This window comes from Peromyscus maniculatus, chromosome 1 (assembly GCF_049852395.1).
Source record: "Peromyscus maniculatus bairdii isolate BWxNUB_F1_BW_parent chromosome 1, HU_Pman_BW_mat_3.1, whole genome shotgun sequence".
Classification (NCBI taxonomy): Eukaryota; Metazoa; Chordata; class Mammalia; order Rodentia; family Cricetidae; genus Peromyscus; species Peromyscus maniculatus.
In genome coordinates, this window is record NC_134852.1 from 175974111 (window position 1) to 176090403 (window position 116293).

Consider the following 116293-nt stretch of genomic DNA (forward strand, 5'->3'; position numbering starts at 1 on the left):
ACCAGCAAGCCACGGAGGAAGAGTTAGATTTACAGAAGGAAGAGAATGGGAAAAGCCCAGACAGAATAATTTAAGATAGGGAAAGCTGGCTAGAAACTAAGCCAAGCTAAGGCCAGGCATTCGTAAGAATAAGCCTCTGTGAGTGAATTTATTTGTGAGCTGGGTGGCAAGCCCCACCACCAAAAGAGCAAAAACCTCCAACAATAGAACACAGTTTGTCAGGCTCCCATCCAACTGTCCTTCAATACATATCTGTGGTCACTAGTATGGCCTGGCCTCTTGTCTCGGCCAGGAACCAAAGAATACCTGGTCCTCCAAGGCATGACCCAGCTCAAACATCATTTCCTCGAAGATGCCCTCCCTCACTGCCCCCTTGCTTCTTAGCACTAACCCTATCAGTAACTGATTTATTGATTTCCTGTTTATAGCCCCAAGAGAATACAGGTCCATGGCGCCTTTCAGCCTAGCATTATAAAATTCAGTCCAATGCAATTGCCTAATGCATTGTTATGTGTGGGGTTCAGGAACTGTGGAAATTAAACTAGCTTGGTGGCCAATAGGGCACTCTGAATACCACATCCCCAAGCTCCAAACCTCTATGACAGTGGTTCTCAACCTGTGGGTCGTGACCCCTTTGGCAAACCTCTAGCTCCAAAATTTTTTTTTTTTTACATTATGATTCATAACAGTAGCACAATTACAGTTCTGAAGTAGCAACAGAAATAATTTTATGGCTGGGGGGGGGGGTCACCACAGCATGAGGAAGTGGTATTAAGGGGTTGCAACATTAGGAAGGTTGAGAATCACTGCTTTATGAGTTAAGGCCTGGCTAACTGAATGCACGCAAGTACTACACATGGAGCCCAGAGTTCCAAAGTCAACACTTTATTCTGTTCTTTCTTAGGTGGTCTAGTTTGCAAGCATGAATAAATGGGATCAACCACAGTCCTCTCCCTTAATGCCCTTCATTAAAAAAAATCACCACTTAGCAGGTCTCCGGTTTTTCCTCAAGAGGGTGGGGTTGGGGGGTAACCCAAAGGAGGCTGGAGGACCGCAGTCACATGGGGTTAATCCTCATGTCTCCTGCCAATTCCTCTCACTGAGCAGCCAAAGGCCGCAAGCAGCTATAAATAGCCCAGCCGCTCTCCCCTTACAGCAAGGGAATGAACTTGGCAACAGCAAGAGCCATAAGGGGGGAGGCAGGCAGAGACTCTCGAGCCTGTTTTCTGCTCACCCAGTGCGTGCCCCGGGGATGCCGCAAGATACAGCAGAAAATGGAGAGCTCCATGCTTTCACTTCCAACTGGAAGCACACCTACCAGAAGGGACCTACTTCACCCCAGTTCACCTTAGTGCCCTCATCAGCACAAAAAGGAGCCAAAGAGCAGGAATAAATGTTCTCCCAAGGACCCCTGTTGAGAGGTTCCCAGGGGGGACCCCCAACTCCCAGAAAGTAAACAGCACTGAGGAAGGACATCCATCCTTTGGACTGGCCTTCCATGTCCCTCAGTTCACAGGACAGTCTCTCGAATGACACCGATGAGGCTGTGTGGCCGCTCAGCCTCAGCTCGCTGCTGGGGTCTCCTCTCGGCTCTAGGCCTTCCTGCCAGGGAGAAGGTGCTCAGGTCTCCACAGCTGCGAAGGTGCAGCATGCCTGGCTGTCTCCTCGAGGTCAGCACATGGGCCTGGGAAGTGCTGGGCTGTGATGGGGCCATTATCTTTGGGAAAAGAGGAAAAGGGAAGAGGTTAGCTTTATCGGGGCTGGCCTTTCGACCCACCTCCTTGTGTCTGTCTGTGGATGTTAATGTTTAGTTGCTTCAGAATAGAAAGGGGTATTTTTCAAAGTAGAATCTATTTAGAATTCCAAATATGGTGCCCAACGTGGGGCTCGAACCCACAACCCTGGGATTAAGAGTCCCATACTCTACGGACTGAGCTAGCCAGGCTGGTGTTTCCCCAAAGTGCTGTGAGATGTTCTGTATGTTAAATGTGTTGCTCTGATTGGTTAATGAATAAAACACTGATTGGCCAGTAGCCAGGCAGGAAGTATAGGCGGGACATGGAGAAAAGAGAATTCTGGGAACAGGAAGGCTGAGGCAGAGAGATGCTGCCAGCCGCCACAATGAGGAACAGGATGTAAAGTACTAGTGAGCCACGAGCCACGAACCACGAGCCACGTGGCAAAGTATGGATAAATAAAAATGGGTTAAGATAGAAGAACTAGATAACAAGAAGCCTGCCATGGCCATACAGTTTGTAAACAATGTAAGTCTCTGTGTGTTTACTCGGTTGGGTCTGAGCAGCTGCAGGACTAGCAGGTGAGAGAGATTTGTCCTGACCGTGGGCCAGGCAGGACTGGAAAAAACTCCAGCTACACAAAGAATTTTAAACTTCACCTCTTTTGTAAAGTTTTGAAGAAATTCTCCTAATTTTCCATTGTTTCAGCAGTAGATAAGCCATATAAAATGACTCAATTGTACTTTGTTGTTTTATTAATTATTAACACTGTTCTCTTCATATTTCTCCAATATCCCTGTGTTCCCAGTCAGTGACTCCTAGTAATGGAGAGGGATGTGGGTAGTATAGCTTGTTAGGCACATCAAGTCTCACCTGCCAACTATTCTGACATTCTACATGGATGCTTGGTTTTATTTTTGTTTTTTGTTTTGTTTTTGTTTGTTTGTCTGGTGTGTGTGTGTGTGTGTGTGTGTGTGTGTGTGTGTGTGTGTGTGTGTGCACGCGCGCTATCTTCCCCTATCATTCTCCACCTCATTTTTTGGAGAGAGTCTCTCCCTGCACCTGATGCTGGCCATTTTGGTTAGACTGAGTGGCCCAACAAGCCCCCAGGAGCTGCCCAAGCTGCAGGCCAGTGCCGCCATGCCTTGTTTTCACATAGACACTGAGGATCCAACACTGGTCCTCATGCTGGCACAGCAAATGTTCTACCCAGTGACCCATCTCCCCAGCTCCGAGCCTGGGATTTTTAACAAGAAACAGGTGGTACTAACACAGAAACACTGGTCTGGATCAGGTAACAAGTTTATCAAATGCCAATTAAGATCAGTGGTGCTTCGGGTGGATTGATAACCCTTGGGACAACAGCCTAAAAAGCAGGACACTATCTGCGAGAGCCAGAGAAGGGCTGTCTTTAATGTGTCGTAGAACTTTAAACACATAGCATAGGACTTACTTCTCAAAAATGCAAAAATATAGACTGTTTCCCATCCAGCTAGGACTGATGAGGGAGGACCGGCCGGCTGGCAGATCTGTGCAAAGCTGAACTGTCTTGTCACTGTGGTGTGCGATACTGTTAGTGCCTTGAAAGAATCAGGAGTCCTACTGCCAGGGACCCTCACAGGTCAAAGCCACTCTGTTTCAGTCTGATTTTTTGAGGACATTACACATTTAATACCCACAAAAGCTGTGATATTAAATTGTTGCTAACACTGTTAATTATATTCATCTATAAGGCCTGTTCCTGTCTCCTAATTAAGAAGACAATTATACTATTTATCAAATTAGACTATTATAAGACAAATGTTGTTTTATTTATTTATTCATTTTACTGGGAATGAGTAAAGTGGATCTAAAGGAAGTGTGGAAAGCTGAGGAGAGCTGGAAATAAAATGTACTCTTGTATTGTCCTTCTTCCTTTTGTCTGGGGAGGGGTGTGGCACCGATACCCCCATGTGGGGTTCAGAAGCAGAGGCCTCAGCTGATGACCCAGAGTCCGGAACAATAACCTCCATACTTGAACTTTCATCTGGTCTGGGGCAAAAGATTCTAGAAACAGGTGCTTACAGAGCCCGTTTTTCCTTTACCCCGGAGCTAACTACCAGGGATCAGGACTGGAAAAGTGCAGATCGAGCGCCTGGTGGGTGCACTGGCGCTGTCTTCCCCACACCTTCGGCCTTCGAGAAGCAACTCCAAATGCTTGCTCCTGTTTATGGGCCACTGGGGCCAGACAGGGTGAAGAGGCAGTAATGACTGCCAGAGCACCTCAGAGATGTCAGGAGAGAAATGGATGCCTACGCAAGCTCCGGCCTGCAGCCCGACCTGGAGCCACTGACTGACCAATCCTGAAGAGCAAGCTACAGGAGGGTATGGAAGCCATGCACCCCCTCTAACTCCTCAGAACAGTCTTTTCCCACGGGCCTCTGGGGGAGCAGGAGAGAATCCGACTTTGAATTTGGGTAAAAGATAGATAGATAGATAGATAGATAGATAGATAGATAGATAGATAGATAGATAGATAGATAGATAGACAGGTTCATAGATAGATAGATGGATGGATGGATGGATGGATGGATGGATGGATGGATGGATGGATGGATGGATGGATGGATGGATAGATAGATAGATAGATAGATAGATAGATAGATAGATAGATAGATAGATAGATAGATAGATAGATAGATAGAAGCCAGTGAGTAGAAAGGAGGAACAGAAAGGAAAGTGAGGTGGATTGTTCAAATGTCCCTGGAATGGTGAAGTAGTGATTATACTGAGATCCAGCCCAACTCAGCTTAAGACATCCTGGTTGGGCACTCCACCTACAAAGACACAGAGCAGTAACACTGGGCATCACGGTGTACTCTGTCCGCAGCATCGCCCCACTGACCCAGAAGAACGAGCAAACAGCCAACTGGTAACAGCAGCTCCCCGAAGGGTAAAGAGAAGGTCCTTGCTGGGAGGAAATTCCACTTCCCCGGAGACACAGGGCTGGAGATTACCTTGCCCAACCCTTCCCTTTAAAGATGAGAAACCCGAGGCCCAATGGATTCCATGCATGCCTAGTTTTGTCTTTTCCCAGGGTGGCTTCAGGTTAGGGAGCCTTTTACTTTTTAATCTATGGAAAGAAAGGTATTTGTTCCTCTAAGTCCTATCAGCTAACTTGCCTGGCCCAGTAACTCGTGGGCACGTGAACAGCTCCTAGTCCCCTGCCAATCTTGAGATTCCATCGTCGTTTTTAAGGGCTGAGACAACCCCATATCCTGGGCAGCCCCCACGGAGGAAACCATAAGCGGGGTGAACTCTATAGGGTTCAGATCCTTTGCTTTTTACTAGGCATGCTTCTACCTTTCAGAAAATGGGGTTCTCTTCCCTTGGGCCAAGAGCACTGTAGAAAAGGCATGAAGCCCAGAAGGAAAGCTCTGTGGTTTCCTAATGACATGAACCCCACCCCCAGGTCCCTGGAGCCCATAACCATGGATGTACTTCAGCCACGGTAGACACCAGTTACTGCTGAACGCCTACTATTGATCATAATAACAGTACCTGTTCTAGGAAACTGGCACTTGTGATGGCTTCCTCCATGTGCTCCTCGTCAGACTTCAGCACAGACTTTATGTTTTCTACAAGTTCATGGATGTCCGGAGTCATGCTGCAGGAGGTTTGCTCCAGGAACCTGGCCACCAGCAGCTTGGTGTCTATGTAAGACCTGTAATCTATCAAAGAGCGGGGTCTGCATCGCGATGCCCTTGGTCTCACACCTCTCCTCAGAGTCACCGCCGCCAGATCGAGCCTCCTGTCTGTCTGAGTTGCGGCTTCGCAGCTGAGCACTGGGGTGGCTGTGAACAGAAGGAAGTAACATGTCAGTATTGGCCGAGCCCCCTCTGGACACGGGCCGTGAATCTCAGTGTAGACAACACCCAGCAGATGCCTGAGGCCATGCATGTATATCTCACCTTCATCTTAAAGAAGGAAAGGAATGATGGCAGATGATACCTACACAAGCCATTGTGTGACGTGTACTTGCAATAGGCTATGTCCTGAGACACTGAACCATGCACATGAACAGTTCCCAAGGCAAAGACGGATGACATGGCACAGAATTCACAGGGCAAACCACAGCGCAGTGTGTTTCATGGAGTACAGCAGGTAGATCGGAGTGGATGGCCAAGCAGAAAAAAACATGGCGGACCAGTGAAATGGTGGTGGTATGGAAGGTATGGAAGAGTGAAAGAGAGGAGGGACTGATGAGAGACTTGTAGGATGGTCACAAAGTTTACCGTCACAGTACCTTTATCCTAAACATCCTCAAGGGCACTGTACTGACTTCTATTACCAAGGCTCACACCACGGCTATGAGGCAGATCTACGGCTATTGCATAAAACTTAGGTGCAGAAAGTTACATCATTCCAGAAGTCAAAAGAGGGCCTTGAAATCCGCCACAGGCTCTAATTTCCACAGCTGCCTCCATCAGTAAAGGTATAAAGACTGGCAAGGAGCTATGAAGAAATGAATACTCGGGTCTGATCCCCATGTGTCCATAAACCACCATCAGCCTTCAGTGCGTACAACTTGAATCTGTAAAGACCTCATAGGTGGGGATTTAGATGTTGATGGAAGCAGGAAGCAGAGGGTGGAAGGGCAGGTGGAGGAAGGGAATGTTTCCTTTTCCTTTGGAGAAAGGTAGACAAGAGTTCTGAACCATGGATAGAAACTGTCCTTCCAGCTTGCCATGTGCATGTTATAGACAATGAGTCTTCTAAACACCCAGAAACACAGGCTAAATCCATGTAGGGACTGAGTGGGGTTTACACTCACTCACTGAAGGCAATGTGGTGCCTTCCCCAGCAAAATAAGCCAGAGGGTAAATGTCCTTTCCTCCACAGGACTGCAGAATGCAAAGGGAGTCGAGGAAGGTCTCCATTTGCTGTGCGAACAGCTAAGTGCTCCTGGACGCTGGCACACAGCCTGCTCGAAGACTCAACTTGCCAGGTAGGATACAGGAGATCCACAATGAAGGTGGGGTTTGTAACTAGAGGCCAGGCTGCCAGGCCTACTGGTTTGAAGAGGCACACAGCTAGTCTCAGGAGGCGGGACTTCCTTCCCACCTGGAAGCTGCTGCAGAGACAAAGGAAGTGTCCTCTATGGCTTCCATATGGTCAGTCCAGAACTGTGACAAATGACACTCAGTGTCAGAGGGGCAGAACAGAGACCACAAGAGCCGAGCAGGACCCAAGAAAGCAAGGTTAGAGAATGTCCAATTAATCCGCACACAGTTTCCGAAGAGCAGAGTACAGCTACTAGACTAATTCCCCAAAAGAGGCCTCTGCTGGCTGAATTACAAAAGCTGTTCACTTTATTCCTTTGCTTCCTTTATTTTTATATACTTTTCTATAACGAGAGATGTTTGTAGATATTAAGGTATTCATAAATTCCAAAAAGGCTCAGTGTTATTATTTTGAAATTTTTCAATTATTCAACATCTGTACTCAAGCAAAACCCAAAACAAAAAAGGGGGGAGATGAAGCAGGTGAACACGTCTCACTATATCTGAAGTTTTTAAAACATGACCAGATTTTAATAATTAAGACTACTCAAACACAGTAAAAAAGATAACAAATACAAGATCATGGAGCCAAAGGGTGAAAACATATGCACCTTGACTGGTTCTCATATGCCTGCCAGCAACCAGGAATCAGGATATGGTTTACATAAAAATTCTGCAGTTGTGCCCAGCACAGCATCATGGGCAACCAAAATATCCAATGACTTCAGGAACAAATTCTACTAGCCTAAAATGAAGTGCCAGGGCCAGTAAGATGGCTCATCAGCTAAAGACACTTGCCTCCAGCATGGCCACCTGAGCAGCATCCCCAGGACCCACATGGTGAAGAGAACTGACCCATACAGGTTGTCCTCCAACCTCCATTGATGCACCACAGTGCACCCACCCTCCCCCGAAACACACAAATAAATGAATTTTTTTAAAGACATACCACATGTATTTTCCAAATGTGAATGTAGAGTATCTTATTTTCCCATGGCCTCTTAACCTCCCTCAAGATACTGCTTAAAACTTACAAGGGCCTCAGCAAGCAAGAGCCACCTGATTGTACCTGGCCCCTTCAGCCAATACTTAGCACCAGTCAGAGAAACACAGTGCTCTACCACGGGCCTGGGGAATGGCATCACCTCTCTCCTCTGAGTGGTGAAGCAGAGGGTCGCTCCTTGACCTTGTCCTCAGAGGTGGGAAGGCCCTCCGGCTTCTGGGAGGCGGCACCAGGTTGGAAACAGGGGTTGATGCAGATGTGTTTTCTTCACCAGTTGTGTTAGGAAGAACCCCACCTGATTTTTAAAAAAAGAAAAGAAACACGTTACTTCAACAGCTGCAGCCCTCAAAATGTTGGTCAGGAAACACCTGTGGGCCCAAACGTGCCAAGGCAAGAGTGATATAATTAATAACATTTACTTAGGCTGGTAGCCCAGGCAGTTTTTCCTTCCCAGCACCATGGTGAAGCCTTCATTGCCAAATCACCCTGCCACACTTAAAACAAGCAAACAAGACAATGATTAAGGCCAAGGGTCAGAATTAAGAGGCCGGGCGAGCCCGTCAGTTTGGTCTGTTTCCTAGGGGTGGTCAGGAACTTTCTCGCCAGGCCACCCTGCTGCGGCCTCCAGGGGCACCTGAGCTTTTCACAGCATCTCGCTCTTTGGGGAGGTGCCACCCACACCAGTGAGGGTGTTACCCAAGACTAGGAGATGCACATCTGCCTAGCCCAGAGCATACCCAGGTTGGGACACTCTCAACAGCCCAGCAAGGGAGCCAGTGGCTGCAAAAAATGCATCAGTAAATCACACTGGAATTAGATGGTCCCTGCTCAGGAAATGCAGCTACATCAACTGGAAAGCTCAGTTTCTGATCTGAAAATTCCTTGTTATAAATAAATAAATAAATAAATAAATAAATAAATAAATAAATAAATAAATAAATAAATAAGAGCTGCAAACATGCTGAATAAGGGGAGAGGATACTGTTTTAAGATTCTTCTTAAGGTAGGTCGTAGCTCAGTGGCAGGGGCACAGTCTGCCCTGTCCCAGAGGTAGGGTGGATAGAAAAAGGTTCCAAACAGCACTACTGAAAAGCTACCTCCATCGGAAATGGCCCAAGCCAATCCATTATTCATTGCCATCTGCAATTTTGTACCAGTGGACAATTCTCTAGGCCATTTAAAACCTCCCCAAAGACAGAAAGCTGGGACAACCGTGTCCTTAAATTACAAGGATAAATGTAAATTGACTCTAGCATAGGCCACAGGACTGAAAAATCTTAATTCTCTACACATTAAAACCCTTGGTTGTAAATGACAGGGTGAATACACACTGCAATACATGAAACTCATGTCCTTTTAAAGGAGCCCAGCTCATTTTAACAGAACAAAAAAGTAGATTAGGAAACACAGGAATCACAAATTCACCTCCACTCCATTCCAGGGGTTCCTGAGGATAGTCTGATTACTCATAAAAAGATTATAAGCACTAATCTTTATTTCAGTATATATTTTCTTCTTCCTGTTCACATTTTAGATCTTACTTCTAAGCCCTGAGAGCTGACAGTATTTTGGCCCTGACAAGAGGATGTGGGCTGCTCCATTTGCTCCAAGAATACTTTACCTCCAGCTGGTCCGAACACTCGACAGAGGTTCTAAGCTACTGAATTATGGCTTGGGGAAGTGAAGGTGTGTGTTACCTGGAGTTATTTGTGTACAAACTGGCTCCAGTGGGCGCGCGCCAGCTTCTGGTCCTTCTAGCGTTTGGAATGAAGACTCCTGCATGACAAAGGAAGGGAGAAAGAGGATTTGGCTCTTTATGATGTTCAAATCACAGCTCAGAGGACCCCAGCAAACTCCTTCAGATGATGTGAGTGCATAATCTGTGTGAGGTGAACCACCGTTTCCTCTGGACATACCTGCTCCTGGTCGATCTGGCTCACCACAGCTTCATACGGAGGCGGGGGTTCCAGAGGACAGAACACTTCCACACCCTTAATTCGTGCTCCATAGATATGTGGCAGAGGGATGACATCAGGACCAACCATCCTAGAAAAAGCACCTGGGCATCAGGAGGCATGCTCTGCACACTGGTCCCTGCAACTGGGCCCTCTGCCCTTGCCCCTAGGCTGGGGAAAATCCACTCACAGTGGCTCAGTCCAGAAGAGGGATAACCACCCACGCTGTCTAGGAAAATGCCCCGGGGTCCCCTTAGGCACATGGCAGTGTATAAAATGTGATGCTTTTTTTCCTTCTAAGTACACCGGTGTAAACACAAACAACAGTCCATAGAGACAGAAAGCATGGGTGATTGCCAGGCTCTGGGGGAAGGGGACTGAGGACTGTTTATGCGGTACGGACTTCAAATGAGAAAGAGGTGGTGGTTGCACAATGTGGTGAATATGCCAAATGCCACTGAATCAAACAGTTAACAGTCAAATCAACTAAGGATAAGAGAAATCTCAGTTCTCTCCTGTATTAGTATGCACGAAACGAAATATTCCTAGGGTGGTTATGATGACCATTGATGCTGCATTTTGATGGAGCACACCTCAGAGTCAGGACCAAAGGAAAGTCTCTCTCCAGGTAAACCACTTCTTACCTTACATCACTTGGGAAAAAAAGAGTTTATGGGGACCATGATGGTTTGACTAGAAATGGCCCCCATAGGCTCAAATGTTCTAATGCTTTGTCATCAGGGAGTGGCACTAGTTGGGAGGGATTAGGGGATGTGGCCTTGTTAGAGTAGGTGTAGTCTTGTTGAAGGAAGTGTGTTATTGAGGGTGCACTTTGAGATTTCAAGAGCCCAAGCTAGGCCTTGTGGCTCTCTCTCTTCCTGCTGCCTATAGATCCAAATGTAGAACTCTCAGATACCTCCCCAGCACCATGTCTGTCTGCATGCTGCCATGCTTCCCACCATGATGACAATGGACTAGACCTCTGAAACTGTAAGCCAGCCCCAATTAAATGCTTTCCTTTATAAGAGTCGCTGTGGTCATGGTATCTCTTCACAGCAATAAAACACTGACTGAGGCTGACACAAACAAGACTATTATTTCCTGGAAAATTATGTTCTCTGGGATCCTTTAGGACTCAGCCCTAGCAATGGAGAAGAATCAGCTTGGGAGGTTCTCAAACTAGAGATGGACCACAGAGAACATGTGTTTTATTGCTATCCATCTTCAACATCTGCAATTCTCCTCTTATTTTCTGAAATAATCAGAATCATCCCAGCCTGGCCCCTGATGCTCTGCAGTGCCAGCAGGCGACCCCCCAAACAAAGAAAAGGCTGCTGTTCCAGACCCAGCATAGGCCATCTGTCCACCCAGCTGGTAGTCCCTCCCCTAGCTTTGTGACCATCTCTGTCTCTGCCCGGGCAGGTGTTCCAGAAGGGGTAAGGTCAGATTCAAAGAACATTAGCAGTGCCTAGGTGGAACCTATTTCAAACCTATGCATAGCTGTCCTGAACATCAGGAAATACTTTTCCAACAGCCCCCAGCCTGTACAACATCTGTCTGATGACTCTACATGTACTACAGATAGACAAAAATATATAGGCCTGGTCCTGAAATATCAAGCTAAAGATGTTAATTTTCCTGTAGACCCCAGAGATGTTTTTCTTTGGGGTTTAACCTTTAAATTAGGCATAAAGCCATTTCTCTGGGGATGCCAGAGCTGACTAGGTAACCCAGTTGGCTATTCTGGGCTTGGGAGACCTCTGGGCACTGAGTACTGTGATCCTATCACTCTTGTTAGTGATCTAGACTGAGCTCCTATTCTGGAGCAGAGGAAGCAGGTCTAACTCATTTTGAATTTCTGCAATCCAGCACAGTACTAAGCAAGCAATAGAGGATTGATAGCGTTTGATGAATGAATAAATGGAATTATTCTTTAAATGTTCAATTCTAGACACCAACAACCAGACAAATGTGTATTTCATTCTACAAATAGATTTAAGAACACAGTCAAAATGTAAAATGGAATTTGAAAAAGTAAAAAAAAAAAAAAAGCATGGTGTCCATTTTTTTCTAAGACAGAGAGATGCAATTAAGGATTAATTTTTTTCTTAGTGGCGGCAAAGAATTTCATGACTGTTGGGACCCGCTGATGGTGGTATAATGAAACTTCGATTCTGCCTAACTGAGCGTGTTTCCAGGGCAACAGAAATTCTCAATCATGTCAAATTACAGCTGTTATCTCCCTGGGTGTCAGCTTTCCCTAGGAAGCTAACTGAAATTGAAAAAGTGTATCTCTAGGTCAAGATTGGACTTATCTTTGGAGTCATCTGCTTTATCAGAGAGAAAGGAGACAACGGGGAAGACAGCAACTCACGCAGGACAAAATAAAACCGTCTGGATTTTAGAGAAAAAGTGGCTGAGGCTGAGCGTTCTGGAAACCATACAAGTCTGAACTCGGAACATACTGCGGAGACCCCAGCTTGGCTTCAGAATGATACCTGCGGTTCATCCGCGGCGTGCAGGAGTAAAATGTGGCAAAGTAGGAAGGGGGAGGCACTGGCGGCACGAAGTCATCTGGGTCTGGAATCCGTCCATGCTCTTCCACTTCTTCCACAGACATCTGGGATTCATCCTGATTAAACAGCAGAACAGGGGGGAAGCAATGGATCATACAGTAGGGATGGACAGTCAGACCAAGATACCACAAAGCGCTTCCACACACAGTAGGGATGGACAGCCGGGCCAAGACACCACACAGCGCTTCCACACACAGTAGGGATGGACAGCTGGGCCAAGACACTGCACAGTGCTTCCACACACAGTAGGGATGGACAGCCGGGCCAAGACACCACACAGCGCTTCCACACACAGTAGGGATGGACAGCCGGGCCAAGACACTGCACAGCGCTTCCACACACAGTAGGGATGGACAGCTGGGCCAAGACACCACACAGTGCTTCCACACACAGTAGGAATGCACAGCTGGGCAAAGACACCACACAGCGCTTCCACACACAGTAGGAATGCACAGCTGGGCCAAGACACCACACAGCGCTTCCACACACAGTAGGGATAGACAGCCGGGCCAAGACACTGCACAGTGCTTCCACACACAGTAGGGATGGACAGCCAGGCCAAGACACCACAGAGCACTTCCACACACAGTAGGGATAGACAGCCGGGCCAAGACACTGCACAGTGCTTCCACACACAGTAGGGATGCACAGCCGGGCCAAGACACCACAGAGCACTTCCACACACAGTAGGAATGCACAGCCGGGCAAAGACACCACACAGTGCTTCCACACACAGTAGGAAGGCACAGCTGGGCCAAGACACTGCACAGTGCTTCCACACACAGTAGGGATGGACAGCCGGGACAAGACACTGCACCCTGTTTCCTCACACTTACAATACAAGGCCTTCTGCTGGCGAAGATCTGGAGGTAGCGCAGGGCAGCAGCCACCAAGCACACTGTGGTGGTCAGGGCATTCAAGGCACACAGGGCAAACAGAACTTTCTGGAAACAACAAGACCTCTGATCAGAGAGTAGTGTAAAATCATGTCAATAATGCTACCCAAACTGGTAAGCTTGCAAGTAGATGACGGCAGGGAGTTAGATAACATCTGGCTTCTGAAAGTGCTGAAACTGCTAATATTACCCTCAGCCAGAATGTAGATTTCTTTCTCTCTCTCTTTCTTTCTTTCTTTCTTTCTTTCTTTCTTTCTTTCTTTCTTTCTTTCTTTCTTTCTTTCTTTCTTTCTTTCTTTCTCTCTCTCTCTCTTTCTTCCTTCCTTTCTTTCTTTCTCTCTCTTTCTTTCTTTCTTTCTTTCTCTCTCTCTTTCTTTCTTTCTTTCTTTCTCTCTCTCTCTCTTCCTTCCTTCCTTCCTTCCTTTCTTTCTTTCTTTCTTTCTTTCTTTCTTTCTTTCTTTCTTTCTTTCTTTCTTTCTTGCTTTCTTTCTTTCTTTTTTTTTTTTTTTTTTACTTTTTTGGTTTTTTGAGATAGTTTCTCTGTGTGACAGCTCTGGCTGACCTGGAACTTGTTTTGTAGACCAGGCTGGCCTCAAACTCAAAATCCCTGTTTCACAAAGATCTAGTGTTACATACAAGACAGTCAGACCTCCATGTTCATGGGGTTCACCTTCCTAGATTCAATGGATTCCAAATGGAAAATGCTGAAAAAAGAACAAGGCTGTGTTGAACATACACAGACCTTTTTCGTGTCATTTTTTTTTTCTTAAATGATATAGCAACTATTTGCCCAATACTTTACACCAGGTACTGCCTCTAAAGATGGCTCGAGTATGCAGAAGAGTGTGTGAGGTTTCTGTGCAAACCTATGTCCTTTTGTGGAAGGGGCTTGGATGCAACAGAGTTCAGTCTCCTCAAGGGTGCTGAAGCCCACCCCCCAGGGACACAGAGGGACTTTTAGAAGCATCTGAATGCTATCTAGAAATGTTCCTTCCAAAAGGGAAGTGAGAATCTTCTGTAATTGGTGCCCCCCCCTCTGTCACCCCCTACAGGGACACAGCACTTCCCAGCAGGATGCAATCAGCTTAAGGTGTGGCCACTGCTTCTACTTTGGGAGCAACAGGTAGTGATGCTCCTGGCACCCAACTACACCCAGCGGGAACCAGGGGCAGCCAGGAAGTAAACAGGGCTTCTTTCCTCAAACCAGCAGCAAAGCCAACACTGAAGCTTGCTGTGGCTACAGCCCTGGCTCCTTCAGGGGCTTTCCCCAAGCTCAGTCAGGCGGAGAAGCTTCCAGATGGCTCAGTTACCAAATATGCAGAGGCCAAAGCAAGCAGGTCATTTTTCAAGTCCTGTACTACACAGAGCTGGCAACTTTGAAGAGTTCTCTCTCCGAGTTGTTTCCTCCTCCTCCTCCTCCTCCTCCTCCTCCTCCTCCTCCTCCTCCTCCTCCTCCTCCTCACCAAAACCAAAGATCTAAAGAGAGTCAGCAGTGTTGGCTAACCAACAGCTAAGGGGTCACCAGCTGATTTCACCACCCACCACAGCCAGACTGCAGTTGTCCGGCTCCATCATAAAGGCTGGTTTTGCATTCCTCCTTGACCTGAATCTTTTGAGTATTTTCCTAAATTTCTTTCACTTATTATAATTGTTGCCTATTAAACAAGATACAAAGAACTCAAATGCCTCCTGTATTTATTTTCTGGCTGATCTTAGTCTGTCTGTCATAGAATAGCAGCATTCAACAAGTTCATGCAACTCACTACAGTGCCAAGTAAGTGTGCAGCTGAGGCGTTCCTCAAAGCCACGCCTCAGATGTGTGTATAAACACACACAGATGTACAGTTAGACTCCTTACAACTTCTCATTTACCAGTGTATATCCTCAAATGCAATGGAATCTCTCCATACTTAAGATGCGATCGGTGGCCGTCTCTACACTCCTCTGACTGTGGGTCATTAGTGAGGGGCTCCTCATACTTGCTCTTAGCAGTTTGACTCGTAGAAGGCTGTCATGGAAAGGGACTATCTCCAGGAGCCTTCTTGCCCACCCTCGTGCATTTCTCAGTGGAGCCTGTGAGCTCATACCTTAAGCAGAAGGTGTACAGCACTGCAAGGCTGGACTGGAAAGAGTTTCAAGGCATTTTCTTTGTCTGTGCATTTGGCTGGTTGAAATTCTTCACAACAGAAGCAGATCTTGCCTTCACCTAAGTCCACCTTAAGGAAAGATGCAGAACACTGATTTTATTATTGCGGGAGAGGGGGGAACACCCGACACTCTTGCTACACCATACAGCACCTATCGTACAGGATGTGATGTGTATGGTTCCATGTCAGGCAATGTCAGTATCAGTCAAGATTTATTTTATTTTCAGTTGAGTACGTGTGTGTGTGTGTGTGTGTGTGTGTGTGTGTGTGTGTGTGTGTTTGCAATGCCAAAAAAGACCAAAAGAGGGCATTGGATCCCTTGGAGCTTAAGTTACAGGAAGTTGTAAGCCACCCAACGTGGGTACTAGGAAATGAAGTCATCTCTCCAGCCCCCGAGTTCATTTCTTGTATATGCTACAAGGCCCTAGCAGGCCAACGTGGGGCTCTGTTTGTCATATTCCTTTGGGAACTCAGAGTTGTGAAACATCTGCCATCTCGGTGCCGTGGCATGAGTGACATCTAAGACACAGAACACAGCACATGACACTTAAAGCAGGAATGTCAGATAAAATATAGGACACCCAATGTAAGTGTGAATTCAGACAAACAACTGTCTAAAATTAAAGAAGGTCTCAACCACTGTTGGAGGCATGTAGATAGTAACAAAAAAAAAAGTCATTAGCAGTTCATCTGAAATTCAAACTCAATTGAGTATCCTATAATTTTACTAATCAGAATTAATGTTGCCCGTCACTTTAACTCATAACTTCATGGCCAAAGTGAATCACATGATTGACTTGGATTTCAAGAAGGCAAGAGAATCCCAGTCTACCTCAAGGGTAAGAAACACAGGGTGAATTCTGTGAACAGCAGTCCTGGACCATGTAGAAAGACCTCCCCATGCTCATTCTCAATGCAGGCATAGATTCTTGAGTGAAGTGAAAATTGACGAGTAACCTTGTACATTCTTAATGAGATGCTCTGCAAACTTTTGGCCACGTCCAAATTTTTCTTAAGCAAGCTGAGAAAATATAGAACACCTGGTTTGGGTAAATAAAACCTCAAACGGGAGGACAGAGGCGATCTTTCCTGCTTGCTCTGCAGTCTGAGTGGGTGAGGTTGGCTTTGCTCCCCTTTTTCCAAAAGGGAAGGTTGTAGCTCATTCACTAATTGTTAATTAGGGAGCTCTCCATTCACTAACCGCAAACTCTTCAGAAATCTTCAACGACTACACATTCACAGTTTCAGCTCTTAAAGTGGGGGAGGCTATTTATCTTACTAAATGTTCTTAACCTCTAGTTGCAGTATTAATTTTCAGAGTCTTGTAAAAATCAGGGGGAAAAAATTGGATCTTCATATTGAAATTGAGTAGGAAATTAAAGGGGAAAAAACCCACTATTGGATTATGTAACATTTGGGGGAATCCGATATTATAGCTTATTTTCTCTTTTGAGGTAAAAATTACATATTACATATAAATTACACTGGGGTGGGGGGTGCATGAGTTTAATCCCAGCATTCAGGAGGCAGAGGCAGGCAGATCTCTGAGTTCAAGGCCAGCCTGGTCTACAGAGTGAGTTCTAGGACAGCCAGGGCTACAAAGACAAACCCTGTCTCGAAAAAACAAACAAACAAAAAATGACATATATACCCACAGTAAGTCTATCATTTGAGGAGTTTCAGCAGTGTGCTTGCGTAACCCAAGGCTGTCCCAACACCAGCTGTTACATCATATTGAGAACATCCCTTCACGGCCCTTCTCCGTCAATCTGCCCACTTCCTTTCCAGGGATAAACACCATTCTTTCTTTTTGCTCCTTTAGATTAGTATGACCCCTTCTAGACCTCCTTGGTGCAAGCCTCCAGAGGCCCATATTTCAGAGTTCCCTCTGGTAGTACCTGGTGTCGTTTTCCAAAGGATCCCTTCCTCGCCAGCCCATTCCTTCTGTAAGGTATTTAGTGAAGGAAGATGAAGGCCAGGGAGAGGGGTTTAACAAGGCTCAGTATCCCACCAGACAGCCAAGTACACGGGGCTTCTGCTGTCTACAGTCTTTAGGGTGAGCCCAATAGATGGCAAGATTGTCCAGATGAGTGCAAGCTAATCCCTTTAAACAGGGCTACCTGAAAATCTAATCATTGCATGGTCATGAATGACAAGTACTGTTTCTGCTTGCCACAAGGAAGTCCTGAGGCTTTATGCAATTGACAGTCAGCCACAGTGCGTTTCGTGTTCCCTTCCCTGCCCTTGCCAACCAAACATCTACACCTTCATTTTTAATCCCCCCTCTGCTCAGTGTGACTAAAGATTTGTTCTCAAAAATACCTTTAAACCTTTCCCCAATCCCAAATGCTAAATTTCCACGCTTTGACCTCAAAGTCATTACTTGTGGTCATGGTGTTTTATCACAGCAACAGAAACCCTAAAAAGTACCAGTCCCTTTCCGGCTAATAAACTTCATGCCTGACTGACCACCCCTGTGCCTCTCTTACTATATCGAACATAGATTTCTATTTCACCTGAAGACATTCACCTCATACCAACCGGTCAGCCATTGCTCATCACTATCATTTAAACAAGAAGCTTTAATGCTTGTTTTAAAATTTGTGAAGAATGTGAGAAAGAACAGCAGGTTTTTGTGAGTCCCTGGGGAGCTTTCCTGATTGGGAAGGGTATGGGGTTCACTACAAGGGCTTAGCCTCAGTTTTTCTCGTAATAAGTCAGCCTTATTGGCTTGTATCCTCTTAGTTTCTGTAAGGTAGATTTCAATGGGACAAAATTCCAAGTAAATAAGATTTAATAGTCCACCCCTGTTGCTTTGTATTAAATGAGACATTAATTACTTCTACCCCTTTTTTCAAGGTTTAGATGCCCAGACATTCCACTTTGGAGTAACATGCCCAAAAGAACTGACTGCAGAGCTTGGAAGAGACATTTGTGCACTCGTGGGCACATCAGCTTTCTACACAATGGACAAAAGGCGGCAACAACCCAGAGATCCATCCACAGATGACGGACAAAGTGCATCATGGGTACGTACAATGGAGAATTATTCAACCTTTAAGAGGAAGAGACTTCTGACACAGACTATACTATGCCTATACCTTGAGGACATCACCCACAAAAAGACAAGAACCATGTCATTCTATTTATATGAACTTCTTTGAAGTATCTGAATTGATAAAATAGAGAATGAAATATTGGCAGCTGGGGAGGGGATGCTGGAGAGCCAGGAAGAGCTCTGGAGACTAATTTCACAGCAGTGTGAATGTATGTGACACTACTGAACTGTACATATACAATGGTTAAAATGGGTTGTTTCATGAGCACTTCACCACAATTCATAAAAACTACCTATTTGGATTGTTTTTGTTTGGTTTTTGTTTGTTTGTTTGTTTGTTTCTCTGTTTGTTTTTCTTAGAGACAAGGTCTCTCTACACAGCCCTGGGTATGCTGGAACTCGCAGAGATCCACCTGCCTCTGCCTCCTGAGTGCTGGGATTGAAGGCGTGTGCCACAATGCTGACTCAATAAAAGCTGTTTTAAGTCAGAAATTCTGTAAATTCACAGCCTCTTGTCCACAAGGATGAGATCCACAAAGCTCTGAAAACCACAAGTTTTGATTACAGCCTCCTGTCCCAGACCCTACTGACATGCTACATTATAGATGGTCTAGGCCTCATATTTCTCTTCCAAAATCTCCAAAATTTTGATATACGCCTGGCCTCCAAAGCTTTCAGATAAAGGATCTTTGACCTGGATTCTGGTAATATCCATCTCTGCTCTTTAGATGCACAGGCACATTGATTGTGGAGACCTGATCCATCTATCCTCTACCTAGCAGCTGCCAGGGTTATACTGGCCACTTGCTACTCTGGCCAAATGACCGACAAATGAGGAAGGTACTTAACAGCAAGCTTCTCCAAGCTTGCTTTTCCCAGTCTGTGCATGTTGTACACCAGTGAGGCAGACAGTCCAGGCTCTGCCCCAAGTGTGGTGACGCTGCAGGGTGCTTACCAGGTCACATCTGGGCACACTAGACACAAACTGTGCTCCTTGACAGCCTAGGATGAATCCTGCAAGATTTAAGAGGATGCAAACCACAGAGAGCAGCACGAAAAGATTTACCTGCAACGAGACAGAAGAGGTGCTTAAAAAGAGGAGATGGCTTTGTGTACAGATACATATTAAGTACATACATTTTTGCCAGACATTACCTTTCAGATGGAAGCTTTAAGGAAAAAGTCAAAACTTTAAGAAACAAAGTGAAGACATATTTTAATTTTTTTCATATTTTTAAGTGTTGTGCACTCTCCAATCTTCACAATAATCTCAGGTCCTTATTTTCTTCCTCTTTGTAAATATTTCTTCCTCCTTGATCTTTTATCTGTATCTTACACTAGGCTCCAGCTATTTCCTCCTTGGGCCATTCAGGCTTTGCCTGAGTTTTGCCAGATCAGTAACTGTAGGAGGCAGATAGAGAGCCCCGGGGTCTAAGTTGACCACAGGAAGAACAAGAAGCTGAGTCATTAACACCCAGAAATCACAGTGTACAGATTAAAGTAAGCAGAGAGGCTCTTGCTTCAGTCCAAAACAGTTTAGGTTCTAAAGAATGTGCAAAAACCTTCCATGAACTTTTTTCCAAAGTTAAAAATAGTATCAAACAATTAAGGACTGACCAGAGTCAACCAAAACCATCAGTATTTGCTTGGTACCAATTAGAGATTAAATGTATCTTTCAACTTGAGAACTGATTACTAGAAAAAAAAATGAGACCTTATCAAACACAAAAGCAAATATAAAACCTCAGAGTCAGTAATTATCAGTATTAAAGCCAGTCATCAATTTAGATAGCTGATAACATCAGAGATGTCTGGCAAACAGGTTTACACATAAAGTTCAATATACCAAAAACATCTTCCTTAACTACTGCCCTTATTTCAAGTCAGACCGGCAAGATCCTCAGACCTATTCTGTGAGTTAACAGTTAACATGATGCCACTTTCCCTGGCGGAGATGGGTTTCCTTCTTCCTCTGCAATGGAACTTGGCTTCTTTCCTATTGCCGTTACTCTGCACAAATGCCACTGTCAAATTTTTGTGAAATCCTGTGGGACCTGCTGTTGTGACTGTCACAAGCTGGCATCCCCACTGATGTGAGCAGCATACGACACCTGCCCTTTGCACTGTATCGTTCATGCCAAGGCTCACGGGGAAAGAAGGCTGTGGAACTGGCCAAGGGTGGAGTGCGATCTTCCCACATAGCCAGTTGCTGTCTGAAGAGCTGTAATGTGTCTGCAGTCTTCAGACCCAGCGACATAAGTAGTGTGACAACAGGAAAGACTTAAATTTGGCTCTGGAAGATTTCTTTTATTTCAAGATAAGCTACCTTCAGAAGAAAATGTGGTTATGGCCTGTATCCCCATCAGCATAATCACTAATCTTTATCACTAAAAATTAATACTATTGCATAGTAAATGCATGAAGATCCATCACTCCCAACACTGGAGCCCAAAACTCAGCAGAGTCTTCTTAAGCTCATCAAAAAACACAATAAAATCAACAAGTATATCATAGACTAGGAGAAAATACTCTCATGAACATAAAATATTTTACTTAAACATCTCTCTCTCTCTCTCTCTCTCTATATATATATATATATATATATATATATATATATATATATATATATGTGTGTGTGTGTGTTTGTATGTGTACACAGGTGCATGTGTATATACATACATGTGTACACATGTAGATGGAAGCCAGAGGACAACCTTGGGTATTTTTCTTCAGGCACCACAGATCTTATTTTTTGAGACAGGGTCTCTGGCTGGAGCTCACTGATTTGTCTAGCTTGACTGGTCAGTGCCCCTCAGGGATCTGCCCGTCTCTACCTCTCCAAAGCTGGAAGTATAGTACAACATCATGCCTAATTTTTCTACATAGGTTCTGGGGCTTGGACCTGGGTCTCATGCTTACAGTGTGAGCCCTTTACTAGTTGAGTTATCTGTCCAGCTCCACCATAAATATTTTCATGATACATCTGCATGTAGAACATAGAAATAACTACCCACCTCAGTAATGAAGCAACAACCCAATTAAAAAGTATAGACAAAAGACCTAGGCAAACATTTTACACACACACACACACACACACACACACACACACGGGAGGGGGGATTAGAATGCAGAACAGCCAAGAAGCACATGAAAAGGTATTCAACACCATTAGTTATCATGAATGGAACTTAAGCCATAATGAGACACCACTCCACACCATCATAAATGGTTAAATTTTCAAAGCCAACAATGCCAAGTGTTGCTGAGGATGAGGAGCATTTAGACATTGTTATGTGAACAGAAAATAGCGTCATCACTATAGAATACAGTCAGTTTCTCAAAAACTAAATAGAAATCTCCCATACAGAAGTATCGCAAATAATTCATGAAGATACTTCACCCTCCAATCTCTACTCCATGAACTTGCACAGGATGACTTCCTCCTCCCATAAAACAGAGCATCCAAGAGGAAGACAAGTAACTCCCCATCAGAGAAACCAACGAACACTCCATCCATCAGGTGACACTGTTTCAGCAGCATGGGACCGCAGCAAGATGGACTGGAAATAGTACTTTGCAACTGTGATCCTCCTCCTTCTCCTCCTCTTCCTTCTTCTCCTCCAGACCCATAATAGCCTCCGTCAAATCCTGAGTACCACATCAGACAACCTCAGTCTTGCAAAAATACCCAATAAGCATCCCTCCCATCTGTCAATGTCGTCCCAGGGAACAAGGGAACCCCGAGAAGCTGCCTCAGCCAAGAGGAGCCTCAGCGGACCTAACAGTTATGTAATGAGGTCTCTTGGATGGGATCCCAGACAGAAGCAGACAGATGATTCACCTGGGAATCTGAAGAGTAGCATCTTTAACTGGCCATACAGTATCACTACTGATTCTAGCTTGTGACAAACATATCGTTCTACAGTAAGATGCTAATAACAGGGACAAGTCAGTTTCGAGTCCTCAGAGGACCTCTTCCAGAGGCAGCATGGGGTTCCAGGGAACTACTGGATTATGAGGGACACACAGTTCTCCCAGGTACCTTCAATGTGGACTCCTCTGGCTTTACCCTGTGATGGTGTGACCTCCAAGACCTGCATTTCCACCCTGACTTTCACTGATGTTGCACCACCACCAAAAAACACTAGGAAAACATCAGCTGTCAGTGACACATGTTAGTGTCACAGAAGCCACCCAGCAACACCCAGGAAGGGGAAATTTTTCTTATGCTTCTTATTTTTAACGATTCTCTCCTTAAAAAATATCACTGCAGGTGATGTGAGTTTCTCTTTACAGAATTCTGAAATGTGGGGCCAGGATCCAGTGCAAAATTGCAAGACTCACTTGTCCTGTCTGTTAAATGGCTCTGTGTCCTTACCAATCTCAAGGAATTAATGTGCTATACAATTTTTCCTATCTTAAAGCCCTTTGAAAAATACTATACACACACTTTTATTACTAAGAATAAAGGAAAGCTGGGCATAGTGGCGCATGCCTTTAATCCCAGTACTTGGGAGGCAGAGCCAGGTGGATCTCTGTGAGTTCAAGGCCAACCTACTCTCTATAGAAATTCCAGACCATCCAGGGCTACATAGAGAGACCTTGTCTTAAAAAAAATAAATGAATAAAAAGAATAAAGGCCATTCCTGCTTTGGAGGAGGCAGCTTGTCATAACAAAGTAAGTTTTACAAGAGTGTCCCAGGGCCTGGCACCAGCTTTTCACTCTTTAGTCTGAGCTCCCCTTCCTACCCTCCCTGCCCTATCCATCTGAGGGAACATGCTCTGAGGACTGCATTAGGGGACTTCTTTGCCATTGGCCTCTAGTTCAGTTCAGTCATGGAGAAGTCGTGACAGAGACCACAAGGAGAAAAGCGAGGGAGGCTGTGGAACTAGTCATCTGGCTCCTTCTTTACATCTCCGACCAGCTGTGCCCTCAGGGAGAGCCATGGGCCCTCTCTGAGGTCCTGCCCAGGATGCTGCCTTTCAGATGCTGACCATAGCTCACCCCCTGCTACCCAGGTTGAGAGAACAGGAACAGTATGCTCCCCCAGAGCATGCCTGAGTGCTTGGAACAGTCCCTTTCTTGACCTCATGCCTTATGTCTAATTCTGCCATGTGTCTTGTGCTGGGAGCCTGACACAACTTCTCTACAAAATCTGCCCATATTTAACCCAGGCTTTGTACTCTTTGAGCTCAGACCTTTGCCCTCAAGTGAGTCTTCAACTGTCCAGTGCCACAAATTGGGCCCGTGAATTCACAGACGCAGATTCCACTCTGAAGAATCAGGAAGTCAGGGTGGAAAGAAAAATGTCTGTCCACAACTTTCATCTTAGATGGTGAACTTTAGGGAGAGCCAAAATATCACATGAGATCCTTAAGAATAAGAAATGCAACCCCAAATCCAGAGAGAGTGAGTCCTCCCAGGGGGAGTCTTTCATGTATGCTTACTAATGTGAGCTGTATTTTATGATTGTTTATATTAAATGCTTTTACCAAAAAGGTATTATTGTTTTGATTTGGCCTTATAAATTAACCTAAACTCAGATCTCTTGCAACTGAGATGCCATTTTAATCCAGGTCTTAATTAAGTGGCCCCCCAATAGGATACTGGCGGAGCCTGAGAAGACCCAGAAGCATGGCTGTGGGTTTGCCTATTCCTTCTAGCTGAATGTTTTCCATAATCCCATTTAGCGTCATTAAATACTCATGCCCACCATAGCCTGGTATTGTTGAATGTCTCTAAATTTAATTCCAGAAATAGACAGATCTTGCCCTCCTGCCTAAGGAATTTTATACTGATCTTACTTCCCTACTACTCCAAGCTCAAAAAGGCCTTAAACTTCCTGTGTGTATCCAAATGATAACTAGCTCCAGGAACTACAGGAAAGCATCAGCTTAAAATGATTATGTTTTTAAAAGTGAATTTAGACATTTTATTGTCATTCTATTTGTTTGAGTGTTTGCCTGCATGTGTATATGTGCACTATGTGTGTGCAGTATCCACAGAGGCCAGAAGAGGGCATCAGATCTCCTGGAACTGAAGTTACAGCTGCCATGTTAGTTAATGGGAAACCAACCCTGGTCCCCTGCAAAAGCAGCAAGTGCTCTTAACTGCTAAGCTCTCTCTCTATGCCTCCCCCAAACTAACTTTAACATGGTGAGGTGAGGGTATTTTAGCATATTAGTTACTGAAAAAAAACTAAAAACAGTATTAAAGTGAAATCTTTAAGTGCAGAAATTAAAAAGACAGAAAACAGGAAAATCACAAAGCTTTGGAAGGTAGAATTTACTCAAGGGTCCTAAGGAATTGGATTGTAACACCACCAACAGGGAAAGAATAAACACAACAAGATTTACTCATCAGAATGCCCAAATACTCAGAAATGGGCAGCTATCAGATCCCTTTGGAAATGAAAGAAAATTTATAATTAAAACAAGTTGAGTCTATTGAAGAAGCCATTACAAACTAAAACAAGCATGGTGGAACATTAATCGGCCTTTAAACACAGCTATGACTCAGTAATTCCACAAGAAGTCTCCAATAGAGTCAAGCCCAGCAATGACCAGGAACAAGCCACTGATACATGTGACAATATGGATAATCTCAGAAACATCCAACTAAGTGAAAACATACATGCTTCCATATATGTAAAGTTCTAGAAAATGAAAAACTAAGGAAGAAAGGGAGAGAGGTAGAAAGTGAGGGGGAAAAAGAAAAATAGGCAGATAATATTGTATATACCCCAGTAACCAATCAGCTAGCATTGATCAGGTAGTCAAGTTTTTCCCATGATATCTGAAAAGTTCTATCACCAGAAAAGAAACTCTAAGCAGTCCATTTGTACCTGTGAGCCTAAAACCAAACCTGACATAAAGCATGTGCTCAGTAAAAATGATCACCTAGTTGACTGATTATTTCCCAAATGTTCCCATTGGTTACTGGTTTTCTTAACAGGTAAGCTAGTAAAAAGGGAAATACATGTGACTGAGACAAAAAGTATTTGAAAGGAGAACTGTTACAGTGTTCAGAAAAACCACAAAGCACCAAGAACAAGTCTGAGTATGTGGCTTCCTTATGCAGATGCGGGTCCATTCCAAAGACACACATCTGATGAATCAGAGGGCAGAAGAACTTCAAGGACCCAGTGTGGGATCATCAGTTCAAGGACTTCTCCTTGTGACTATTTGCTTCACATTTTTAAACCTAAAAGACAAGCTGTTCAAGTTGTCCAAATGTCATCAATGACAGCCATATTACAGGAGACAGTAGACAAATGAGTGTTTACTGGTAACAGTGTGAGTCACCACTGCGGGAGTACTTTGTCTCCAGAATGCAACCTGAGCAAGGTCAAGCCTAGAGATTTAACAGCCAGCTACAGGAAAGGGGACAGAGGAACACGGCAAACCCATCATGAAATGTAGCATAGCTCAAATAGACAAAAAATACAGTTTCTTCATCAGATAAAAACAAGAGAAAGAGAGGGTTATAGATGGCAGCGAATGTGCAGAAACACCAGCCAGATGCAACACAAGGATGCTGTTTGGCTCCAGTTGCAATAAAGTAATTAAGAAAATGATACACGAGGCTGAGACTATATGTTTGGCAAACTCAATAAAGTATCTGTCTGTTGTAAATATATCCTAAAGTGTTTAAAGAGGAAACGGAACTGCTGGGCTTTACTTCAAAGCCACGCAGAGGCCAAGGAGAAGGGAAGTCATTAGGAGTCTCCATGACATCATTTTGGACAAGTGTTGGTTAATGTAGCTGGACTATACATGGGGCTTGCTAGGTTTCTCTCCACTTGAACTATCTTTGAAAGCTTCCATAACAAAAGAAGAGAATGAGAGACAAGAGAAAGTTGGCTCAGCAGGTAAAAGAGAGAGGCAAATGTAACCTGAGACCTGAGTTGGATTCCTAACCATGTAAAAAGCCAGATGTAAAGCCAGATGTGGTGGTATAAACTACATATGTAATCTCCGTGTTCCTATGAGATGGGACACAGAGGCAGGAAAATCACCTAGAAAGCCTATGGGCAGATAACCTGGAATAAAGCAGTAGAAACAAGAGAGATCCTCCTTCAACAAGGTGGAATGTGAGGATCTGTAGGAGGACAGGCCCATAGGGTCAAGGAAATTGGCTCAGACCAGTTGCCAAGGCATGCACATAATTACTCCTTATGAGCCAACCTAGAGTCTGCCGGAGGACCTAGCAACAGTCACTGTCAGAGTTCCTGATCAGTGTCAGAGTTCCTGATCATGCCCAGCCAATGAGGGATGACCACACAGACTGGGTGCTGGGATGAGGTTATATAAGGCCTTCCCTGTTACTGAATAAGTGAGTTCGTTATTTGCCTTCAATGGACTCCCAGTGTCTGTGCTGTTGATGCCACGCCTTCTCACCCCCTCCCCCAAGGGAGCCCTTAGGATCCATCAACAAGGATCAGCTCCAGAAGGCTGTTCTCTGACCTCCACATGTGCACCATGGAGTGTGCAAAAAACTCATGGAGTGCACATGCATACAGGCATGCAAACTTTTTCAAAAGGAGTTACTTTTTAGAATAAATGTATATGATGTCTCTTTTTAGTTATTTTAGAAGTATGTACTTTATTATCTTATATGTATGAGTATGTTTCCTGCATGTGAGTATGTAGCATGTGCTTGCCTGCTGCCCTCAGAGTCAGAATAGGAGATGGCCTGGAACTAGAGCTATAGACACACCATGTGGCTCTGGGACTAGAACACAGATCCTCTGCAAGAGCAACAAGTATTTCAGTTCTCCAGTCCCCAAATGATATCATCTTGGCACAGCCATATCTGAATGGAATGGCAGAAATCATAAAGCCAGCACAGCTACTTGACAAAGATCCAGCAAAGCTGAGCCCCATGATGGCTGCCATGCCACCTTTGGTTTTCATCTCCACCTGTTACATACTTTGGGGCACTTTTAATATTTGTACAATTTGGGGATATTGGATTGATGGAAAATTTCTTATGAATCATTTATGCCCTCTCCCAGGAATGCTGCTTCTAAGCTTCCCTAGGACAGTCCTGGACATACTATTACACCCACCTTTGGGGAGATATTCTTATCTACTTGAAGATCTTCCTTACACCTTGGAGGTTGTGGCAAATAAAGAGGTCGCTTCATGAGGCTATGAGGCATTCTTGAAACATCTGTCCCTTAACTTACACAGGAACAAGATATTCAAAATAAAGTAAACTCAAAAAGGTCAACAAGATTTGGTGGGCTAGAGGAGTTGGCCACAGTTCAGATTACAAGCCTCTTCCCACTGTACACTCAGACAATTATGTGGCATAAAACTCTGCCCTACACAGAGACATAATGATGAGCAAAGTGTGGAGTGGAAAGATGATAAAAGTATGAGGTGTCAGGACCTCCCTCTCTTAGAAGTTAGCTCATGTAGAGTCACTATAATGTCATATGACCAAGGAACAACAGAATGCCAGGATTAGGCATGTAGACAGATTCTATAAAGATGTAAATGTAAACACTGTATTATGCCAGAATTTGAATAATAACTTCAGCAGCTTTATTCTGAGGATTTTTTCTGGGCACTCTGACCACTAAAAGTGAATAATATACTGCTTGAGACATGGCAAAATGCTCAGGGTGGCTTGAAGATTTTGTTTTGGTCTAGTGTCCTTGAAGCAACCAAAGCTACCAGCCTGAGAACAGGCTGTCATATGCCTCTAGATTCTCAAAAATTGGATTATGGGGTTGATGAGCAAGAATGATAACTCTGTTTATTAATGATGTCAAAACTTAAGGGAAAATGATTGGAAATGATAACTCTGTTCTGTCATAGTTTATTAATGATGACTAAAAGATGAGCAAAAGGAAGTGAAACACATGTCCAAAAACCAAAAATGATATGATCTATGTTTTGGAACATCATGAATTTATCCCTGCTTACTAAATTCTGTATAAATAAAGAAACACTGTGGCTACTAGTCAGTCAGGCTGCAGGATTCTCCCAACCACCATGGCCTGGCTCACTTCCTTCCCTGCTGTCTCCTTACACCCTCTGCAGGACCCATCCATGTCGGGGATGGCTTCCGGCATCATCTTTTATTGATTGTCTTAGTTTGGGTTACTATTGCTGTACTGAAACACCATGACCAGTGCAACTTAGGGAGGAAAGGGTTTATGTGGCTTACACTTGACCAAGACCACTGTTCATCATCAAAAGAAGTCAGGACAGGAACTCACAGAGGGCAGGAACCTGGAGGCAGGAGCTGGTGTAGGGGCCATGGAAAATAAAAACAGTAAACACTACCAATCAAAGTGGGGTTGTGCTGCTTTTACATACCACGACGAAACACTTGGCACAAGCTGGTGGAGGTTATAAGGCTGAGTTCAGAGGTGAGAGTCTATAGTCCACGGCTCTGCTGATTCTGAGCCAACAGTGAGACAGAATAGTATGGCTGCAGAAGCATGTGATGGAGGCTACTCATGTCACAGCAGATAAGAGCCAGGAGAGAAGGAATGGTACAAGGCACGTCCTCTAAAGACAACCCCCCACCCCCATGAATTGCTTCTAAAGTTTCCAGAACCTCTCTTCACTAAGGAGCCAAACCCCCAGGCACAAGCCATTTTAAGAAGTGCCTCATATCCAGATCATATTATCCATAATAGCCCAAAGTAGGAAAGTCTATGAATCAATGAAGAATTAAAATATATTGTAACCATACAATGGAATATTATTCAGCAATAAAAAGGAAAAAGTACAGACACCTGTTAGAGCAGATAAACCTTCAAAATGTTATGCTAAAAAGTTGCCAAGTGGAAGCTGACAGTCAAAACCAATCTTGTATGATGTGATTATATCGACCTGAAATATCCATAGTAAGCAAATCTAGAGACAGAGAGAGGATCAGTGGTTCCATAGGACTGAAGGTACAATAGGGGAATGGGAAGAGACTTCTAAAAGGCCCAGGGTCTCTTTACGGGGGGTGACAGCAAATGACAGCAGTGACATTTGCTCATGCCTGCACAAACCACTTGTGTCCTTCAGACAAGGAAAAATTTCTGTATGTCAACTATAACATAGTGAATCCACACTCACGAAAAAGAATAAGGAACAGGCACATAATATCTGAGGTGAGCGGTTTTGTTTTGTTCACACAAGAAAGCAAAGGGTCATGAGGAACACGTAGGGAAACAGAACGCTATATACATCCAAGCTGCGGTGGTTTGAATGAGAAATGTCCCCCACAGGCTCGGGTATTTGAACGCCTCATCCCTGTTTGGTGGTGTCATCTACAGAAATGGTAATCTTTGGGAAGCACAGCTTTGCTGGGGGAAGCATCTCCCATAGAGCGGGCTTTGGGAGTGCATCGGCTGAGCACACTTGCAGTTCACCCATCGTGTCTGTGGTTAAAGATGTGCTCCCTCAGCTGCTTGGCACTGCTGCCATGCCTCCCTGCCATGATGGACTCTTCTCCTTCTGGAACTGTAAGCCAACAGAAACTCTGTTCCTTAAGTTGCCTTTGGTCGTGGTGTTTTAACGGAGCCAAAGAAAAGTGACAGACAGAAAAGTCATGGTCCAAAACAGAAGCCACTGAAAATATGACATCTACTGAGTAAAGAACAGACAAGACGATGAATGTGTGCTTGGCTCGGCTGCTGCAAACACTGCTCCCCTGAGTGACCTGAGATTGCATCTCCTGCTCTCTGCTCGTCATGCTCCTGGTCACGGAACAATGCGCACAAGCAGAACTTGAGAGAAACAGGTCACCTGTCCTTTTCCAGTGTTGGCGGAGGCTGCTCCGTGAGCCTCCCCGCCTCTCATCTGTTCAGATGAAATTCAAGGCCAGGCCCTTGACTTTCCTCCCAGTGTAAGATCAAAAATGTGCTCTGATCGCTTCAAGTCATAATTAAAATTCAGTCCTTAACACGCCCATGTTTGTGTCCCAGTGAAAGCTCGGAGTTTCATTTGAATTTTGGCTTTCCTCCTCAGCACTAGGCTCATTACTGTGAGAAATAAGCATGGCTGCACGGGAAGGGCCAGGAGCAATTGCCATGTCCCACTTCCTAAGTTCTGTCTGCTTCTCAGTCTGCTGTGACTGCTAATGTCTCACTATTAATCACAATAACGATCATCATCCATCTTAGCATGTCTGGGGACTCTCCACCCATGAAGCCCCACTGGCTCCTGAGACACCTATTGCTGAGCCACAGTCCCTGTCTTGGCATCTGAAGTACAAGCCCAGCCTCTTTCTCCTGTGATCTCCCCACTCCTCCAGGGCCCTCACTCCAGGCCAACACTCTCCTGCAGGTCCAGCCAGCCAGCTACAAGCATTTTGCTAGAGTCTGGGCTGTGAATACACAGCTGTTTACCAACCGAGGCCATAGGGCTTTCCAACCAGCCTTTTTAGGCACAACGCTGGCATAGCCAAACACCAAGGGACCCATATCAGGTCTCCAAGTACTTATCTCTAAGTACCCCCTTGGGGGGGGGGTGGAACTCTTAATGCCACCACAATCCAGTAACTTTCTCCAAAACATTTGTCTCTTTATGCTCTAATCTATTTATAGGCCCAGGGTTTGGGCGGGGGGCAGGGGGCAGAGATCAGCTAAGGACTGCAAAATGGGTTTTCAATAACAGCTTTGCAAGCCCTGCTTAGATCATCTAAGAGACTCTAGGATGTGAGAACAACTGGAATCTCTCCTAAAGGTGAATGTGAAGCAAAGAATCTGCTCCTAGCTCCCCCAGACAGTACCCTTCACATCGTGCACATGCTACAAACGCCATGGATAGATCTCTGCCATAGAAATGGTGTACAGGCAAGATCTGCATGACCTAACAGACTTGAAAAGCAAAATGTCAGTATATGACAGTATAATGATAACAATGTTATTATCAATAACTGGGGGGGTGGAAGGAAGAAAGGAAGAGGAAATGGCTAATTTCTTCTTACAAAAGACACAGTCAAAAGATACTATGCAAAGCTAAGGAACTACATAAAACACAGACGCATGTAATACAATTTAATATTAGAAAGTCACCAGTAGAGGAAGTGAAAACTATTTTAGATAGAGGGAGAGGAGGGACTGTGGATGAGCACAAGGCAACCTGAGTTGACAATGGTTAACTGAGGGGCACATCACCAGATCTGAGTGCTGGAAGAAATATACAGAGTCCTGGCTTTTATTTTTGAAAAGAGTAAGAAGGCTAACAAGCTCTTCTTTTGATAAACAAAAGTGGATTTTTCCTTTTTCCCCTTATATCTGTTACTCTTCTTACTGTGTGTAAGTAAGTGTGTCTTAGTTTGATTTCTATTGCTATGATAAAAACCACCACCAAAAGACACTTGGGGCAGCAAGGATTTATTTGGCTTCCATGTTCCTGATCACTGTCCACCACTGAGGGAAGCTGAGACACTCCGGCAGGTAGATTAGCTGCAGATCTAAGTCCAATCCCCCAGTCTCATCCCCATAGCTGGGACCACCTGCTGCAGCCCCCCTTCACTCTCTGACCCCATTCCCAGGGAATAAGCAGATCCTGGTGGAACATCTCGCCTTCTCCCTCCCGTGAACCCACTCAGGCCTCTCTTCTCCTAGTCCACTCCCATTTCTAAGTGTCAGCTCCCAATGCATAGAAACACATTTTACCTGGAACCCTTAGCAGCCACACCTACCAGGATCCCAGAAGAATTTTCCACTAGGCAGCACATAGCTACCACACTCTTCTAAGAACTAGAAAGGGCAACAGAAACCAATAAAACAAACAGCCACTAGAGAGGACTTGATATCAGCACCTAGAATTACAATTTCCCCAGACCCAGATGCTTAGATGTCAGTGTGAAAGCATAATCAATAGTAGCCAGGACAATATGTCTCCAGAAAAGGCCAGTAACTCTACCAGAGTAGGCCCTAAGTATCGAAACATAGCTGAATCACAAGAAAAAAAAAAAAAAACCTTAAAATGGCCTTTATGAATGTGATACAGTTCCTTAAGGAGGAAACGAATAAGTCCCTTAAAGAAATCTATGAAAATGTAAATGAACAGTGAAAGGAAATGAATAAAACAATTCAAGACCAGAAAGGGAAAGCAAAAACCACATGATGGTCTCATTAGAAGTAGAAAAGACTTTTGACAAAAATCCAACACCCCTTCATGATAAAGGTTTTAGAGGGATCAGACATACAAGGAACATATCTAAACATAATAAAAGTAACACACAGCAAGCCGACAGCCAACATCAAATTAAATGGAGAGAAACTCAAAGCAATTCCACTAAAATCAGGGATAAGACAAGATTGTCCACTCTCTCCATATCTATTTAATATAGTTCTTGAAGTCTTAGCTAGAGCAATAAGACAACTGAAAGAGATCGGGGGATACAAATTGGAAAGAAAAAAATCAAAGTATCTTTATTTGCAGATGATATGATAGTATACATAAGTGACCCTAAAAATTCTACCAAGAAACTCCTACAGCTGATAAACACTTTCAGTAAAGTAGCTGGATACAAAATTAACTCAAAAAAATAAGTAGCCCTCCTATATACAAATGACAAATGGTCTGAGAACAAAATCAGGAAAACAACAACTTTAACAATAGCCTCAAATAATATAAAATATCTTGGGGAAACTCTAAACAAACAAGTAAAAGACCTGTATGATTAAAAACTATAAGACACTGAAGAAGATATCAAAAGATAGAAAGATCTCCCATGCTCATAGATCAGTGGGATTAAGGCAGTAAAAATGGTCATCCTACCAAAAGCAATCTACAGATTCAGTGCAATCCCCATCAAAATTCCAACACAATCCTTCACAGATCTTGAAAGGATGATCTTCGGATTCATATGGAAACACACACACACACACACACATACACACACACACACACAAAAAAAAAAAAAAAAAAAAAAAAAAAAACAGGATAGCTAAAAAAAATCCTGAACAATAAAAGAACTGCTGGAGGTACCACCATCCCTGATTTCAAGTTGTACTACAGAGCTATAGTAATAAAAAAAAAAAAAGCACGGTATTGGCACAAAAACAGAGACATTGATTACTGGAATTGAATTGAATACCCAAACATAAATCCACACACCTATGGACACCTGATTTTTTATTTAAAAAAAAAAAGCCAAAAATGCACACTAGAAAAAAAAAACTTCAACAAATGGTGCTGGTCCAACTGGACAGCTGCATATAGAAGAATCCAAATAGATCCACACTTCCCAATCTATACAAAACTCAACTCCAGATGGATCAAAGTCCTCAACATAAAACCAAACACACTGAATCTGATAGAAGAGAAAGTGAGGAATAACCTTGAACTGATTGGCACAGGCAAAGACTTTCTGAACAGAACACCATTGGCACAGGCACTATGATCAACAATTCATAACTAGGACCTCATAAAACCAAAAAACAAGCTGGGTGGTGGTGATACATGCCTTTAATCCCAGTACTTGGGAGGCAGAGGTAAGCAGAGATCTATGAGATCAAGGCCAGCTTGGTCTACTGTTGTGGATATCGCTCTGTATAAATAAAATGCTGATTGGCCAGTAGTCAGGCAGGAAGTAAAGGCAGGACAAGCAGAGAAGAGAATTCTGGGAACAGGAAGGTTGAGGCAGGGAGACGCTGCCAGTGGCCGCCATGAGTACCAACATGTAAGATACTGGTAAGCCACGAGCCATGTGGCAAGGTATAGATTTATAGAAATGGGTTAATTTAAGATGTAAGAACTAGGTAGCTAGAAGCCTGAGCCATTAGGCCAAGCAGTTTAAATAATATAAGAGTCTGTGTGTTTATTTTATAAGTGGGCGCTATGGGACTGCTGGGTCTTGGCGGGACCCCGAGAGAAAAACTCCAGCTACAGTCTACAGAGCAGTTCCAGGACAGCCAGGGCTGCAGAGAGAAATCCTGTCTTGAAAAACTAACAGACATGGGAAAGGACACCATCATTGGGACAAAGTGGCAGACAACAGAATGAAAAGATTTTTACCAGCTACACATCCAATAAAGGGCTAATATCCAAAATATATACAGAACTCCAAAAACTAGATATCAAGAAAACAATTAAAAAATAGGGTAAAACCAGGGATAGTGACACTGCTGGAAGTTCTTTTATTGTACAGGATTGTTTTAGCTGTCCTGGGTTTTTTGTTTTTCCATATGAAGTTGAGCATTGTTCTTTCAAGATCTATAAAGAATTGTGTTGGGATTTTAATGAGGATACATTGAATCTGTAGATTGTTTTTGGTAGGATGGCCATTTTTACTATGCTAATCCTACTGATCCATGAGCATGGGAGATCTTTCCAGCTTCTGATATCTTATTTATGGCTCTTGTGACGGGTGTTGTTTTCCTGATTTCTTTCTCGGCCTGTTTTTATCGTTTATGCATAAGAGGGCTAATGGGTTTGTTTGTTTGTTTGTTTGTTTTTTAGTTAATCTTGTATCCAGCCACCTTGCTGAAGGTATTTATCAGCTGTAAGAATTCCCTGGTAGAATTTTTGGGGACACTTACATATACTGTCATATCATCTGCAAATAGTGAAAGTTTGACTTCTTTTCCAGTTTATATCCCCTTGATCTCCTTTTGTTGTCTTATTGTTCTAGTTAAGACTTCAAGTACTGTATTAATAGATATGGGGATAGTGGACAGCCTTGTCTTGTTCCTGATTTCATTGGAATTGCTTTGAGCTTCTCTCCACTTAATTCAATGTTGGCTGCTGGTTTGCTGTGTGTTGCTTTTATTATGTTTAGATATGTTCCTTGTATGTCTGATCTCTCTAAAACCTTTATCATGAAGGAGTGTTGGATTTTGTCAAAGGCTTTTTCAGCATCTAATGAGATGATCATATGATTATTTTCTTTCAGTTTGTTTATATGGCGGATTACATTGACAGATTTTTGTATGTTGAACTATCCCTGCATCTCTGGGATAAAGCCTACTTGATCATGTTGGATGATCTTTTTGATGTGTTCTTGGATTCCTTGATTTGGTTTTGAGTATTTTGTTGAATATTGTTGCATCAATGTTCATGAGGGAAATTGGCCTGTAATTCTCTTTCTTTGTTGAGTTTTTGTGTGGTTTGGGTAGCAGAGTGACTGTGATCTCATAAAAAGAATTTGGCAATGTTCCTCCTATTTCTATTTTGTGGAACAATTTGAGAATATTGGTATTAGCTCTTCTTTGAAAGTCTGATAGAATTCTGTGCTGAAATCATCTGGCCCTGGGCTATTTTTGGTTGGAAGACTTTTAATGACTGCTTCTTGTAACACAAATTGCTAAACAGTCTTATTAATAAAAAAAATGAAAGCTAAAAGATCAGAGAGACAGAAGAAGCCACAGCCATCCTCACCTCAGCCGATCCTGTTTCCTCAGACTGGAAGCCTCTGAGTCCTCACCCTAACGGATCTCAGCTGAACTGCTGTAGCCACCAGCTTACCTCGATGGGATCCTCAGTCTAAAGACAGTGAGTTCCTGTTTCCTCAGCCTTACAGACCCTTTTCTGTCCTGACCTATTATTTCCTGCTCCCCTACAGTTTTTCCTGCCCATGGGAAGTGTGGCGGGAGTGGGGAGGATAAGTAAGGGGAGCAGGCAGATGGTGGGAGTGCCAGCCAATGACTGGTCCAGCTTCAAACCCACACCACGAGAATGAGCCCACCCCACCAACACTGCCTGCAGCGCCAGGACCCAGAGGCTGGATGGCCCAGAGACCTAGGATAAAATTAAACAGAATTAGAAAAAAAAAATGTCAGAGTAATGATGCTTAATGATATTCTGCTATACTCATGGATTGGTGACTTCCCCAATTATCATCAGAGAGGCTTCATCCAGCAACTGATGGAAACAGATGTAGACTCACAGTCAAGCTTTGGGCCAAGCTCGGGGAATCCTGAAGAGAGGGAGGAAGAATTGTACAAGCCTGGGCAGGTCAAGAATATCACAAAGGAACTCACAGAAATAACTAACCTGGGCTCATAAGAGCTCACAGAGCCTGATCAGACAGCCAAGGAGCCTGCATGGGACCAGCCTAGGCCCTCCACATATGTGTGACAGTTGTGTAGCTTGGCCTACTTATGGGACTCATAGTGGTGGGAGCAGGGGCTGTCCCTAATGCTTTGACTGGCTTCCAGGAACCTATTCCTCATCCTGGATTGCCTTGCCCAACCTTAAAACAATGGGAGGAGATTAGTCATACCTTAACTTTATGCTTTGTTGAAATCCACAGAAGGCTTGCCCTTTTCTGAACAGAAACAGAGGAGTAGATTGGGGGAAGGGAATGAGAGGAGAGAAGGGAGGGGAAACTGAGGTCAGCATATAAAATAAATGAATAAATTTAATTAATTAAAAAAATGGGGTAAAGATCTTCACAGAATTCTCAAATAGGAAACTCTAATAGCTGAGAAACACTTAAAGAAAAGTTCAACATCCTTAGCCATTTCAGAAATGGAAATCAAAACTACTTTTAAATTTCATCCTTCACCTGTCAGAATGGCTAAGATCAATTTTAAAAAGTGACAGGTCATGCTGGCAAGGATGTGGAGTAAGGGGAACACTCCTCCTTTGCTGGTGGGAGTGCAAACTTGTACAGCCACTATGGAGATCAGTGGGGCAGTTCCTCAGGAAGATGGGAATCCATCTACCTTGGGCATACACCTGAAGGACGCTTCATCCTAGCACAGAGACACTTGCTCAACCATGGTCACTGCTGCTCTACTCATAAAAGCCAGAAACTGGAAACAACTTAGATGTCTCTCAGCGGAAGAATGGGTAAAGAAAATGTGGTACATTTACACAATGAAGTATTTATTATTCAACCATTTTTTAAAAATTGCAAGTAAATGGATATAACTAGAAACATAGTCATCCTGAGTGAAGTGTCTCAGACCTAGAAAGACAAATATGGCATGTATTCACTTTATATGTACATATTAGCTGCAAAGTCAATGATAACCAAGCTATAATCTGTATAACCACACAGGTTAGGAATAGAGTAAGGGCCTAGTGGGGACAGATAGACCTTCTTAGGAAAAGGAACTAGAATAGATAGTTATGGATGGATTGGGGGTGGCTGTAACAGGAACATCAAGTAGGGAAGAGGAGAGGAAAAGGGGATGGGGAGGGAATAGAGGGAGAAACAGCTAAAATTAAGGGCATTTGAGGGGTGGCATGGAAACCTACTAACATGGTGTAAGATTCCCAAAATATATACATATATATAAGGTGATCGAACTGAAATGGCCAGATAATGAGGGAGACAGATACCCAACTGGCCATCTCTTGTCACCAAATGAAGCTTCCAGTACTGGGATTGGTTACATCTAATTGAGTTGTTGGCCAAAGGGGTTCCATGGAAACGCTCAAACAACCCAAGCTGTTGCCAAGACTATAAGTTGCTCCCCACAAACTGACAGCAAGGCCCCATGGCTGAAGACAACATCTACACAAACTTATTGACCATGGGAAAGTCAAGCTGGTGACTACATGGGCCCTTCGCCCCATGTTCTAGTGTTTTCTGTACAAAAAAGTACTCTGCATACCACAAAAGAAAAATGTAAACACCAAACTAGCTATAAACATCTGGATGTCAAATGGTGTCCCACCTCCAAGATATGCTAGTGCAATGGTGGTACAAATCTTGTATAAGGAACCAACATCTAACTTGACTTAGGGTTCTACGAGATAGAATCCATACCCCACACTGCTTGGGCAACCAACAACTTAAGACTAGATATCCCAGGGACCTAAGATAAAACCAAATATTACTGTCCTAAACAAATGGGGGAATAAATAGCAATAAAATGACTCCTAGTGACATTCTGCTATAAATCAATGCCTTGCGCAACCATCAAAAAATAATAATAAAATGATTCTTAGTGACATTCTGTTATCATCATAACCTTGCTCAGCCATCATCAGAGAAGCTTTCTCTTATAATAGATGCAAAAAAAAAAAATACAGAGACCCACAACCAGACATTATGCAGAGAGTGAGAGACCTTGGAACACTCAGCCCTAAAGGAGATGTTGCCATCAATCCCTCTTCTCAGGGTTCAGGGACCCCCACAGAAGAGGAGGCAGAAAGAATGTAAGAGCCAGAGGGGATGGAGGACACCAAGAAAACATGGCCCGCTGAATCAACATGATCCAAGCTCATAGGAACTCACAGAGACTGAGGCCGCGTGCACAAGTCTGCACCAGGTCCTCTGTGCATGCATTATGGCTTCCAGTTTTGTCTTTTTTGTTTTGTTTTGTTTTTGTTTTTGTTTTTTTGTTTGTTTTTGTTTTTTTGAGACAGGGTTTCTCTGTGTAGCTTTTTATGGGATTCCTGGGTATGTCAATGATGGGGTCTCTGATTTCTGTGCCTTTTCTTGGGATCTTTTTCTTATTTTTGTTTTGTCTAATTTTGATGTGCTAGTTTTTGTTTTATTTTATTATTATCCCTTAGGAACATGTTTGTTTTCCAGTGAGAGACAGAAAAGGAGTGGATCTGGATGGGAAGAGAGTTAGGGAGGAACTGGGAGGAGTAGAGGGAGGGGAAACCATGATCAGGATATATGTGAGAAAAAAATCTATTTCAATAAAGGGGGGGGCAGAAAAAGCAGGGGCCTGGAGGCAGGCCAGAAACAGAGACCAGGAGGAACTTGCTCCCTGGCTCACATTCAGTTATCTTTCTTACACCATCCTGGAACAACTGTGTCACTGGCCACGCTTGGCTGGACCCTCCTATATCAATCATTCATCAAGAAAATCCCTCCCCTGACTTGCCTACAGGCCAGTGTGAGGCATTTCCTCAGATGAGATTCCCTCTGCCCAAACAACCCTAGCTTGTTTCAAGTTGGTGCCACCCACATTTAGTCTGTGTCCTCGCCCCATAATTAATCCTCTGGAAACACTCTCACTGACACCCAAAGGTACACCTCAGTCTTCTAGGTGATTCTAAGCCCAGTTAAGTGACAGTGAAGAGTAAATATTGCATCCCCTGTTTAAAAGACATTTTGTCACAGGAGTGGGTTTGAAACACAGACCAATAAAATATTTACAGACAGAGATAGATGACAAGTATATGGGAGTTAGTCTCAGAGAGGTAGTCTATCATGCCCAGAATTTCACAACTAATTAGGTAACCTAGTACAGACCTGGACCCTCTAATAGCATGAGGAATACCCACTAATGCACACAACCCTTTCTCATCACTAAAGGGCTCTAACAGCCCCCACCCTGGGCATCTTCATGGTACAACCTCTTGTCATGACCACCCGAGAGCTCTTATCCAGTGTATCCCACCTAAGCCAGGCACCCACAATGATACAGTCCAGTATCAGCACCCCGCCCCCCGGAACTTCCTGCTCCTCACAGAGTTACCATAAATGCCTAGTACTTTAAAAAAGTTCTGCATTTGAACTTTAATATATATATAAAATAAAGTTAATATTAAATTCACGAGGGGAAAAAAACCACTGTCATATACAACCAGAGTTCTTAATTATGTTCTTAACAAGAGAAGCTAATTCAGCTTCCTAAGTAGAGAAGGCATTTCTTACAAGGCTATCAAGTGGCTCACAAAATCCATGGGAACCTGAGAGGGCGCCAAGGATACTGAGTGCTGGGACCTCTGTCAAGGTCACCCATGAAAACCGGGCCCCTGGCACCAGCCCTGGCACTCCTGCTGCCCTCCAACCCTCATGGATTCTAAAGTGCCCTGGATGCTCCACGCGGAACCCCAGCATGTGTTCCAAAGGGGAGCAGGGGCACATTCTCACCCACTGGTGCCGATGCTCAGAAGGGAAAGCGTGTAGCCTTGGAGCTTCCGCTGCTGGAGGAGATGGTCCTGCTTCTCACAGGACTCACTAACGTGGAGGCACCAAGTCTAGGATGCTGAAGACACTGAGCAGCCAAGGAATAAACAAAGTATAACTCTGTGCAGCCTCCTCTCACAGTGTCTCCAGCATAATTCAGGAAGTAAGTCTCCCTTGTTCCGTTCCCAATCTACTCCAGTCTCCTGAAAATCTTGTAAGAAAATGTCCATGCAAATGCAAGCATTTAAACTGATTCCCCAAGTGGTTAATAATGTCAACTTGATAAGACCTAGAATCCCCTAGGAGACTGTGAGGCATCATCCTCTAGACTCGGTTCATTGAGATGGGCCACTAAATGGAGGTGGCCCTTCCGATGGCTGCTTCCTGACAGCAGGCAAAGGGGACCAGCTGCCTCAAGTTCCTACTGTCATCACTTCCCCAACATAATAAACTGTACCCTGGAAATGTGAACCAAATAAACCTGTCCCTCCTTACACTGCACTTGTCAGAGCGGCACAGTGGGGTGGGTCATTTGTTCTAGAAGGGGAAAAAGCCCCACATGACAGCACCCTCCATACTGTGTGTAACTCCTCATAGATCAATGAATGACCTATGTTAAGATGTCCTCCAACCAGAGTTGTTTCTCTTCTTGCCCCAAGTCACTCAGAAGCTGCCATAGTTTCCTCAAAATCATTTCAGAACTTAATGATGGTCCAGGAGACCCTAGAAGGCCAGGACAAAGGTCTGGAAGGAGACTTCCTTTGGCACTGCCCAGCACTAGACTGTCTGTCATGCTCCTCAGCACCGACGGTGTGGTGTTCACACAGACAGACAGACAGACACACACACACACACACACACACACACACACACACACACCACACTGGCTGGCCGAGCTGTACTTGAAGGACAGTCAGGAATTCATATTCCAGGACCAATCAGGCAGCACTTACCAAAAAAGCCAAACTCCGGAAGCCTACCTACATTTTATCTTCCAACATTAGGTGTCTTTGCTAAACCAGAATGGCAAATGTGGAAATGAGGTGGCTAGTGAAATCATCAGCTCATTTAATTAATATAAAAGATGTTACAAGCGGTTCTCGGTAGAACAAAAGCCCACAGAAGTTCCTGTCCCTGAGTCAGCCAGCTGATTTTTCAGACACTCCACCACTGAGCTACATCTCAGTCCCTGTCCCTGAGCTGACCAGTTCCAGGTTGGTCTATCCATTTCTGATAATATTTTTTTTAAAGATTTATTTATTTATTATGTACACAGAAGAGGGTGCCAGATCTCATTACAGATGGTTGTGAGCCACCATGTGGGTGCTGGGAATTGAACTCAGGACCTCTGGGAGAGCAATCAGTGCTATTAACCTCTGAGCCATCTCTCCAGCCCCTTTCTGACAATATTTTGAACATTACTAAAAACAACAAAAATAATTTATCGGCTTTCTCTGGGTAATACTCGTTCCTCACAAGCAAGACTATGAACCAATTATCCACGTATGTGCCATGACGTAGAGCCGACATGCCAGGTTCTACATCTGGACCCTTCTCTGGCCGACCAGTCCCATAGCTCTTCTGACACATCCAGATTCTGGACAATCCCAGACCTTGGCTTGGAAAACCCATCTTCCAAGAGGCCAGCCAGAGCCCTAGCTAGAACCCTAAAACTATCCACCTGTTCCCTCGTCCTTTCTGAGATCTGCTGTCAAGGAAGCATTTCTCCTGCTGAAGCAGATCGAAGGGACAAAGCGTTACGTGTGTGATCGATGGGCTCTCAGAGAATCAACCACAGTGCTCGAGACAAGTGGCTGCAGCTAGCCTGCTCTGCTCCCCGTCCCGAGAAGCTGGCATAAAATCTCAGCTCTGTATGTCTTAAACTTCAGAAGGTATGTGACGATTTTTCGGTCTGGTAGCTAATGGACGTGAGTATTTATAGCAGAATTTGATGGAGGCCTCCTTTTCACTGGCTTAACAAAGAAGTTACCTCTAAGCTCCAGTGGTGACCTGGTGCTATCAAGCCCTGCCTGATCACTGGAACGCAGCCACACTGGCTTAGGTCACTTTGCAAAGCAGGTCACTGCCTGGACCTAAATTCCACCCAGAGAGTGACTGCAGGGCTCTTCATTTCTGAGGACCCAGGATCTTTCCCACGCACAGTTTCCAGGGGTGATCAGAGAAGAAAATCAAAGCTCTGTTGCCAACGTGCCTGAACCCAGGTGCCTCGACCAAGCCTAAGTGTGTATGCAGTAACGCAGCAAGGCAAGAGGCCAGACCTTCTTGGAGGCTTCCTCAATGATGATTTTCTTAAAAATATACAATAGGCTTGCCCTGCATTCCATTTATCATTTCAGTCTCAATATGCATTTATACCTTTTCTTCCTTATAATCCTAAGGGGCAGTTGTATTACCATTGTACAGATGAGAGGGCTGAGTCCGCCACTTCCTGGGCCACTAACTCATTGAAAACGACAGGTCTGAGAGGTAAAAGTGAACCTTGTGTTCAATAACCTTTGTTACCGTGGTCTGGCTCGTCAAGGTAGAAGGAGCAAAGGCCCCCAGCTCTTGTCAGTCCCAGACTCACAAGGAATTGTACAGGCAAGAGTAAGAAAACACCTTTTTACATTTAGATTTCATGCCCCAAAGAAGCCACTGTCAGCCCCCGGGAGAGGTCCACCATTTTGCTAACCCAGGAGGTTGTGAAACAGGATAATGGGAAGAACGTAGGACCAGAACATGGAGGTTCTTTCTAATAATGTATCCTCCGACTAGGAAGTGGACAAGCCAGTCGTCTATGGGCCACTGCTTCCTTTTCCACAAACAAAAGTGACATAAACATCACGAGAATCTGTATGTTAGAGAACCTGGTGAATTGTCCTTTTTTTACTTATTCTTCTCTTATATATTACATCCTGACCACAGTTTCCCCTCCCAGCCCCTTCCCCCTCATCCTCTCTCTCCCAGATCCACTCTTCCTCTGGTTTCCTTCAGAAAAAAGCAGGCCTCTAGGGATATCAACCAAACACGGTACAACAAGTTACAATAAGACTAGTACACACCCTCATATCAAGGCTGGACGAGGCAACCCAAAGGGTCCCAAGAGCAGGCAAAAGAGTCAGAGACACCCCCACTTACCTGGTAAACTCTTAAGCATTATAGACATTTGAGAATATACCATTAATAATTCTGAAGAGCAAGAACAACCTCTGCCCCCTGCCTCCCGTGTGTGTGTGTGTGTGTGTGTGTGTGTGTGTGTGTGTGTGTGTGTGTGTTACTGGACCTAGAGCCTAGAACCTAGTAGGCAAGCACTATACTATAAGTTATGCAGTTCTGCCTCAAACTTGTGATCTTCCTGCCTCAGTCTCCCAAGTAGCTGAGATTACAATTGAGCATCACCGTACCCAGGTATCCAGATACTTTTATGCCTTAAAAAAACAGAATGAGGTGTTAGGAATGCAACTCACTTGGTAGAACGCTTCTCTAGTATGCATGAAACCCAGGATTCAATGTCCAGTGCCAAATAAAGCCATGCATGGTGGCATACACCTATAGTCCCAGCACCCAGAAAGTGGAGGCAGGAGGATCAGAAGTTTAAAGTCATCTTTAGATATATGATACTCTATCTCAAAATGAAAACAAGAAAGAAAAAGGAAGAAAAGAAGGAAGGAAGGAAGGGAGGGAGGGAGGGAGGGAGGAAGGAAGGAAGGAAGGAAGGAAGGAAGGAAGGAAGGAAGGAAGGAAGGAAGGAAAGAAGGAAGGAAGGAAAGAAGGAAGGAAAGTGTATGATCACTGAATTACAACTTATACAAAGGGAGCTTATGATGGCCTGTTGAATGCCCATCTGAAATTAAAATATCATCAAAATAACTAAGGAGGGTTCTGGGAATCTCTAATAGTACAGCATGAAGGACTCAAAATATTGTTCTGAATTAAAGCACCTATTTCACAGACACATCAATTAAGAGATTCCCCCACAGGTAGCTAATAATTAGTGGTAATGTGTCAGCATTAAATCCAGGTTTCATGCACTATGAAATAATAAGGGCTCATTCCAAATTATGGGCAGTCGCAAAGCGTACTTGAATGATCCAGCCTACCACAGGGCCAAAGAGCCCCCAGAGCGCATCTCAGTCTCATGCAGAGAATCCACACTTGCCTGTGATGGTTTGGATTCCACTTTCTCGTGACATCAGGAAAGACAACATGACTCTTTCTAGCTAACCAGTTGCGGAGGTTAGTCATCAGCCACTCTGAACAAGTACAGAAGCTCCCCATGATTCTCACGACAGAGGAAGGGCCGTGGATCTCAAATGGCTTCATATAGAGCCCCCTCACCAACCTAACTCATTGAGTGAATGAAGGGAGAAAAGAATGCTTTCAGCCATTTTGTTCTAACCACCACAATAATGAAGTTGGAGCAATGGAAGGGTCGTTTTTAGATAGTCATGTAGTTACCATCTCTTATCCTTGGTGTATGAGGTATAATCTAAGGGACCTACAAGTGAGAACCAACTACATGGAGCCTGCTGGGCGTGGTAGCACATGTCTTCAATCCCAGCACTCCGGAGGCAGAAGCAGGCAGATTTCTGTGAGTTCAAGGCCACCTAGTCTACATGGTGAGTTCCAGGCCGTCAGGGTTACATAATGAGATCTGTTCATAAATAAATAAAATAACCACTTGGGACCCAAGACATATATTTGTTTGTTTGTTTACTTGCTTGCTTGCTTATTTGTTTGTTTGTTTGTTTGTTAATGGGGGCATGTCACAACAAGCATGTGGAGGTCAGAGGACAACTTGCAAGACTACGTTCTATCCTTCCACCATATGAATCCTGGGGGATCTACCTCAGGTTGTCAGGATTCATCTCACTGCCAAGGGCCTTCTTTTGTGATGTTAAGGAACAGAACCTTTCTTACACCAGTTTGAAGAGCATATGCATCCCATCTACTCCAAACAGACAAAAAAGCAGCCACAGTTCCAATTACCACTTCCTAAGCACCCAAAACTATAGTAGTCAGCTGGACTTCCATAGTGCTGATTCTTACTAATGTACCACCAAAGAACAACATGTAATTAGGACAATTCCACTTACAAACTGAGGCACCTGCACAGGACAATTTTTGAGGCCATTTCTAGAACACAGTCTGATTTTTTCAGACAACTACAAAACATTTTTGGTGACATCGAAAAAGAATAAACAGTAGAAAAATAAGAATATACTTTAAACACGGAAAATGTTGGTCTTTTGTGGAAAATATTCAGCCTAGACGACTACACAAAGGCCCACACTTGGCCCTAGTGACAATAACGAGTTCTTAAAACCTATTTTCCAGTATTATTCTTGTCCTGACCATGGGAGCACTCTTCCAACATAAGAAGAGCATTCAGTGAATGAAGTCCTGGGTTTTCATGAAAACCTGAGTTTGAAGGAACTGGGGCGAAGTGACCCCCCTTTGTTCAAGCTAATAAACAGCCTGGAATAACCACAAGGACCATCACAGGGGAGGCTACACAAAAGAGCTGCTTCTTACAAAGGAATACTCACGTGTCCCAGGCTGGTGTGGACACAACTGGAAACGAGGACAGCTGGCCTCACAAGGGGCTGGACACGGGCCAACCTTGCCCCAACCTCCCTCCACACAGCCACAAAAGCATACGATCAAACTGGAACTGGCCCTAGAGATGGAGGGGGGAAGTGGGAAGGTTCCTGTCCTCACCTAACCATCTCCTGGAGAGACAGATGGCAAACGCTAAGCAGCCGGTCCATAGGCTAAGCAGGCTGCCTGCCCTGGTCTTGGGCCAGGCCATGACACTCAGCTCTGGAGTGTGGGAACTAGGCATTGGGGTAGCGAGTGCTCCTTGAGGCGTGGCTGCTGAGCTGAGAGCCAGCGGAGAAGGCGCCAGCCAAGCATTGGGCTAGGGAAAGACCCATGGCAGACAGTGCCCCGTATGTGAACAAGAGCTAAGACCAGGAGGTGCCAAACCTGGGCAGCTGAGACCAGATCTGCAAAACGCTGCCCTAGCACGTGCACTGGACTATTCTTAAAATCCTAGCACTGGGGCGCAGAGGCAGGAGTCTACAGAGAGCAAGGCCAGCCTCAGTTACATGTGAAGTTCAAGGCGGGCCTGGGCTGCATGAGACCCTGTCTTGAAAAGACAACAACAAAAGGTGACGCCAGTTTCTCTAACAGAACCAGGCCTCTTCCCAACATCAGCCCTTGGCACATTCCAACACTCAGGGAGCAGGGGAGGCAGCTGGGCAAAAAGAAAGGAAGGGAAGAAAGGGCAGGGGTAAAACATACAGCAAGGGAAGGGGCGGCACATCCGCTCCTCGTATCCCAAAATTATCCCCTCTGTACAGAAGAAACTATGCTTCACAAAGGCCAAGAGTGGCATGGTTCACAGGAGGAGCCGGGAGTGCTTCCAGGCACATCTGACTGGCACTTCCGGTTTCTTTCTGCACACATTTTTTATTTCTTTTTTTTTTTTAATAATTTATTTCACTTTATTTTATGTGCATTGGTGTAAAGGTGTCAGATCCCCCAGAACTGGAGTTACAGACAGTTGTAAGCTGCCATGTGGGTGCTGGGGATTGAACCCGGGTCCTCTGGATGAACAGTCAGTGCTCTTAACCACTGAACCATCTCTCCAGCCCCACATTACATAATGTATTTAATGCAGGTTATGATAGGGGTATGTGTGTGTCCAGTTGCTTTTTTTGGTAGAGGCATTTTTTTAAAGATTTTATTTTATTAATTGTGTGTGTGCGTGTGTGTGTGTGTGTGTGTGTGTGTGTGTGTGTGTGTGTGTATCTGTGTGTGGGTACATGCATGTGTTTTGTGTGTGTGTGTGTGTGTGTGTGTGTATACATGCATGTGTGTGATGTGTGTGTGTGGTGGGAGGGATTGCCTGCAGAGACCAGAAGAGGATATTAGCTGCCCTAAAGCTGGTGTTACAGGCAGCTCTGAGCCACCTGGTGTGGGTGCTGGGAACGGAAGTTGAGTCCTCTGTAAGAAACACTAAGCCATCTCTAAGCCACTGGTTACCTTTATGAGAGGAAGTCTTGCTATGTAGTATAGACAGGCCTTGAACTCTCCACAGTTCTGCCTCAGCCTAAGTGCTGGGTTACAGGCATGCATTACCACACCTGGCTGTAAACATTATATTACTAAAATTCATGTAAAACGGGTTTTTCCTGTAGCATAGTGACTGAGACCCAATTTATCGGCTGACAGACTCCGCCTTGCTAAGTACAAGTCCTAAAAAAGGATCATTTATTATAAGTTAATATTGATTAACATTTTACAGTTGGCCGAGTTTCCTTGTTTCTGTGACAAAATGCTGACCAAAAGCAACTCGGAGAGGAAAGGATTTATTTCAGCTTACACCTCTCAGGTCACTCCCCATCCCCGATGGAAGCCAGGGCAGGAACTCGGGGGCAGGAATTGGAGCAGAGGCCACGAAGGAGCACTGCTAACTGGTTTGCTCCTCATGTCGGGCTGAGTCTGCTTTCTACAACCAAGGACCACCTGCCTAGGGGTGGACCGGCCACAGTGAGCTCCCTCACCAGTCATCAATCAAGAAAATGCCCCACAGACATGCTCATGGGGCAATCTGATGGGGGCATCTTCTCAGTCAAAGTTCGCTCTTTCCAGATGCCACTTGTTTGTATCCAGTTGACAAAAGCTAACCAGCACCGTGACAATCTCTACACGATCTTCTACCACTACAATATAAAATTTCAAATGCCCAACTATAGGACAAAAATGAATGATGCAATGAAATATAATAGAAGGCTGTTTAGCAATTATGGTTGACACCTGGAGAAACAATATTAACTAATACTAATTCATAGTAAACTGAAAGGCAGGACATAAGAGTACATACACACTGGTTACAACTGTTTTGGGTGTTATGCATGTTGTACGTTCCATGTGTGGTGTGTGTGTGGTACATATATGTGAATGTCAGTGCATGTGTTCATGTATATGCATATGGAAGCCACAGCAGGACAGTACGGTCTTCCTCTATTACTCTCTGCCATAATGCCTTGCCCAGGGCCTGTAGCTGAGCAGGAAGATCATCATTTTGGCAAGGCTGCCTGACCAATGAGTTCACAGGCTCTGCCTACATCTGCCCCCCAATGTGGGGTTTTAGACATGCACAGCCAGGCCCAGCTTTTGTATGTGGGTATTAGATATTCAAAGACAGATCTTCAGGCCAACTCCCAGACCCCTACACTGGGTACAACTTTACAACAAACCATAGATTTTTTTTTTTTGAGCAATGATGAAAAAATAGAGTAAAAAGCAGTTAAGGAAAATGACTTTTATTAAGGTCATTTCCACCTACACCTGTTAGTGCTCAATAACGAATATATAAGCCACCTTTCCAAATGACAGCAATTCAAGAATAAATGCCTTCAAGTGTGGGCTTTCTTGAACTCTATTTAGGATGCATGCTCATGTTCTTTTTATTATTTGGAATTTTTAGAATACAAATATCAGGAGAGATTTTTTTTTTTTTAATCTTCATTCGCTTTAAAGACTTGAGTATTTTTTTTTTTTTTTTTTTTTTTTGGTTTTTCGAGACAGGGTTTCTCTTGTGTAGCTTTGCGCCTTTCCTGGAACTCACTTGGTAGCCCAGGCTGGCCTCGAACTCACAGAGATCCGCCTGGCTCTGCCTCCCGAGTGCTGGGATTAAAGGCGTGCGCCACCACCGCCCGGCTAAGACTTGAGTATTTTAATGCTGGCCAAATAGCAAACGATACCACAAAGGTCATTCCTCTAGCCAGATACAAACACAGAACACCATCCATCCAAAAATTTCCTGCAGCATCTAATCCCAAACAGCTGCAGCAAAACATACCTCAGCTCTGAGCCGTGGGCTCATCCCACACCTCCTTCCCTCCGGTCCTGCTGTCCGACATACTAAACACTGCACTGACAACTTACTCCTTCCAATATTGTAAAGGTGTTTCACTAAGTGCAATGAATGATAGAGTTACCAAATGTTGCCTGTGTTAATTGAGGAGCTGGAAACATGTTGGATGGAGTTCAAGATTCTCAAAGCAGTGTAGAGACCCATGACTCTGACGCATCTATTCTACATCGCGCTGTTTCGCCATGTCGGGTAAGTGGCTTCCCATAACCTACCCTGGAGGACTCTGGGGGTTGGAAAGAGTCAGTAGAACGCTTGTTCTGCAAGCAAGGGGACCTGAGTTTGGTCCCAATGCTGACGTGGTGGCATGTGCCGGGAAAGGAAGGACAGGGGGACGCCTGGCCCTCACTGACCAGCCACTCTAGCCTGATTGGGTAGCTCCAGGTTCAGTGAGAGACACAGTCTCAAAGGAGACAAGAGTTCTTGAGGATGGCACCAAGGTTGTCTTTTAGCTTCCACCCACCCACACACACATAAAACAAATCAATTTTAAAAATGACTTCTGGAAAGAATTAAACCCTATATCAGGAGACAGGAAAGAAAAGGAAGAAAAAAGCTACCATGTGTAATTCGCTTTTAAATACTCTTCAATGGAAGTCGATTTCCTAAACTCTCTTTTGAACTTGGCAGTGACACAGACTTCACTGCTATTTATCTGTTTCTTGTCATCTTCTCCTAATCAAACTCCCACACCAGGTAAAAACAAAAGACAAAGACGCAGATCGTTTGCATCGCCATTGGACACTGGACAGTGGTTCATTTTGGAACATTAATTTCAGCTCTACCACAGGAAAAGAAGGACAAAGTCATCAGTCAATGTCTGCAATATTAAGAAAATTAACATTTGTGGGCTAAATAGACAATGTAGCAAACCTCAGAAACAAAATTATGACACTGTCCAACCAAACTATCCTAACAATAAAAAGTTATGTATTTGTGGTTAATACATGTGGTTTGCTTGAGACAAAGAAGAACAAAGAATGTGTGTGGGAGTTTGAGAGATGGGCAATATGTACAGTGAATTCATTATATCATTTCCTCCACTTTTTTATCCATAGTGAACAGACGTGTGTGTGTGTGTGTGTGTGTGTGTGTGTGTGTGTGTGTATGTGTGTGTGTGTGTGCATGCACACGCACACCTGTGCACATGCTTGTAGAAACCAGAGGAGGGTGTCATGTGTCCTCTTCCATCATTAGCCACCTTATATTTTGAACTGATCCTGATGCTCATCATTCCAACTAATCCAACCAGCCATCTATCACCCAGGATCCACCTATCTCCACCCCTCAATGATGGAGTTATAGGCATACGTGGCCATGAACAGCTCTTGTGTGGGTGTTGAGGATCTGAACTCAGGTCTTCTTGCTTACAAACCAAGCACTCTTTCCCACTAAGCCATATCCTTAGCCCTAAAAAGATTTTTTTCAACTGTATCTTCAGAATGAATTTAATTCTGGAACAAGAAATATATGTATAACTCTAGATTTATACAGAGCTTAGAGAAAATCATAAACCATCAAGATTATCATCTTTCATCATCATCATTATTACAGGAATATTTACTTCTAAAGTATCTACTGTCAACTTATTTTTTAATGAACAAGGCCACTTAAGAATTTCAACAGTTTACTTAAATGTACTTCATATTTTATGAAGAATAATGTCATTATGATCTACATACCAGGAGTATCATAGGCCTTTTCCAAGTTGTCAATCCAATGATTCCAGAGAGTATCACCTGTGAGGATAAACACATCATCAGCCCAGAAAATGCTGGTTAAACATTTCCCATTCCTGTTGATTATATAAGCCACAGCAAATCACTCTGGACTGTCTTATAGATCTACAAAGTAAGTTTACTGGCTGTGATGGTTTGAAAAAAAAATAGCCCCCAAAGGGCACTATTAGGAGTAGGGATTGCCTTGTTGGAGGAAGTGTGTCACTGTGGAGGGGGCTTTGAGGTCTCATATATGCTCAAGCCACTCCCAGTATCCCAGATCACTTCCTGTTGCCTGTGAGTCAAGATGTAAGAACTCTCCGCTCCTTCTCTAGTACCATGTTTACCTGCATGCTGCCATGTCCCACCATGACAATAATGGACTAAACCTCTGAACTGTAAGAGAGCCACAATTAAATGCTTTTCCTTTATAAGAGTTGCTGTGGTCATGATGTCCCCTCATGGCAATAGAAACCCTAACTAAGACACCGACTGTGTGTGCTTTCTAATTGTGTGAGTAAACATCAGTATCTCTGACGAAGTTCCATATACCCAGTCTGCTGTCAGAGTCAGTCTGTGACATACACAAGTATCTACATTGGACAGGTTAACTCCTAAACAGCAGACAAAAGCCTTGAGGGTATCTCCTAGCCCAAGTTTAAAGCCTCGGTTCCACATTCCCCAGACCCCCTCATTACACTTCCCTTCCAAGCACCCCTGCCCTTCCTTGGTCATCCAGGCTAGACATTCCTGGACTTCATGCAATGCCCTCTTTCCTGCAGCACCCATTCCTCTTGATGACCCTCCTAGCTGCCTGGGAACTCATAGCCATCCTACAAACCCCTGCTTGTCACCTCCTCTGAGAAGCCTTCAGTAATCTCATCACCCCACACGCCTGCCTTGTACATATCAACTTCTTTTTTCCCTTAAAAAAATAAATCCCGATTATGGGCTGGAAAGATATCTCAGCAATTAAGAGCACTTGCTACTCTTGCAGAGGACTGGAGTTCAGTTTCCTGCACTCATACCAGGCAATGTGGCACCCACATGCACATACAACGACAGACAGACACACATACACATCTTTTCCCTCTTCTTTTTAAGAAAACTCTGGTCATCATTTGAGAGGTGCATCTCTGCACCTCTACCATGAGCTCCTGTCCTGTCTCTGAATCCCTGGCTCCTAGGGTAGTGCTTGTCACATGATTATCAACAAATGACTGTCCCTGAGTATTTACTCCACAAAGAGGAACCATGGAGAGAAAGCTCTTGTATTGCACAGCAACGCTTCAATAAAAAACACACTAAAATTCTTGGAAAAGAAGAAGAAGAATGTTGCCAAAACACAGACTGGAAACCGCCACAGCCTTTCGGATGGCACAGTTCACTAAGTCACTGGGAGAATCAAAGTAATCCTCGGGACACCCTGAGGCCTCTCGAGTACTCTTGCCCTGTGTACTATAGGGTGTGTCCACCAAGTGCAGCTATGAGGAGAGTCTTCAGGGACCATCTCCCTTGCCCCAGTCCCTCCCAAGCACACATCCGCAATTGCTGTTTATTAACTACACATCAGGCAAGAGTGTTCCGATCAAACCCACAGGTTCACCTACAGTACCCCATCTCAAGATCGAAGCAGCCAAAGCACCACAGCAGTGAGGGAGACCAGCGACCTCTCATTCCTCCAGGGTACTCTCAAGCAGCGAGAAATGAGGAATTTGTAGATAGAAGGACAGAGGAGAGAGACAGATAGAAACACAGGATAGCCTCAGGAGGGCCTGGGTCCAAACCCACCAGCCCCTTCTGTCTCTACTAAAGGGCTTTTAAAGGAATGCCAAGGGGCAGAGCAAAAGACCTCCCGCCGGCACAGCCAAGTGCAGACCATCCCAGACACCTGGTGACCATGACCATCCCCCTAATGCAGCCCCACTGTGTAAAAACCTTTGTGGACTCCCACACACCAGCATGGGACAAAACACACTCGTATAACCTTGACCCAGAAGCCCATATGTGCAGGCAGGTAATGGTTTCTTTCTAACCCATTCAATCCTGGAAGTTCCGTTAATTTCAACAGGATTCCCTTTGCCTTCATTCCTAGTGTGTGGGCTGTGTTGAGTCTCTGCGTTAGAACAGGGGCTCTTGAAACCCAGGGCTCTCGCCTCCTGCTCAGACTCAAAAGAGTCAGCCATGTGACCTTGGCTAAGTCTCTTCATGTCTCCAGCCCTGTCTCTGGTCTCCTGTGAGATATTAAGTGAAAGAAATCATCTCTGGGTCTCTTCCAGCACAAAAGATTAACACTAAGCTGGATGTAGTGGTAGATACATATAATACTTAGGATGCTGAGGCAGGAGGATCACAAATTCGAAGTCAGCCTGTACACACACACACACACACACACACACACACACACACACACACGACAGATTCCTCAGAAAACCTGATATCCAGTGAGTGCATGAGCACACACCCATGTGCCCATGAACACATGCTGTTGTGTGTGCATGTGCATGCATCTGCTGTGTGGGCACACTGGTTCATGCACGCACACACACAGACATCTGCATGTATGTCCTTGTGTGTGTGTCTCTGCCTCCTCATCCTGCTGGGACTGGACTTTGCTGAGGAAATGCCGACTGTTTTTGTGTGAAAACATGACTGAAAACATGACTGCCCTTGAGGAAACCGCAAACCGCTCACTTCAGAACAAAATCACTATGATTTGAATTATTCATTGATGTTTGTTATTTGTGTCACTGTCTCATAATACCCTGTGGTCCAGCTTTCAGGAACATTCTCTTTTTCCCCATTAAAACAGTATTATTAAGATGAAGGGTCCAGCTCAGGACATAAGAGCCTATAAAACAATTATGAGCCGGGCGGTGGTGGCGCACGCCTTTAATCCCAGCACTCGGGAGGCAGAGCCAGGCGGATCTCTGTGAGTTCGAGGCCAGCCTGGTCTCCAAAGTGAGTTCCAGGAAAGGCGCAAAGCTACACAGAGAAACCCTGTCTCGAAAAACCAAAAAAAAAAAAAAAAAAATGAAAAAAAATATATATATAAAACAATTATGTGTCTGAGCTACACTTTCGATTTCTGTAACAGTCTCAACGCCCCACCTTCTCCATGCTCACAAGTCAGTACATTAAATGTATTTTATGTAAGTACACATCTCTAAATTCTTACTGCTATATGTCAAAGGCATGTGTGTATGTAGACACATATGCACAAGGGTGTGATTTCCACAAAATCATCACGACAGATTTGCTTTGTTTGTTTGTTTGTTTGTTTGTTTTTCGAGACAGGGTTTCTCTGTGTAGCCCTGGCTGTCCTGGAACTCACTCTCTAGACCAGGCTGGCCTCGAACTCACATAGCTCCACCTGCCTTTGTCTTCTGAGTGCTGGGATTAAAGGCATGTGCCGCCACTGCCTGGTTTAGATTTGCTTTTTCTGATCTCAGTAAGTACTTCATTGGAATCTTGTCAAGTCCGCTGGAATAGCTGTAATTCATTTCAGACTGATAGTTGTATAGCCTTCCATTGTACACCAGTGTCTAATGTATTCAGTCATTTCCATATCTGTGAGCATTCACTCTAGGCGCAGCTTTTTATTCTTGTAAACAATACAGCCATAAACATTCGTGTGTTTTGTGAGTATATATTTAAAGACACACGCTTTTATTCCTGTTGGACGAAGTCGCAAGAAAGGGGTGGCTAAGTGGAACGTTATTTTTATTTTTTAATTCTCATAGATCCTCATAGATAGATATCTTTTCCAATGAAGGCCTTCTGAGACAAAGAACCATGCTGCCTTTCTGCCTTTGGAAGTGGTATTTTGTCTACATAGTCGCCACTACAGGAAAATGTGAATAAAACACCTGACACGTAAGGAATATCAACAACCTCACGATATATTTGGCAGAGATATTAAAACTTGCTGGAGAGAAAAACAAAGCTCATAGGGCAATATTGAATACAGACCCAAATAAATCAAGACATACCCAGGTCATGGGTTAGAAGGCACTCTGTTTAAAGGCATGGCTGCCACTTGAATTCTGAAACAGATTCAGAGCACAGCCGGGAAGCTTGTGTGAACCACATTCCTTACCAGGTGGTGGAAAGTTAGTTCAGTCAGGCCTGGCAGAGTTGATTTCCATCCCCAGTACTTCAGAAGGCTCAGGCCTGCATCTCACAGGTTCAAGGCCCACCTGGGCTACAGAGTAGCTTCGAGGCCAGCTGGACAAGGCAGTGAAGTTCTTATTTCAAAATAAATAGGAAAAAGAAGGCTGGGGATACACTGAGTGGCTCAATCCCCAGTACTAGGGAGCGGAAATAAAACTGCACCCCAGTTCCAGGCGGAAGTTGCATCTGCAGCCCGTCCTGAACCTGCAACACACCCATGCCCTGTTGACTTTCACCAGTAGCCCTGTTCTTTTCCACCCCGGTGAATCCCAAGGCATTTGGAGAACACTGTGAAGGGGAGGGGTGAAGGGCAAACAGGAAGCAGGAAGAGAGAGTGAGAAGCCTTCCGGAATGGTGGCAGGAACTGAGGCTCTGCGCTGAGGTTAAATTCTTTAAAAGTGCTCCAGACTCAAGGAATGGATGCTTGTGCTTCCTGTCATCCAAGCATGGCCTTGTGGAAGGCAGGAAGAGAGAGGCTGAGGACGATAGGCGCCGCCTCCCTCTGGGGCAGCAGTAGCTGGGCTCTGTCAGGAGGTGGGAAGTCCCTTAGGAATGACCTTTCATGGCCTCTACTACACCACAATGCTACTACTGACTAAACTGTCTATGCCGTGAAGGCCAATGCCTGGGAAACCTCATCAAATGCCACGGGCAGCTTCTAGAAGGCACTTGGTTATGTCAAGAGTCAATGAGTGAATGAATGAATGAATGAACAAATGAATAGAGACCAGAAATAGAAGATGAGCTTGCTTAAGGATGACTACATAAGCCTGAACACATATCCACTCCCTGGGCTTCCTGAAAGGACGATGCCATCAGCATTCTTCCATCGGGCACAAGATGCAACGTGCCCTGAATGTGCAGGTGAGAACCTACGGTTAACGCCAAACCATCTCCAGATAATTATAATCGGGGTCATTATCGTTTCTGTTCCGCTCCTTGTAAAACCGTTCCTTGTGGCTCATGGGAACAAAACAGATCTTTCCTCTTCCTGATAATGCAGAGGAAGCATGCGTCTGAGGTAGAGCAGCTCAGAGTCAGTGTGACCCACCATGTGCGGCTAATGCCCTTAATTTTCCAGCTTAAAAACCAATCATTAAAATCAAAGGCTTATACTTCTGCTGCCCTATTTTCCCTGACTAATCCACAAACATGCCTTAGGGCAAAAATGTTCTGGCTCATTTGTCAAAACCTGCTGGATCTAAACACAGATGTTTAAAAGCCATGTTGTAAATGTCCTGTGTTTATCTTGTAACTAGGCAGAAAATAATTTATCAGACTTCTCAACGGCCGATCTTTCCCTATAACTGAAAAAGTGTGTGTGTGTGTGTGTGTGTGTGTGTGTGTGTGTGTGTGTGTGTGTGTGAGAGAGAGAGAGAGGGGGGGGGGGTTCTTCCCTTTTTATAGCATTTATAGCATTGAGTAAGTGAGCAGAATTCCCACAACAGGTACTATAGACAGCCTATTCACTTTAGTTTGGTTATATAGTTATTGCCTTAGTGTTTGAAAAATATGCACAGTATCTGGTATGTGCCAGGCCCAGGAGCCAAGCCTTTTCCCACATGTTCCCTTATATGAAAAATCAGTCCTGAGGTAAGAGCATCCTGCCCATTTTACAGATGAGAACGTCACTCACGGCAAGAACCTATAAGTGAGATTCTGCTGTCCTGTAAAACAAAGGACTGAAGAAAGTCAATAAATTTCACTCCAAATACTATCTTCAAAATGTCCCTTAAATATTTGATTTACTTGATAGGAAATTATGTATATATATATATATATATATATATATATATATATATATATATATATATTTGAACTGGTAGAAAAGTAGAATCTAACAGACATGACAGAATATATATATTCACCGTTGTTTAACTGGCAGTAACTTCAGGGCTTTTATGTCGGTTTCTTCCCTGGCCATTTTTTTTTTTTTTTTTTTTTGCTTAGTCATAATGATTTTTTAAATAGGTTTTCCTCAATGATTCTTTATATGAAATTGGAATCTTGCCATCGCATCGCGGATTCAAGAGAGGGATGAGGAGAGTTCACCTTACCGACTTAGAGGAAAACGAATGTCTACAGACAGCGTGCAAACCGGCCTCCCTGGGGAGAACTGCACACAGCCAACTCTGTGCCTCCCGTCGGAAACTGCTCCCAGGGATCACACATGGCATCAAGGCTGGGGGTTTTGTTTTTCAAAAACCAGAAGGGCAAACCAACGCAACTTTCTCTACTCTTTCATTAAATGGCGCTCAGTGTGGTGGGTGCCATCCCCCAAAATCCCAATGGGATCAAATAATATTAACTAAACACACACCTAAACCGAGAGCCAGGACAACACAACCTGAACACAGACATCAGATCCTCCCTCGGCCCCTCACCAGCTAGAGGCTGTGTTTCACGAAACTGGCTAATCCCTTGGCACCACACACTCTGGGCATAATAGTCATTAACCAAGGTTGGCAAGGGGAAGATGACCACAGAACGCTCAGGTGAAAAAGATCTGAATGCATTTTTTTTTCCTGAGACAGGATCCAATGCAGCACAGGTGAGCCTCAAGCAGCCAAGCCAGGGATGGACTGGAAGTCCGCACCCGCCAATGTCCAGCTCACGAGTGGAAACTGAATTATGTGACAGACCAGTGTGCCGCCATCACCCGTTTAGGCAGTGCTGGGGATTGAACCCAGGGTCTCTGGTGCGCTAGGTTGGTGCTCTACCCACTGGGCTACATCAACAGAAGTCAAATTGGAAAAAAAAAAGATGACATTCGGGGGCCACTGAGATGGCTCAGCAGGTAAAGGCGCTTGCCACTAAACCTTACAAACTAAGTTCAATTCCTGGGACCCACAGAGTAGAAGGAGAACTGATTCCTGCAAGTTGATCTCTGACATACTCCCTCCCTCCCCCTCTTTAAATAAAGAAATGTAATTTTAAAAAAAATAAAGATTATATTAAAACAGCCCCGTCCCATTGCTGAAATATTATTTCAAGAGTGCAGGGAAGGTTGCTTCTAGGACTTAATCAGTAAATATATTTGCGAACAGCTGAAACGGCTCCTCGGGGTTTGGACAAGCGGGAGAAACCTCGGTTCTGAGCAACACCCCTCCCAGAGGTAAACATGGAGGAACATCCCTGAAATGTGCTGTTTTCAAGTGAGTGAGCGTCCTTTGAACCTACTGCTGCATCAAACACAAAATATTCTTACAAAAACCAAACTAGGGTTTGCCAGTTTCAGTGACAGACTGTGAAGGGCTGTGACCAGTCACAGTGTGAGAGCAGGAGATCTCACTCCAGCGCTCACACATGGATCTCAAGGAGCATTAGACCGGCTGGCCACTTCCTCTTAAGACCAGGCCATATACAAATCAAACTGCTGAGTGGGCCCAGGACGTAGCTCAGGGCTAAAGCTCTTGCCTTTGGTCCTGCATTCAGTCCCCAGATCTGCAAAAAAGAAGGGAAGAGGGAAAGGGGGAAGGGAGGGAGCAAGGGAGAAACTGAGTGATGACAATCACAGTATGCCTGCACAAGGACATTTCACATCACAATGCACGGGAACGGGTTATTGCTAAACTGGATGAGCCTTGAAACTACTCTAACTAAAAGAAGTTATTCATCCTTAAAGACCATATATTGTATGATCCTGTGTGTATGCACATATATATGAATATATGAGTATATATATGAGTATATATGAGAATATATAGATATAAAATGTCCAGGATAGAAGCAATCTACAGGGCCACAACACAGGAAAATGGGTGGTATCTGGGTAGGGGGTGGGGAGGGGGGGGAGAAAGAAGATCTGGTGGTTTTGAGAATTTCCTAAAACTCATTTTGGTGATGGCCAGGCAGCCATGAATGCCCTGGAAACTACCAGGCGGTTGGTTGTCTTTACATGCCGGGCTACAATTCAGTACAGCTGGGTTCTTTGGTTTTGTTCTCCTTTTTCTGGTCCTCAAGTCACAATTGTTCATCATTTTCCACGAAAACCTTCATTCAGCCATCCGAGATTGCTGTCACGTGTCAGAGAATATACACTGGAATGTTTAACGGCTGACGCTACACATCTGTAATTGGCCTGGGTGTGTTAAGAGGAGGGGTGTCAGATACTCACATGTTGCTAGCTCCTGTGGCTGGGGACGGGCCAACCCACAGGGACATTACATTCTCCTTTCTACATCTGCTAAAACTTTAATTTTTTTTCAAAATGAAATGTTAAAAGTGGAAAGGGGTCTTAGGACTTCCGGGTCACTTGTATGAACCCTTTGTGTGTGTGTGTGTGTGTGTGTGTGTGTGTGTGTGTGTGTGTGTGTGTGTGTGTGTGTATACTCTTGTCTAAAAATACACACATTGAAATATTTACACATGAAATTAAAATGATATAATACTGAGATTTTCCAATAATATGGGAATTTTAATCTGCTAAATGGACTGGGAGTAAGAAGGACCTAATTCCTGCTTAACATCTCCTTGCTCTGGCATCTATCAGGACACACAGGCCCAGTGACAAAGCCTAGGAGGAGGGACAGATGATGCCACTGTTCTAGCAGCTGGGGCGTAGCTGTGGTTTTGTTGTACAGTGTGTGCCTAAGCCTAACTTTTCTCCTAATACAGGATTTTCTTAAGAGCTCTCTCACCTCCGTGAGTTTAAAACATGATACAACTGTGGTATTTTTCTTCCTGAAACACCGAGAGAATCATGGAATCTAAGGACATCTCCTTAAACCCCATTTACTTGTTCTGAAGACACAGTTAATAGTCATTGGTTCTGTTGCCACTTTACAAATTCTGAAGTCAACCTTAGGAACGGGTCACACACATACACAGAACAAGTGACAGTTACAGGTCTGAATACTGACCTGGGGCACAGGGTAGACTTTGACATACAAAAGAGAACCTCTCACGTCCAAGTCCTGGATTCCTTCTCCGGTCTAATTAGCTTGTTCCTGAGGGCAAGCCCGGCCAGTGAACCCAAGGCACCACCCTGCATGTTCTGTTTTGTGAGCTTTGTTTTCCATTTCATCAAATCCCATGGCGGCTCCGTTGACATCTAAGTGCATTTACTTGCCTCTGAGATAATTTATAATTGCAAAGTGATTTCAGATTTTAATTTTAGAAAAGAAAAAGCCATGTTTTGTGTGTGTGTGTGTGTGTGTGTGTGTGTGTGTGTGTGTGTGTGTGTGTGTGTACAGGTTATATGTGTAGTGTATGTACTTGTTAGTATATCTGCATGTGTGTGGTGACAGAGAATGACACTAGGCACACTCTCCACCTTATTTCACTTGTTGAGACTGGGTGTCCCATCAGTTTGGCTAGGCTGACTGACCAATGACCTTCAGGGATCCACTTGTGTCCATTTTCCCTCAACCCTACCTCAGGCACTAGGGTTAAAGACTCCCCTCTCCCCACACCTAGCTTTTGGGTGGGTTCTAGGGATCCAAACTCAAGCCCCCATGCTTCTACATCAGGCGCTTTACTGATGGAACCGTATCCCTGGCACCCACCTATAAAAATCTTTTTAGCTGGGCGTTGGTGGTGCATGCCTTTAATCCCAGCACTCGGGAGGCAGAGCCAGGTTGATCTCTGTGAGTTCGAGGCCAGCCTAGGCTACCAAGTGAGCTCCAGGAAAGGCGCAAAGCTACACAGAGAAACCCTGTCTCGAAAAAACCAAAAAAAAAAAAAAAATCTTTTTAAAATAAATGAGTTATCTTGAGAGAACAGTGGATTATGATTTTACAAAGAGTAAATCCATAAAATACATATAAGAGTCTGGTCCACGGTACTTAGAGGAGAGAAATGCAGCCACCATTTGGATGGCTAGCCTGGCGGGTAAAGGGGGCAGGATTATTATTCTCATCCCTACTCTATTTAGAGTACCCATTTCAAGGTTTTCCAGAACACTCACGAGACAGTAACAGAGCCCAGGGACAGGACTCTACAGGGTGGCATTCTGTCCACGTAAATTGTGACCTTCACTCACTATGGCATGAAAGAACTGGGGTCCCAACAGAACCACTTAGCAAAGGTGTCTAAGAGAGAAGTAGATTGCAAGGTGGTCCTGGTGTGCACCTGGGTCCCAGCACTCAGGAGGCAGAGGCAGGCAGATCTCTGTGAGTTTGAGGCCAGCCTGGTCTACAGAGTGAGTCTCAGGACAGTCAAAATACACAGAGAAACGCCCTGTCTCAAAAAAAAAAAAAAAAAAAAGAGTTGATTGAGACTGGGTGATACAAAATTCTGAGTTAGGCCAGAGAACCAGAAACCTTATGTCTTTAATGTTCTTATTCAAACAATTACTCTAGGTTCAATAAGTTCTCCCACATTTTTTTTTAAATTTAAGTTTGGTCTTGACTCTGGATATGCTTTGACCAGCAGAGCATGAAATGTACACCCACTGCAGCTGGTAGAAAAAGCTATAGACACTGCCGGGCTTTCAGAGTGCACTCGTTCACAGAAAGGTCACTTGCTTTACTCATCCACCACAAGCATTGCACAAGGACCTGTTTCCAAGCTGCTCGGCCCCCGGGGCAAACCTCCAGAGGTTGGATGCCTTGAAAGTTGTGACACAGTTAGGAGGCAGGACTGAGTAGCCACCCGGTCTACAGATGCTTGCTCACTGGCAGCCGCTTTTCTCAGAGGCCAGGCTTCCCTGGGCCTCATTGGCCAAGGAGGCAGGACCGGGTGCCAGGGCAGGACAGGCATCCCCAGCTAGCTGCCCCACACTTCTGGAGTGCTGGTGAGTGCATCCCTAATGACAGGTTCTGTTTCTTGAGCACCCACTTCTGCAGGGCAGCCTTGGTGGCTCCAGGAAGCCACCCAGGGTCTGAGGCCTCCTTTAATGACAGGTATAAGTCACCAGTCACACACAACCTCTTATTACCTCTGAGCTCCTCAGGGTGCAGTCACCCAACACCAGATACGCTCTCATTTATCCGTGTTTTAGTGAAGAATAAAACCAAGTCAATAGCCTCCCCTTCTTCAATCTGTCACTTTGTCCAGAAGTACCCCACCCTGTGTGGGTATTGTTGGTGTATCGGTGAGGAAAACACACCAAAACCCCTGCCCTCCGGGAGTTTACTTTGCCAATGTAGTACAAGTATTCAGTGGCCAAAAAAGTTTTAAATTGTTTTTCTCCCATCCTCATGCCAATCTCTCAAAGAGCTTAATATTGTGCTTAATGTTAACTTGACTGGAAACAAAATCCTTAGCGTGCAAGGAACAGATCCTGCCCAGGTGCAATCCAATTCTCCCTTGAACTTGAATGCCTCACAACACTTTTCCCCCATGCACCGCCGCGAACTACTTTAGGTAGCTTGAGCGTCTGCGCTCCCCAACTGAGGTCAAACAAAAACAACCCACTGCCCAGGGGGTGGGTCCCCGGCCGAGAGGCGCACAGTACTCACCGAGGAGCCGGCCCAGAACGGGCATGAGTTCTTCACCTGGGGCGAGCTGCTCAGCGACAGTGCCCCGAAGCTGAGCGCCACCATGCAGCAGCCTAGAATCAGCTGCAGCAGCCCGAGCGACAGCAGCGGGCGAGCCGGCAGCAGCGCGGAGCCGGGCGCGGCGGGGCGGCGGGACGCGAGCGCGGGCGGCGGGGCCAGCACAGCCGCGGGGGCGCAGCGGGGCCGGGCTGGAGGCTGCAGAGCGCCCCGGGGCCAGCGCGGCCGCAGCGGGGGCAGTGGCGGCTCCTGGGCGGCGGCGGTCGCGGCGCCAGGACCCCCGGCCTGAGGTCCGCCCGACAGCCCCGCCACCGGGCAGCAGGAACCCGGGAGCACCACGGGCAGAGACATGGGCGCACGGCGGGCGGGTGGCGCAGCGGAGCGGAGGGTGCGGCGCACCGGGCACCCGCGCCGGCGCCGCGCAGGACGGACTGCGCACGGCCCAACCACTTGCTGCCTCTGCCCTCGCCGGCCGCGCCCACCTGCCCCGCGGGGCCCGCCCCCTGCCGTCCCCTCTCGGTCACCCACGGTGACAAGTGCGCCGCTGCCTTGGGGTCACCGGGGAAAGGCGTCAGGGAACGGCGGGGCCCCGCAGCCAGCGGCCCACCGTTAGGAGTCTGTCCCCAACAGCGGTGCCAAGGGAAGCGTCGTAGACCTGGGTCCCTTCGAGGGTCGTCCTGAAAGTGGGACCCTGGCGACCTTTAAATGGGAAGGAAGTCCCGTGTGGTTCTCCCCCTCCCTCCTGCGGGGAGGAGGGGCTGCTGGCAATCTGACGGGAAAAGGTCCAAGCCCGGGAAGGCGATGCTTCCCAGGACGTTACTGCCTGGGACCGCGACCTGCATCTGCCGCCTCCCTGGGAGGATTCCCGGCACGGACACTGCAGCCGTGGCGGAAGGGGACACGGTGCTTTCCCAGCACCAGAGTGGGAACAAGAGTGGCAAGACCAAGTTACCTTGGGAGTCACTACCCAGCATTCAGAGTGGAAGAGCCCAAGGCGGCCCTGCGCGGTTGGCAGGAGTCACACGCTCCATCCTTCTAGCTTTGACCGGGAGCTAATTGACATCACCTGATAGAACACAGAATCCCAAACTTCCCAGGAAATAGTCTAATGAAATCATTATCTACTTTGGTAATTTATGATACATCTATCAAGCGTTAAAGAAAAAGCAATTATTCGCCTTTGCACAATAGTTTCCACTAATAGAATGTCTAGACAGCTAATGTATCATAGGTGAGCTGCTGATAATGGACTTCTTTTCCAGGTAAGAGCCAGAGCAGTGTCAGCTTGCAGCCAGTTCTAGCATTTGAAAGCGTGTCTTATTGGAAAGGGGAGGGGGCTTGATTCCCTCCTGCTCAGTAAGACAAGAGAAACGCAGGTTTGTCTGTGTGCTCCGACTGTAAAGGCTGTATTTATGTTGCCATTACTTCACACCGTGTGATGTATTACCAGCGTGCATATGTTTACATACACACTCTTTAAATCATTAAACCGCCTGTGATTAATAGTAGCTGGGACTTCTTTTCAGGATTTGGAGGGGAAAGGAGACGTCTTCTTAAATAAACGCTGAAAGTCTGATGTCTTGTGTACTTTAAAAAAAAAAAACCTACAATAGATGCTCTTAAATTGCAGGTGAGGGTGAGTTAAGTTTCTTCAGTGCTGTGGTTATAACTTTTATTTTAAAGACAAGCTTAAAAGTATTTAATTGTTAGGGCTGGATGACACCCTGCAATACAGTATGTCTGCTGAATGTTCAAACATTCTCTCGGATAAACAAATCTATTCTATTGGCCAGCGCCTGACACCTGAACCGCTCTATTAAAAATGCATTCCTTGTGTCTAAGAATGTTGGTGTTAGAAGTCAGAGTACCCACCTTCCCCTGGAGACACTTATGACAGGACAGGGTTGGGGGAGGTGCTGGTGACAGCTCGTGTCTTAGTGCCAGTGCCAATCACACAGCAAGGGTCGCTGAAAATCCATACAGCTACACTTAGGGTTTATCTGCTTCTCCACATTTTATATTTCAAGATCTACCTAAGAACTTCAAATGCCCCAAGTTTCTGGGTATTTTCTCTATGTAGAAACACACAGTAGCAGAGCTAAGTGAAATTCATAGATGGTTTTTATCTTCCAGCTCTACTCATTAGAAGGTCACAGGACCTTCCTCCATGCTCCTCCCAAAGGGAGCTTTGTTGCTCTCTTTCTCTCCCCGACCTCACTCTCTGCTGTTGTGGTCAACATTTATGGCTGTGGACTTCTTTTTCTTGTTTCTATAAACACAAACCTCAATGAAATTGTCCCAACCTTTAAAGTTACACCAATGAACGCCCTCCAGTATCTATGCTTGAGATTCCAGTAACCAGAGCGTGATACTTCACACAAACACCTGCTTACAGTAAGTACTCAGTCATACTTGATGGAGTTGTATGAAACAGACCTCTCACAACAATGACTCAAAGCTGCTGAGTCCAGCTTGGTGTGAAAGATAATGGTAAAATAGGCAGGGAATGGAATTTGAGTGACCAGCGGGGGAGCGGAGGGGGGGTGGTGTAACTGAACCTTCCTTACAGAGTAGAGAGTTCCTCAAAAAGTGACATTCAGAATTAACATGAATCTACATCAAATGTGTACACAAATAATTTCATAATTCTCCATAGTCAGAAGATGGAAACAACCCAAGAGTAAGTCAACTGGATGAACATAAAACTAAAACGTGGGGTACCCACCCGGTATAACGAAGTACTCATGCATGCTACAATGTGGGTGGACCCTAGAACCATGCTAGGTGAAAGGCCAGTCACAGAAGGCACACACTAGACAATTCCATTTCGACAAAATGTCTACAGCAAACAAATCCATAGAGACAGTAAGTCACTTTGTGGTTGCTGAGTGCCAGGGAAATGGAGATATTGTGGGGGTGGGTAATGGCTAATGAATATGGGGATTGGTGTCTGTTTTCCCAGGGTGATAAAAGTATTCTGCAATTGACTGTGGTGACTACCACACAAGTCTCTGAATACATGAAAAACGCTGAATTGTATCCTTTGTTTAAATGGACAAATTGTACACATGATATACAAATTATAGTTCAGTAAAGTTGTTACAAAAATAATAAACAAATTTAGGAAGAAGCTGTGGAAAGCTTGACCCAGATGCCTTATTAATATAGGTAAAAGTTCAAGTGAACAATAGTTGCACTGTATTGTTTCATGGAATCCAGCAGCCAATTGTTCTTGAGATCAAAGTCAATTCCAAGAAGGGTCAGTTAATTCCCATCCACTTTCCCCCCTGCCTGTCACTCAACTTCCACTCTTGGTCTTATTCCCACCCACTTTCCCCCTGCCCGTCACTCAACTTCCACTCCTGGTCTTATTCCCACCCACTTTCCCCCTGCCTGTCACTCAACTTCCACTTCCTGAGGAACCCTTCTCCTCTGAGGAACCCTGCTCTCTGGACATTGTTCAAATCACACTTTGGTTTCTTCTACACTGCTCAGCAGACCCACCCAGCAAAGCTAATTAAAGGACATTATTCCTGTCACAGTGAGAGCCACTGAAGAAACTTTTCTCAAAGCATGTTCCCTGGCAACCTGCCTCTAGCTGTTATATTTCACAAAAAGACAAGGCCTTCTCTGAGTTAAGAGACTCAAAGAAGGACTCTCAAAGGCCCTGGAGCAACTTCTCAAAGTACGTTCCACAGACTCCTGAACCATGACAGGGTGTGTGTGTTGAAATGTGGGCTCACAGACTTTCCCCAGCCCAGTGGATCCAGAGTCTCTACTGGATGGCTAGGGACCTGTGTTTTAAATTGAGAGACGTATTGGTATCTGAAAGAATTCAGACTCCAGAATTTTATGTCTATATTATCATATAGTAGAAGTCTAGGGACAGCCATTTTGTTAGAAGGCCAATGTGGAGCATTTGGATTAAAAGCAAGCTTGCATGTACGTGTGTTGAGGTGGGGCTTCATTGGTTCCCGGCCAAGTACTGCCACCCAGGTGACGGTTAGATACATGGGTAGAAATGGCACCTGCCACCCCTCTGTGAGCCACACCAGTCAAGGGCTTCTCTGACCTTGGTTACTAGACAGCACAATCACTCAGATGTCCTTAAGGCTGCAATTCAGCCATTTGTCACCACTGTTTCTTGGACTTCCAGTAAGAGAAGAGGGCCTAAGAAAGGCAGGAATCCTGAGATGTATGGATCCAAATTACCCAGGACAAAACGTCAACCCGCCCTTCTAAACTCTGAGTCTTTGAGTGTTATGATTGTAGTGTTTCTAGCAGGGGCTGTGATGTATGAGAGGATGTAGGGAAATGGATGGGTGGAGAGTTCCAGGGAACTCTGTGTGTTACACAACACACAGGGTTTTTGTGTAGGGTTTTTGTTGTTATTGTTGTGGTTAAGAGAATGGAATAAACGTGGATTAATGAACCAATGAAACTCTGAGCATAGCTAGGCAAATTAGACATTGCATCTTTCTGAAATAACGATAGAAAGTACTTGTGAAGAATTGCTAATACCTTGGCTCCAACACAGATTTGTATGTTAAACAGGAAAGCTTCAGCCATATTCTTCTCATTGTTGAACTTAAATACTTCTTGCATTGAAAAATCTCACAGAGGGCAACTCAAGACAACTTCCTTAAAAACTGTGCTTTACAAGTTTCTAAGATAAATGAGCTAGTGTGAGTGTGAGTGTGTGTATGTGTGTGTGTGTGCATGAAATCTATGGTATCAGAATTTCCTGCAGTTTCAAGTTTCTGTAGAAGTCAAAGCTGTAATTCACCTTTGTCTGAGGAGCTGGTCAGATTTACCAGGGAAACTGAAAACTTCATATACTTTCTAAGGACACACACACACACACACACACACACACACACACACACACACACGGAGGTGCTGATGTAGGAGGTCTGTGACGGAGCAAGGATATGCAGATGTCTTTAGCAGAAATTTCCTCGAAGATCTAGGTGTTGCTCTATCAAAAACACCTTGGGGACCAAGATATCATTCCAGGCAAGAGTTTAGAGGTGTGTGTGTGTGTGTGTGTGTGTGTGTGTGTGTGTGTGTGTGTGTGTGTTAAATGAAGCTTAAAGAGAACCCAATGCCAGAGGCCCTGGTGTCAGGCTACAGGTGGTTGGAATATCCGGTGTCCTACTCACTGCAGTGCGTGATCTGTCTGTCAGGCTCAGGCTCTCGTCCCAAAGGACAGGAGCTATGTCCCCTCCTCCACTGAGAGGCTTTGCGATTTAGGAAGTGACAGAGATGAGCCTGGTTGTGCCAGGCCCCTAACGACACTGATGGCACTCCAGCCACACCATCCTGGCTGGGTTTGGGTCCTGAGGGGAGACCTAAACTGGACACAGTGGTGTAAGCTTTCAGTGTTTGGGGAAGAGGCAGGTGGGTACAGTCTTGGCAAAACCACCAAAGCCCCGTGAGGTTGGGATTTAAAAAGTAAAGCCACTAACACCGGACTTTGCAAACACAGACCTTAATGGCGGCACCAAACAGAAGGGTGGGCATGCCAAGTGCACCTGAGAGCAAATTCTGAAACCATCCCAGGAAGCAGGGGCCTATGCAGCAACATGGAGGGCTTGGAAACCAGAAAAGATAAGGAAAGAGCCACTGGACGCTTAGAGCTTCTACGGACTGCAGGAGACCTGAGGCATATTTTTTTTTAAGACCTATTTATCTTTATCTTATGGGTATGGTTGTTGGGCTTTGCGTGTATGTCTGTGCACCATGTGCAGTACCTGCAGAGGCCAGAAGAGGGCGAACAATTCTCTGGAACTGGAAATGCCACTGTTAGCTGCCATGTGTACTGAGAACTGAATCCCGGTCCTCTGCAAGAACAATGAATGATCTTAACCACTGAGGTTCAAAGGTAACTAAGTGTGGCGGTGTTCTTGTCCCAGATGCTCAGGAGGCTGAGGCAGGAGGACTGTTTGAGCATAGGAGTTCAAAACCAGCCTGAAACAGAGTAAGACCCCATTTCCGAGAACAAACAAATTTATAATAATAATTAAAAAAACAAAAACAAAAACAGCGATTTAGAAAAATTTCCTTAAATCCAAACTATAAAGACACAGGAAAAACCTAACCCTCCTGATTTCTGGTTCAGTTTCCCAATGCAGCATGAGATTTTGTGTCCAGCTTCATTCATAATTCAGCAACTTGTAGGCTGGAGGTGAAGGATTTCCAATACCTTAGTTAAGGAAGACGTTTGAATTACGTCTGTCCCGTTTCCGGTGACCGTTTTGCTCTGCCCAGGGTAAGTCACCTTCCTTGTCGGTGTAACGGAAATTGGAATCCCCAGGGACACACACCTCTGGGCATGTCTCTGAGGGTGGTTTTACTGGAAGGTTTAAGTGAGGAAGGACAATTCACTCGGAACGTGGGCAGCACCACCTTACGGCTTGGGGTCCTGGACTGAATAAAACTGAGAAAACGATCTGAGCACCAGCGTGCATCTCTCTCTGCTTCCTGACTGCGGTCGCCGGGTAACCAGCTGCCTCACAGATGTGCCACCGAGCCTTCCCACCCATGATGGATCTCATCTTGGCTCACAGTTTGAGGGTGTGATGAGGAAATGTCCAGTGTCCACAGCCCTAGGTTGACATGTAGCCTTAACTTGGGGTGGTAAGGCAAGTGTGTGTGTGTGTGTGTGTGTGTGTGTGTGTGTGTGTGTGTGTGTTCCCAGTTAACTTAGATGGTACTGTACCTCCGCTAAGTTAAAGCGTCATTACTCTATGCCTCACTAAGAGAGGATAACTGCTGTCAGTTAACTAACTGTCAGTTGTCACCGAGCAAGACGAGACACCTCCCACTTTCAGATATGTCCTAACGTGGAGGAAAAGCACAGCTTAGAACAGACCAGATTTCACTAGTGCATGAACATCTTGAAAAGTCTCAAAATAACCCAGCTGAGTTCTCTGAGATTCTTGGTGAATACAAGTTTTAAACTGGGGACGACTTAGGCAACTATGAACAAGTTTAGAGGCATTAAAAGCGTGCTATGGATATCTTAGTGTTCTGGAGAGCTGTCCTGTCTTTGTCTGGTATTTTCTGCACTTACAAGATGGAAAAAACTTTAACCTTGATGAGTGACACTCTTGTGATCTGGCTTTAAGACAGGCAACTGAATAGCCAAGTTAGATAAACAATGCCCTGTGGGAAGCCTGCCAAGCTCATGCATGTATCAGAAATGCCTAGGAGAATGCAGGGTTCTACTTGTGAGATTCGTTCACTGCATTCCTGTGTGTTATTTACATGCTCAGGAGATGGACTGGCCAAACAATTAAACCATTTGATAAGAAAACCAAATTATTAAAATGATTGTGCTTGAAATGGTGAAGCAATATAATTGGCTGAGTTTTTAAGCAGACCAGCATTCAAAGGTTTGTTAGAAGTGATCCACAGTTGCCAGGTTATAAATAAGAATTCTGCAACAGCTACAGCAATTGTGAATTGGAAACAAAATGCTTGACCCCAAAGGAGGTTTCTCAAGAGTCTTTTCTGCAAATAAAACCCTTCCTCAGAGTACTCTGAAGGCTCCCATCAACAGGCCTGGGTATTACATGATCCCAACCATCCAATCAGAGTATTTGCCTTGCATTTTTTCAAATCACCTCTATGGGGGGAAGTGGGTTTTCTATGGAGGGGAAAGCCTGGAGTCGTTTTGTGATCTACCTCTGACCTTGTCTTGGAAGGGCACAGCTTACATGGAGAGCTCACCTGATGGGCTGAAACACAGGTAAAACTCCCGATACAGGGAAGAGACTGTGGGGTCTTCAACCCTGATCCAGCTACCCTGGTGTTAGGCTATATCCTCCCTCTGGCATAAATCCTGCATTTAAGGAAAACTGAAACATTTTTCAGGCAAGAATGACAAATCTAATAAACTCTACTCAGGATCTAGAAAGATCTATATAGAAACAGAAAGCGGTAGAAGAGATAACGAATGCATTTAGAGCAGAAGAAGCCTCACCTTAGCCTGTGAACGCCACTCATGCCAGCCTGGTGAGAGAGACAAAATGGAAATCTGGAAAATTATTAAAATCATGTAAGCCCCCAAATTCCTTATCATTAAAACTGAAATAGTAATTCCTAGCCCATTGTGTTGTACGTAGATGATGGACAGGATACTTCTAAAGCAAGCGCCTCAATTACATATGGCCAAGGAGATTGTGACCCAAAACTTTCCACAAAACTATCGTAATCTGCCCAAGATAACACCAGCTACAGACAGACAGACAGATCTGTGAAATAGAAAGGGAGACCTTTAAAGTCAATTACTTTTCAACAACAACACCAAATGGGGAATGCCTTCTTCAACAAACAACACCGTGACCTGGTTACTCACCACATGCAAAGGAAGGAAAACAGAGCTTTCCTCCATTGTCTGCTGGAATTCACTCAAAGGCACCTGAGTTACACTCAGGGTATAAAGTTACTTTGTAAAATGTGTGTGCTGGCACACACCTGTAACCTCAGCACCCAAGAGACTGTGAGAGGATGATTGAGAGAGTTCAAGGCCGGGGCTACATAGTATGACTTGTTTCAAAAAACTCATTCAGAAACCTAAAGGGAGTTCGAGAGAGAGAGCTCAGCGATTAAGAGAGCTTGCTGTCTTTGCAGTAGATCGGAATTCAGTTCCCAGCACCTGTATCAGGTGGCTTACAACCTGTCACTCCAGTTACAGAGGATTAGATGCCCTCTTTTTTGGCCTCCATGGGTACCATGCACCAGACACACATCTACCACATACACCAGTACACATACAAGCATGTAGGCACTGATACATACACATAAAGTGAAAATTAAATACACCTTTTTAAAAAAATAACAATTAAATTATAAAAATCCCTGTAAGAAAGTATAGAAGTAATCTTCAAAAATCTTTAGTTGGGCAACAATTTCTTAGCCATGACACCCAAGTATAAGATGTGAACAACAAGAAGAAGAGGTAAACGGGGGGTCATGAAAATCACCCCTACGTGCTGGTGTCTTTAGAAGGTGCTCTCCATGTTACCAAAGGAGAAATGTAAACACCAAGCAGGCCCAAAGTCTTTGGTCTAAAATGGTGTCCTGCCTACAAGCAACGCCAGTGCAATGGTGGCACAGCGCTTGTGGGAGCAACCAACCAACATCTCTTTGACTTAAGGCCGGCTTCACGAGACGGAACCCACACCCAATACTTCTTGGGTGGCCAAGAACCTGAGACGGGACAGCCCAGGGACCTAGGGTTAAACCTAATGTTCTTTAAACAACAACAACAACAAAATGTAGCAATAAAATGACTCCTAATGGCATTCTGCTATGCCCATAGATCAGTGGCTTGCTCAGCCATCCACAGAGAGCTTCCTCCTGCAGCCGATGGGAACAAATACAGAGACCCAGGCCAGACATTACATAGAGAGTGAGAGACCTTGGAACACTCAGCCCTAAAAGGAATGTCTCCATCAAATTCTTCTCCTCAGGGTTGGAGGAACTCTGTGGAAGAGGAGGCAGAAAGAGTGTGAGAGCTAGAGGGAATGGAGGATGCCAAGCAAACATGCCCTCTACATCGACAGGACTGACTAGCATATGAGCTCACAGAGACTGAGGCAGCATGCACAGGGCCTGCATGGGTTTGCCCTAGATGAGGTCCTAGAGCTGAAAGAAGTGGACACACCCTTCTCCCATCCCTCACCAAGAAGCTCTCTCCAACTGATAACCACTTGCGAGTGAAAACTGAGTTTCCCCCAAGGGAGTCTCGCTGGGGAGACAAACTACTCTTAGGGACAGGCTGCATGCCCAGCAGTAGGCGGCCAGCAGAAAGTGAGCTCAATGGCATCGCTGGAGGTTCCTTGTTTTATAATGTCGGGTCAATGCTTTCCTTTTTTTTAAATCTTACTATTTTTTAAATTTTATTTGTATTTTTTGTCTTCTCTTTTTTTACACTTACAGGTCCTTTGTGCACATGTTATGGCTTCTGGTTTAGTGTTTTTATGGGACTCCTGAGTGAGCAAACAAGTAGAACTGTGTTTCTTGGGGCTTTTCTTGGGCTCTTTTCCTTCTGTTTGTTTATTTTGCTCCATTCCAAGGTGTTAGTCTTTGTTTTATTTTGTTATTATCCCTTAGAAACTTGTTTTCGAATGAAAGATAGAAAGGGGGAGCATCCAGGAAGGAAGGGAAGGGGGGTAGCTATGAGGGGTAGAGGGAGGGGAAAATGTAATCAGGAGCTATTATATGAAGAAAAAAATCTATTTTCATTAAAAGGGAAAAAAGAACACTATCAAGACTGTGAAAAGACAATCCTCAAAAGGGGAGAAATTTTCCTAAATCTTGTATCTGATAAGAGACTTTAAAGAACTTTATGAATTAACCATTAAAATGGGCAAACATTTGAAAGCCAAATATTACAAAACCATTTTTATAAAGCAGTGGATCCATGATTGGCTTTCAAACTGATGCTTTTTTTTTTCCTTTGCCTTTGGTCTTTACAGAGATGAATTCCTTAAACTGATTGTCAGAAATAATGGGTACGTCCAGTTCTCTTTATCTTTGACGCGATGCTTTATACAACATTTCATATGTCGTTTCTAAGGGAAAAAGCCATAGAGGCTTCTCCAGGTTTAAGAGAACAGTTAGAGTACCTGGAAAACCAACATTCTGAATGTGTGGACACTGGATTGGGATCACCCATGATGAGATTTCAAAAGAATTCAAGAATTTGCTCTCTACCCTACCCAGCAGTGTTTGGCATCACTAGTGCCAGGTACAGAACTAAAGTGAGTATTAGGTCAAATATTGGTGTGGACTATTTGTGTGTCCTATACTTTTAATGCATAAATTTTTAAGAATTTAAATTTGTTAAAAAAAAATGGGCAAACAATCTAAATAGTTCTACCAGTAGCTTTACATGGGCAACAAGCACATTGCAGGGATGCTCGATGCATTAGCCATTAGGAGAAAGACTTGTCATCACTTCACACTCAGCAGGATGAAGAAACAAATATGGTAGAAATAACAAGTGTTAGACAGGACGAGGCAAGTAGAAACTAAGATATTGTGGGTGGGGGATGGAAAGTGCAATGGCAGCAGGCGGCGGTGGCACACACCTTTAATCGAGGCAGAGCCAGGCGGATCTCTGTGAGTTCGAGGCCAGCCTGGTCTACAGAGTGAGATCCAAGACAGGCACCAAAGCTACACAGAGAAACCCTGTCTAGAAAAAAAAACAAAACAAAAGGTGCAGTGGCCCTTTTAGAAAGCAGCTTACTTAACATTTTTAACATTCGACCCAGAGTTACTTTACGACCCAGAAACCCCACTGCTAGTTCTATACCCAATATAAATGAAAAACGTCTACACAGAAGCTTGTGTGCAAATATTCATAGCAGTGCTATTCATAATAGCCAAAAAGTAAAAACAGCTCAGATGTCCTCCCATCCACAGATGAAACTCAGATGGATATACCCATATAAAGGGGTATTATTCAGCCATAAAAGGAATGAGGCATTGGTACAGGCTTCTACATAGATGCAGCTCCAGAATATTAAGCTAAGTAAGAGGAGCCAGCCACAAAGAACACATCCTATGTTTCTCTATTTAATGAAATGTCCAGAATAGGCAAATCTATGGAGGCAGAAAGATTGATGGCTGGTTGAGGACAAAGAGGCAGTGGGAGGGGGGAGGTACCGAGAATTACTGGAAATGTGTATTGAGTTTCTTTGTGGGGTGATGATGATGTCCTACATTACACTATTGTAGTATTCCCCCAACCCTGTGAATGCACAGCAAACCACCAATGCACACTTGAAGTGGGTGAATTATATGGTATGGGAATTATATTTCAGCAAGGCTGGTCTAAAACACAGAGAGTCATGTTTCCCCTTGAACTTTATGCTCCCCACTCAGGACCACCACAGGTCCCAGAGCAAGCCCTATCCAGCCAAGCTTTGGGAGCTGAGGGAAACAAATGTCACACTCTTCCCTTAAAGACTGCAAGGGCTAAGACAGAGGGGATGGCTGAGAAAAGGCTGACAGAATCACCGAGCAAGACAATGACCCAAATATTACTTCGGAGTGCCAACCAACAGCCTGCTTTCTTCACAACCAAACCAGTGCTTGCAACTGAATTCATTTCTTCCTGACAGCTTGGAAGCCTGACGGCTCATAGTGTGCATGCAAACTGGAGCTGTTGATGGAGGCCTAAAAAACCACTTAGGAAAACCTCCAGTCTTCTGATTGCCAGAGCTCAGCCTCCATGGCTTCACACAACTGAGGTGACATAGCCATGAGGACCTAGACACTGCCAAGGTAGGAGAGTGGGCAGCCAGGTGAACATGGCAGGAAGGGAGACTGACGAAACTGTCAGTCATGACCCAGCTTGCCGGCAAAACTGTCCCTCAGACCTGCAGTTCATTGGACAGTATCGCCCGCTGATACTCTATTTCAGCTGGTCATTAACATTCTTCTTGTGTTTATTTTGGGCAGATAAAATCCTCTCAGTGGAAAACTCCAAAGTCACAGTCCCTCATGAGATTAAAAATAGAATTACTGTGAGATTCTGCAATCCCACTGGACATATATCCCAAGGACCAGGAAGCATGGGTCTCCCACAGGTCCTCCCCTACCATGTTGACAGAAGCCTTTTCACAGTAGCCCAGAGGTGGAAGCCACCTGGTGCTTGCGAATGGATAAAAACCAGGGAACAAGCAATGTATCCTGAAGCCAAAGATCAGAAAGGTAAAGTTTTCCAAACTCCAAAACTGAGTTGTTGACATGCCACAAAAGAAATACTTCTGCACAGTGAATGTTTATTTCATCCACAAGGTTATTTAAAGTATGATGTAAGGATTACCATTAGGCTGTATAGAGTATACATGAACCATGAATGAGTTTCTGTTCAGACTAGGGTCCTATGCACAGAATATCTCACTATACATATGCAGATATTCCAAAATCCACACACACAAAAATGAGATCTGAAAAACCTCTGGATGTAAGCATTTCAGATAAGGATGGCTCAACCTGTGTCTATCCACAATGGAGTATTACTTATCTCTGAAAACTGAGAAAATGCTTCCATCTGTGCACACTATATGAATGCATGGAAACTTATTGAACCACGTTAGTCTATACAGTTAATACAAGGTTTAAAAATTAAGAACAGGGGCTGGAGACGCATGCTGCAACATGGATTTAAAAACCTTATGTTAAGTGAGATAAGCCAGACACAAGAAAGGCAAATATTACGTGATTCCACTTTATACCAGGTGCCTCAAGGAGACACATTCACAGACACAAAGTGGTCACTGGAGCTCACAAATAAGGAGATGGGAAGTTGGTAATGAGTGAGTTTTGCAAGCTGAGAGTTCTCAAGACTAGGTACACAATCATATTTCCTACAATAAATTTTTATTTGCTTATTTAGAGACAGAGTCTCACTGTGTAGCCCTGGCTGGCCTAGAACTCACTATGTAAACCAGGCTGGCCTGAGACTCAGAAATCTACCTGCCTCTGCCTCCCCAGTGTTGAGACTAAAGATGTGCACCATCAGGCCAATCTAATGAAGTATTTTTAAATATAATTTCAGAGGGTAAAAAAGAAGAAAAACATATCCCTTCTCATCTCTCCCCCTTTCTCTCAGTTCTCTCCCCTAAGGCAAGTCATAGTTGGTATTTTCTAAAAGCATCTCATACAGGTCATAACTATACCATGGGGACATCATGGGCCTGCCCAGCTACCTTCCTGCAGATGGGAATCACTATGGGATGTGAGCTGAGCAGTACAACATCTCTTTGCAGCTGATGCTGTAAAACCCTGTGAATCAATCCCCTTCCCATCATCCTGCCTGGCAGTTATGAATCCTGATGCTGGAGAGTCTCTGTGCCTGGGTTCCTGCACTCTTCTAGCTGCTCTCCAAACATCCCACAATTAATAGACGATACTAATGACAGACCTTTGCTGTTGAGACTAAGGATGTGGCTGTTGTGAGTGCAGCTTATTCACACCTGCCTGGTGTATCTTGAAGCCCAGATACTTTGGCTCCTGCCTTCTTTTGGCAACATATCATATGAGTTAATGTAGATTATCTGTGGAAGCATATTCCCACAAAGCTCACACAAACTTAATAGAGAGAGGTTCATCTCTTGTTTCATACAACAGTAGTGTGCTGATGAACAGGCCAGTAGCTGGGCTTCATCCGTGCAGCCATTCATGTGATGCCAATGGTCTCTCTTCCAGACAGCTAGAAAGAAAATGGGGGCCCAGAGAAGCAGGTAGGGGAGGAGATGATGGCCCAAACTTGAAGTGGATCATATCTGTAGGCATTATTTTCTGTCTTGTCAGCCAGCTCCCAAATAACCACACAGAGACTTATTATTCATTATAAATGATCAGCCAATAGCTTAGGCTTGTTACTAACTAGCTCTTACAACTAAATTAACCCATATTTTTTATCTATGCTCTACCATGCAGTTCAGCACCTTTTTTCCAACCCAGCATGTTCATCTTGTGTCTCCCAGAATCTCCTGGTGACTCCATCCTTCCTCATCCCAGAGAGCTCTCTCCCTGTCCATAAGTCCTGCCTAACCTCTTCCCTGCCTAACTATTGGCCATTTAGCTCTTTATTAAGCCAATGAGAGGAATACATCTGCACAGTGTACAATAAGATTGTTCCACATCCATTGCCTAGAGTGTTGTCACTTGCCCATGCATGTCTGTGAGGGAGGCTAGAGAGGTTCTCTACCTGAATGCCTGGGAAGAGGAGAAGGAAAAAGAGGCCTACACTTGGCACTTCAGCCCCAAGTTGGACACATGACTTACACTAAGCCAATCAGAGTGCTTCCTTGAATCTTCTCTATGGATCAGACAGGAATGCAAGCATGTCTTGGCTTTGAAGTCTGGACCAGTCCTCAGCCTTTCATCCTGGAAACCTGATAAAAGCATATCCACCATCTGAGGAAATAAGGATGAACATGGAGTTCATGGCTTGAGAGAGAGAGAGAGAGAGAGAGAGAGAGAGAGAGAGAGAGAGAGAACCAAGAGAGCACAGGGCAAGTGTCCTGATGACACTACTTGGACCCAGCTTCAGTGCCTGATACCAAACCTACCCCTTCCATTCCAGGCATGCAAGCCAGTGACTTTACATTTGACTTCTAGATGGCTGTAAGATGAATTACTAAATGGTCTTATTAATTAAAAAAAAACCCAGAGCCAGATATTGGGGTGAAAACTGAGAGATCATAGGAATAGAATAACCCACAGCCAACCTTACCAATTCCTCAGCCTCCAGAGAGAGCTACTTCCTGTATACTCATGCCTATATTCTTTCTGTGCCCTGCCATCTCACTTCCTCTCTCTGCCCAGCTACATCACTTTCCTCTTTCCGCACAGCTCTATCACTTCCTGTCTGTCTGTTTAGACCTCCAGACCTCTATGGTTAACTAGCACTGGGATTCAAGGCATGTGCCACCATACCTGGCTCTGTTCCCAGTTTGGTCTTGAACTCACAGAGATCTGGATGGATCTCTACCTCCAAAATCCTAGGATTAAAGGCATGTGCTACCACTGCCTGACCTCTATATTTAATGCAGTGGCTGGCTTTTTCCTCTGATCCCCAGATAAGCTTTACTGGGGTACACAAATAAAATATCACCACAGATGGCCTTCCATCCCTTAAGACTGAAAGATTGCAGGTGCCAGGCTCCTGTGGGGATGATGTATACCAAGACTGAACAAGCTTCTGTTGAGTGGCCCACAGTGTGGAGAAGGAGACTGGTGGAGTGGGACTCAGAAGAGTTGACTGGCTCTGCCACTAACTGCCTATGTGACCTTAAGTACAATAATGCTTCAAATTCCGCCCCCCAGTAAAATGAGGGGCCCGGGTCAGTCCCAAAGGATCCCACCAATTATGAAGTTGGGGCTGTCTACACTATTTTATGTCCCAACACAAATATTCCTTCTCTACAAGTTGCAGGGGACAATGTCTGATGTTGACCTCATTGTAAATACTGTCTTCCTTGCTCCCAAAGTCTCTCAACAGCTGTATTTGTTGTTTCTATAACATTTTACTACTAACTGGATGCCCTCTAATGACAGAAATGTATTTATTCATAGTTCTGTGGGCTAGGTGTCTGAATGAAGGCATCGTCAGGGCCTCGTTCCTTCCAGGGCTCTAGGAAAGAAAGCTTTCTTGCCTCATTAGCTTCTGTGGCTGTATGACTTTGATCTCTCCCTCTGGGTCTCCTTGGCTTTTTCATGTGCCTGCGGTTTTCCCTTCCAGCTCTTCAAAGGAAACTTATAGTTAGATTCTGGTCTACCCAGAAAACTGGCCTTGATCCATCTTATCTTTAACCGATTAAATCTGCAAAGACCCTTTCCCAGTAAGGCCACATTCCCAGTTCTAGGTATCTTGGTATGGGCACAGATTTGGGGACCACCATTCAGCTCACTATATGGGTGAGAATTACTAAAAGCAGTGTGTGGTGTGGGTATATGTTACACGTTACATTGATAGGGTACATAAGGAAGACAGAAAATGTCTTCCATCTCCAGCTGTAATGTAACCTGGAAAGAACCTCAGAACTAATGAGTTAAGCAGGAGATCTTTTCTTTTTAAACAACAGGTCTGGAAGTAAACCATGCAGTTCATGCCATTGATGGCTTCGTGTGTGTGTGTGTGTGTGTGTGTGTGTGTGTGTGTGTGTGTGTGTGCGCGCGCGCGCGCTAATGTGCTTGATTATATTTTGCTCCCACTTCCACTGTCCTGGTAACAAGATGTGCATATAGATTCTTTCCTGTGGCCCTGTTCTTCTTGAATGCAGAATGTCTAGCAAAGGGAAGCATTCAAGTACCTATTTTCTGAAAGCAAACTGGAGAGCAATCACCTTGTCTTTTCAAGAAGCCATTCTGTGTTTGTTTTTTCCATTCCAAAAATACCACAGTAGCTTTGGGAGACAGTTGTATGGCAAAGAACCAGGAGGTGGAATGTGAAGCCTTTGTGTTTCTTGTGGAAGGCTCTTGAGCACTTAAGTAGTTACATTCCAGTGCCATGGGCAGCTGAAGAGGTACAAGCCAGCCGAATGACGAGAGTTACAGGCAGTCTAAGACGGTCAGACCCTGGAAAGTTAGTGTGCCCTGTAGGAGGGGTGGCCACCTCTGAAGTCTAGAAGAAATCTGAGCCTGCTCCAAGTTCTAATTGTCAGCTGAGTACAACCTCCTATACACCATCTTGTTTTGCTTCTTGCCTTCCATGGCCAGTAGGGTGACGTGCATCCTAACATTGCTACTTCACCCAGTGGACAGCATGTGGATGTTTATCTTTCATTCTCTTTCCCACTCTAGGCTGTCTCCCCACTGAAAAATGGATAATGCATGAATCATGTCTGTCTGTCTGTCTGTCTGTCTGTCTGTCTGTCTGTCTCTCTCTCTCTCTCTCTCTCTCTCTCTCTCTCTCTCTGTCTCTCTCTCTCTCTCTCTCTCTCTCTCTCTCTCTCTTAGCCTTGAGTGGCACCAGGCTAAAGAAGGAGGAGGGAGCCATTCATGACACTCAGGAGGCAGAGGCAGACAGCTCTAATATGAGTTTGAGGCCAACTTGATCTACATTCAGCCAGAGCTACACAGTAAGATCCTGCCTTCAAAAGAAAGAGAGGGGGGAGGGAGTGTAGCAAAGAGAACACAGGAAAATAACCACAGTATGAATCACAAAACAGACCCCCACACACAGGGGGTAAGGGGCATTGTAGCTGTGGAACATTAATTGGACAGCAAATGCCAGAATATCTTAAGAAACTGAAGTCAAGTATCAAAGCCAATTTACTTTTAGTTTTGAGACAGGGTCTCACTAAGTAGCCTCGGCTGGCCTGAACTCACTATGCAGACCAGGCTAACCTTAAATTCAGAGATCTATCTACCTCTGCCTCTTGAGCAATGAGAATAATGGAATGTACCACCACACCTGGCAAAAGTCAAATTTTAATCAAGCAAGTTGATCAGTTTTGTAAAAATTTAAATATATTGAAGATTAGACTATGAATAGATTTTTTTTTTTGAGACAGTGTTTCTCTGTGTAGCCTTGGCTGTCCTGAAATTTGTTCTGTAGACCAGGCTGGCCTTGAACTCATAGAGATCTACCTGCCTCTTCCTCCTGAGTGCTGGGATTAAAGGCGTGTGCCACCATGGCTAGACTTTTTTTTTAATGTCCCAAACTTTTCATTTACTTAAGCAAATGTTTGTTTTTTTAATCAGTGATTTGTGAGAGATGTCACCACAATAAAATGTCTATATGAGGAGTCCATGAATAGAGTTGAATAAAATCGCCCGTAGACTTTTGCACAAAGCTCTCTCCTGACTGGCCAGCCAAAGGACACAGGGTGGATTCCCACAAGCAAGTACAGCCAGACACAGCAGAAGACAAACAACTTGGTTGCCACTGGCCTGTGAGGGGCTGGTTGGGAGCCCAGTGTCTGCTTCAGGAGAGTCAAAACTGTCTCGCAGCCATAAACCTATCTGCCCCGGTTCCTGAGCAGAATGTTTCCCTTTACTATTTTCACAGCAGAGACGACAACAAGGGAATTTGGAGCCTAGTAGCGGAAGTCAATTTGAGCCAGGCACGATTCTTTTTTGCCAAGAACTACAGAGGTGGAGCGTTCTCTGGGCCCTGTCTCATCCACAGTGTGTTGGCAGCCCTGTGGGAGCAGCCAGCTCTAGGATAATCACGGGTTCAAGAACAGAGATGCAGGTGGACTCATCCCTAGGGATGCAGGAAAGAGAGCTGGAAAGGGGACAATCAAAAACTAGGCAGAACTTCACAGACAGGCCTCTGAGATAAGTTCAGGTGCATCCCTGATGTCTAGTCTTTTTTGAAGGTGTTTCACTTTCGAGCAACAGTCAAATAAGACTACACTCCTGCCCTCTGACCAGGGAAACACATCATCACTCGACCATCATCAGAGATGCTTAGGCCTGCAGTGGTAGGAACAAATACAGAGACTCGCAGCTAAACATTGTGCCGAGTGAGAGACCTTGGAAAACACAGCTCTAACTGGGATGTCTCCATCAAACTCCACCCTTCGGAGCTCAGGGAAACCAGAGAAAGAAGAGGCAGAAACAGTGTAAGAGCCAGAGGGGGTGGAGTACACCAAGAAAACAAGGCCCTCTAAATCAACATGATCTATGCACATATAACTCACAGAGACTGAAGCAGCATGCACAGGCCCAGCACAGGTCTGCACCAGGTCCTCTGTGTGTGTATATTATAGCTTACAGCTTGGTGTTTTTATGGGACTCTTGAGTGTAGGAATGAGTGGGTCTCTGAATCTTGGGCTGCTCTTGGGCTTTTTTCTTTCTGTTTGTCCTGTCTACCTCCAATGTGTTAGTTTTTCTTTTCTCTTACTGTATTTGATTATTATCCCTTAAAAGCCTGTTTGTTTTCTAATGAGAGACAAAAAAGGAAGTGGATCCAGATGGGAGAGGAGGTGGGGAGGAACTGGGAGGGGTAGAGGGAGAGGAAACTGTAATCAGGATATTATGTGAGGAAAAAAAATCTATTTTCAATAAAAGGAAGAACACACACACACACACACACACACACACACACACACACACACACACACACACACTCCTTGCAGCTTGCTGGACGGTCTAAAATGCTTTCCTGGAATTGGATCTGATCCTCTAAAGCTATGAATCTGGATTTCGTTCTTCCAGCCGCTTCAGGAGAGTCCCAGGTAACCTTTGCTTCTGGGTTACTCCTCGCCCATACAGAGCGCTACGTGTAGGAGGAGCCGGGAAACTGTGCACTGTTTTACTGAAGGAATGATTCGGAGGGGTCTGACTCCTCTGTCACACAAAGGCCTTTACATTACAAAGGAGTAATAGGAAATTCCAGGACTTCCCCTGCCTCGGACTTACCTAGACTTTAATGATTGCTGCCAATACTGTCACCCACTCTGTTTCGACAGCCTAGAAGCTCTGAATGAACTACGCCACCAGCAAAAAAATACAGGGTCCCGTGGCATTGGTTGTGTGTACCCAAGTCACCCCTGATCACATTGCATTTCCCCAGGGTGAACTTTCTTTCCTCTGATGGCATCATGTTCTTTTTAACTCTCCCCACATCTGCCCCTTTGGCCATACTTAAAGGACAAAAAGCTCGGCCAACAGCTCAGATGGGGACACGGCAGAAACTTTTAGGTTTTAGGATACTTTTCTCCCACTTTCTGTTTCTCCCCTGGCCTTCCCTTGTCTTTAAATGGCTGTGTTTACAAACTAACATCTGCTATGTTGAGTGAAGAATGTGTTTCTACATGATCAGTGATATTTTTAACCTCTGATGGATTTATTCCCACTCATGGACTTCTTCCAAATGATGTGTCATAAAGAGCTCCTCCTGAGCCCTGTGAGAGCATGCTCAGAGAGTTTCCCAGGGAAAAATGAACTTCTGGGTGGTTCTGGGTGTACCCGGAAATCTGTGCAGCAGTAAAGGTCACATGACCCAGTGGAAGATGCCAGAAGTCTGAAGGAAGGTGTGTGAGGGGTCCCTTCTTCCTTTCTCCATCACCTGGTCATAAGGACTGGGCCACATCTTCTGGGCTCATATTCAGAATGGTGAGGTGGAAGATATCGGGAAGCATGGGGAACTCCCTGAGGAATCCTAGGCCCAGTACAGAAAGATGGAGAAGGGCCAGTCCGTGTATTATGGTTTAAAAACAAAGTGTCACCCTCTGTCTTAGTTGGGTTTCTATTGCTGTGATAAACACCATGACCAAAAGCAACTTGGGGAGGAAAGGGCTGATTTCAGCTTACAGGCTACAGGCTACCACTTGCCTAGGAATGGTGCTGCCCACAGTGGGCACTCTTACACCAATTAACAATAAAGAAAATGCCCCCCCCCATAGACGTTCCCACAGGCCAATCTGATCTGGTTTCCTCTTCCCAAGAGACTCTAGTTTGTGTCAAAGCTGTCACAGTAAAACTAACAAGGACGGACGCGCACACACACACACACACACACACACACACACACACACACACACACACCAGATAGTAGATTTCCTCTCTCTTTGTTTCCTGGCTGCCTTGAGTGAGCAGCTCTGTTTATCTCCCTCACACGCTCACCACTAGACCAGAATGGAGCAACTGCACTACTGGTTGAAACATATGAAACCAGGAGGTGTAATAAATCTTTCTCTTTTTAAATTCTTCTCAGGCATTTGTCTCAGAGACAAAAAGCTGACCACAGCACCCTGTTTCTTGGTACTGCCTACAAGGCTACGTGGCCTCAGCTACCGTCCCAGAAACCCAGGGCCTTTGGGTAAGAAGTGGACAGGAGAGTGAACCAGAGACCCACTTTAGGGAAATGACAGTCACATGTGAAGATCTATGGAGAGATGTGGTTTTCATGGCCATTGCTTTTACCATGTGCTCACTTTTCTCCTCTTCTTCTTCCTTCCATATCATGTTTTAAAGCTAGACCTATAAAACATTTTTTATTGTAGGAGACTAGTAATATCATAAAGTTTATGTCTTTGATGTGTTGGTGAACATTTGGGTTGTTTTGATCTTCATGGTATCATGAATTATGGATTTAAGGAAATAAACGCAGGGCCTGGGGAGATGGCTCAGAGGTTAAAAGCACTTGTGGCTCTTAGAAAAAGTCAGCGGGCCCAACACTGTCTTCTGACCTCTGCAGGCACCAGGCACACACATGGTACACATACAGACAGACAGAAAAACACTCAGACACATACAAATACATAAATCCTTAGAAACATTAAAGCATACAAACATCTGAAGTCCTGGTTTGAATTTTTAGAGAAAAACAACCCAGACTTGCTAGACCTTAGACAAATCTTTTGTCTGGTTTTTGTTCTGTTTGAAACAAGGCCTCACTATGTCTCCCTACTGTTGCTATGTAGACCAGGCTGGCCTCAAACTCACAAAGATCCACCTGCCTCTGCCTTCCAGGTGCTGGGATCAAAGGTGTACACCATCACACCCAATTCCCTTAGACAAACTTTTTTTTTTTTTTTTTTTTTTTGGTTTTTTCGAGACAGGGTTTCTCTGTGTAGCTTTGCGCCTTTCCTGGAACTCACTTGGTAGACCAGGCTGGCCTCGAACTCACAGAGATCCGCCTGGCTCTGCCTCCCAAGTGCTGGGATTATAGGCGTGCGCCACCACCGACCGGCCCTTTAGACAAACTTAAAAAAAAAAAAAAACAAAGAGCTGCAGAAACAGCTCTTGCCGAGGACCCTGGTTTGGTTGTCAGCACCCACATGGAAGGTCACGGCTGTCTGTAACTGCAGCTCCAGGGCATCCAGCGCCCTCTTCTGGCTGCCACAGGCATTGCATGCACATGCTGCACAGACAAGCAGGCAAAAACACTCATACACATAAAAATAACTCAAAAATTTTTAAATAAAATGTCTAAAGTTCCTTTTCATAAGAATTGTTCACATCCACAAAAGCGGGAAAAAATAGTTACATTAAGACCTAGATCTGTTCATCCCTGGCCATGGCAAGCTTGTTCTGTCTAGACTCGGCTTCCTCCACCACTGCAGTACTTTAAAATGGACTGCAAACAGCATCACTTCATTCCTGTGTATTTCAGAGTTTGCTAGAAATGATCAAAGCATCTCTTAGGGAGCAACATACATTGTGAGTGCCTAACTACCAAATACAGTGTGGGTTGTATTACTCACTGATAGTTATTGTGGCAGCCTTTAAAAAAAAAAAAAAACATGCTACATTACAAAAAAAAAATGTTGAAGCACACTACAGGCTAGAGAAAATCAAGCAAAGAGTCATCATGTGTTTGCATCTACCTTCACTCACTGTGAAAAACCAAAATGGTGTGTACTTATAAAAATGTGAACAGTGCGGGTGGGAAGATAGATCCATTAGTGAAGTATTTCTTCTTATGCAAGCATGAAGGCCTGGGCTTGATCCCCAGACCTAATGTAAAAAGCGAAGCATGTTGGCACACACTTGTAATCCCAATGCTGGGGATCCAAAAACAGGAGGCCCCCTGAAGCTCATTGGCCAGCCAGCCCACAAAAGTTGGTAACTCCCGGCCCATTGAGAAACCCTGTCTCAAAAGATAGAGTGGAGAGCAACTGAAAAAGGCACCCAAGGTCAGTGTCCACACACACACACACACACACACACACACACACACACACACACACACACACACTCGCGTGCAAAAAAAAAGGTTAAAATAAAAGGTGTGGACAGCAGATGATGGCGGTGACATTCTGGTACTCCCAGTGCTCTAGAGAAGATGAACAGTGAAGTGAAACGAGGGGAAGCCTGTCCTTTCCGGAAAGGCTCTGACCCATCACTGAAGGCACGTCTTTTCGGATGGCTGAATCCTTGCTGTAAGTGCTCATAATTCCCAGCCTGAAACCTCAGCCACAAATGTGACTGTGGTTTCTCTGAGCTCCCTTGTCTTCCGTGTCTGACCACAGTCTGGGTGACTTTGAGCTTTCCCAGCCCAGGTGGCTATTTACAGAAGGGACAGGCCAGCCGACATGATATTAAAGTTAGCACTGGCTCAGATACTCTTTCCCCTTCTGCCATAAATACAGACAATATACAGTCATGCAGTGATCTCATACAGGGGTCCAATAGCTGCTTAATAAGGAATTGATAGAATTTTAGAGACAGGGGCATTTCCCAGGTGATTTTTATAAATGGTTTCATCACTCGGCCCTACTCATATCACAAATCATCCCCAAAAGGTAGTAGTAGCTTGAATATTTTATCTGCCATTGCATCTTAGCATTGTATTGCCTGTGAAATCAGGTGTCTCACAGTCTCTGATGCTGCACTCTGATCTTCAACAGTGGTCACGACACAGCTGTTGCTGCCTTCACAAACTGAGCGTGGCCACGTGTGATCCGATTGCTCTTTTGGTTGAGTCGTGTAGATGGATGTGTATGTGCTGAGGGATCCTCAAAAAGATTACTCCATACTTAGCCATGGAAAGCAGTTATTGGGGTATCTCAAAAGGTGCTACAAACAGATTGGTTGAGTAGAAAATTAATGTTAGTAAAACCAATTTTAACTGTTGGAAAAATAGCTTTATTTAAATACAAATGGCCTTGTAGAACTATCCAAGAAAGGATCAAAGGACACACACTAGTTTGTAACTCAGATGCATGCAGAAGATTTGCCCATCATATGCCAAGGAATTTCTCAATGTGAATGTCAGAGCCATGACTAAACAACATGTAACCAATCGCTGAGTACTCCCTTGAGGAAACCCAAAATAGCATTGCCCTAAAAAGCTCTCAGCTTGTTTCTCTGACATGTAAAATACATCTGGAGGCAGCCTATACAGGCTTGCTAGACAGCATCAAAAGTTGTCAGGAATGTAATTTCTTTTCTCTTGCTGTTCTGTATATGACTCCCACCTCACAATCTAATAGAGATAGATAGATAGATAGATAGATAGATAGATAGATAGATAGATAGATAGATAGATAGATAGATAGATAGATAGATAGACAGATAGATAGATCTGCTTCAGATGCAGACATCATACCCATATTTCATCTATCTGGTTGAAGAAAGGAGGAAGGAAGGAGAAGCAAAGAGTAGCTACAAACCGGTTATAGCACAGTCCTGGAGACATTGCCATGCGCAAGAAATGTTAATGTCTTCTTAAAATTTCTTTCCTTTAGTTTATTTATGTGTATGGGTGTTTTGCCTGCATGTATGTGTAGTGGGTAGCCATTCCAGCTTGGATCTGGAAGTTCCAACCCCCATTGAGACTCTGGCAACTGTCACGCCTATGAGGCGGGGCCAGGGGAGGTGCATGGAGACCCGAAACCTGGATGAGCGAGCACGCTCTCTTGGTACCTGGACCCTGGACGCTGGAGGTAGACAGAGCAGAGTTCTCCAGAGAACACCACTGGACTGCGCGCGCCTATCCCAGACCCTGTAAACTATCCCTTCACTTGTAAGTTACTTCACAAAATAAACCTCCCTTTTAACTACTTGGAGTGGTCTTAATAATTTCATCAATATGTATGTTTATGCATCATGTATGTACAATGCCTGCAGAGGACAGAAGAAGGCATCAGATACCCTGGGGATTTAGACTGTTACATAGACTGCCATGTGAATGCTGAGAATCGAACTCAGGTCTTCTGGAGGATCAGCCAGTGCTCTTAGCCCCCAAGCCCCCGATAATACCTTCTTTATTCAAGCAGCCATGCCAACTATAAAAATCAGAGGTTCCTCCACTAAGAAAAGTGAAAAGAATGGATTTGGGGGAAATGGAAGTCTTGACTACATCGAAGTTGTCAGATTTATTGGTGTGAAGCTATCCACAATATTTCTTAATTTTTAAGCTTTAAAGAGATTTATTAGTGGTGTGTGTTGGTGTATGTGAGTGTTTGCCACATGTGGACACACCCACAGAGGCCAGAGAGGGTGTTGGATTCCCTAAAGCTGGAGTTACAATTGAATTTGGGTCCTCTGGAATAGCAATATATAATTTTAACTGCTAAATCATCTCTCCAACCCAATTCCCTTATAGTTCAATTTATATTATGTATATATACTAGTTATAATATATATATACTAGTGTATATATATACTAGTTGTAATATATGCATACATATATAGTATATATATACATATATAGTATAAATATATATATACTAAAGCATGCTCTCTTGGTTCCTGGACCCTGGACGCTGGAGGTAGACAGAGCAGAGTTCTCCAGAGTATATATATACTATAGCCAGGCAGTGGTGGTGCACACCTTTAATCCCAGGACTCAAGAAGAAGAGGCAGGCAGATCTCTGTGAGTTTGAGGCCAGCCTGGTCTACAGTACAAGTTCCAGAACGGCCAAGGCTACGTAGAAAAATCCTGTCTTGAAAAGTCAAAAAATAAAAAAATAAATAATAATAATATTGGTCTCTATTGATCTTTTTTCTGAATTTAAAAAAATATTTTCTTTCATATTTAATGTCATTCACTTACTTTAGGCTACTTTTGTTCCTTTCCTAGCTTTGTAGAGTCTAAACACAACTCATTTCTCTATAACTTGGTTTGATTTCAAGAGGAATAATGATTTTCACTGTTGAGATGAAAGGACATCTCTGCCCAGTCCCCCAGCACTGAGCCCCTAACCTATTGGTAATATCCTGGGGGACAGGAGCTGAGGAGGAAGTAGCTTTCTCTTAAATGGGCTCCAATACAGCCTTATATGCTTTCATATGGTAATTTAAGTATTTTTTAAAATTTTTATTTATTTTATTTTTTTATTTATGTATGTATTAGTGTTCTGCCTGTATGTATGCCTATATGCCAGAAGAGAGCATCAGATCACATTATAGATGGTTGTGAGCCACTATGTAGTTGCTAGGAATTGAACTCAGGACCTCTGGAAGAGCAGTCAGTGCTCTTAACCTCTAAACCATTTCTCCAGCCCCGGTAATTTAAGTCTTAAGGAGCCAATTGTAATACTTGCCTTTCTTTTTTTTCTTTCTTTCTTTCTTTCTTTCTTTTTTCTTTTTTTTTTTTTTTTTTTTTTTTTTTTTTTTTTTTTTTTTTTTTTTTTGGTTTTTCGAGACAGGGTTTCTCTGCGTAGCTTTGTGCCTTTCCTGGAGCTCACTTGGTAGCCCAGGCTGGCCTCAAATTCACAGAGATCCGACTGCCTCTGCCTCCCGAGTGCTGGGATTAAAGGCGTGCGCCACCACCGCCCGGCAATACTTGCCTTTCTACAGTTACTAAGGTAACAGAACTTGGAGTCCAATACTGATCCTGAGGGAGGAGGGTCTATCTTCAGTGGTGTCCAAGCCTGATGATGCCTATCCAGCTACCTAACATTCCCTCCCCTCCTCCCCTGAGAGTTGGTATTGGGGGCAGATAGAGCCCCTTTCCACCACATCTAGAGATCCAGCTCCAAAGCTCTTCATCAGAAGAGTTTGAGGTCCGGACTGGAGTGACAGTTACATATAGAGCCTCCAGACAGGGGTGCGCACAAAGGAGAACAAATACAACAATAAGAAATGTGAACAAAAATTCCTGAAATGCAGTTGTGTCTGAACGTGGAAAAAAAAACTCCCAGAATGATTTGTTTGTTTGAGACAAGGTTTCTCTATGTAGCCCTGGCTGTCCTGCAAATCACTCTGTAGACCAGGCTGGCCTCAAACTTAGAGATCTGCCTGCCTCTGCCTCCCCAAGTGCTGGGATTAAAGGCATGTGCCACCATCACCCAGCTACCCTGGAATGAGTTTTTGTGTCTGTAGAACTGATGGACTGATGGAAATTTCAGTACTGTGGAGAAATTAGAATTTTGTAGATTCAGGAACTAATTTATCTTGGACTGATTTTAGCCTTCTAGAACAGCCATTCCTTGCCCCACTCTGTATTTTTTTCTAACACCTCATGATAAATAAAGACCTCTTAGAAGCTATTAACTTAGCAAAACACTAGCTTTCACCAATCCAAGAGCTAAGGATGTCATGTGATAGTATCTTGTGCCTATAAAATAGCTCCCCCATCTCATTGTACTCACCTCTCTAACGTAGCTGGAAGTTTTCCTGTGTCCCACCCTGGTCCTGCAGCTGCTGAGACCCAAATAAACACACAGAGGCTTATATTATTTACAAACTGTATGGCCTAATGGCTCAGGCTTCTTCTAGCTAGCTCCTATAACTTAACCCATTTTTATGGCCGCGGCTTACTGGCACTTTCACATCTTATTTCTTCTGGCAGTGGCTCGCATCTCCTTCAGTCTGCTTTTCTTCTTTCCTGTCCCTGTCCTGGATTCCCACCTGCCTCTAAGCTGCCTTGCCATAGGCCAAAGCAGTCCATTTATTGACCAATGGGAACAACACATATTCACAACATACATAAAGATAACCCCCTGCACTCTACTGTACCCACCAATGTATTTTAAACTTCCCTTGATTTATGACTTTCTTTGTTCTATAAACTATAAAAACTTCATGAAACTGCTTATATGCTGGAACATGGAATTTGGGGTAGCCTAAATCTGTGTTCCTGGGCCATAGTCACTCATAATTGGCTCCAGAATAAAGAGCATCTCTAATGTTCTTTGAGATGAGAATTGTGGTGTTTATCAACAATTATGACACCCAATGTGGGGCCCCAAGGACAATCAACTTTTCACTGAAGGAATCAACTGTATTGGCACTAGGTAACAGTACAGGGCTCCCTTGTTGACCGCCGTCCAGCATTGCCTCCTTAAGTGGAAATTGGTGAGGTCTTCCTCGGTGCTTGGATGTTGTTTGGTTGACAGTCCATTTTGTTTATTCTGAGTTAGTTAAGAAGAATCCTACACTTTGAAAGATATATTTTTTGTCTGCTTTCAAAGTATTTGGTTTAAGGTATCTGTTATGTTTTTTGCTTTGAAAGCATTTTGGTCTAGATATTTGTTTTTGTTTGCTTGCTTGCTTGCTTTCAGATCTTTAAAGACAGTTTAGAATCTAGCTGTTTAGCCTGTTTTCAGTATTCAGTATTTTGTTTGCTCCTGGAACTTTGAAGGCATTTGAGGTTTTGTTTTGTTTGTCTTGGTTTTTGTTGTCTTAAAAAAAAAAATAAAAAAAAAAAACAGATTTCACCGGGGCGGCAGTGGTGCACACCTTTAATCCCAATGCTCAGGAGGCAGAGATCAGGAGGATCTCAGTGAGTTCAAGGCCAGCCTGGTCTACAGAGCAAGATCCAGGACAGTCACCTTTCTGTCAGAGGTCAAACTATACAGAGAAACCCCGTCTTGAAAAACAAAACAAAACAAAAAATCAGATTTCAAATAAATAACCTAATGATGTGCCTCAAGGGTTAAGAAAAACAGTAACAAATTAAACTCTAAATTAACAGACAGAAATAATAAAAATCAGATCAGAAAATAATAAAATGGAGACTAAAATACCAACCTAAAAGATCAATAAAAAAAAAAAAAAGGTTCTTTGGCTGATAGACCCTTAGCCAAACTAGCTAAAAGAAGGATCAAAGATCCTGAAGTTAACGAAGTTAAGGATGAGAACATGGATACTACAACAGATACTACTGAAATCCTTAACATCATTAGGAAATACTTTGGAAACTTATGTCACCAATAAATTGGAAAATGTAAAAGGAAATAAGATTGCTTTCTAGAAATACATGACCTACAAAAGTTGCACCAAGAAGGCATGAACAACAAATAATTCTATAGGGAGCAATAAGGGGGAAGCAGTAATCATTTCCCAATAAAGAAAAGTACAGTATCAAATGGAATCACTGCTGAATTCTGGAGATCTTTAAGAATGAACACTAGCGTTCCTCAAACTAGTTCATAAGATAAAGAGGGAAGGAATGCTTCTAAACCCAACCTACTAAACCAGTATTACCTTAACACAAAGACCAGATGATTCAACAAAAAGAAACTAAACATCAATTTACTTGATAAAAACAGTTGAAAGAAAAAACCTCAATAAAACCCTCCAAACCAAATTCAACAATCCATTATGCAGATCATACATCATGATCAATTTGGTTTTATTAAAAGAATACAAAGATGGGGCTACATATGCAAATTAATAAAAATGACATAAATATAATCAAGGATAAAATAAATCAACGATTAAAAAAGCACATAATAGCTGGGCAGTGGTGGTGCATGCCTTTAATCCCAGCACTTGGGAGGTAGAACTAGGTAGACTTCTGTGAGTTTGAGGTCAGCTTACTCTGAGCTCCAGGATAGCCAGAGCTACACAGAGCAACCTTGTCTTGGAAAAAAAAATATGTAATGATGTTGATAGTTGCAGAAAAAAAAAAAAAACTTTGACAAAATTCAACAGCCCTTTATGATAAAACCTCAAAGGAGTTCAGAAGACTCACACTTTAGCATAATAAAGACCGTATGTAACAAACAAATAGACAAAAATATACCAAAGGGGGAAGAGCTAAAGATATTGTTTCTAAAATCAGGAACAATACAAGAGTGTCTATTTTCTCCATCCTTATGCAATATAGTGCTTGAATTACCTATAGCAATAAGGTTAAAAAAGTGATACAATTTTTCAAAAGGCAAATTTTCTCTATTTTCAGATGAAATATTCCTATGTATAAAAAAAAATCCTAAAGATTCTATCACAAAATTCCTAGATCTGATAAACTTCAGCAAAGTGGCAGTATGCAAAATCAACTTATAAAAAAAAAAAGTAGCTTTTCAATATATCAATAATGAACATTCTGAGAAGGAGAGCAGGAAAATGATCCTATTAACAATAGCCTCAAAAATAATTAAATGAAAAACCTAGTAATAAACTTGACAAAGGAAGTATTCATCTCTACAATGAAAATTATAGAACACTGAGGAAATCAAAGAAAATGGAAAGACCATCCATGTTTCTGAATTAACAGAATTAGTAATACTGCAGAAGTTGCCTTATTATCAAAAGCAATCTATAGATTCAATACAATCTCAATCAAAATCCAAATGATAGCCCTCATAGAATTTGGGGGAAGGGCGGTAAAACTAAAGCTCATGTACAATCAGTAAAGATCCCGAATAATCAAAGCAATTCTCACAATCAGAGTAATGCTGGGGGAATATAGCAATGCTTGATTCAAATTCCACCACTGAGCCTAGCAACAAAATCAGCATGGTTCTGACTGGTACAAAACTGACATGTAGATCGATGGAATAACAGAAGATCCAGAAATAAACACACATAGCTGCAGGTATCTGATATTCAACAAATGTTTTCAAACCAAAAATTGAAGAAAAGACAGCCTCTTCAAGAAATGATGCGGGGGAAATTGGCTATCTATGTGTAGAAGTTTGAAATGGCATCAATATCTCACATCCTGCACCGCCCTCCAAAAACACAGCACCTCAGAGAGAATCAAAGACCTTTGTGTAAGTTCTAAAATGTTAAAACATGGGGGGAAACACTTCAAGACAATGTCAAAGGCAATGGTGCCCTGAGCCCAGGAAATAATAACAAGAATTACCAAAAAGGATTGTATGGAGTTAAAACTTCTCTACACAGCAAAACAAACAATTACCAGAAAGATGAGGCAGCCCATAGAATGAAAGAGAATCTCTGATGGCTATTCACCTAATAAATACATATCCAGAATATATATTGGTTTCCTGGTTGATTTTTGCCAAATTGACCCAACTTGAGTCACTTGTGAAGAGGGAACCTCAGTTGGGGAATTGCCTCCATCAGACTAGGCTATAGACATATCTGATAAAGGATTGATGTAGGAGGGCCTGTCCACTATGAGCATTGCCATCCCTGGGCAAGTGGCCCTGAATTGTCTAAGAAAGCAAGCTGAACAAGCTGGGATAGCAAGTCAGTAGGGAGAGCTACTCCATGGCCTCTGCTTCAGTTCCTGCATCCAGCTTCCTGCCTTGAGTCCTTGGCTTGGCTTTCTTCAGTCATAGACTACAACCTGGGAGTTGTAAGATGAAACATACATACACACACATATCACACATACATACACACACATATCACACATACACACACACACACACACATCTTTAGCTATCAGAGAAATGCACATCAATACTACATTATGATTCTATCTCACCTCAGGAAGGATAGCTACCCTTAAAAAAACAAACAACAGCAACAACAAAATGCCAGCAAGAAGGCAAAGAGAAGCTCTTTTTTTTAAAAAAAAAAAAAAAAAGATTTATTTATCAATTATGTCTACAGTGTTGTGCCACATGTATGTCTGCAGTTCAGAAGAGGGCATCAGATCTCATTATACATGGTTGTGAGCCACCATGTGGTTGCTGGGAATTTAACTCAGGACCTCTGGAAGAGCAGACAGCTCTCTTAAGTACTGAGCCATCTCCCCAGCCCAAAAGGAACTCTTACTCATCATTGATGGGATATAAGTTAGAGCAACGACTATGGGAATCATATGAAAATTTCTCAAAAACTGAGTTTAGAACTACCGTATATGATTGAGCTACATCATCACTGGGTATGTATGTGAAGTAATTGAAGTCAGCACACCACAGAGGATCTGAGCATCCCTATTTGTCATGGCACCCTTCATAGAAATTAAGTGATGGAATCAGCTTAGATATTAGTTGATAAGTGGATAAGGAAAATATGATATACATAACACATACATAATGAAATATTATTCACCCATAAAAAGGAATGAAATCATGTGATTTTCAGGAAAAAAATGAAAAGAACTAGATATCATCAGATAATCGAAACAAACTAGTCTCAGAAAGACAACACATATTTTATTTCATGTTTGGAACCTAGAGTTTAAGAAAAGACATGACAGGCACTATTTGGAAAGAAGAGGAGGATCAATGAAGGAAAAGGCAATGGAGAATACAAAATATTTGTTACAACTCAATTATAACTAGAAATTGTTTAAAATGAGAAAAAGACCTGAATAGACATTTCTCCAAAGACACACAATGGCTGATAAGCCTGAGGAAAGATTCATCATTATTGTCACTAGGAATACACACTGGGTACAACTTTATACCCACTAGGCTGGGTATAATTTAAAAAAATAGTACCACATAGGGTGTGGTCATACCCAACCCTGCAATCCCATCACTCATCATTTGATTAAGTACACAGAGCATGTTGACGAAGTAAGCCTTCCCTAAACGCACACCCAAGAGAAGTGAAATCCCGCATTCCTGCAGAAATGCTCAGAGAATCATTACTGACAGTAGTTAAAATATGGGAACGGCCCAAATGTCCACCAACTAATGAATGAATTTTTTAAAATGATATGGGCAAACAATGGAACATAATTTGGCCACAAAATGAATAAAATGTTGGAAGATGAATTGCTAAACAGTCTTATTAATAAAAAACCCAGAGCCAGATATTGAGATGAAAACTGAGAGATCAGAGGAATAGAATAAGCCACAGCCAACCTCACCTTACCAACTCCTCAGCCTCCAGAGAGAGCTACTTCCTGTATACCCACAGCTACATGCCTTTCTGTGCCCTGCCCTCTCACTTCCTCTCTCTGCCCAGCTACATCACTTTCCTCTTTCTGTCCAGCTCTATCACTTCCTGTCTGTCTGTACAGACCTCCAGACCTCTATGGTTAACTAGTGCCACCATGCCTGGCTTTGTTCCCAGTGAGGCCTTGAACTCACAGAGATCTGGATGAATCTCTGCCTCCTGAATGCTAAGATTAAGGGCATGTGTTACCATTGCCTGACCTCTATGTTTAATATAGTGGCTGGCTTTTTCCTCTGATTCTCAGATAAGCTTTATGGGGGTGCACAAAGAAAATATCACCTCAAAATATGCTTTAAATGGATGAACTACATACAATGGTAGTTTATTTTCCAATAAAGCTGTTAAAATTCAACACAGAAATTTAAATCCTATACTAAAAATATCTGTTTAATGTAACATCACACAGGTACCTTAAAAATATTGTGACCAGTGAGAGAAGCCTAACAGGAAAGACTGCCTATTATCCAATTCCATTTGAGTGAAGTTTCTAGAAAAGGAAAAATGATAGAAACAGCAAGCAGAATGATGCTTATCTGTGGGCCCAGAATGGGAGCCAGGATCACCACAAATAGCCAAGAGAGACTGGGAGGTAATGGGAGCATTTTAAACTTAGCAGGATTGTGATCTTGTCCAGTTTCCTGAAACTCCCTAAGCTGGGCTAAGCTTTATGATATGTAAATTATACCTCAATAAAGCTGCCTTAGAGAAGAGATAAAATGTCTCCCAATTTTCATAGCAGATGGGTAGTATATTTGATGATATGTCTCCACATCTGTGTTCATAGTTTTATCTTGTTTGGCATTTTTAGAATAATTTTACTTTCATCAAGACACATAATTCTTTTGGTAAAAATCTGGGAGCATCAAACTTAGGGCACTATTTTTGTCTAATTGGGTCAGGGGCAGAAGTGGACATCAAAAGTCTTCCTCAATCACTGTCTACCTTATCCATTGAGGCAGCGTCTATCCATTGAACCCAGAGCTCACCAATAAAGCTAGTATAGGCAGCCAACTTGCTGTAGGGATTCCCCTGCCTCTGACTGCTGGAGTCACAGGAGGGCCACCATGCCCCTCTGACCTTTATGTGGGTTCTGATGATTGGAACTCTGGCCCTCACCTTCGCTGCTTGCACAAAAGTGATTTATGTGCTGAGCCATTGACCCAGCCCTATTGGTTTGTTTGAGACAGGATCTTGCTATGTGACTCAGACTAGCTGAAACTTGAAATCCTCTTGCCTCAGTCTCCCAAGTGCAGAAGTTAGGAGCATGTGCCAGCAGACATGGATAAACTTGGTGTGTGTATGTCTGAATAATATCCATAATGCTCTCACCCTTTGATTGTTGAGCTAAATATAAAATTATGACTTCATTCATATAAAACATATTTTCTTGTCCCCACTGTCCTGGGTTGAGCTCATAGTTGACTATGTCTATTTCCAGAACAAATTCCAAAAGACCAATGATGTTAATCTTCCCTTGATTTGCTTTTCTGTTCCATGTCGCTGTCCTCGGTGTATCTTTGCTATTAGATATGGCTTCTACCAATTCCTCCATTGGGACTCATTCTCGAATGCAAGTACGTCACTGTCGACTACCACATATTTGAGAAAGGCACCCAACAAACAAAACCAAGAACTTGGAAACAAAAGGCAACAAGGATCTGAGACAAAAGACAGACACTAAAGGAAACAGAAAGTGATTTAAAAACAAACAAGAAAACCATAAATACCATCATGAATATTGCCAGTGAGATGGCAGACTTAAGATTATTTTCAGTGGCACCAAAAACTACTCTGTCACTAGCAAAGAAAAGCAACCAGCCCAGGTCCCATCAACAGACAAATGGATTTTAAAACAATATGGCATACATATGGGGCTGTCTGTGTGTGTGTGTGTGTGTGTGTGTGTGTGTGTGTGTGTGTGTGCGCGCGCAATGGAACTGCATTTAGCTAAAAAGAAGGAAAGTATGTCTTTTACAGGGAAGTGGATGGAACTAGAGAGCATCATGTTACACAAAATAAATCAGACTCAGAAAAATACTGCATGTTTCTTCTCATATGTGGAATCTGGCTTAAACATTTGTGAATGAAGGCAGAAGAGGGAGGTTGTTAGGGGAGAGGAGGACCATGGGAGAAGAAGGAGAGAAGATGAGAATGGGGAGATGAGGATGTGATCGAAGTTCAGTGATACATGTTTAAAAATGAAACCCACCTTTCTATATGCTACCCAAAAAGATACCAACTGAAAATATTTAGAAGGTATGTTTTTTGCTTCTTTGTCTGTCTGCCATGTTGGTATACACGATCCCTAAGAGAAATTACTCCATCACCCTGAGTTGCAGAAAGAGGATGAGGAAAACTCAGCAATGGCCTGCTGAAGGATGAGCGGTGTGAGAGAGAGAAGCAGTTCCCAGTGTCAGCTAGAAATCTGGGGGCTGGTCACTACTGTAGCAACCTGTAAGTCACGACCCCTTTGAAAAACCTCTAGCTCCCAAAACACTTACATTACGATTCATAATAGTAGCATAATTATAGTTATGAGGTAGCAGTGAAAATAATTTTATGGTTGGGGGTCAGCACCACACGAGGAACTGTGTTAAAGGGTCACAGCATCAGGAAGGTTGAGAATTGCTGCTAGAACACATTCTAGTGTATTCTAATTCAGCCTCTTCCTTCTTACTCCTTCAAATTTGAAGTTGAGGGGCTGGGGAGATGGCTTAGTGGTTAAGAACACTGGCTTTTCTTCCAGAAGTCCTGGGTTTGATTCCTAGCATCCACATGGAGACTGACAACCATCTGTAACTCCAGTTCCAGGGGACCCAACACCCTCTTCTGGTCTCTGAGCACCAGGCACACACATGGTACACAGACAAGCACACAGGCAAAAAAATCCATACCCATAAAACAAAAACATAAATTTTCTTAAAAATGGAGGATGGCAGGCATGGTGACACATGCCTTTAATCCCAGCACTTAGGAGGCAGAGATAGGAGGATCCTTGTGAGTTCCAGGACAGCCAAAGCAATGTAATGAGACCTTGTCTCAAAAAACCAAATAAATAAGTGAAAATAAAAAAAAGCCAAAGCTATACTGAGTGATACAGCCTCCCTCAAGATGTATATGTAGCCACCAACTCCCAACTTCTTTTATGCAAGAAAGAAGAAAATTCTATTTAAACTTCTGCTATTTTGAATGTGAAATGGGCAACATAATTGTCTTAGAGTTTTATTGTTGTGAAGAGACACCATGACCATGCAACTCTTATAAAGGAAAATATTTAATTGGGGCTGGCTTACAGTTTCAGAGGATTAGTCCATTGTCATGGCAGGACATGGTGGCGTGCAAGTAACCATGGTGCCAGAGAAGGAACTGAGAGTTCTACATCTTGATCCGCAGGAAACAGGAAGTGAACTGTCACACTGGGCATGGCTTGAGCATATAAGACCTCCTCCTCCCATCACCACAGTGACACACTTCCACCAACAAGGCCACACCTCCTAATAGTGCCAGTCTCTATGGGCCAAGTATTCAAACACATGAGTCTATGGGGACCATTCCTATTCAAACCACCACAATAATCTTTACCGTTAAAATAACTGCTGTGTATTTTAGACAATCCAGTGGTATTTGCTAGGGAGATAGTAAAACCAGCTGAACCAAGCTCACATTGAAAGAATGTTGGCAGGGAAGGCAGAGAAAGAGTGGATATGAACAAGAAGGTCTGAGCCAAGGATGACATCTGCCTAAGGGGATACTTGGAAGAAGTGGGAAAAGTTCCCCAAACAGTGCCAAGAGTCTTGAGCAACCAGGGACTCCTCCCCAGCTGAACCATACTATGCCTCCCACTTTTGGGGCTTGTGGTGGCAGGAGGAAGACGTGCACGCTGAAGGAAGAGTAAGAAGGGTCTGTAAGGGCTGGGATTGAGGAGAGAAGCAGCTTCTCTCTAACCGGCCACTCTGTCTGCTTTGGGGCTCTGTATGTGTCTGAGTTCTTTGCGAAAAGGAAGACCAGCATTTCAGGATAATGCTAAGGCAAAACCTCCACTGTACCCTTGGCTACTTTCTCTGTAGATGCCTGTCCCCAGCCCTTGCTGCTTCCGGGCATTGTTTCCTTTACTGAGCATTTTCTCATACGATTTTGGTGGACTGCCTGAGCTATGGGGTCAGCCCCACACAATCTTATGCCTGTAGAACACCAGATGCTCACTCATCACTCAATAAATACGTACAGATCCCACATTTGAGTTAACAGTTGGACCAATGAGTGTATGCAAGTCTCCAGGGTCCACAGAGGTGTGCAGTTTGTGTGTTACTCCTGGGAGGTCTGTATGTTGACAGCACAAGCCCTCACTTGGGACATCAGGAATGCACGCCTACTAGTCAAGCGAGGGATACAGTCTTCATTCTCAGATCTTTGTCAACACCCAGCCCTGTCTGCGAGGCTCTTGTCCCCACACGTTTCCGGGGCTGGATATGTGAGGCTTGTGAAACTTAACTTTGATGGAGGCAGCTTGGATCTGACCCCTCACAGGACTAGATTCTTCAAGTTTGTCAAACGATTCACAAATTAAAAGTAAGGACTCGAAGGTAGATGTGGCAATGCGCACCTATAGTTCCAGCTACTTGGGAGGCTGAGGCAGGAAGATTACTTGAGTCTAGGAGTTCAAGGCCAGCCTAGGCCACATAGTGAGATCCACTATCAAACAGACATAATAAAGGATTGTCATGAGCAGCATGCGCCACGAATGACCTTTATTCGTTTGTTTGACTCACCTGTGGTTGCTTCTTTATTTTTTTTCATCTAAGAGTCCTCCGTTGACCTTTTACTGGCTCTCTCTCCATCCCCACCCCAAACATTTGTCTGTATTTATTGCTGCAGAGCCAGCCATTTTTCCTTCCCAACACCATCATCCATTGTCTATTTCAAAAGATAACAGAGGCAGCAACATCCCCTTGGTGACCTGTATTATAAATGCAGCAGGCAGGATTTTCAAAAAATGATTATGGCCATATTTCTGGTCTATTGTCTTCCCAACAACAGTCAGATTTGAACAACTCTCTTCTTGAACCTGTTTGAGGATTTGTGGGTACTCCTGTGGGAATAATGAGGTGAGAGCAAGTGTTAGTCTGGTTTCTGTTGCTGTCATAATAAACAAAGAACTTTGGGAGATAGGGCTTATTTGGCTTAAAATCCCAGGTCAAGAGCAGTAACAGCAGGCACTCACACAGTGACTTGATGCTACTCCACATAGCATTACCTCTGACCAAACAGAACAGGAACCACGGAGGAGGATGCTTGCTAACTGGCTTGTGTACTGGCTTATACTCAGCTAGCTATCTTACACGGTTCAGGTATACCTGCCCAGGAATGGCGCCACCTACAGTGAGCTGAGCCTTCCTACAGCAGTTAGTAATCAAGACACCCTCCACAGACATGCTTTAAGGGGCAACCTGCTGTAGACAATTTCTCAACTGAGGCTCCCCTCTCAGGTTGTGTGAAAAGCAAACAGTTAAAGCTAACCCACACATCAGGTCACAAAAGGAGAGAGCATTCTCCTGGCTCCTCTCTTGGATGTTCAAGAACCCAGTCTCCCAATCCAACCTTTGCAGAGAACCTGGCAGGGGATGCTACCAGGATGCTACCCAGTAACCACTTCTGCCAGGCACTATTTGAGATGCATGACTATCAATATGTCATTTCCCCTGGAACAGACAATGATCTGGGATCATTAGTGCCCTTATAGGAAATTAACGATTTTTAAAGGAGGCAAATTTTAAACATTGTCATGAGAAAAAAAAATCCCCAAATGGCTTATAAGTCATTTTCACATAGTGGTCTTCTATGCTACATTAAAAACAAGCTAGCAAGTGCGCACTTTTCAGTAAATGATACAGATCCACGCCTGCTTCTAACAAACTGCAAAGTTAAGAATGAGCCAATGACAGGGACTTTAAACTGACAGCGGTGAGTAGGGTTGTTTTCTCCTTCCTGGAGCACAGCTAATATGACCAGAAGGCAGTTAGTCACTATTTCTCTCTATCTTCCACGTATCCCACATTCTAGGCTACCCAGACCAACCCTTAGGCTACCTCGAGACTAGACTAAATACTACCCAGGTTCCCCCTTGCTTGACCTAAATGGGCGGAGCAATGCTTCTGCACCCGATGCCTGGATCCTCCCAAGAGGAGGGCAATTTTGCACCCATTTAATAAAGACCATAAGGAACAAAGGCCCTGGCACCTGATTCTCTTCTCCTTTCCCAAATGCCCACCTCGTCCTCCAGAATTTTAGTAAACACACTGCATATTATATTGGCACCACTGCAGAGGAGCGCGTGCCAGTTTTCCATACCTTTCTTCCTCATGGATGGTTCTGCTGCTGTAGTCATCCTGAGGACAGAAAGACAGGAAATGGGCAGGTGTGCAAAAGATGAGTATTGAGTGTACAATGGCAGAAATAGAAATTTGCCTAACACTCATCATCTGTAGCCCTCAATGTATTTGCTAGAACCTTTAAAAAATATGTCTTTATGATTGTTTTATTTGCATAAGCGTTTTACCTGCTTGTGTGTATAGGCACTCTAGGTTTGCCTGGTTCCTGCAGAGTCCGTAAAAAACATCAGATCTCCTGGGACTTGGGTTTCAGGGGATTGTGAGCTGCCTTGTGGGTGCTGGGAACTGCACTCGGATCTTCTCCAAGAACAGCAAGTGTTCTTGAATGCTGAAGTGTCTCTCCAGCTCCATTGTTAGCACTGCCATCTTATCGCTCCCTCCCCGCTTCTTAAAAAAAGAAAGTGCATGGGGAATAGTGATTTGAATCAGTCCATACCCTCTAAATTATCACCCCCAGCTTTCTGGCTTTCTTTGAGCTCTCTCTCCAGCTTGTAGACATCCAATCTTTATTGATTGGTTTGCTATAAACAAAATTTGTAGCAACCAACCAACAGAATACCCATAGTCGCAGCACCATCACCAATCCCTACCCCAACAATCCCTAACCTTATGATCACTGCTGTGGTCACAATCTCACAGAGGCATCGGATGTCTAATACCATGAAAGCATGATTAGAGTCAGCTTGAGGCCACACTCCTGGTATTAGTCATTTGAAGTCATCTTATCCTGGGTTCCCCAAGGCAGAGGCCAACATGATGACCTATATGCAAGGTGATCTCTGCATGAGGTGACTTGGGAAGGAGGCCCAGAAGGAGGAAAACTCCAATGTCAATGTATACTTTCTGTCACTGTTCAGGGTCTTGGAACTTGACTCCATGGGATTTTCTGAGAAAAATAAGGGCTGGTGTCTGTCAAGTACTTATTGTGTTGTATACTTTCTAAATTCAGTTTACTATTACATTTATTTATTACTGTTGCATTTTATTTTATTTTGCCATACTGGACGTTGAACTCAGGCTTTTATATGTGCTAAACTCTGCCACTGGCTTTCTCCTCAGTTTCCTCTGTGCTAGTTAGATGAGAAATCAGAGGCCTGAAAAATTGAAAATGCTCAGGCCACAAAGCACGGCCACCAGGGTGTACCCACCCTCTACCCTCAACTCTTTTGCCCTCTTATGCATGAAAGGGGGTAGAGTTTCACTGATTTCTCTTACAGGCTCTTAGAAAATGCAAAAAGCATCCATTTGGCTTCAAAGCAGAAAGCCTCTGCTGAGGCAAGAGCTGCAAAGTGTATCACTGAGCAAAGCTCTGGCAACAGTTAGCCCCAGGACAACCAGCTCAAGCTGCCAGGGATACTCCCAAGGATCCCTGAGGAGCTTCCAGCCTGGGACAGTATCTTCATGATTACAGAGCTGACAAAAAGCTCTCTCTCTGTCTCTCTCTCTGTCTCTCTGTCTCTGTCTCTGTCTCACTCTCTTTCTCTCTCTCTCTCTCTCTCTCTCTCTCTCTCTCTCTCTCTCTCTCTCACACACACACACACACACACACACACACACACACACACACACACACACAAATGGAATAGAAAAGGCACAGAGCAGCAGCCAGTTCATCAGCGAAGAAGAAATCGGAGCCCCAGTTCTTTTACAGAAGCCCTGGCAGCGAGCAGTCTCTCCCAGCCTGAGCTTGTCACCTTCCGCCATCAGTCAGAGTCCTATTCTTAGTTTGAGGTATCTCGGTTGTCACTGAAGAGCATTGCTCACTGGCTGAATAATTACCAGGACCCAGAATAGCACATCTGAAACAGGGAAGGACAAGCCAGACAAGCTCTGCTGAACCACGGTGGGCAGCAGGGAGTCTGTGATACTGAGAATCCCACCCCCACCCCACCCCCCACCCGCCACCCCCCATCCCACCCCCGCAGCCTGCCTGCAATGGGGCCTTCCTTTTTACTCCAAGAAGATGCCAGAATCACTACTGAAAATGCTTTAAGGGACCAGGAAGATCGAAGCCAAAAAAAAACATTCTTGATCTATGTACTGTATGTCCTATTTACTGAATTTAACAAGTGGAGGCGGCTATGTAGTGTTAGAGTTGTGAAGATATTTCTCAGTGCTAAACATTCAAGATCTGGCAAAGCACACAAAGAAAGGAGAAATCTCCACTAATTCCATCACTCAAAGCTCAGAGACATCAGCTGCCTTTGGTGTTTTTAACTTGGCACTGGTATTTATTATTTACTCCTCTTCCTCTAGGAGAAGCTCCCCAAAACTTCCTGAGCAACATGTTCCCTCCACCCCTCCAGTTCTCAGCCAGTGCTAGGGGGCCATTAGGTCCTCAGCAGCGTGTGCTAATCATCACTGCTCACTGTCTGGGCAAAGACATTGGTCCAGGCAGTCATGCGACCCCACCAACTGAATCAGAGTGAAGTTTACCTCACTTTTCTGGGACAGTGAAATGGAAAACTGGCCCAGGAACAGTTTTCAACACAATAAAAACTGAGATCATGAGCAAAAAAGCAGCTCACAGGATGCAGATGAGAGACATGGGAGAAAACCTTGGTCTCTAGGGCATTGAGGGAGCCAGGTTAGTCTAAGTGCTGTGTGCCAGACAAAAAGAAAAGAAAAAAAAAAAAAAAAAGAAAGGACTGAAGGAATGGCACCCAATGAACAACAGCCAAGATTGTCCTCTGGCCTCACCATGTATACACACACATACACACACACACACACACACACACACACACACACACACACACACACACGGATGCACACCTCCCCCACAGACACACATGCCCCTTCTCACAAACATGCAAACACACACACAAGCATAGACTGAGGGTCTTAGCCACACTTTTATAACACTATGCAGAAAACTAAATCTGATTCTTGCTGTAGGATATTTGTACACTGTGTGAAGGTGTATTGCTGTGATTGGTGTAATAAAAAGCTGAATGGCCAATAGCTAGGCAGGAGGTATAGGCGGGATTTCCAGAGAGAGAAAAGAGGAGGAGGAGTCTAGGCACACAGGACACCATGGAGACATGGAATGAATCAGACACACAGAATGGGAGAGAGTTAAAAGTCACATGGGAATGTAGATTAATAAAAATATGGTTAATTTAAGTTATAAGAGCTAGTGGCGCCGGGCAGTGGTGGTGCACGCCTTTAATCCCAGCACTTGGGAGGCAGAGCCAGGCGGATCTCTGTGAGTTTGAGGCCAGCCTGGTCTACAGAGTGAATTCCAGGAAAGGCACAAAGCTACACAGAGAAACCCTGTCTCGAAAAACTAAAAAAAAAAAAAAACAACTAGTGGGACAAGCCTAAGCGAAGGCCAAACTTTCATAATTAATAAGTCTGTGTGTCATTATTTGTAAGCTGGCAGCCCAAAGAAAAATTCAGCTATCGACTCTTAGAAGTCCAGCTGTGGTTTGGGGTCCTTTTCTTGCTGGTGGGCTCCGCAGACAGGAGAACAGTGGGGCTAGGGTAGCAGAGGCTGAGAGGTTACAGTTAATGGCCAGGAGCACAGTCGATGCAGACAGCAAACGGGATCCAAGCTAGCAATGGGATCTGCCTAGATTTCCATGCGGGCTACTTGGTTATGCTGCCCCCAGGACCGATGCAAGTGACAAGCCATGTAGTTCTTGCTTCATCCACATAATGTAGAACGATCTGGGTGTGTTGAGGGAAGCATGGCTTTAACCTTCAGAATGGAAAGATGCTGTCCTCTTCAGACTTGAGCCAGTTCAGACTCCATGGAATTCCAAGCTGGGCCCCTGGAGGAGAGAACTGACTTATCTCCTAAGAGCTGTGCCTTCCATCTTCCCCCAAGGGGACTGAGGCCGTTTTTAAAGTGTTTCAGGTCGTTTGCTGGCTTTGCCTTGTCAACACTTCCTGGAGACCTAAAATGCCCCTGTGGATGCCAGTGGACCTGATGGTCTCTGACCCACCTAAGGTAATTTCTTCTCTTAGGGCAGCAGTTCTCAACCTGTGGGTCGCAGCCCCTTTGGGAATTAAGCCTTTCACAAGGGTTGCATATCAGATATCCTGCATGTCAGATATTTACATTATGATTGATAGCAGTAGCAAAATTACAGTTATGAAGTAGCAACAAAATAATTTTATGGTTGGGGGTCACCACAGCATGAGGAACTGTGTTAAAGGATCTCAGAATTAGGAAGGTTGAGAACCACTGACTTAGGGAACACATAATTGTTGTTGGTTGTTTTTTACTCTTTTTTGGGGGGCCCACCACCCAGCTCTCAAATAAATCACACACAGAGGCTTACTCTTAATTATGAATTCCCGGCCTCAGCTTGGCTTAGTTTCTAGCCAGCTTTCCTCAACTTTAAATTATCCCATCTATCTTTTACCTCTGGGTTTTTCCCGTTCTCTAACTTCTGTAAATCTTACTGTGGCTGGCTGTGTAGCTAGATGGCTGGCCCCTGGAGTCCTCCTCCTTCTCTGGCTCCTCGATCTTAGATCTCTCCTCCCAGTTTTCTCCCATATATACTCTCTGTCTGCCAGACCCACCTGTCCTTTTTCTTGCCTTGTTATTGACCAGTTCCTTATTAAACCCTCAGGCGTTTTAGACAGGCACAGTTACACAGCTTCACAGAATTAAACGAATGCAACATAAACAAAAGCAGCACACCTTAAAATAATAGTCTACGATATGTTGCTGGAGGGCTTCTCTCCAGGTTCCACCAAACCCCGCAGTCCCACAATCCACTTATAAAATAATCACTCAGACGCTTATATCACTTATAAACTGTATGGCTGTGGCAGGCTTCTTGTTAACTGTTCTTATATCTTAAATTAACCCATTTCTATAAATCTATACCTTGCCACGTGGCTGGTAGCTTACCGGTGTCTTTACATGCTGTTTGTCCTGGCGGTGGCTGCAGTGTGTCTCTCCTCCTTCTTCCTGTTTCCCCAATTCTCCTCTCTCTTTGTCCCGCCTATACTTCCTGCCTGGTCACTGGCCATCAATGTTTTATTTATATAGAGTGATATCCACAGCAACGATACATAATTGAACAAGCCTACCCAGCATCTGACATAATCCCTACATCCCATCCCAGTGTGGTTGATATATTGTGTACCCCAATAAACTTATCTGGGGGTCAGAGAACAGAACAGCCATAATATTAAACATAGAGGTTAGGCAGTGATAGCACACACCTTTAATCTTAGCATTCCAAAGGCAGAGATTCGTCTGGATCTCTGTGAGTTCAAGGCCACACTGGAAACAGCCAGGCATGGTAACTCACGCCTTTAATCCCAGAAAGTGATGGCAGGAAGCAGAAAGGTATTTAAGGTGTGAGGATCACCAGGAACTAGAGCTGGTTAAGCTTTTAGGCTTTTGGGCAACAGTTCAGCTGAGATTCATTCTGGATAAGGACTTAAAGGCTTCCAGTCTGAGGAAACAGGATCAGCTGAGGAATTGCGAGGTGAGGAAGCTGTGGCTTGTTCTGCTTCTCTGATCTTCCAGCGTTGACCCCAGTACCTGACTCCAGGTTTGTTCTTATTTAATAAGACCTTTCAGATCCGTGCTACATCCCAGGCCCTGTCTATTGGAACAACTACTACTGCCGTTACCTGACAATAGTCAGACAAGGCTCTACAGCAGCAGCAGTAATGACCACAGCTCACACCACCTCCTGTGTTCCCAGGGCCAGTCCTTACTCACTCACTCACGCCTCAAGACAAAGGTCTCGTAGCAACCCCTTTTCCATCCATCTTTTCTGTGGTCCCAGAAGCCACACACCCAATGTCTGTTGCAAGACAGGCCTACGACTGGTTTGTCACACAGGTGACATGTGACATTCATTTGAACGGCTCTTCCCGTGGGTCAGCTTTGAGCTGCCTTGCAGGGTTCCCCTTCCTTCTGGGCTGAGCTCCTGATGGGCTTCTTAGCTTCCTAGCCCAATGCTCAGCACCTGCCTGGGTCCTCAGCATGGAGAGATGCGTGTGGGTGCCGATTCTCTCTCAGGCTGACCCACATTGTTGTTCTGAAGGGCTGGGGTTTCCCTGCCAGCCTCGTGTACAGAGACTCTGGTTAGAAGCCAGTTCTGGATCTTCCTTCTTGCTCACAAAGCCCTGCAGTCAACTGTGCATCTGCGGCACCCCCCCCCCCGCCCCCCGCACCTCCATGCCTCTGTGGGGTGCCAACAAACTGGGAAGTGTTTTGCTTCCCACTCACTCCAGAATAACAAACACCCCGTCTCACAGAGGAAGAGACTCCACCTGCCCTAAAAATCATTTTAACCCTTTTCTTTTTTTAATCTTGTGGCTAGAGAGATCACTCGGGTCAAGAGTGTTTGCTGTTCTTCGGAGGACCAGCACCCACAATGCGTGGCTCACAACCACCTGTAACTCCAACTCAAGGGGATCTGATGCCCTCTTCTGGCCTCTGAGGGCACCTGCACACATGTGTGCACACATAAAAATAACAAAGAAATCTTCATCCTGTCCAAAGTTATCTATTAATCCTAGAGTAGTAGTCAAGGGAATTAATCAAATGATAGTAATACAAATAGTGGCTTTAGAACCTTAATATTATTAAACTAAGCCATAGAAACCAGACATTAAAAAGTACATGTTGCATTCTTTCATTTTGAGAAAATAGCCAGAACAGGCAATCTACAGAGACAGGAGTGAATCAGTGGTTGCCAGGGACTAGGGCAAGTCATACTTCGAGTTTCCTTTTGGGATCACTAAAAAGCCATGGACATAGGTAGTGTGATCATTGTAAATATACTAAATTGTACTGAGAAATACAGAATTAGGCTGTTTTAAATGTTAATGGCTACTAGATGAAAGGATATGGATTGTGTATCTAGTTAAATAGAAACGGGTCTTTTGTTTTTTAACATCTGCTGAGTACCCAACATTGCTCGAAGCCCTGTGATAAAGCCTGCGGCTCTCACAGGAAACTGTTTGAAACAGGTACCACGGGTGGCACACTGAGTTCACAGGTGAGGAGTGAACTTGTATGAGGACCGGGTCCCCGAGCAGCAGTTCTCCGAGAGGGATCTTCAAGCAGATGCGGCACATCTGGGACCCACCCTCTCCATCACCGCGTGTGTTCATTTGCTCTCGACTACGGGGTTCTACTCCCTCGGCACTGACGGAGAGGAAAGGAAGCCAATGTATGTCAAGGGTAGGGCAATGGCTGCTCTTTCTGAAGTACCTCTTTGGGGCTGGGCAGCTGCAAATATCACTTTACTACTGAGAATGGACCACAAGCCTTCAGGAAGCCTGGCTAGTGACATCCTGGGTTCATATCCCAATGACCCACACAGTTTCAAAAAACAAAAACAAAAACCCTCATTCAGTGTCTATTCATAATAGCTTTGAGAAACGACTTTCAAAACTACCGTAAGCTGGGCGGTGGCGGCGCATGCCTTTAATCCCAGTACTCGGGAGGCAGAGGCAGGTGGATCTCTGTGAGTTCGAGGCCAGCCTGGTCTATAGAGCGAGATCCTGGAAAGGCGCAAAGCTACACAGAGAAACCCTGTCTCAAAAAAAAAAAAAAAAAAAATCAAAACTACCGTGGTGGTTTGAATGGGAAATGTCCCCCATAGACTCTGTCCTCAGTTGGTGGCACTGTTGGGATGGTTTGGAAGCACAGTCTTGCTGAAGAAAGTCTATCACTGCCGGCAGGCTTTGAGCTTTCATAGCTGCTGTGGTGTAAATGAGAACGGCCCCTGTAGGCTCATATGTCTCAATACTTGGGCCCCCCTTGGTAGAACTGTTTGGGAAGGGTTGGGGAGGAGCCACGGAGGTGGGCTTTGAGGCTTCAAAGCCTCCTAAGATCCCCAGTGCGCTCTCCCCTTCCTGTTTGCCGACCTGGATGTGAGCTCTGATTTGCTGCTCCACAGCCGCCATGTCTGTTTGCCTGCTGCCATGCTCTTCATCATGATGGCGATGGACTCCTGTCCTTCGGGCACTGTAAGTCCCAGGTAAACGTTTCCCACTTGCCTTGGTCACAGTGATCTGTCACAGCAACAGAGAAGTAATAAAATAGCCCTGACCCACCTCCAGTTTGCTTCCTCTGCTTTGAGCTTGCCTTTAAGGATGTGAACTCTCAATTTCCGGCTCCTGCTGCCATGCCTGCCAGTTGCCGCCACACCTCTGCCATGCCTGCCTATAAGACAAAATGAACTCTGGCTTCTTAAGTTACCTTTGGTCATGGTGGGTTTTTTTTTGTTGTTGTTGTTGTTTTTGTTGTTGTTGTGATTTTATTTATTTATTTATTTATTGAGACAGGGTTTCTCTGTGTAGCTTTGGAGCCTGTCCTAGAACTTGCTCTGTAGACCAGGCTGGCCTCGAACTCACAGAGATCCACCTGCCTCTGCCTCTCAAGCACTGGGATTAAAGGCGTGAGCCACCACTGCCCGGCTTTGGTCATGGTGTTTTATCACAGAAAAGAAACTAATACATCTTCAGCAGTTCACAACCATTCCTTGGTATTCCCAGATTCCTCTGGGAGAGTGGCTTCATGACTCCCTACAGACACCCAAAGCTGCAAATGCTAAAGTCGCTTATATGAAACGGACACAATATTTGCCATAACCTATGTACCTCCTTCTCATTCTCTAAGCTGTCTCGAGAGGACACACTAATACTATGTAAATATTTGCTGCACTGAGGTGTTGTTTTGTTTAAGTTTTTCAAAGTAGATCTCACTATGTAGCCCAGGTTGGCCCGAAACATTGCAATCCTGCTTCTGCCTCCCAAGAGCTTGTATTTCAGGCCAACACCACTAACCCTGCATTGTTTTAAAATTTGTATTATTGCTTTTCAGTTATTTACTTTTAAGTATGTATTTCACCTGCATGTTTGTATTGCACCATGTGTGCCTGATACCAGAGCAGTCCAGAACAGGGTACTGGATCCCTTGGGACAGACAGTTGTGAGTCACCGTGTGGGTGCTGGGAACAGAACCTGGATCCCCTGCAAAAGCAGCAAGTACTCTTAACCACTGAGCCATCTCTCTAGTCCCTAAAATTTGAAGAAGAAAAAATCCCCCAAGCTGTGGGTATGTTGAACTCCAAGGTGTGGAATCCATAGATACAGAGGACCAACTGCATCTTCTACCCTATCTCTACTTCTCATTCTAAGCCACCTAAACGACAACACTCGCAGGAATCAGGGCCTTCAAAGATATTGGCTTGGCTTGTGAGTAAGCTGGGAACTTTCCCAGGGAGGTGTACAGTTGTTTCTGTGTGTGTGTTCAGAATACTGGCTCCCTCGTGGCTGTATGGATGCTACACACTGCTTGGCACCAGAAGACAATGCAAGGAAGCAGGAAGAGGTGAACAAGTATGGCCCATCCTGTCCTCATCCATCTACACAGCTTTGAAGGAGGAGGCCTGGCAGGCCCTGGTTTATAACAGTACTCACTTAGCTCCAGCCTGCTGTTACTATGGAAAGACACATGTCCAGCACTACCTAATCTTCCATTTTGTAAAAGAAAAGAAGTCTGGGCTATTATCTAGCCAGTTCAGACACTGCACACACGTGGTGCACAGACTTGAACAGGCAAAACACTCATACGCTTACAGTCAAAATCAATCTCTAAAATGCTTTTTGTATTTATTTTGTGTATATATGTGAGCGTACATGTGAACTCTAGCGCATATGTGGAGTTCAGAGGATAAGCTGGTTCTCTTCTTCCACCACGTGGGACCCAGGAATAGAACTTGGGTTATCAGATTTGGCAGAAAGGATCCTTATCAGTTCAGACATCTCACCATCCTTTCATTATAAACTTCATTGTTCCAGGTAGGCCAAGAAATACATGTTCATGAACTAGATTTGTTCCATGGCTGTTAAAAATTACTTTTTGCCATTATGTAAACTAGGTTCTTTAAAGCACATTGATGTTTTAGAATTTTTTATTAAGAATTTTTTTTATTCATTTTACATACCAACTACAGATCCCCCTGTTTTAGAATTTTTTAAGGGAAACTATACAATAGGTTCAACAAACCATCTCAAGAAACTCTCCAGAAAGATCTCTAGATGGGGAGAAAGGAAATTGGATTCAGAAGCCGGAAATTGTTTTGAATCCTACTATTCATGGCTGCTTGAAGAACAAGACAATTTTCAGCTCAAGAAATCTCACACTCTAAAGAATCAGGCAAACAAAAGCATCTACAATGTGAATTTCTGAAAAGGTGAGAATAAGTCATAGTCAGTTCACAATGTCTGGATTTATCGACAGAGGGACGCAGCAAATATTTTTACTCAACATTCCTCCTGCTCTAATCCAAATGTAAAGAGTTGATTTTTTTTAAATGAGCCACAGAAGGGTGTATGAGATTATTTGGTATAGTGACCCACATAATGATCTACAGCTGATGCTGTAACTACTGATCCAAGTTCCTAGACCTACACACTGATATGCAGACTTTTGTCTGAAAGACACAAATAATTTCTTGCAAAGGTTTTCATTCACTGCTCTATAGAACATTAAGCAATGTTGTATGTTCCTCAGAATTCATATGCCAATATTTCTCTTTCTTTTTCTTTTTTTTTTTTTAGATTTATCTTGTGTGTTAGGGTTTTGCCTACACGCATGTATGTGCACTAACTCAAGAGAGCCTGATGCCAACAGAGGTCAGAGGGGGTCAGAGAGATCCCCTGGAACTGGAGTTGGGAGCTTCTGTTAGCTGCCTCGGGGGTGCTGGGAATGGAACCTGGGTCCTCCAGAAGAACAAGTGTTCTTAACTGCTGAGCCATCTCTCCCACACCCATATGCCAATCATCCTAACTAAATGGCTTATATTATTTAGTTCCTCTGATGTGGTTTCTAATATCTTAATATTTCACAGTTCTCCTACTGAGTTTAATTAGGGCTGCTTGTTTGAGCATGGGTGCGGGGTTATTTACTCGAGTTGGGGCAATTTGAAGAAAGTGACACACATACCCAGTAGCCATTAACTGCCAAGTGTTCCTCTATACCACTGATGTCACACACACACACACACACACACACACACACACACACACACAAACCAATAGTTCCCCGTGGGGGAATAAGGCCTCGTGAGCCCCTCCCCCATCCATTGATCCACTTGATCATGAGCAGCTCACTCGGGCTGTTGTGGGTTCACGAGTGCAATGGCCTAGAATACAGCGTTTCCGGCACTCCTCTCCATCCTCCAGCTCTTACGCTCACCCCACCCCTTCTTCTAGAGAAGTCCCCGAACCCTGGTGGTGGTTCGTCCCATTTAGAGATGAACACTCAACAGTCTTATACTTGGACCAGCTCTGAGTCTCTTCAGGCACAGCCTCTCTGAGAATAGCATTAACTTAAGAAATGAATTCCCCGCTCCGCTGGGCTGAATTGAAAGATGCAGGTCTCAGTTTTCTCTGGTTCTGGCAGTCCCCACCTGGTGCTGTAGGGTAGGATGGGGTGTGGGGAATGGTTGCTGTTGGTCTCGGCAGCACGTGTTCTCTGTGGCTCTGGCACGTGGAGGAAGGAAGGTTAAAAGTCCTTTCCTCGTAGTTTCCTCTCACCCCCGCATCCACCTTGACCTCTTCTGGTCCTGAGGGTCTGGGTGTAAGTGACATTCAGCCTGCTTGATTCCGTGTGGGGCTGGCTGGAGAGGGCTTGCGGCATCAGATGCCTGCAGAGAGTTCCCTGGCTTCACCAAATCCTTTACAGACTACCAAATCCTTTACAGACCCACCCCTTGCAGGAAAAGGAGTGTATTGTTGACTGTTTTCATCACCAAGGTTCAGTGAGGAAGCTTTAAATCTGCCACCTTACACAGAATGAAACACCCATATGCGTATTAGTGTAAAATACCTTTTTTCCCTTCTGTTTCAAGACAGGGTCTCACTATATAACCCCAGGAATCCTGGACCCTCTCTGTAGCCCACACTGGTCTCAAACTCGGGTGATCCTCCTGCCTCTGTCTCCACGTGCTCAGGATTACAAGCACATGCCAGCATTTTAGTTTCTTTTCCTGTTGCTGGGATAAAATGTTCTGACAGAAGCACCTTAAGGGAGAAAGCGCTTATTCTGGCTCACAGGTCCCTCACAGAGGGGAAGTCAAGGCAACAGGAGTGTGAACCAACTGGTCACATGACACCCACAACCAGGAAACAGACAGAAATCACGGTGAGCACTCAGCTGGCCCCCAGAGGAACACCCAGCAGCCCATCTCCTCCATGACTCTAGAGTCTGTCAAGTTAACAACACTAATTACCACAACCACTATACCCAGCTCACTGCTATTTTTAAATACCCTTAGGTTGAATCACCTACAAGCTAGATTTGCCCAGAGATCATATGCTTCCTTTGGACTCAAAGATACTGGCTGTCCTCCGGAAAGTACCCTGAAGCCAGCGTCTCCCATTTAAAAACCACCAAACCGACTTGCAGTAATTCCTACTTCCCGGGCTGCTAATGAGGGTGAGCAAGGTGTGTTTCCCGCAGAGCCCCTCTACCCTTCTTGCGGTCCCTAATGGAACTGTTTAGAATGGCAGGGACACAGAGCAGGCAATTAAGGCAGGAAAGAACAGCTCGACACGAACTAAGCAAGGATGGAAGGAAGCGCCTGCCCAGGGCCAGTCCTCACCAACTTGCTTCCAGAACACAATCACTATTCTCCACTCTCTTCTCAGAGAGACATCCGTTCTCAGAGCTCAGCCCACATCTCCTAGGACCATTTACTTCAGCGGCCAGCCCAGACAGATGCAAAGTCAGGATGGAGATCTCAGGATAGCGCCAGCCTATGAGAGTGCTGCTTCACACATTTCTGGGCCCTTCTCCAGGAACTTCCGGGTGCTCTTTGGGAATCACGCTACTGCCCTCCATAAAAGAACATAGTGAGAAACAGACCTTCCCAAGCCAGCCATGGTAGTACATGCCTAGAACCCCAGCGCTCAGGAGGCTGAGGCAGGAGGATGGACTTTTCAGAACAGCTTGGACTACATGGTGAGATCAGTCTCAAAAGACAAAATGACAAAAAAGAGCCCCACCCAGCCACCCAATCATTCTTGTATATAGTGGCCATTGGGGAATTCACAGAATAAAAGCAATGGAGAAAATTCCTCACCTGCTCCCTCCGTCTCTGGAGACCTATAGAGAGCTACAAGAGAGAACGCCACCCTCACTCGAAGCTCACTTCCCTAGTCTCATGATCCTCCCCCCCTTCATCTGCCTAGCCCCACCATTTTCATGACTCCAATGAACTGCAGGGAGCGTTGAGTCCTCCCTCCCCAGAACAAAACAGGATATGACTAGGAAGAGGAGGAGGGATACTGGCGGTTACTGGGCACCCATGGTCATTCCGGGGACCTTACACACTGTCTGTCTACACCACTTAATGCACCCGATGCTAGCCTGTGCCGGTGCCTACAGGGAGGCCTCCTCACCCTCTAAATGGGTTTCCTGAATGGCTTGTTCCTGTCTTTAAAGGAGGAAGGAACAGTAAGTCATCCTGGATTTAAGCAGCATACATTTTTGTCTGTTCACAGACGGTGGCTTTTATTCATGGAATGAGCAGCTTTTAGTGGCTGCTGAGGACTTGAGGGCTGTTCAGAAATTCAAGCCTCACAATCAATGGCTTGGAGTCACAGCACCCGACTGACAGACATGAAAAAGGACAGGTTTAGAGCATAATTCACTAAGCCCCAGGTGTAACTCCACCAAACTTAAGCGTATCACTGACATGCCTATCACAACATAAAGGACACTCAACAGAGCCTGTCCTCTCCAGTCTTCCTCTCCCAAATTCAGGGTGCCTTTGAGTCGGACGAGCTTAGGTTCCTAAACGGTCACATTTACATTTTACACCAATTTTACTCTTCCAAGAGTGAATGTGAAAACAGGCGAGATTTCTAGGAAGCGATTTACTAGTAAACACAAGCCCTAAAAATGCCCCCCTGCTTCTTCTTGCCAATTCCATTTCTGAGAATCTACCCACAGGAAAGGGCTGATTCGATGATGGCTGGTGCACGAAGTACAGCTTAGATAAAAGAGGCACATCTAACGTAATAGAGGGGGAAATGGACATAATCAACACAGCCACCGGGGGACTGTTCATTATGAAGATTCGTCTGCAGTGATTAGTCACGATGGGCATGTGGAGTTCTTCACTGTGTGAGAGCACCATTCTCGATGAAAACGTGAAGCAGGAAGAATAGGGGGCAGAAGTTTAAAGTCAGGTTCAACCTCAGGGATCTCTCACAGAACAGACATGTTATGAATAAGGAACTGGAGGAAACACCCAAGAAAAATCAGGGCTGTGATGGGGTAACTTATTTACTCTTCATGTGTCTCCAGTTCCCAAAGTTCAAGGATGAACAAGTTCTCACTTGTGTGACCAACTGAAATAAAGGTCTTAAAAACAGGACGGAGGGACTAGACAGTTGGCTCAGTGGTTTAGAGCACTTGTTCTTGCAAAGAACCCAGGT

The 116293-nt window shown here is 44.3% G+C and overlaps 1 protein-coding gene across 2 annotated transcripts; it reads right to left on the bottom strand.

Moving 5' to 3' along the window:
* Positions 1-869: 869 nt before the first annotated feature.
* On the bottom strand, positions 870-62901 carry Entrep1 (endosomal transmembrane epsin interactor 1). Of its 2 annotated transcripts, XM_006977644.3 has the most exons (11): positions 62445-62901; positions 50833-50889; positions 19369-19479; positions 15296-15424; positions 13149-13256; positions 12235-12368; positions 9698-9827; positions 9479-9557; positions 7924-8076; positions 5277-5569; positions 870-1717 (listed from the first exon to the last, which is right to left on the bottom strand). In XM_006977644.3, exons 1-11 carry the CDS (start codon positions 62829-62831, stop codon positions 1511-1513), a joined length of 1788 nt encoding a protein of 595 aa, XP_006977706.2. In that variant the 5' UTR covers positions 62832-62901; the 3' UTR covers positions 870-1510. The 2 variants fall into 2 exon arrangements, with proteins under 2 accessions (XP_006977706.2, XP_076417522.1); XM_076561407.1 differs by lacking the exon at positions 50833-50889.
* Between the last annotated feature and the right edge of the window lie 53392 nt (positions 62902-116293).

Coding starts and splice junctions, on each gene's coding strand:
- Entrep1 (XM_006977644.3), bottom strand. CDS start 62,831: ATGTCTCTGCCCGTGGTGCTCCCGGGTTCCTGCTGCCCGGTGGCGGGG. Junction 13,257..15,295: donor CTGTACACCTTCTGCTTAAG/GTATGAGCTCAC, acceptor TGTTGTTTCCAG/AAAGTTCTGTTTGCCCTGTG. Junction 12,369..13,148: donor CCAGCAGAAGGCCTTGTATT/GTAAGTGTGAGG, acceptor CTGTTTAATCAG/GATGAATCCCAGATGTCTGT.